This window comes from Sorex araneus, chromosome 2 (assembly GCF_027595985.1).
Source record: "Sorex araneus isolate mSorAra2 chromosome 2, mSorAra2.pri, whole genome shotgun sequence".
NCBI lineage: Eukaryota > Metazoa > Chordata > Mammalia > Eulipotyphla > Soricidae > Sorex > Sorex araneus.
The window spans coordinates 236,478,703-236,618,314 of NC_073303.1; the positions used below are offsets into that span (position 1 = coordinate 236,478,703).

The 139,612-nt window shown below is 60.4% G+C and overlaps 1 protein-coding gene and 1 long non-coding RNA gene across 22 annotated transcripts in view; both read right to left on the reverse strand.

Moving 5' to 3' along the window:
• Positions 1-13,271: 13,271 nt before the first annotated feature.
• On the reverse strand, positions 13,272-98,843 carry PTPRS (protein tyrosine phosphatase receptor type S). 21 transcript variants are annotated; one of them, XM_055126035.1, is made up of 37 exons: positions 98,676-98,842; positions 67,959-68,146; positions 62,853-62,998; positions 62,289-62,430; positions 58,834-59,022; positions 53,966-54,076; positions 52,118-52,129; positions 43,197-43,466; positions 41,045-41,626; positions 39,755-39,888; positions 38,945-39,089; positions 33,007-33,065; positions 32,760-32,874; positions 29,980-30,173; positions 29,807-29,833; positions 27,131-27,248; positions 25,966-26,580; positions 25,374-25,471; positions 24,150-24,403; positions 23,548-23,641; positions 23,239-23,454; positions 22,695-22,852; positions 22,435-22,449; positions 22,188-22,300; positions 20,873-20,920; positions 19,914-20,011; positions 19,696-19,819; positions 18,927-19,102; positions 18,589-18,708; positions 17,849-18,003; positions 17,278-17,563; positions 16,987-17,165; positions 15,869-15,995; positions 15,554-15,679; positions 15,244-15,398; positions 15,013-15,148; positions 13,272-14,367 (listed from the first exon to the last, which is right to left on the reverse strand). In XM_055126035.1, the coding sequence occupies exons 2-37, from the start codon at positions 68,047-68,049 to the stop codon at positions 14,299-14,301; spliced, it is 5,697 nt and encodes a 1,898-aa protein (XP_054982010.1). In that variant the 5' UTR covers positions 68,050-68,146; positions 98,676-98,842; the 3' UTR covers positions 13,272-14,298. The 21 variants fall into 21 exon arrangements, with proteins under 21 accessions (XP_054982010.1, XP_054982000.1, XP_054981998.1 ...); XM_055126025.1 differs by having other exon boundaries at positions 22,435-22,446; positions 32,760-33,065; positions 98,676-98,843; XM_055126023.1 differs by having other exon boundaries at positions 32,760-33,065; positions 98,676-98,843.
• A 40,302-nt stretch (positions 98,844-139,145) lies between these two features.
• The window catches only part of LOC129401998 (uncharacterized), a 7,529-nt gene continuing 7,062 nt past the window's right edge, over positions 139,146-139,612 (reverse strand). Inside the window, exon 3 of the long non-coding RNA XR_008628488.1 lies at positions 139,146-139,246. This is a non-coding gene — a long non-coding RNA (uncharacterized LOC129401998). The remainder of the gene's footprint in view (positions 139,247-139,612) is intronic.

Genomic DNA, 139,612 nt, shown 5'->3' on the forward strand with positions numbered 1-139,612 from the left:
AGAAAAGTGCCTCTTCGTGTTGGCATCAGTGTTCAAGGATTCACTGGGCAGACTCTGGCTCCGGGACTGGACTGTATGTCTGCAAGGCCCGAGGGCCTGAGTTTCTGCCTCTGCACCACGTGCCTGACACAGCGCCACCAGAAAAAATGCGCTCCTGATGAAAACAATCAAGGCTAGTGTCCTCTTGGCCTCTAGTCATTTCTGTTCTTTAGGACTCTAAGCGTGACAACTGGAGCCACAGCAGCCCTTTCATAATCACGAAAGATTCAAAGATGTCTGAGACATCAGTAAAGTGTTTTCACAAAACAGGTATGAGAAATATTTTTAAAAAAACAAAAAGCACAAAACTGTAAGAGTACATGTGATAGCAAAATGTAGTAAGATGAATTTAAGAGTGAATTTAAAATCTCATTTGGGGGCCGTGTGTGTTCTAGGCTTCATCCAGCCATGCTCGGGCTCAGGGCTCACCCCGGCAGTATTCCGGGGACTTTGAGTCTGGGGATCAAACCTGGGGGTCCCACGTACAAAGTCTGTGCCCTCGCTCTTTGTGTCTTCTTCCTGGACTGAGTTTCTCATCTTCATTGCTTTATTTCCTTATCTCATTGCGTTTATCCAGTGGTAAATCCATACAATTTTTAAAAATGTGATTGCTTATTGAATTCGACATGTGCTTTTCTTTCTACAGCCTAGAATTATATTATTCCCACTGTGTTTTTCCCAATTCTTCAAAGATATTATAGATGAATGGATATATTTGATTCGTATAACTTTAAAAACATGTGTTTAAGGGACTATTCATATCCCTTTCCCCATCCTTCTTTTGTTTTTTTTTGGCCACATACAGTGATGCTCAGGATTTCCTCCTGGCTCTGCACTCAGGGACCAGAGGACCATCTGGGGTGCTGGGGACCAAACCTGGGTCGACTGTACTCAAGGTGAGTGCCTTATCCCCTGTACTATCTTTATACTTCCCTGCTTTTTAAAAAATATTGTTTTTTTACACCCAACTGTGCTCAGGGCTGACTCCTGACTCTACACTCAGGGATCACTCACTCTTGGAGGTTCTCAGGGGACCCTGTTGGCTGCAGGGGGAACTTGCTCCTGCTTCAGCACCTTCTTTTTTATATACTTATTTTTTGGTGCCACCCCTGGCTGTGCTCAGAGGAGGTGTTCCTGGGTCTGTGCTCAGAATTTACTCCAGGTAGTGCTCAGAGAGTCATTTGGTACCAAGGGTATAACCTAGGACTCCTGCATGCAAAGCAAGTGTTCCAGGCTGTTGAACTAACACATACTCTCTCTCTCTCTCTCTCTCTCTCTCTCTCTCTCTCTCTCTCTCTCTCTCTCTCTCTCTCTCTCTCTCTCTCCCACTCTCCCACTCTTCATCTCTCCCTCTCTCCCTCTCTCCCTCCCTCCCTTCCCTTTCCTTTGCTCCCCTCTCCCTTCCTCCCTCCCTCTCTCTCTGAGTTAGAAGAACTCCTGGGCAGGACCAGGCTGAAAGGATTTTGAGGGGTGCGGCATTGGCGTTGAAGCGGCCTGGCGGATTCTTGTGGGGGAAGGAAGGCATGAACCTCAGGAGATCTTTGCACCCCTGCCAGGGAGCTTAGTGAGAACACTAGTCCCACATCCCCTGGCAAAGAGACCGAGAATGACTGTTGGCCCCTGCACCAGGCAGATGAGGGGCGACTGACACGGGGACCCCGGCCATCTGAAAACAGAATCTGTTCCAAACAGCTGTCTGGTGACAAGTATAATAAAGCGTATTAACGAGGCCATTATTACTCCCTAATTAAAACCTAATAACTAAGAGTTAATTGCCTATAAAAGATGAAGCGAGGCTGGGCTGGGATTTATTTCTGTTTTCCTTTGCTTGCCTGGATAGGCTGATATTTGCGAACTAATTAATTGAATCAAATCCTACTGGAAACTCGTAATCTCCACGCGCTGCTCAGGCCACTGTGTTCGCGGCGAGACTTGAGGCTTTTGCTGGGCAATGCCCCCGTGTCCTCTGTCTGCCCACCCGCCTGATAGGGGTGAAGGCTGGGAGTTGGCCCAGGATGAGAGGCAATCGCGGGGCCTCTTGTCCTTGCCATTCTGATGCCTGATCCTCTCTCAGCTGGTTGGAACCCAGAGTTGGAGACCTAGAAACAGTTTTTGAGTACACTTGGGGCCAGCTGACCTTCGTACTAGTATTTAGCATCATCTTCACCTTCTTCATCTCCATCATCACCTTCTTCATCTCCTCCTCCTCCTCCTCCTCTTCCTCCTCCTCTACTTCCTCCTCCTCCTTCTCCTCCTCCTCCTTCTCCTTCTCCTTCTCCTTCTCCTTCTCCTCCTCCTTCTCCTTCTCCTCCTTCTCCTTCTCCTCCTTTCTCCTTCTCCTCCTTTCTCCTCCCCCTTCCTCCTCCTCCTTCTCCTTCCTTCCTCCTCTCCCTCTTCCTCTTCCTCCTCCTCCTCCTCCTACTCCTCACAACCAGAGATGCTCAGGGGTTACTCCCAGCTCTGCACTCAGGAATCACTCCTGGCAGTGCTTGGGGGGACCATATGGGATGCCGGAGATCGAACCCAGGTCAGCCACGTGTGAGGCAAACGCCCTCCCCGCTGTGCTGTCACTCCGGCCCTCAACACCATCTTCATCTCCACCATCACCATCATCTTTATCACCTCCAAGACCACCTGCACCCTCACCATCTCTGTGACCATCAGCCTGACCCCCTTCAGTGCCCCTGGGCCCTCATCATGGTTATTATCAGTAGCACTTCTGTCTTCGGGGGAAGCATGGTGAGGGGGTGGAGCACACCTGGTAGTACTCAGGAACTGTCCCTGGCTCTGGCTCAGAGATGCTCGGCAGTGCGGGGACCAGCTCTGGTCAGCTGCCCGCCTTGTCCCCTGCACTATCTCTCCAGCCACCCTCCCTTTTTTTTCTAATTTTTTGAGCCACACCTGGCAGTGCTCAGGACTTATTCTGGTGCTCTGCTCAAGGAATTATTCCTGGTGGGCATGGGGGACCCTCTGGTGTGCTGGGGATCGAACCCGGTTCAGCCGTGTGCAAGTTACCTTCCCCGCTGCCCTGTCACTCTAGTCCTTTTTGTTGATTTATTTACGTTTGGATTCTGGGTCACACCCTGTGGTGCTCAGGGCTTTCTCCTGGCTCTTCACTCAGGAATCACTCCTGGTACCCTGGGGGATGCTGGGGATCAAACCCGGGTGGGCCTTGTGCAAGGCAGATGCCCTCCCCACTGTCCTGTCACTCCCCGGCCCTCTAGGGCCCTTGAAAGCACAGGTGAAACACTGCTCTGTCACAGCCCTTGTGACTCAGTCTCCCTCAGGCCCTTCATTCCCCAGCCCAGGACCTCTTGGGGCAGTGAAACACCCCCCTCAACACACACACACACACACACACACACACACACACACACACACACACACAGGTGACAGCCCTCGTCTCTGGGAGTGGAAGTTGTCAGGACAAGCCCCTGGGGAAACACACTTCCCAGGCTGCAGTTGTTCTCATGCGGATGAAATCTTGGTTTTAATGAAAGCTGGCTTCGCTCCCTGTTTGTTTCTCTCTGAAAAATGCCCGTGGACAAGCCTGTGCGCTGCTTTTCTCTGGCTCACACACACCTCGCTGTAACTCCTACCCCAGGCGGGGCTCTAACCTTGAGAATCCAGCCAGTTTGGCAAGTACTCTCTTTACCTGCTCGGCTGCCCGCACCCCTCCCCCCTCAGGGTTGGCAAACTTCCCCCTTTACCCCCCGCCTGATTTGGCCCCTCCCTGCTTTCTGGGAAGCTTACCAACAAAATCATGGTTTGACAGTACTGATTTGTTTGCTTTGGGGAGTCACACCAGGCGGTGCTCAGAGCTGACTCCTGACTCTGAGCTCAGGGATCACTCCTGGTGGTGCTTGCGCGACCCTATAGAGTGCTGGGGATTGAACCCAGGTTGGCCATGTGCAAGGTAAGCGCCCTCCCCACTGTACTATCATTCGGGCCCCTAGAGTAGGGCTGGAGCGATAGCACAGTGGTAGGGTGTTCACCTTTCACGAGGCCAACCCAAGTTCAATTCCTCCGCCCCTGTCGGAGAGCCCAGCAAGCTACCGAGAATATCGTGCCCGCACAGCAGAGCCTGGCAAGTTACCCGTGGTGTATTGGATATGCCAAAAACAGTCACAATAAGTTTCTCAATGAGAGACGTTACTGGTGCCCGCTCTAACAAAATCAGTGAGCAACGGGATGACAGTGACAGTGACAGTGAAAGACCATGAGGCCGTAATGATAGCCCAGCATTTTCCTAGCACAAGCCAACCTGGGTTTGATTCCAGGCACCCCATAGGGCCCCTCCCTCGCCCCACAATAAGTGACCCTGAATATTGAGCCAGGAGTAAGTCATGAGCACTGCCTGGTGTGATCAAAGACCAAAAAAAAAAAAATCATAATGCCTGGCATAGCATGTGACCTGGACTTGAACCCTGGCAGCTTGTGGCATATAAGTCTGAGGGCCAGAGCAAGCGGGGAGGGCACTTGCCTTGCATGCGGATGACCTGGGTTGGATCCCTGGCATCCTTCAGGGTGTCCCGAGCCCCACCAGGAAGGATCCCAGAGCACAGAGTCAGTCCTGAGCACTGCCAGGTGTGGGCCCCAAACCTAAGCATTTTCAAAAACCTAAATTTCTGTGCTACAGAGCTTTTGTAATTTACAGTGATTCAGTTAAAAAAAATCAATTAAAAATAAAACAGATCGGGGCTGGAGCGACAGCACAGCGGGTAGGGCGTTTGCCTTGCACGAGGCTGACCTGGGTTCGATCTCGGCATCCCATATGGTCCCCCGAGCACCGCCAGGAGTAATTCCTGAGTGCAGAGCCAGGAGCAACCCCTGAGCATCGCCGAATGTGACCCAAAAAGAAAAATTAAATAAATAAAACAAATCTTGATCGGAGCATAGAACTCATCTAAATAAAGTTGAATTAATTCTGTTTTGTTTTTTTTTTTCGTGGGGGGAATTTGGGCCACACCTGAAGGTGTTCAGAGCTGTGGTTTGGGACTAACTTGCTACTGAGTGGGGTCTCCTTCAGCTTGGCTGTGCAGACCCTGAGCTCTGGAACCCCAGTTCCACCGGAGCCTTGGTGGGGAGGGTGCGTGTTATGTGGAAATGACCGGTTTTGGGGCGGGACTACGCCAGGCAATGGGCGTGGCTAAACCGGCGACGGGCGTGGTTACTCCCTCGCGTGGGCGTGGCTCCAGGCGGTGGGCGTGGCTCCGGTTGGAGGACCACCCCTGCGCAGCCCGCCAGGTTTAGCGCATCAGGCACCTGGGAAGCGGACCTGCCCTGAGCCCTGGACGAGGCTGTGAAGGAGCCCTTCTGGCCCGGAAGTTGTAGACCAGCACCCCAGGTCCCCATCGCGGAGCCCCGCCATGCCGCCTGTCCTGTCCGGGGTCCTCACGGAGAAGCAGGACCTGCGCGCCTCAGGTAGGAGCCAGGCGTGCCTGGATCCAGCGTCGCTTGCGTGCCGGCCTGTTCCCGCCCGGCCCGAATCGGGTTCGCCAGGCCCGCTGCAGAGAGGGGGCTCCCCGGGAGCTCCCCCACCAGCATGCTCTGGCGGTTTCAGCGGTGTTCTAGAACTTTCTCTGGAGTTTCCTTCATGTTGGTTTGCTTTTGTTGCTGTTGTTTTGGGGGTGGTGTTGTCCTCCTGGTGGTGCTCTGGGGGAGCCTGGGGTGCTGGGGCTGGAACTTGGGGCCCCCGTAGGCAGAGCCCATGCCCCAGTCTGTGAGTCCCCCTGCTCTGGCCCTCGGTTTTCATTTGAGCGTGTGGCAGAGGGAGGGGAGCAGTGGCTGTGTTTGTGACCAGGTGACTTGTTCTAGAATCCGCAGCATAGGCAACTTGCAGGTCCCCAAACGACCTTTGTGGGCCAAGTGCTGGGGGTGTGTGCCCCATTCCCTCAGTGTGTCACTTGGCCTTGTGTATGCACGTGAAAACATACTCAAAAGAGGAAGCTTCTGGATTTCAACTTCTCCTCCTGGCCGTACTCTGCGAAATTTGCCCCAGAAGCCAGTGATGGTGCCATGTCTGTGCTCTGAGCGGCCCTCATGTGGCACCTGGGGGCAGATCGGATGGCTCCTGGCTCCCACCCCCCACCTTCCAGTGCTCCAGTGCTCAGAGCCTCTCCACGCCTCTGGGAACCCACAATGTCACGAAACTCCTAGGCAGAAAATACACATGAGGGGCGGTGTGATAACACAGCAGGGAGGGTGCTGGTCTTGCATACGACCAACCCAGGTTTGGTCCCCGGCACCCCATTAGGTCTCCTGAACCCCGCCAAGAGTAAGCCCTGAGTGCACATTCAGGAGTCAGCCCAGAGCACCGCCTGGGGTGGTACAGTGGGTGTGCATTGTGTGCATTTGACGGTGTGCGTGCATTGTGTGTATGTGTGTTTCGCAGTGTATTTGTGTGTGCATTGTGGATGTGTGCATCTTATGGTGTGTGTATTTGACTGTGTGCATTGTGTGTGTGCATTTCGTGATGCGTGCAAGCCCGTCTAACGTACACCGTTTGCTCTCAGGCATGGCAGCTCCATCTCCACCACCCTAACTCTCCCCCGCCCCTGCCCCGCACCATTTTATTACCCTCCTTCTGCGGGTCAGCCGCGGGGATCCAGCCGCCCGTTCCCCATCTCTCTTCATCACTGAGCATGTTATGTCCATGATGGCGGACGCTAGCGAACTTTCCTGAGACACTGTGGGGGACCGGCCTCCCTGCCGGCTGACCTTCCTGGGCCGAGGAATATTCTCGCCGGCGTCTGTGCGGGTGCCCAGCTGCGGAAGGGCGCGTGGTTCCTGTGCTTAGCAGTTAGGGACAGAGCTGTCAGGAGTGTTCTCGCACACGCTCGCTCTCTTTCACATGAACATATGTTTGCCTTTCTCCGGGACACATGCCCAGGAATGCATTTGTTGGGTGTGGTGGCAGCTACATGCGACAGTCTCTAAAGAAACAGCCGGTCTGGTTCCAGAGCAGCTCTGCCATTTTGCGCCCCCTCCAGCGGTCCCAGACAGCGCCTGTCACTCCCCGCCTCCTCACTGGGCATTGTCCCTTTGCTTTCTTTCTTTCTTTTTTTTTTTTCTCACCTAGCATTGCCCAGGGCTTACTCCTTTCGGGGTGCCAGGGGTCAAACCCAGATCTGTTGTGTGCAAGGATAGCTCGCTTCCTGCTGTGCTGTTTGCTCTGGCCCCAGCCTCAGTTTTTGTCCTGCCCATTAGGCTTCCTTGCCATCTCTATCACCCCTGCCCAAGATAGATTGCTGAGGCAGATTGTTTTGAGCTCCAACAATTAGAATTATGTGCTTTTTTTTTTTTCCATTTTCATTTTGGGTCACACCTGGTGATGCACAGGAGTTACTCCTGGCTCTGCACTCAGGAATTACTCCTGGTGGTACTCAGGGGACTATATGGGATGCTGGGAATTGAACCTGGGTCAGCCACATGGAAGGCAAATGCCCTACCCACTGTACTATCACTCTAGCCCCTTATGTGTGTATCTTAATATTTTTGCATAATGCGTGGGACCCCTGGCCCAGGTCAAATCACAGGATACAGTCACATACACACCCTTCCCCCAGGGACTCTCAGTCCCCTCCCTTACCACCACCTCTTCCAGGAAGTCACCCCGGCTTGCCTTTAAAGCAGTTCTCACAGCCCTTTCAAACAGTTCCTGAGGGACAGTGTAAGACTTCCCCTGCATGGGCCTTTTTTCCCACAGCCCAGCATGCCTTAGTTTACCTGGGCTGCCCTGCCTGGAACCAGGTACTCAGCAGGTTCTCCACGTCCACAGGGAGTCTAGTGAAACCTCCCTCTCTCTGGTCCCTCTTTTCTGCTTCATGCTTCTGAAGCTGGAGGGCTGCTGGTGGTGGGATGGGGGTTGTCCCCTACTCTGAATCAAAGCACCTGTGCCTTCCAGAAGTTTCCCTCTATCTGTGTTCATCTCTCAGCACTGGCTAATTTTATTAAAGTGTCCTGAAGAGAGAATGCTAAATTCATTAGCAGGCGGCTGGGGCCCGACCCTCCTGTTGGCCGGGCAAGAAAAAGAAAAAGATTAGACGTCAGCTGGGCCCGGCGATAATGCAAGGGAGGACGCACAGACATAATTCTTAATTAAAGCATCATGAGATAAGAACTTGCTTTCCGCTCACGGGCCCGGCTGGCATCGCCTGTGCCCGTCACACCTCGGTGATTTAGGGCTCCTTTCCCTCAAATGGAATTATCCGCCACCTTCTTAAAAATACAACAAACAAACAATAAAATTCTAAGCATTATTTAGATTAGATGTGTTTTTTTTTTTTTTTTTGCTTTTTGGGTCACACCGGCAATGCACAGGGGTTACTCCTTGCTCTGCACCCAGGAACCACCCCAGGTGGTGCTCGGGGGACCATATGGGATGCTGGGAATCGAACCCAGGTCGGCCACATGCAAGGCAAACTCCCTACCCGCTGTGCTATCACTCCAGCCCCTAGGTACGTATTTTAAAAGGGCCTTGTTGGGGGCAGGAGTGAGCCCCGAGCATCCCGGGCTGCTTGCAGCTCAAACCCCAACAACGAAGAAGGGCGGAGGGGTGGACAGGGGTGCGGCTACGGACTCCTGGGGGAGGCTTCTATCCCTGGGGGATAATGACTGATCAAGGAAAAGTAAAGGGCTGTGGGGTCCAGAGCCACAGGACAGCGGGGAGGGCTCTGTTCATGCATGCCACCGACCCGGTTCAATCCCCGGCATCCCATAGGGTCCCAAGAGCACTGCCAGGAGTGATCCTAGAGCGCAGAGCTGGGAGTCAGCCCTGAGCACCGCTGGGCTGACGCAGGGGGCTGGAGAGTCACCTGTCGTGGTTGGTGGGACGCAGCCATGCACGGTTCCCAGACGGGTGGGGTGGGGGATTTCCCCTGTGGGCTGGCTCTCTCTGCACCCCTTGAGCCATCTCTCCAGCCTCCATGCAGGAGGGAGAAGGTTAAGCCGGTGCAGGCACCCCAGGTCCTCCCGGCAGGACGCCCAGCCCTGGGCTCCTGCAGGCTCATTCAGGCAGGGACCCCCTTTTGACAGGAGGCCAGACAAAGCCACAGCTGCGGAGGCCTGGCCTACTTTGAGTTGGGGGCCAGGGCGGAGGGGTGGGGGGGCTCTGGCAGGCCTGCAGGAAGCTCCCGCCTTCGGCACCCCCATTGTCTGCCCAGATTGCGGTGCTGAGAGAGAATGAGAAGGCCTCCCCGCCCGCCCGCCCGCCCGCTCCTGGGCTTAATGAATCCAGTCTTCAGCCGGGAGGGAAGAAAGCGCCTGCCGGAGAAGCTTCTCTGCCTTTTTTTCTTTTTCTTTCTTTTGTAAAAGAAAAAAAAAAAAGACCCATTTTGCATTTTGGTCTCTGGGCCGGTTCTTGCGATAGGCTTCATTCCCCAGAATGTTCCCCCAGATTTGCCAGCTGGGCGCCGGCCCCTCCAGATTCCCGGCAGGCTCGCCAAGGCCCTGCGCCCACTCGCTTTTCCTTTAGATTCTGGGTGGGGGGGAACCTTTATAGAGCCGCAAACAATGTCATCTGGGCTGTGAGCATAAATATATATATATATATATATGGGAGCCGAGCGAGCATTGTACAAGACGCATCTGAGAAAGTGCTGTCATCCGCAACAAAGCATTCTCCCTCCCCCCTTTTTCTAGAGGGGGTACAGGGAGGGCCTCTCCCGGCACTGCGCTTGGGGTTGACCTCACAGTCCGGGTTGAGCCTGGCCTTCCTCAAGCAGAGGGTGCAGGCTCGGCCTCCAGGCCAGCCCCCAGGCCCTCCCAGGGGTGCTCAATGTCCAGCCTCAGGGGGTTGCCGGTTCAGGGTCGGGGAGCCCGACACGGCTCCTTTAAGATCAGGAACAAGACGGGGTGACCCCCTCTCCACCCTGCCATGGTGCTCCGGGGTCACTCATCACCAGGGGTCGGACTGGGGGCGAGAACCATAACCACTCACCTCTCTGGCACCTGCAACCTCATTTCATTTATTTTATTACTTTTTTTTGGGGGGGGTCACACCCGGCAATGCACAGGGGTGACTCCTGGCTCATGCACTCAGGAATTTCTCCTGGCTGTGCTTGGGGGACTATATGGGATGCTGGGAATAGAACCCGGGTCGGCCGCGTACAAGGCAAACTCCCTCCCCGCTGTGCTATCACTCCAACCCCTACTTTTTTTTTGGGGTGGGGGGAATAATAAAGCACCCAGTGGTGCTCAGGGCTGACTCCTGGCTCTGTGCTCAGGGATCACCCATGGCGAGGCTTGGGGGACCTTATGGGGTGCCAGGGATCGAATCTGGGTTGGCTGCGTGCCAGACAAACACCTTACTTGCTGGGCTATCACTCTGGCTCCGACCTCATTTTATTATTTGGTTTGGGGGCTACACCTGGCGGTGCTGCAGCTCAGGGATGCCAGGGCTTGCTCTGGGGGCACTTGCACGCAGGCAAATGCTTGACCCCTTGAACCATCTCTCCCGCCTCTGCGATCCTCTTTTCTTGCCAAGGGAGGTGGGAAGTGCTTTGGGCAACCCCCAGTTGTGACCTGGGGCTCTTCCTGTCTCAGTGCCCAGAAGTGAGCCCTGCCAGTGGTGCCCAAGATCACACTGGCACGTGCAGAGCAAGCGCCTTTAGCCCTGTCCGCTCTCTCTGCCCCGGGTTCAGGTTTTGTTTTGTTTGGGGGCCCTACCAGCTTGTGCTCAGTTAATGCTCCTGGTTCTGTGCTCAGGGGTCCCTCCTGGTGGGGCTTAGTGGGGGAACCTCTTTAGTGCTGGGGATCAACACGGGTTGGCTGTGTGCAAGGCAAATGCTCTCCCCGCTGTGCTATCTTCCCAGCCCCAACTCACCTTTTTTTTTTTTTTTTGTGACGGGGGCAGGGGGGAAGGGGACCACACCCGGTGGTGCTCAGGAGCTTGTGGAGTGTGGGAGACAGAACCCGGGTTAGTTGCATGCAAGGCGAGTTTTCTCCCCATTGCCCTGTGGCCCCGGTCCCGTCGCCGTCTTTCTCACGATCAGGTTTGTCATCGGTTATCACTGGCACTGCAGCTGGTTGATCACTTCAAAATCGCCCTTTTTTTGCATTTGCATCTGGTTATAGATTCACAGAGAAGTTACCAAAATAGCGCAGAGCCCCTGCACGGCGGCACCTCCCAGCCGGCGTCTTACATAACTGCAGCGTAGGCCCGACGCTGAGAAAGGAACTTCACTCGCCAGTTGGGACGCGGCTCTCCCGTGAGCTGTTTGGTGTCTCCTGTCCTTGTGCTGGCCCAGAACCCAAGCCTGGGTCCATGGCAGCCCCCGCCACCATCACGGCCACTGACTCCAGCCTAGAATGAGTCCTTCTCCTCCTTCTCCTTCTCTCCATCTCTTTTCGATCCTTCCTCTTTCTTCTTTTATTGGGTTCAGGGCCACTTCCAGCATTGCTCAGGGCTTATGTCTGGCTCTGAGCTCAAGGATCACTCCTGGCAGTGCTCAGGGGATCCCGTGCAGTGCCAGGGATTAAACCGAGGCTGGCCACAGGCAAGGCCAGCACCTGAACCCTCTGCTATCCCTCTGACCCCCATAGGCCATTCTTCAGCTATCCTTTTTTTTTTCTTTTTGAGTCACACCCAGCAATGCTGAGGGGTTACTCCTGGCTCTGCATTCAGGAATTACTCCTAGCGGTGCTGGGGGACCATACGGGATGCCAGGGATCGAATCCAGGTCGGCTGCGTGCAAGGCAAATGCCCTACCTGCTGTGCTATCTCTCTGGCCCTTTCCTAGTCTTTGTTTGCTTTTTTGGCTTTGATTTTGGGGCCACACCTGGTGATGCTCAGGGGTTACTCCTGGCTTTGCACTCAGGGATCACTCCTGGTGGGCTTGGGGGGCCAGAGAGGATACCGAGGATTGAACCTGGGTCCCCTGTGTGCAAGGCCAGCTGCCCTCCCTCCCTCTTGTGTGATCACTCCAGTCCCTGGTATGTGGATTTGTGAGTCCTTCAACTTTAGTTTTCATTTTCTGGTGTTTTTTTTTTTTTGGGGGGGGGTGTATTGGCACTGTTGAGCCACATCTGGCGGGGCTCAGGGAACCATATGTTGCTGCCGGGAGTCCGAGACGTGTTGTTGAGGTATTGACCCGGGATTGTGTAGAATCTGCCAAGGGGGTGGGGGATGGGCAGCCCTCTGGGTGAGTACTTATGAATTTGCCTCTGGGATCTTTATCCCTAACACAGATTGCCTTTATAGGTTTGCGTTTACTTACTGGGGCTTGGGGCACCTCTGGCAGTGCTCCGTAGTGACCCTGGTGGTGCGAGGCCGGGTTTGGGAGAGACACCGGATGTGGTGCTGGGATGCAGCTGGGGTCAGCAGCGTGCAGAGCTCCACGTGCCGTTTCCCGGACCCTCCCAGCTCCTTTATATGCTCTTTTTCTTTTTGGGACACACCCAGCAATGCTTAGGGGTCACTCCTGGCTCTGCACTCAGGAATTACTCCTGGCGGTGCTCGGGGGACCATATGGGATGCCGGGGATCAAACCCGGGTCGGCCTTGTGCAAGGCAAACGCCCTACCCGCTGTGCTATTGCTCCAGCCTCCCCCTTTTTTTAAAAGGGGGGGCAGGGTCATATGAGGTGCTGGGATCAAACCCAGGTTGACCATGTGCCAGGCAAGCGTTCGGTTTGTTGGTTTGTTGTAACATCGCTCCAGCCTCCTTTTAAATCTCTAGTTTTGTTTCTGGGTGGTCACATCTGGTGGGGCTCTGGGGGACCCTTTGGGATGTCAGGGATCGAACCTGGGTCCGCCACATGCAGGGTCAGCGCCCTCCCCGCGGTCCTGTCTCTCCTCTGGCCCCTTTCCTGCGTTTTTTAACATTCTGTGATGTGATGTTAAGCGTCTCTCTCTGGTCTGTCTACTCAACAGAGTGGATTCATTCCTGCTGCTCTAACAAGTTCTTTCTTTTATTATTTTGCTTTTTGGGTCACACCCAGTGATGCTCTAGTTACTCCTGGCTCTGCACTCGGGGAATCCTCCTGGTGGTGCTTGGGGGACCACCGGGGATGCCGGGGATCGAACCCAGGTCGTCCACGTGCAAGGCAAAAGCCCTACTTACGGCATCATCGCTCCGGACCCTGCCATTCTGAGTTCTAATTAGGGTGGGTACTGAAATGGGTTCCTGGGATCTCTCCCGGCGGGTGGGGGCTCACAAGGTCATCGGATCGCAGCCCCCCTCCCACGCTAGTCCCTTGCACCCCACAGCAGAGACTCCAGGCAGGCGGTGCAGTCGGACCATCTGCTTTTAATACAAAGTCGATATCTACATACACAGAGTGGGGACCCCCCCGCCGCTGCTCCACTGCAGAGCGACCCCAGATTTACTCTGGGAGAAAGAGGAAAAACTCACTTGCTCAGGGTGAGGGTCTGGGAGGGGGGGTCCCCGTCTTTTACTCCAGAGTCCCAGGGGAACAGGATCCCTGATACGGGGCGCAGCACTTGCCCCTCTCGCCCGCCGAGGTGGGGGGCAGAGGAAGGGCTCTCCCCTTTGGGGTCTGTCCTCCTGGAGGGGCCGGGGAGGGGAGGGGGGTTTAGGCTGGTGGCAGCGCTCCCTCAGTGGGCGCAGACTCACGCTGGTGGGCCTGAGACCCTCCACCCCGCCCCATGGTCTCACCCTCACATCGTTTCCTTGATATGTCTGAAGATACTTAAAACGCAAAAGGCAAAAAAATAAAAATAAAAAACTCGGGGAGCAATGGGGTGTCCTTTTGTTGAGCAAGGCACAACTTCCGAAGATGGGCGGGGGTGGGGGAAAGAAAATAAAAGCCAGGCCCCAGGACAGCTGTCGGGGGAGGCCCCCCTCAACAATACCCCAAGGGGCAAGCGGAAGAAGCAGTTTGCAAATACGCCCTGGGACCCAGCAAATTTCTTCTCTTTTTTTCTGTAATTTTTTTTCTTTGTTTCTTTAAAAAAAAAATACTTTTTATTAAAAAAAAAAAGGTTGGGGGTAATGAATGATCACTGGATACAGTTACACCGAGTTTGGAAGGAGGGGGGTTCTGTTCACAGATCCCCAGCCGGAGAGGGTGCAGGGCTGAGCCCCTGCCACCCGCATTTGCTTACCCCCGCCCCCCCAAATTGGAAGGAAATGAGGAATGTGCCGAATGTCTGAAGGTGGCGTGGGGAGCTGGTTTGGGGGGCTTGGTGGGGCTGCCCGCGTCCTTCCCCGAGACCGTGTAGCTCCTGCCTTGGCTGCCGGGGGGGTCCGGGGGCCCGGCTGGCGTGGGCATGGCGTCCGCTGGGTCGGGGCGATGGCTTACGTTGCATAGTGATCGAAGCTGCCCAGGTACTCCAATGCCGCCTGGTAGCAGAACTGGTACTCGTCCTGGTGGGGGGGGAGCAGGGCGTTGGGCTCTCTCCGGTGCCCCCCAACCCTGCCCGCGTGCTGACCCTGATAACATCCCTTGATTCCCCTATGGCCCAGCCCTGCCCACACTCCCTTCCCCTAATCCCTTTCCTCATCATGTTTTTTTTTTTTTGGGGGGTGGGAAAGGGGGGCCACACCCAGTGGCGCTCATGTCTTACTCCTGCCTCTGCACTCAGGGGACCCAAAATCGTGCCAGGAACGGAGCCTTGTAAAAGACAAGCGTCCTTCCTGCTCTCCGCTCTCCAACCCCCATTCTTTTTTCTTCAAGTTACTCACCGTGAAATTACAAAGCTAGACATAGCTGGGCTCCAGGCATACGCTGCTTCAACACCCCCCTTGCCCCCGCGCCATCTCGTCTGCAGTGGTTTTTACTGCACTTGCCCATAGGGTCTCCGACTTACTCCCTTTCAGCACCCGCTCCTCCCCCACTCCACCCACCCTCCTGGCCTGACCACCAGCTCTGACTCCATTGGCTTTGCCGCCCCCCTTCTCTAGGTCTGAGCTGTGGGTGGTCCTTCCCAGGGTCTGGACTGAGTTCGGAGCAGGCCGGGGCCCGGGGGCCGTGCCCACTGTGGGGTGGGGGCGGGGGACCCCTGGCCTCACCTCCGTCTGCACCATGGCAGGCCGCTGGGTGCGCAGCATCTTCACCGTCTGGAAGATGTCCACCACGCCCTCGTACCGCATCCGCTCCAGCACGATGCTGAGCGTGATGAAGACTCCGGTCCTGCCCACGCCGGCACTGGGGGGGAGGGCAGGGAGCGGTTCAGCAGGGCTGCCTCTCTCGGTTACTTTAGTTGGGGGGGGGGCTTCCCCCGTCTGTCCCCGAGCGCTCACCTGCAGTGCACCGAGATGGGGCCGTCCTGGCCAAACTGCTCCTTGGTCTTGTGCACCTGGCCGATGAAGTCGATGAAGCCCTCCCCTGACTTTGGCACGCCCTGCTCCGGCCAGTCCGTGAACTGGAACTGCCGGACAGTCCGGGACTGGCCGTCCTGCAGGGGCGGGATGCGCGGGCTCTTGCTTGGCCATTGCCCAGCCAGCAGCCCCGCGCTGGTTTTCAACATCCCTGGCGACCACCTACCCCCGCCCCCGCCCCAACACTTGCCACGTCTCACTGGGACCTCCCAACGTCCTCCTGCCCACTCACCCGGGCGTCGGTGACCTTGAACTCCCGCAGGATATACTGAGGCATGTTGTATTCAGCCATGGGATCCACCACGAAGTACTGGTAGCGGGCAGAGCGCTCGGCCGGCCAGTACTGGTGACATTTCTCCTGTAGGGAGGGAGCCGGGCAGTTAGCCTTGAGGCCCCGCCCCCGGCTAGGCCCCGCCCCGCCTAGGCTCTGCCCCTCGATCAGGCCCCGCCCTGCCTCCACCTCCAGATCAGGCCCCGCCCTGCCTAGACTCCACCCAGACCAGGTCCCACCCACCCAGTCTCCACCCCCAGATCAGGCCTCGCTCACCCGGCCCATCTCCCGCAGTTTGGTGAGCATGACCACGATGGTGGAATTGTTCTCCCACAGCATTCTCCAGAAGTCTTCCGTGGTCTCGGCCAGGGGCCCTTGCGTCGCGATGTACGCCTTCTGCTGCCTGTGAGGTGGGGGGTGTGTCTAAGCCCAGGCTAAATGGGGCACCATTCTCACCATTTTCCTTCCCAACCCCCCCTTTAAAAACAGCACTGTCGGGGCTGGTGCAATAGCACAGTGGGTAGGGTGTTTGCCTTGCACGCGGCCCACCCGGGTTCGATTCCCAGCATCCCATATGGTCTCCTGAGCACTGCCAGGGGTAATTCCTGAGTGCAGAGCCAGGAGTAACCCCTGAGCATTGCCGGGTGTGACCCAAAAAGCAAAAAAAAAAACAACCCAAAAAAAACCCAAAAAACCCCCCAAAAAACCAGCACTGTCACTGCAGCACTGTCATCCCGTTGTTCACTGATTTGCTCAAGCGGGCACCAGTAATGTCTCCATTGTGAGACACGTTACTGTTTTTGGCATATCAAATACGCCATGGGGAGCTTTCCAGACTCTGCTGTGCAGGCGGGATACCCTGAGTAGCTTGCCGGGCTCTCTGAGAGGGACAGAGGAATTGAACCTGGGTCAGTCGTGTACAAGGCAAATGCTCTACCTGCTGTGCTATCGCTCCAGTCCATATATATATATATATACATATATACATATGTATATATATATATTCCATATATATATTTTTTGGGGGGTCACACCCAGCAGTGTTTAGGACTCACTCCTGGCAGGCTCAGGGGACCCTATGGAATGCCTGGGTTCGAATCTGGGTCAGACGTGTGCAAGGTAAGCGCTCTACCTGCTGTACTATGGCTCCCGCATGGGGGGGAGTGGTGATTTAAGAAAATGAAAAAGAAAGGGGGGTGGGGAGCCTGGGGAGATGGCTCAAAGCTGGAGCTCATAGTTTGCATGGAGAGCCTGGGGACTGATCGCCAGCACTGCAGCCCTAGAGCGCTCAGCATGCTGTCAATGTGTGGTTCCCCTATAACCCATCCCCACCAAAATAGGAAAAGAAAAATTGAAAAAGGGCGTTTGGTGGCCGGCAGCACGGGGCGAGGTACCTGTAACCGTCGATGAAGCTGGCGTTGATGTAGTCAGAGCCCTCCACGCCCCGGATGGGCTGCAGACACACCCGCGTGCTCTCGTAGGGCATGATGTTGACGAGGCGGTTCTTGAACTTGTTACAAGGCAGATTGGCACTGATGAAGCGGGAGGTGTGGGCTTTGGAATTGGCCAGCCGCTGTGGGGTAAGGAACGGAGGGAGCGCGGGCCAGGGGTTAGAACTGACTCCCCACGCCACCGTGTGCGCCGGGCGCAATCCCCGAGCCCCGAGCCCCAGCCGCTTGGCCCACCTTAAACTCGAGCTCCATGCCCGTGACGTGCTCGCCGGGCTCCACCTGGGCCAGCTTCTGGATGTAGGCGTAGAGGCTGCGGGCCGGCACCTCCGTGTTGCCGCAGCCCACGGCCTCCAGCAGCGCCTCGTGGATGAAGCTGTACTGGTCCTCTGTCTGCACCATGTAGTTGCGCTGCGAGCGCATGAGCGTCACGTGGCCGTACACGTCCACCGTCTTCTCGGGCTTGATGCGCTCCAGCATGGCGTCGATGACGATGAAGCAGCCCGTGCGGCCCACGCCAGCACTGTGGAAGGCGGGGGGAGGCTGGTATCTGAGCCCCTGGACTGACAGTGAGGCCAGCAGAGGCCCACTAGGGCCCCTGCAAGGAAGCCTCCAGTATATATAGTACAGGGTGGTTAAGAAGAGCAAGGAGTGGGCGTGGCCCAGAGGCGTGGCCGGATGTGGGGCTTAGGCAGGGGCCTCAAATGACTGTGGGCGTGGCCCGATGTGGGGCGTTGGCAGTGCCCTCATCTGATGGCGGGCGTGGCCATATAGTGGGCGTGGCCAGGCAGTGGGCGGGGCCGGTTACCTGCAGTGGACCACGATGGGGCCCGCATCTGGGGGATTGCAAGTCTTGACTCTCCGCAAGAAAGCTAGGAACGGCGTTGGGTACTCGGGCACCCCGTGGTCTGGCCACGCTGTAAACTGGAACTGGCGGACCTCCCGCTTCTCACTGGAGCCGTTCTGGGGACCAAGGAGGCACTGTCGGTCACTGAGGCCACGCCCCATCTATTGTGCCACCGGTTCCCCAGGTTGCCCCTATCCCCCCACCTTCCGGACGCAGGTGGCAGTGGCCTTTACCGGGGTCCAGCCCTGTTCACCATGGACAATTCGGAGCCTGCATTTTGTCGCTTTAAATTCACCCAGTGGCCCCATCTTCCCCACACAGCGCCAGAGGTTAGGAGGCATTCTCCACACCCTGGCCCTGGTCAGGGCTCAGGGCTGACTCCTGGCTCTGCGCTCAGGGAACCATATGGGATGCTGGGGATCGAGCCTGGGTTGAAGCCAGGCTCAAATGCCCTCCCCAATGTCCTATCTTTCACTCTGGCCCAGGACTGCCAGCTTGGCATCTCTCCCTGCTCTCCTTTCAACACCTGGGGTCACCCGCCCCTGCAGGGGGCTCTAGAGAGCCCTTACTCAGGTCTGCTGTCCTCTGTCCATAGCCTGAGGAAGGTCCTCCCTACATCCAGCAACTCTGCAAGCTGTGTCCCATCCTGCCCCAGGGCCTTTGCATGCCCATGCCTCCAACATACACCTCCTGGCCCTAACCTTGTGCAGAGAAAATGTCCGCACGCAGAACGTAGCCAGCTCGATGGTGTCCAGCAGTGTGACCTGGATGAAGCCATAGGTCTCGGCACCCCTGTTGGGCCAGTACTGGTCACACTTGATCTGTTTGAGGAGAGAATGGATTTGTGTGTGTTTTTATTTTGGTTTGGGTGCCACATCAGGCTGTGCTTAGGGGACCCTATGGGGTGCCGGGGATGGAACCTGGGTTGGCTGCATGTAAGGCAAACACCCTCCTTGGTGTCCTATTGCTCTGGCCCCCAGAGGGATAGATTTGAGCCTGCGTGTGGGGGGGTGGGGGGGCACAGGGACACCGGCCTCACCCGCGACTTCTCCTCCAGCCGCGTCATCATCACCACAGTGGCCGAGCGCTGCTCCCACACCATGCGCCAGAAGTCCCCGAAGGTCTCCGGGAGCGGGCCCTGCGTGGCGATGTATGCATTCTGCCGCCGGTAGCCGTCCACGTAGTTGGCGTTGATGTAATCGCTGCCCACGATGCCTGTGGGAGGGGAATCGCCGGGGGGGGGGGGGGGCTGTGCCGTGTGCTGCTGACCAGCACGCCTGTCTTCTCCCCCAAATCAAGAGCCTCCCCAGCCCTTGGGGTGTCTGATTGGGGGGGTAGGGGTGGGACTGCCTTGGCACAGAGGGACAGTGGGCAGAGGTTATCAGTTCAACATTAGTGGCTGGCACCTATATGCCAACACATGGCAGTGGGGCCTCCGTCCAGAGGTGGACCCCTGTTTCCCTGAGCCACCTCTGAGCATGTCTACGTGGCAGCCGGGATAGGGTGATAGGGCGGGGAACTTGGGCTTTCTCTTGTGGTTTTTTTTTTCCTTTTTGGGGTCACACCCGGTGATGCTCAGGGGACCCTATGGGATGCTGGGAATCGAAGCTGGGTGGGCCGCTTGCAAGGCAAACGCCCTACTCGCTGTGCTATCATTCCAGCCCCTGGGCTTTCTCTTGGTTTTGATTTGGGGGGAACCCTTGCCAGGGGTCTAACGGGGGCGGGGCTCCATGCGACAAGGCCAGCGCCTTTACTCCTGGACTCCGGGGGGCCCCCCGAGCTTCCTCTGCAGCAGCCGCCGCGGGTACCTTCAATGGGCTGGAGGATGACGCGCGAGTGGTCGTAGGCAATGACGTTGGCGTAGCGGTTCTTGGGCTTGTTCACCTCCAGGTTGGAGTGTTCCCACGTGAACTGCTGGCCCGGGTCAATGGACTGTGGGGGCGGGGGCGGGGAGAGAGGCGGAGTCAGGAGGGGGCGGGGCCGCGAGGGGCGGGCCTCGGCGGGCTCCGGCGCCGCGGCCGCTCACCTCATACTCCTGGGACAGTTTGAGGCTGTCGTTGGCCTTGAGGCGGTCAGTGTGCTCGGCCATGTCCGCGATGGGGATGGGCGGGTGGCTGAGCATGCCTGCAGGGAGAGCACATTCACCCCCCACGAGGGCCGGTCACACAGCGGTGGGTGGGGAGGGGGCGCCAGCGGGGAGCCCCCGGGGGGGTGCACGGGACAGTGTGAGTCTGCGATGGACCAGCTGGGATTAGAAAGGACTGTGGGGAAGGGGGTGTTCGGGGCGACCCCCGCTGTGGACCGGCGGCGAGGTGGGCGCGCCCGCGGCTGCAGAGCCCCCCGCCAGGCTCGACACCCCTGTGGATTCCTGGTGTCCGGCCGCCGCCCCCCCCACCCCAGGACACCACCAAGCTCCTAGTGGCCCAGGAGGACGGGTGGGCAGGAAGCAGACACAGGATGAAGCAGCGGATGGAGCCGGCAGAAACCCCCGCTGTGCCCTGTTCGGCCCCCAGGGAGGACCAAGGGCGGGTCCCCCCTCTCACCCTGTAGCTGCAGTGAGGACCCTCCTCTTTGACCTCTGAAGCCTGCCCCTGGGGGTGCTGTGGGGGGCCTGGTTCGCGGTCCTCCTCCCCTCTGCACCTCACAAGCTTCCCCGCACCCCTGCCCCTCTGCCAGCTGCAGTCCTGCTGCTCCATTGTTGAAAACCCACCAGCTGTCGCTGAGGACCCCCCAGAGCCTGATTTTAGGGACCCGAGGGTCAGTCTGCTCGCCCCTTGTCACATGTGTGTTGGAGGGGAGGGAGAGCTGTGTCCCTAGCGCACCGGGGTCCTGTCTAGGTCCCCCCCACCAGCCGCCTGAGAGTCTGCCGCCACCCCCCTGCACCCCTCCCAGAGACCAGCAGGGTGGAGGCTGGGCGGGGGGCGGACATGTGGACAGAGATGGAAACAGACGGGGAGGAAGTGGAGAACAGACACAGGAACTAACTTTCAAAGTGAAACCCCGGCTCCCTGAGGGGGCTGCTGAGGCCCGAATCTGCAGAAACAGCAAACAATAAATAAATGAAAACACGCAGGGCCCCGCCCCCCGCCCCCGCCTTGTGCGCACCGCCCCTCCCACTCCCCACGCCAGACCCCCGCCCCCGTGCTGGGTGTATGGACAAACGCACAGGGCGGCAGGACTTCAAACGATGCGGGACACAAGGCCGGACGCCCTCCCGCCCGCGCCGCGGCTCCGGACTCCCACCTGTCCTCCCAATAGCCTCGTCACCAGAGACTCACTGACAGCCACTGACACACCCCCCCCTGCCCAAGATCATCCTGGCCTTCAGGGTCCTGCTAGAGACCCGCCACCACCACCAGAAGGGAAGGGATTTTGGAGGATGTTGGACAGTGAGGAAGAAAGTTGAGGGTCGCTGAGGGGAAGCCCCGGTGGGTCACTCAGCACAGCCGGGAGGGCGCCCGCCTAGCACGCGTTCGACCCCCGGCACCCCACAGGGGCCCCCTGACTAGAGAGAAAAGGAATCCTCGGCACAAACCCTTCTCCTTTAGCCAAAATCAGAACCAGCACCGGCTGGCTCAGCCACAGAGAGCGCAAAGGAGCGGCCGGCGAGGCCCTCGGACCCCGGGGAGAAGCCCATGTGGGGCGGGGAAAGAGAACCGTGGCGTGAGCCCGCTGGCGGGGCGGCTCAGAGAACACCCGGAAGAACAGCCACCGAGGGCCAGGGAGGACAAAGCCCAGGGTATTTGCCCAGAGCACCTGGCGTGAGTCAGTGATGGGTGTGGGGGGGAGGGGGTGTGGCATCACCGGGCCAGGGAGACCCCCACAGGCCATGTGTCCTCGCTAGCTCCTGGGCCCCAACACAGGTGGGGCGGGGAGAGAGAAGGCAAACCCTCAAGCAGAAAGGAGGGGCTACACCCGGTGATGCTCAGGGGGTCATTCCTGGCAGGCATGGGGGGCCCTGCGCAGTGCTGTGGTCAGCAGCTCCCGAACGGGCGCCGTCTGTGGGGCTCAGGGTCAGTTCCTGTGCAAGGGCAGTGCCCTCCCCGCTGAGCTATGGCCCCAGCCTTTATAGTCTTTAAATCCCCGTCAGCTCAGAGCTGCGTGGCCCACCCCGCAGTGTCAAAGGAGGCTGGGGAAGGCTAGTGACCCGAGAGCCCCGATCCCCCCGCCCAGCCCTGCCCCGAGGGTCCCCCAGACTGGCCCCTCGGCCCCACAGCTGCTTCAGGGAAGCGGGAACCCAAGGGCGTGGACCTGTGCGCCCGCCCCTCCCTTGCCCGTTGCCCGGGTTGCGGGCCCCCACCTGGGGTCTGGAAGTTGATGCGTCTCATCTCCACGGGGTCCTTAGGGTGGTGGGGGGCGAGGTCGGCATTGTTCAGCAGGCATTTGGTGCGGGGCTCCGAGTCCTTGCGTTTGCTTTGCGGGAGGAGTAGGTGGGGGGGTTGGGCCAGTGAATCTCTGCACCCCCCCCATGCCACGCCGCCACCCCGTGGGGTGTCCTCCAGCACACCCTGTGTTCCCACCCCATGCAGCCCTGAGCCAGTGCTCACCTGTCGGGTTTGCTGCTTGCCAGCACAGAGACCCAGATGAGAGGCAGCAGGGAGGGGGGGAAGGGAGGGGGGAGAGGAACAGTGAGTTGGGGGGCGGGGCACTTTTAGCCCAGGACCCTCTAATCCCGTCCCCCTCAAACCACGCTGAACACAAGTCCAGCCACTGGCCGGCTCTAAAGCTCTGCTCGAGACTGTGACCTCTGGAACCTTTTCCGCCCCCCCTCCACTCCCCTTGCTGGGGGCAGCGCGGGGGGGCTCACTTCTTGTACAGCAGGATGGCGATGACGATGCAAATGATGAAGACCACAGCCAGCACGGGCCCAATCACCCAGATCAGCCCTTCCTCACCGTCCACAATGGGCTGCGGGTCCGGGTTGTCCAGCTGGAAGGGGTCTGAGAAGGGACTGGCCGCGAAGGTCTGCAGGGGCGGGTGGAGTGGGGTCCATCAGAGCCGCATGGATGCTCAGAGCTGGCACCCAGGGGTCTGTCCTCTGAGGTCTGAATGCTGAGCCCTCCCCGGGGGGTCTCCAAGAACCCAGACTCCAGCTAAGGCTCATTTTCTATCACCACCACCCCCCACCCACACACACACACACACAGGCTTTCCTCTCTGGAGCCCCCAAGCCCTGTTTGCATATGCAAACCAAGAGACCTCCTGGGCATGTTGATTTGCATATAAATTGCATCAATTTGCATGCTGCTGTGAATTTGCATACGGACACGCCTGCATTGGACTCCTACATATCCCTGAAAACCCAGTTCCAGCACCTGCCCCTGAGTCAGGGGCCCCCGCCTGAGACTCACAGGCTCATTCTTCGGCAGCACGGCCAGGACGAAGAGGACATAGCGGTGGCCGGGCTCCAGGCCCCTGTTGTCGAAGCCCCCATACTGCTTCTGGTCACCGGGGTGGAAAGTGGCTGGCAGTGCAGAGAAGCGGGCGGTGATGTAGGGCCGGGGCGCCTCCAACTGGCGTGAGTGGCGCAGGCTGCGCCTCTGCAGCCGGGCGATGTCCTGGATCAGCTGAGGGAACAGAGGGCGCAGGCGGCTCCGAGTCAGGTGGGGCTCCGGGAAGGCGGGCCCTGCCAGCCTGGGCGTGCCTGCCCGCGCCCTCACCTCCTCCAGGTCCATGTCCTCTGGGCTGCCGAGGGGGGTCAGGAACTGGCCACTGCGAGACTTCCGCAGCGGCACCATCACGATGAAGAAACTCCTGTCCAGGGATGGGGTGTCAGAGAGGAACGGGGCTGTGTGAGGGGGTTCCCCCCACCTCCCCCGCTCTTTGGCTCCTGCTTCTGCTCATGTCCCTCTGGGGTTTGTAAGTCAGGGCCCACCAGCCCCGCGAGTCTTTTTGTTTCTCTCTCTCTCTTTTTTTTTTTGGCAGTTTGGGTCACATTCAGCGATGTTCCAGGGTGACTCCTGGCTCTACACTCAGGAATTACTCCTGGTGGTGCTCGGGGGCCGCTATAGGATGCCGGGGATCGGACCTGGCAAGCACCCTCCCTGCTGGACTATTGCTCCAGCCCCCACTTTGCAATTCTTGCGTCTCAAACCGAACTCCTAAGCATCCCGCCAAGCCCCATCAGTGCCCAGTCTTGGAATTTTTACGGGCTAAACCCTCCTCCTGCACCCTGGTGACTGTTGGTGCCTGTGCGGGGGTGTCTTTCATGGCCCCCTCGGAGCCCAGGATGGGGAGTTGAGGAGGGGGGTGCGGAGCGTACTGGACGGGCACGGGGCTCTGGCCGTCGGGCAGGTACACCATGATGAAGCCGTCGGCGTCGGGCTTGGGTGCCACGCTGGGCTTGCCGCTGAGCAGGTTGAAGGCCGTGCGGGCCGTGACGGTCTGCTGCAGCCCCCCCAGGCTGCTGCCGCGGTTGGTGAGGACAAAGTTGTAGAAGGTGTTGGGCTTGAGGTGCGTGATGAGCTTCTTGGTGGAGCGGCCGTCCACGTCCAGCGTGAGCCCATTGTACTGGATCTGTGGGGCCAGGCGGGCTCAGTGCCCCCACCCCGGTCCCCACCCCCCAGGCCCAAGGGTCCCGCCACCGCCATGGAGTCCCAGCCCATGACGACCCTGCGTCCCCCCGCCCCCCACCTGCCCTCGACCCTGGGGGCGCTGGCTCTGCGCTTCCCTGACCGAGGTGGGGCTGTTGGACCCTGTGTGATGCCCGCGATGGGACCGGGGGCAGCCAGGTGCCAGGCAGCCCCTGCTCCTGGCCCTCAGGCTGTTGCTGCACATATTCCTTTTTTCTTTTTTTTTCTTTGCTTTTTGCGTCACACCGGGCGATGCACAGGGGTCACTCCTGGCTCTGCACTCAGGAATTACCCCTGATGGTTCTCAGGGAACCATATGGGATGCTGGGAATCAAACCTGGATCGGCCGCGTGCAAGGCAAACGCCCTACTCGCTGTGCTATCGCTCCAGCCCCTGCATGTATTAGACTCTTTTGGGGGTATGAGGAGTTGGAGTCACACCCGGTGATGCTCAGGACTTCTGAGGATGGTCAGGGAGGGTGTCAGGCACGTAAACCCCTGTGTATCTCTCCAGCCCCCATCTCCCTCCCTCAGTTTCTCCTTTTCTCTCTCTCTTTCCCTCTCTCTTTGGGGGGAGTGGTTCTTGGGTCACCTGGCAATGCTCAGGATCTGCATTGGGGGGCTGGAGTGACAGTCCAGTGACAGGCAGGGCATTTGCCTTGCACACGGCCAATGTGGGTTCAATCCCTGGCACCCCATATGCTCCCCCCAGCCCCGCCAGGTGTAAGCCCTGAGCACTACCTAAGTGTGGCTCGCCAGGTGGGGGGAATAATAAAAGAATCACTCTGACAGTACACAGGAGACTAAGGAAGGGCAGGGATGGAAGCTGGGTGGGCTGCATGCAAGGCCAAGGCCCGCCCCGCCACACTGGGGCCACCACGGGCGGGCGTTGTGGGGAGCAGGGACCCCCCTCACCTTATAGGGCGTGGGCGAGTTGTAGTTGTCGGGGAACTCCCAGCTGAGCAGCACCGACGTCTTCATGATCATCTTCACCTTGAAGTTCTTGGGCGAGACTGGCGCGCGCCGGGCAGCAGCGGGAGAGGAGAAAAGAGAGGGGGGCCCAGTGAGTGGCCGGCAGGGCCAGTGTGGGGCGGGGGCTGCGGGGGGGTGGGGGGCGGCCAGCCCAGGCGCTCTCTGCCGTCGGTGTCCCTGCCCCTGGCCTTCCTGCCTGGCCCTGCCTGGCCCTGCCCGGCTGCAGAGAGAGAAGGTGGAGAGAAGGAGGAGGAGGAGGGAGGAGGAGGAGGAGGGGGGAGAGGAGGAAGAGGGAGGAGAAGGGGGGCAGCAGCGGCGGCGCCGCCCCCCTGCCGGAAGCCCCACAGAGTGGGGGGAGCGGGGCGGCACGTCCCACCTTTGCCAGCGGAGCCGTCCGGGGTGGGGTTCCAGGACTGTGTGTGGCTTGCCGTGTCCAGGCGGAAAGAGAAAACTGGCCACTTACCTGGGCGGGGCCCCGGGGTGGGGGGGGGCGGGGCAGGGGCCGGGGCCGGGCCGGGGCGGCGGCCGCGCCTACCTGGGTCCCGCAGGAAGGTGCGGTAGCGGACCGGGGGGCTGTAGGGGCCGGGCCCCCGGCGCGTGTGCGCGCGCACTTGCAGGTCGTAGGTGGTGTCGGGCTGCAGCTCCCGCAGCGTGAGCGCCTGCTCGGCGCCCGGGCCGCCGGCGGCGGGGGGCAGCTCGGTCTCCAGCGCGGGCCCCGGACCGCCCACGCGCCGCACGGCCACCGTGTACTTGACGATGGCGCCGTTGCGCTCGGCGGGCGCGGGCGGCAGCCAGCGCAGCAGCACGGTGCGCGCCGCCGCGTCCCCGGCCGCGCCCAGCACGCGCGGGGGTCCCCGCGGCGCCGCCTCGGGCAGGCTCAGCGCGGCCGCCGCCTCGGGGCCCAGGCCGCCCGCGCCGCGCGCCGCCAGCCGGAACACGTACGTGGCCCCCAGGTGCACGCCGCGCGCCTCGTAGCGGTCCTCGGCCGCCGCCAAGTCCAGCGTGGCCGGCGGGGACGCGTCGTCCTCGCGGCCGAACCGCAGCCGGTAGCCCAGCACCTGGTCCCGGGCGGCGCCCGCGGGGGGCTCCCAGCGCGCCAGCAGGCTGCCCTCGGCGGTCTGCGTCACCGACAGGGTGGGGCGGCCCAGCACTGCAGAGAGGGGGGTGGGGGGAGAGGGGTGGGGGCGTCAGGGTGCGGCTGGGCTGGGGGGCTTCCCGGAGGAGGGGACTCGGAGCAGGTGTGTTCCAGGTGTGTTCCGTGCAGAGAAGGGGCAGGGCAGGGCACTGCAGGGGGCTGGGGACTGTGCAGGAAGTAGGGGAGTGGGGAGCAGGGGCTGATCGGGACGTGCCTTCCCCAGAACGCACACCACATCTCTTTAAAAAAATGGGGGGGAGGGGCACACCTGGCCGTGCTCGGGACTGGGGACCCTATGGGATGCCAGGGATTGAACTTGGGTGGGGTGCGTGCAAGACCAGTGCCCTCCCCACTGGACTGCCACTTCTGGCCGCTTTTAGCTCTGCTATGGTGGAAACTTGGAGGAGGAGGAGGATGGGCGTGGCTGGAAGGGGAAACTGAGGCAGGGTGAGGCGAGCACCCAGCACCACAGAATGCCCGAACCACCCAAGGGGAGGTATCGGGGCTCTGATGGAAAGCGCTGGCATATGGGGCCCGAGGGCTGGGGGCGGGGCCCCCCTCATACCTGCCCCCTTGGTGGTCACCACCTTGGGTTTGCTACGAGCGCCATCGCCTTTCATGGTGTAGGCGGCCACAGTGACAGAGTAAGCGGTCTCAGGCTGCAAGTCTGTGATCACCATCTCCTGCAGAGGGGGCACCGTGGGGCTCAGTGTCGTCAGCCAGGGGGCCCCCCAGTGCAGCCCCACCCTCCGTCCCCAGGCTGGGCTCAAGCAGGCGGGTGCGGTGCCCGGTCCTCCTCCTTGGGCCGTGCAACATGCACAGACACACGGATAACATGTCCAGGCGGAGGGGGGGCCCACACTCAGCCTGACGCCCCAAGCGCTTGCCTTAGCCAACCCAGTGGGGCAAACTGCAAGTCCTCCCTGCTCTGCTCTAGCCCTGGCCTGCCCCAGGACCTTTACACAAGCGGTGCTCCCCCCAAACCCTGGCTGTCACTGTCTAGTTCAGAGTGCTCCAGAGTTGCTGTACGGGCCCGTCAGCTCTGATCATTCTGTGCTGAGGGATTCAGGGAGTAACTAAGTAATTCAGGGCTGGCGGGTCTAGACCGTGACCCCTCCACCAGACAGCCCTTGTCCCGGGGTCTTGCCCCTGTCCCGGCACCAAAGAATTTCATGAAGGGCTTTGTCTTTTGACTGATGTTTACTCCCTGCCCTGGCTACAGAACCTGGTCGGTTTGCTGTGGTTCAGCCCTAAACAAAAAGTTTTTTTTTTTTTCCTTTTTGGGTCACACCCGGCAATGCACAGGGGTTACTCCTGGCTCATGCACTCAGGAATTACTCCTGGCGGTGCTCAGAGGACCATATGAGATGCTGGAAATCGAATCCGGGTTGGCCGCGTCCAAGGCAAACGCCCTACCCGCTGTGCTATTGCTTCAGTCCCCTAAAGTTTAATTTCTGTGTCTGGTGTTTGGGTCAGTCACCACCAGTGGTGCTGACGTGCTCCTGGCAGGGCTCAGGAGACTGCATAGGGTGCCAGGGGGTCAAACCTGGGCCAGCTTCGTGCAAGGCCAGCGCCCTCCCTGCTGTGCTACGGCTCCAGCCCCAAAGTTTAATTCCCCCTGGAAATGGGGCATGCTGTGACTCCACTACCCTCAGAGGCTGCCCCTTCCCGCTGTTCCGCCTTTGACCGTGATCATCCTCCCTTCCAGTCACACCTGTCCCCGGGTGTTTAGAAGCGAAGCAGAATCTGAGCCCAGTGTGCAATGGGGCAAGTTGATGCCCCAAATCAGGGCAGTCCAGCCTCACCCCAGTCCGCTCAGAGGCGAGTGGTGTCACCAGTGACGCCCTGCCCCTCCCCCTCCCCCGTGGTCACTGGACACGCAGTTGTGTCCTGTTTTAATTTTGTTTTGCTTTTTGTGGGTCACTCCTGGCTCTGCACTCAGGAATTACTCCTGGCGGTGCTCTGGGTCCATATGGGATGCTGGGAATCGAACTTGGGTTGGCCGCGTGCAAGGCAAACGCCCTGCCTGCTGTGCTATCGCTCCAGCCCCAGTTGTGTCCTCCTTTGGTATTTGGGCCACACCCAGCGGTGCTCTTAGCTCACTCTGGGCCCTGGCCCTACACTCAGGGATCCCTCCTGGTGGGGCTCAGGGGACCGTATGGGGTGCCAGGGATGGAGTTGGGACCGGCACCCTGCCCAGTGACCTACCACTCTGACACTGTGTCCTGTTCTATCTGCCCCTCGCCCCCTTGGCAGCGCTCCCTGCACCAGCTCCCACACTCAGTGCTCCTCCCCTCTACCACTGCGTGTTCGGAGGAGGACCGAGCATCCCAACTAGCAATCCCCCGAGCCCCCCTCACATGGCACATGTCCCCATGCCCACACACAGGGCGCATGCACACCCCACAGTCACAGGCATGCCTGGGAGCTGAGGAACGGGGCGGGGAGGGGAATGCATGGACAGGGGAGGGGGTCTCCTGCCCCTGAACCTCACTGGCAGTCCGCCCCCATCTCCCCTGGGTCTTGCTAGCAGAGACACCGAGCCCAGTGCATGTGGCACCCGAGAAGGGTCGGGCTTCACAACCAACTAGGGGTCCATCAGAAGAGCCTCAGAATCAGGGGTTGAAACAGCTCCGAGCAGGCGCACGGGGCTCGCCTCTGGTCACGGAGAGCTCCCCGCTCTGCTTCAAGCTGCTCTCCGGTGGGAGTGCCAGCCCCAGTCTAACCCAGCCCCTCACCAAGCGACCCTGCCAGGGCAGGGAGGGTCATGCCTGCCCCGGGCAGAGGGTTGGGCAAGACGGAAAAGCACCCTTCTTGGGGGAACGGCGGTGGGGGGCACTTAGGTGGGTTCAGGCTGTGGGACAAGCACGGGCAAGGGTACAGGTGGAGTCTGTAGGAGAGGGGTAACCCGCAGGCCCCCCAACCCATCTAGGGGCCACCTAGAAAAGAGGGAGCTGTCCGGTGGCCTCAGGGTCACTCGGCACTGCTTGGATGCAAAGGCTGAAGGGGTTTTTGTTTCATTCCTGGTTCCCCCCACCAATGCTTAGGATTTACTCCTGGCAGTGCCCGGGGAACCCTGGGAGATGCTGGGGATCAAGTCCCGGTGGAGAGGTTCTGGGCAGGTGCCGGTGGGAGGGAGGGGCACAGAAGCGGAGACCGGTCTGTAGGGGGCGTGCAAGGGGGCAGGGAGGACACAGCACCACATGGCAGAGGCCCGGGCAGGGGCGGGGGCACTACTTACATATTCGGCCGTGTCATCGGTCTCCCACTGAGTGCGGGAGGAGGCGGCGGGGAAGAGAGGAAGTGGTGAGCGGGGGCGAGAGAGCAGCAGCAGGGGCGAGGCGGAGGGGGCGGGCGCCCCGCCCGCAGACCACGCCCACCCACGGCCCCGCCCTCCCACCGAGCCCCGCCCACCTGGGCATCGGCCAACATGACGTCCTTGATGCGCGGCGGCCCGCGGGCCTCGGCGCCCTCCATGCGCACGTAGTGGACTTGGTAGCCGCGGATCTGGCCATGCTGCCGGCCGGGCGCGGGCGAGCGCCACAGCACGCGGATGGCCGTGGCATTGAGCGCCTCCGCCTCCACCTTCCGCGGCGGCGCGCTGGGCACTGGCGGGGGGGAGGGGGGAGAGGGAAGGGGAGGCAGGGGAGGGGAGGGGAGGGGAGGGGCGGGTGGGATCGTTACTCCGGCGTCCGGCCTTGCTCCCGGGCAGCAGTGCCACTGCCCGATGCCAGGGTGTCCGAGCTCTCACCACTGGTCCAGAGGGTATGCCGCCTCCTCCACGCTGTCCTCCCGATCCCAGGAAGGGGGTGGGGGCTTTCATGGGGCACTGAGGTTCCTGCTCCCCTCCCCTGGGGCCCCTCGAGTCTAAGCCAGAATTGACATGGCTCCATTTCAGGATTTTGTTATATATATATATTTTTTGCAGGAGGGGGTCACACCCAGAGATGCTCTGGGTTTACTCCTGGCTCTGTGCTCAGGGGACCCAATGGTATGCCAGGGATTGGACCCCAGTTGGTGGCCAGCAAGGCCAGTGCCCTCCCTGCTGTCCTGGCTCTCTAGCCCTGGCTTCATTCATAAGAGCTTTGCCCACACTCGTCCTTCCTCAGCCTCATGTCCAAGTTGTGGGGAAGATGAGGGAGGGGTGCTTTCACACTTGGGGAAACTGAGGCCCTTGAGTGGTGCTGTCCAGCTGCACGACCCTGTGCACCCCAAGAAGCCGCTTGCCCACTCGGCGTGGGGGAGCACCCTCACAGGGCCCCTCCATGGGAGGCAGGCCATGAACGATTGGTTTCATTGCATTTATTTTTTGGGGGGAGGCCACATTTGGTGGTGCTCAGGGCTGACTCCTGTCTCTGTGCTCAGGGATTTCTCCTGACGGTGCTTGGGGGGATCCTGTGGGGTGCCGGGAATCAAACTCAAGCCGGCCATGTGCAAGGCAAGCGCCCTGCCCACTGTCCTATGGCTCAGGCCTCGTTTTGGTTTTGAGGACAGTGCCAGGGAAATTTGTGATATGTGGGGGGGGGAGGGGGCGTCCGTTGACCAAGCCCACCACACCGGTGGTTCCTAAAAATAAACTGGTCCCCAACACCAAAAGGCTGAGATTTAGAGGGCGAGGGGCCCAGGATCTGGGGAGGCTAGCACGGGGCTCCAGCCCCGACCTCGTTTGGTGATCTAGAGCTTTCTAACTCTGCTCCCAGCCCCTTGGGGATACCGCCACTGTGGCAACGGGGTGGCCCTCTGATACCACGGCCGCTTTGCAGGGACAGTGGCTCCGGGTGAGGGGGCCGAGACTGTCCATCTGCTTGCAGGAGCTCACTGGTCACCTCCATTCCCCCACTCAATGCCAGGGACGGAGCCCAGGCCTCACGCATGCCAGGCGGGCTTGCTTCAGGAAAGCTGTGTTTTCATTTTGTTCCTTTTGGGGTCAGGGTTTGGGCTACACCTGGCGATGCTCGGGGCTGACTCCTGGCAGTGCTCGGGAGGACCCTGGGGGATGCTGAAGATCGAGCCCCGGCCAGCCACGTGCAAGGCAAATGCCCTCCCTGCTGGACTATTACTCTGGCCCCATTTGTAAATTTTATTTTAAAGATGGGGGCCGCTCCTAGAAGTATGGCGGGGGCTCTCCTGGCCCTAGTGGCTGAGTTCAGAGCAGGGCATGACGTGCACAGGGGCCCATGAGGTCACGCCCAAGGGCGCTTGGCAGAAGCAGGCAGCTGCAGAGACTAAATTCACGGCCTCGCACACCCAAGGCACGTGCCCTCACTGGCACGGCCTCCCTGATGGTGATCTTGTTTTGGGGGGGGCCATGCCCAACAGTGCGCAGGGGTTACTCCTGGCTCTGGTGCACTCAGGAGTTACTCCTGGTGGTTGGTGCTTGGGGCATCCTATGGGATGCCAGGGATTGAACCCTGGTCAGCCGTGTGCAAGGCAAGTGCCCTCCCCACTGTCCTATTGCTCTGGCCCTGTTAATTTCATTTTGGAGGGGGCATGAGCTTGAGACTGTGTGCGGTGACGGGGACTAAACTAGGTCAGCCGCATGCCACACCGGCACCGTGGCCCCTGGACTCTCTTGCCAGCCCCCCCCCCAACCATGGCCCCAAAGAGTGGTTTTCAGCCAAGCTCTGAGAAGAGCAGAGATGCAGTTGGCCCAGATATCTGGCAGCCAGAGAATTCCAGGATACAGGAGCCTGGGGGTCTGAGTGTCGGGCCAGGGAAGCACTTTGGTTCCAAACTCCTACACCCTTCTTTTTTGGCGCTGGGGGGAGGGGGAGCTGTGGCACACTTGGCCACGCCCAGAGCTTACTCCTGGCTCTGTGCTCAGGGCTGACTCCTTGCTCTGTGCTCAGGGTTGACTCCTGGTTCTGTGCTCAGGGATCACTTCTGGCTCTGCGCTTAGTTATCAACCTCGGTTCTGTGCTCCGGGCTTACTTCCGGCTCTGTACTCAGGGCTTACTCCTGGTGGTGCTCAGGGCGGACTCCTGTCTCTGCACTCGGTGGGGGGTCACTCCTGGCAGGTTCAGGGGACCCCACGGGATGCCAGGGATCGAACCTGGGTGGGCCATGTGCAAGCCAGCGCTGTCCCTGCTGTGCTACCTGCTCCCTTCCACTCGCAGCCAGCCCAGCCTGTCACAGGAGTGGGCGGGCGGCAGGGAGGGGCACAGCACGGCCTGGGGGGGGGTCCCGGGGCTCACCGTCCTCGTCGGTGCGGACGACCACGGGCGAGCTCTCGGGCCCAGGTCCCACCTCGGTGTGAGCCACGGTCGTGATGCGGTACTCGGTCCACTTGTCCAGCGCCTCCAGCAGGATCTGGGTGGTGGTCGGGGGGATGCCGTTCACCTCCTTGGCGTGCGGGTCGTCCGAGCCCAGCGGTCGGTAGCGGACGCTATAGCTCACCAGGGCCCCGTTGTGCGTGTCCGGCGGCGGCGGGCGCCAACTTACCAAAATGGCCGTGGAGCGTGTGCTGACACATTTAACATCTTGAGGGGGGGCTGACGGTTCTATGGGGGGGGAGGGGGAGAACGTGGGGGGCGGGGAAGGGGCAAGGCAGGACGGGGCAGGGCAGGGCAGGGGGAGGGCGGGGAAACAAAAGATGGGAAAGAGAAAATAAAAAAGAAGATGATAACGAACAAAACAGAACCAAAACCAAAAGAGAAGGCGAGCGAACCCAAAAGAAGTGGGTGGTGGTAACCAAAGGTGAAGATGGGATGGGGTGGGGGGTGGGCGTCGGGGGGGCTGGCCAAGACACTGTGCTATGGGGGCTGCACCTACTGGCACACAGGGGGACAGTCTTTGGGGACCTACATGATGAGCAGGTTCCGTGCTGCAGTCTTTTGGGGCATGGGAGGGCCCACACAGGCAGTGCTCAGGGCTTGCTTCTAGTTTTGTGCTCAGGGTTTACTCCAGGCAGAGCTCAAGGCACCCGATAGGGTGTCAGGGATCGAGCCCGGGTGGGCTGCGTGCAAGGCAAATGCCCTCCCATCTTGTTACACTACTGTCCGATCCCGAGAGTGCTTCTTGGTTTTGGGTTTGTTTTGCGTTGGGACCATAGGGGGCGATGCTCAGGGGTTACTCCTGGCTCTGCACTCAGGAATCCTCCTTGCAGTGCTCAAAGGACCATGTGGGATGCCGGGGATGGAACCCAGGTCAGCTGTGTGCAAGGCAAACGCCCTCCTCTCTATTACTCTGGCCCTGCCACGCATCTTGTAGAGCAATAAAGGCATCTGGTAAATCAAACACTGCTCCGCGGTTCCAGGGGGGAGCGATCAATAATTCTTTTTCGGGGGTGGGCAGGCAGCCAGCCACAGCCAATAGTGCCCAGGGCTGACTCCTGGCTCTGCTCACGGATCATTGAGGTGGGACTCAGGGGATTATATATATATAGTATCAGGGATTGAACCCGGGTCAGCTGCGAGGCCAGCACCCTCCCCACTGTTGCTCTCTCCGGTCCCAGGAACTTTTTTTTTTTTTGCTTTTTGGGTCACGCCTGGCGATGCACAGGTGTTACTCCTGGCTCTGCACTCAGGAATTACTCCTGGCGGTGCTCAGGGGACCATACGGGATGCCGGAAATTGAACCCGGGTCGCCCTACCCGCTGTGCTATTACTCCAGACCCCCCCTGGAACTTTTGTGGCCTTATTTACTAAACTCTGGCTGAGGGAGGGGAGGGGCTGCGCCTCTCCTGGTGCCAGTGGGTGAGCAGGAAAAGTTCTTCACTGGGAGCCAGGGAGTGAGATAAAAGCCCCCTTTACTGGGAACCTGCTGTGCGTGGGTGCCGTGGCTGTGCCTGCCACATCGGTCTGGGGTACAGACTTGCAGGGAACCTCAGGCTGGCCCCTGTGTGCCAGGCATGGTGCCAAGGGCTCGAGCAGGGCCCTGCCATGGCCCCCATACAATATCTCCTCCACGCTGGTGAGCACTGTGTCAGGAGCTTTCCAGGGAAAGTCTCTGTATGGGAAACAGCTACAGAGTGCCCAGAACTGTGCCCAGGACCTTACCAGGGAGCAGCAGCCCAGGCCAAAATGCCTACTGTGTGCTGGGCACTTGCGGGGGAGGTGAATCCCCATATACTGAGCACATACTGTGCTCCGAGCACTTTATGCACAGGCTTTTCTGAACGGGGAAAGGCCCCATATATTAAGCACCTACTGTGTGCCAGGCATGGCTCTGAATGAATAACAGGCCACCTGTGCAGTCTGCACCTACTGTAAGTATCCTGGCACCTGCTCAGGACCTTAAGGGCTTGGTAATCACCCACACACTGTGAGCACCTACTGTGCATGACATGGCTTTTAGTGGGTGCACCTGTACGCATTAAGTGCCTACTGTGTGCAGGCACCACCCAGAGGGCCATGTGGAACATTACTGGCCCGCCCCCAGAAAGCACCTACTGTGCACGAGCCATTTACGGTGCGTAAGTGCACACATTAAGCACCAACTGTGTGCAGACACTGCACTACAGGGCTTGTGTGGAATGTTACTGGCTCCTCCCCAAAGGCTCTCTCCCTGCCTAGCAGGCCCAGCCCCCTTCAGAGCACCTACTGTTGAAAGTGCATTTCGTACCTACTGTGTGCAGGCACTGCACGGAGCGCTGTGTGGAGTATTACTGGTTGGTGCTCTCCCGGGGGCTAGCGGTGCCCCCATCACACACACGTCCACAAGGACTCCACACCGAGCACTCCAAGCCCACCTCCCACGCCCCGTCCTGAGGGCGCTACGGGAGAACAGGGACGCCGTGGGGTGGCAGTGTCAACGTCCCAGGGGATGGCTGTGGCAGCAGCTGGCTGGTGTCGGGGGCAGTACTGACCCAGCCTGGCCGGCCCAGTCGCCGACAGCCCCTAGGCTGGAGGGGACACCTGCTGGGGTCACGTGGACACACGGATATTTATGAAGTGCCCCAGCGGGTCTCAGCAGGCCCCAGGGCCATGCTCCAGGATGTCACAGGCCTGACACATGCTTCCTGGCGGTGCTCAGGATCAAACTCAGGCTGGCCGACTGCCCTGCCCGCTGCACCATCACTCTCGCCCCACATGTCTCTGCTTTTTGCTTTGGGTCACACCAAGGGATGTGTGCGGTGGCTCCTGGCTCTGCACATGGGAATCACTCCCGGCGGTGCTCAGGGGCCCCTACGGGATGCCAGGGATTGAATCCATCTGCGTGCAAGGCAAACGCCTCCCCGCTGTACTACTGCTCTAGCCTCCAGGAACCCCCTCTTTTTTTTTTGGGGGGGGGGGAACGGGCACGGCCAACTGTGCTCATAGCTAACTCCTGACTCTGCACTCAGGAACTACTCCTGGCAGTGTCCGGGGAAGCCTATGGGGTGGGCCGCGGATCGAGCCCAGATCTGCCTTGTGTAGCACCAACGCCCTCCCTGACAGCTCTGGTTCTAACGCCCACAGCCACAGCAGAGGGAGAACTCCAGGTTTAAGCAGAGTAAGCCCCCAGGTACCCCAACCTTTCAGGGCAGGCATACCCCACCGCCTGCATCACGGCTGTGCTGGGCCCTCGCCCCCAGCTCTGCCCCACACCTCACTCCAGCTGGAGCCGAGAGGGCGCAGACAGCAGCCCCCCCGCCAGCTGCTGCCGTGCTCACTTATTTTTTGGGGTCACACCCAGCAGTGCTCAGGGCTGACTTCTGGCACTGCACTCACAGATCTCTCCTGGTGGCACTCGGGGGGCCTGGCGGGGCCGGGGATTGAACCCTGTGTGTGGGGGGGCATTCAGACCCGGGCCTTTAGCCATTCAGGGCTCTATGGGGCTCCCTATAAGGACCCCTGCAGCAGCCAGAGCGCCTCCTCCTCCAGCAGGTGGGGCAAGAGGGACCCTAGTCCGGCTTCTGGCGTGTCTGCTCCTACATTCTACATTTGGGGGGGATCAGAGCCCCTGCTGAACGATTTCACATCAAATGTCTACCCCTCGCCAGATACCAGGACCCCAAGATAAATCTAAGACACCATCCCTCCTCCTCAAAGATCTTTTTCTTTGGAGGGCACACCTGTTGATGCTCAGGGGTCACTCCTGGCAGTGCTCACTCAGGGGACTCTACGGGATGCTGGGGGTCAACCCCAGTTGGCCACGACAAGGCCATCGCCCTCCCTGCCGTGCTATCGCTCCGGCCCCCTAGACAGCCTTATCCAGCCACGAGTGGCTGCGCCCCGACTCTTCCTACAAAGGGCTTTAACAGGGTGCCTGCCTCGGGGGCTAGCCATGGGGGTCCCCGATCTCTTGACCAGCCACCCCACCCAAAAAGCCTCTGGAGGGGGAGCAGGGAACTGGGCAAGAGGGAGAGGAGGGTTGGAGAAAAATGAAAAAAGCAACAACAAAAACCAAAATGGGAGGCGGGGGGGGGTGGTGGAAAAAGAATTTAAAAAAAAAAACCAAAAACCTGAAAACAACCAAGGAAGGTCCTGGAAGCAACGTGCTGGACTGTCAAAAAAAAAAAAAAAACAACCAAAAACCGTGATCCGAGAAGACAGGACAGCGAATGGTGGCGGCAGTGACGATGAGAAAAAACCATGATAAAAGAAAGAAAGACGCTTTCCAGAACGCCCCAGGCCGGGTACCTACCTTCCACTGCTCAACCGCTAACTGACAGGGGAAGGGGTGGCAGAGGTGGGGCCGGGCCCGGCTGGGCCGGGGTCTGTGGGGGGCCCCGCCCCGCTGCGGCTGTCGGTCGAGGCAGGAAGGGGGGGCGCGGTGCATGGGGAAAAGCCCGCTGGCTGAGTGCTCTGAACCCCACCTACCCTTGAGATGCGCCTGGGAAGCCCCGAGCCCCCCACCCTGGGGTGCGGGGAGAGGTACGCCCCGGATGGCTGAGGCCACCGGCAGGGGCTACTCCCTGTCCCTCGACACCCCCCCTCCCGCCCAGAACCCCCGAGCTTTGCGTGTCTGAGCCAAAGGCGCTGTCCCGGATGACCAGGGGGACGCGGCCCCGTTTCACCGTCCTTCACGGTCCGGCCCAACCTGCGTGATAGCTGGAGGCGGGGGTGGACACAGCGAGGCCTGCCCAGGCCCATCTGCGGAGCAGCGGGTGTGTGGGGGCAGGTGCTGTTTGGGTTTTTCTTTTGGGGGCTACAACCAGCCATGCTCAGGGCTGATTCCTGGCGGGGCACAGAGAACCCTAGGGGGTGCCGGGATCGAACCCAGGTCGGCCGCACACAAGGCCAGCACTCTCTGTGCTGTCCTATCGCTAGACTCCTGGGTGCTTTTTCTTTTCTTTTCTTTTCTTTTCTTTTCTTTTCTTTTCTTTTCTTTTCTTTTTGCCTCTTCCTCTCGGAATGAGGAAACTGAGGCCTGGACATATCCATTTGTATAATCTTAGCGGGGGAGGCCCAAGGTGGGCCCCCGCGGGGCAGCTGGTGGTGGATGAGGTGGGCACGCAGGTTGGGCCATCTGTGACTCTGCCTGAGACTGGTGTGTACTCACCTTGGCGGCCCCGTGCCGGGCCCTGCCGTGGCCGCCCCGGCCCCCAGGACACCCTCACTGACCTCCCGCTCACGCACGGACCCCCGATGCCTTTGCGTGCCCCGGCAGCAGGGGGGTTGGGGGGAGCGCCGGGCCTGGCAGTGTGGGGGATCAGGCAGGGGGCCCGGGGAGGGAAGGATGTCTGTGTCTCCGAGGCCCCTGTGTCACAGCGGCGCACCCCGAGATTGACCCCCCCGGGTGTGCACGCACCGAGGCTGCTTCCGGAACATGGCTGACTGAAGAGTTGGGGGTCGGGGGGATCCAGGGCACTGGGCTGGGTGGAGCAGGGAAGGAGTAGGAGGGGGAGGCAGGGAGACAGAGGGAGAAAGGGGGGCTGCCTGGGTGTGGGGAGCAGGCAGAGGAGAACGGTGGGGGTGGGGGCAGCGACGGGGGCAGCAGAGGAATCCCCGAGCCTGCTGCCAGCCCAGAGGACATTTCTCAGTGGCAGGGCGGCCAGGCGGGCACAGCAAAGAAGTCCAGAAAGGCGAGAGCCCCCTCCAACACCTGGCACTGGCTCCCACTTTCCTGCCTGGCGGTAGGGAGCCTTGCGTCTCTTTGGGGGCACCTGGGGAGCTAGATCTCGTGCTGTGCTCTCTTGGGGGGGTCTTGGGGTACATAAGCTGGGACGGCCTCAAGCGCCCCTACAATGTCTGTAAAATGGGTACCACACAGCACAGCCCCAAAGCTCCTCCATGGCAGGAGGTGGCAAACCAGCCACATCTCCTCCTCGTGGGAACCCAACAGGGGAGCCCCTTGCAGTCTGGGGAAACTGAGGCACGGCACGGGCCGAGGCGTCCGAGGTCAAGGAGCCAGGTGAGGTCGGGCCGGAGGCGCCCCCCCTACCCCTGCGGTGGGCTCCGTCTGCGCTGTGCAGGGGTCCCCCCCGCAGAGAAGGGCGGGTCCGAGAGACACCTACTGGACTGCAGCGTGCGCTGCCGGACCACTGAGGTGAAGGCGCCCAGGCCCTGCGGGGAGCGCGCCGCCAGGCGGAAGGCGTACTCCGTGTTGGGCTTGAGGTCGTCCACCACGAAGGCCGTGGCCGGGTCAAAGGTGCGTCCCACCTGGGGGCAGGGGAGAGGGGAGACGGAGATGGAGACGGCAGAGACCCAGACGCACGCCGGGAAGAGGCAGAGGAGATGCCGGGGGTCAGGGAGAGAAGGGACGCGGGAGGAGCAGACACAGGCACGGGGAGAGGGGAGGCGCAGAGAGGACCCGGGGAGCACGGAGACAGCGGGGCAGTGCGGGGAGGGGGGGTACCAGAAGGACAGACAGGGGTTGTGGGGAGAACATTCTGGCGGAATGGGCAGTCAGGGCGGAGAGAAGCAAGAACCTGCTAGGGGCAAGCGCCCCCAACCCAACACTGCCGCCCCCCTGCCTGGAACCCGCCCCCGTGGCTGGAACCCACATTCCCCTGGGCCCTGCACAGAAGCCCGCAGCTCCCCCATTCCATCCACCCAGTCACGTCCCCACACCCTGTCCAGAGCCCCACCCCTTACAGCTCCACCCCAGAGCCCCGCCCCCTTACAGTTCCATCCCCAGAGCCCCGCCCACCTTCAACCCACCACCTGTGGCCCCGCCCCAGGGCCCCGCCCCCTTACAGCTCCACCTCCCCATAGCACCGCCCAGCACTGCCGCTGGAACCCCACCTTCCCGCAGACACAAGCCCAGTGGCTTGTCCCCCCCCCCACTCCCCAGCAAATCCCACCCACAGCCCCGCCCCTGGTACCTCTCTGCCGTGGTCCCCCTCTCTGAATAGCAGCTCATACTTGATGATGTTCTCCAGCCGCGGGGGGCTCCACGAGAGCCCAATGCTGGTCTCGGACTTGGCCTCAGCCCGGAAATTCATGGGCTGTCCAGGCACTGGGGGGGAAGAGGAGGAGGAACGGAAATCGGGGAGAGGCCGGGGGGAGCGGGGGTAGGGGGGGCACTACCTTAGGGAGCATGGCCACGTACCCCCTCCCCCCTTCTCCCTCTTAGAGCCCCAGGAACCTCAGCGGTGTCTGCAAAAGAATGGCCGACATGGGGATGCTTCTAGAACATCCTCCAGCGCATGTGTCCTTCTGCCTTCTCTTCCCCAGGGGCGGCCGCTAGGGCCAGGGACTGAAAGCAGACCATCCCAGTGGTCCCTTACCTTCTCTGCTTCCGGTGGAAAAAAGCATTTTGGGAATAGTTCCAAATGCCCTCCCCAGCACCGCCCCCCAGTGAAATGGAGCAGAGGGTGAGGGGCAGGGGGACAATTTGAAATGTGGCTCTGCAGTGAATGCCGGGCCCTGTGGTCCCGGATCCCGACCCTGCTGGGCTGTCCCTTTGCTCCAGCAGCTGCTGCTGTCTCCCTGGATTGAAGGGTCTTCTTGATGGATGCTTTTTTCTTTGGGGGTGGGGGTGGGGGTGGGAGGCACACTCAGCGCTGCTCGGGGCTTCCTCCAGGCTCAGCGCCCAGGGATCGCTCCTGCTGGTGCTTGGGGAACCCTACGGGGCATGAGGCAATGCCCCCCCGCTGGACTGTGCTCCTGCCCCCAAGGATGGAGTTCCCAAGAGTTATCTCAAAGCAGCCCCGCCAGTGTGATTAGCGAGCCGGGGCTCAGAAACTCAGGCACGGCAGGGACAGGCGGTGGGGGGGTGGTCACGGCTGCCCCGTCCTCATCCGGGGGCCTCATCTGGGGACAGGACTTTACGAGGGCGGCAGAGACGTGCGTTTCCTTCTTGCCTTCTGGGCAGCGGGGAGGGGGGCGGGGAGGGAGGGGCGGGGATGACGAGCTACACCCAGCTGGTGCTCAAGGCCCACTCCTGGTGGGGTTCTATGTAGCCTATGGGGTGCCTTGGGCTCGAACCCGGGGCAGACGGCTTGCAATGCCCGCACCCTCCCCAGTCCCCGCCCTGGCCCCATCCTGAAGAGTCATCACGGGGCCTGGGCAGTGCATCCCTGGTGGTTGTGTGTGTGTGTGTGTGTGTGTGTGGCGGGGGGGGGTGGGGGGGGGTGGGGGAGGGCTGCACCCCTGCCGACCCCGCCGCTCACCTCCCTGTTGCGTCTTGACCTGGATGGGCTCCGAGAGGGGCCCGTCGCCCACAGATGTGAAGGCCAGCACGCGCACCGTGTAGGTCTCGTCCTCCAGCAGGCTGCCCACCGTGGTCAGCAGGCTGTCGTCCACGTTGTGCTTCTGCCAGTTGCCCACGGGGTGCTCGGGCTCCATGGTGTAGTAGACGCGGTAGCCGCGGATGAGCCCGTTGGGCTCCACGGGCTCCTCCCACTGCACGATCATGGTGGCGGCGCTGAGCATGCGCGCCTGCACGTTGCGGGGGGCGCTGGCCGGCGCCTGCTCGCCCGTGCGCGTCACCACCGCCTCGCTGGGCGGGCCCTGGCCGATGGAGTTGACCGCCGACACCCAGATCTCGTACTCGGAGTTGGGGCTCAGGCCGCCGATGCTGTAGCGCGTGGTGGTGATGTCCTCCTTGATCTGGTACGGCCCATCCTGGCTCTTGGACTTGTACTCGATGACGTAGTAGGACACGGGATCGGGGTTGCCCGAGTCCCACGTGATGGTGATGCTGGTGGCCGTGTTCTCCGTCACCACGGGCGTCCCGGGGGCCTTGGGGAGCGCTGTGGGTGGGAGAGGGGCACTGGCTGCCGGCTGTGGGCCCCCCGCTGCCCCAGCGCCCTCTCTGAGCCAGGGCGGACCTCAGACGTGATGCCCCTGGCCATCCATTTGAGTCGGAGGACTACAGTCAAAGGGCCAGTATTTGGGTTTGGGTTTTGATTTTTTTTTTTTGGGGGGGCAGTGAGTTTGAGTCACACCCGGCAGTGCTCCAGGGACCTTATGCAGGGCCAGGAATCAAATCAGGGTCAGCCACATGTGGGGAAGCTACCTTCACCGCTATACTATCTCTCTGGATCTATCGATTATTACTTTATTACAGGGGGGAGTCTCCCAGATAGTGTTCAGGAGATCCAGGGTTCAATATGCAGGCCCAAGGGATTGCAGATTACCCAGGGCACACTGGCAGTGCCAAGGAGCCCCCAAGTCCACACCCGGGTGGTGTTTGTGCCACCGTATATAGGTGTATAGTGCCAGGGATCAAACTGGGGTTGGCTGCCCTCCAGGACCAGGTATGAACAAATGGACATGAGTCAATAAAACTTTATTCGTAAATACAAGTGGAGGGCCAGATTCAACCCTGAGGGCAGGAATCTTCTGACCTCTGTCCTATAGCCTGAGAACATCTTTGGGGGCACTTTCCTTTGATGCTTAACACATGTCTGAGACGTGAGGAAGAGTTCTTACTGCTCAGGCTCGATCCTACACCCCTCCTCCCTCCCCACCCTTTGCACAGGCAGGTCCTGTAGCTTTCCTGGAACCATTCCCATCTTCTGCGGCTCACTTTTCTGTTCAACATTTAGACCTGCCCCAGCCAGGCTTTCTGGGAAGATGAGACCTTTTGGCTGGGTAGGAGGGGAGGGGGCGGAGGGGGGGCATCGGAAGCACAGGACAGCCCCATCCACCCCATCCCTCGAGTCCAGGCCCAGGAGACTTAGGGAGGAGGGCATGAACCACACCCAGGGGGAGCTCGGGGCTGACTCCTGGCTCTGTGCTCAGAGGTCACTCCTGGCAGTGCTGGGGGCACCAAAGAGGGATATCAGGGATTGAACCCGGGTCGGCAAGCCCCCTTAGACACTGTCCAAGTGCTCTGGCCCTTCGGGGAGAAATTCTTTTGGTCAGATATGGTGATGCTCAGGGCTTACTCCTGGCAGGGCTCGGAGGGTTCTCTGGGGTGCCGGGGATTGAGCCTGGGTCGGCCTCATGCAAGGCAAATGCCTTAACCGCTGTCTTACAGCTCCGGCCCGCCCATTCCCCAGGAAGAATGTATCAGTAACCAATGCCAGCTTGACCACGGAAGGACTGAAGGCCACCCCGGGAACTGGCCTGCCCCTCCTGTGTTGGGGGAAACCAGAACTGGACAAGAGCCCCCTCCCCTCCCCACCATTTACATTTTTTGGGGGGGGGGTGAGGGTCACACTGGCAATGCTCAGGGCTGACTCCTGGCTCTGCACTCAGGAATCGCTCCTGGCGGTGCTCAGGGGGGCCCATTTGGGGTGCCGGGAAATGGAACCCGGGGTGGGTGCACGCGTGCCAGGCAGGCGCCCTCCCCCCAACCCAACCCTCCACACTTACATTTCACGGTGATCTGTGCCACGGCCTCGATGACCCCCAGACTGGACATGGCCACGCATGTGTAGTTGGCAGAGTCCTTGACGTCCGTGAGCTCCAGCACGTTCCTGCCCACGGGCATGTCGTCTTCGGGGGTCAGGTCCTCCGAGCCCTGCATCCACTTGACGTAGGGCATGGGCGAGCCCACGGCCACGCAAGTGATGTTCACGTTGCCCCCCGGCATGATCTCATGGCTCATGGGCAAGATGGAAAATCGAGGGGCCACGCGGCGGACTGGGGGGGCGGACAAGAGGCGGGGGCGGGGGGTCGAATGCGCAGGGCGACGAGGGAACGCAGGAGACAAGCAAGAAAAACGGGGGGGGATGGCGAAGGAGAAAGAAAAGGGGGGGAGGGAGAAAAAAAAGGGGGGAAACAATTTAAATATAAACTGGGCTCTGGCTCCCCCCCACCACATAATTTATTCTTTGTTTGTTCTTCCAAATGAAAAAGGAAACCAAAAGAAGAAACAAACCAAAAAATAATAATAATAGAGAAGAGCAAATTCCAACACAAAAGAAACCAAAAACTCCAAAGGAAGGTTACTTTCACAAACAAGAGAGAGAGAGAGATCGAGAGAGAATAATAATAATCATAATCATAATAATACTTAAAAATAAAAGAAACATGAATTTCTCCATATAGCAACAGGCTCCAGCAACCACAGGTCCTGGCCCCAGCACAGAGACAGACACAAAAATTTATCAGCTGTTTCTCATCTTTGACAGTTGTGGCTTTGGGGCGCAGCCCCCACCCCGCCCTCCCCGGGTACAGCCTCCCCGCTGCACAGGTCTGTGGGGGGGACTGTGTGGGGACCCTACAGGAGATCGGGGGTCCGGAGGCCGAGGGGGCGCCCCGGGACAAGGGACCCCCCTCCACCCAGCGCCCCGCCCACCCAGGGGCGACTCTCGTCCTCCCCCTGCCCCCCCCCACCAGCTTTGCCCTCGGCCCTCGAGGAAAAAAGATGAGAAACTCTAATGAAATTTTTGTGGTTTGGGGGTATAGAAACCCTTCTAAAGCTTCTGTCGGATCGGACAATTTCCATTGATAGTGCAGCTTCCAGAGTCACAAACAGCATGCAGAACGGGCTGGGGGTCGGGGGAGAGAGAGAGTGAGAGAGAGTGAGCGAGAGCTGGGGAGGAGAGGGAGACACTGGAAGGAGGAGGGAGGGAGAGGGTGGGAGAGGGCGCATGGAAAGGTGGGTCAGGGCTCCGGAAGGGCCCTGAGTGGGTCTGTAGGGCGGGGAGGGGAGAGGAGGGAGAGAGAGGAGAGAGAAGAAAGGAGAGAGAGACAGAGACAGAGAGAGAGGAGAGAGCGGGAGGGGGAGGGGGGCCACCTCAGTGCTGAGGACCGAGTCCAGCAAATGTGACACAGTGCGACCCGTCACATTGGCACATCCCCACCCTGGCAGAACCGTCCCGAGGATATTGATCATCATCAGAACAGGAAGAAGAAACGGGTGGGGTGGGGGAGGGGGCGGGGTTCGGGCATGTTCTGTGCGTTTGTGGGGGGCGCGGGTGCAGCCTTCCAGCCCGGCCTCGCAGGCGCAAAGGCAGCAGGATGCGTTTCGGGGGGCTCCATTTTCGGAAGTTTTGGCGGGGGGGGGGGGAGAGGAGGGGTGTCCCGGACTTGCCAGGAGACGCCCGTTTCTCACAGAGCCCAGGGCTGGGCAGGCGAGTTCTTGCCTAGAAGGGGTTCCCCACTTGCTGGCTCAGGTCTCGGGGCGCTGGCGGGGCGCAGGGGTCCCTCGCTGGGGAGTGTGGGCTCAAGTGGGCGTGGAGTCTTGTCTTGAGCACTGGAGACGAGGGGCCGGGGGAGCTCAGCGAGGCTCTAGAGGGGCCTTGACAGCTCATCTCTAAGTGGCGACTGGCGGTGATGCCCGCTGCTCCCTGCGGGGGGGAGGCTGCCTAGGTCCGCCCCCCAGTCTCATTTTCAGCTGGAAGCCCCACCTGCTGGCACCCCAATCCTGGGGGGTGGGGAGCATTACTGGGGGGGCACTGTGGGGGGACACTCTCAGCGGGGCTGATCACAGGAGAAGGGGCTGGTGGCCCTTCGGAAAAGGAGGCCCCACGAAAAGTCCAAATTCAAGCTGGAAACAGGATGGAACGGGGGAGGGGCAGGAGTGGCCCGACAAAAGGATGTGGGGTGAGGGGAGGCGGGGCAGGGAGAAACGAAGGCGGGGTGGGAGTGTCCATGCAGACAGGCAGACAGAGTGGGGGGTGAGAGTGAGATGGGGGGGCTTTCTGGCAGGGCTGGGTGGGAGGTGGGGGGCTTGGGGAGATCGGGGTGCAGCCAGCCAGTGGACACGGTCCAGGCTCGCTGCGGGCCGGCCATATCCATAGCAAGGCCCAGACCAGCTGGCTGCTGCGTTGTCATGGAAACGGAACAGGATGGTGAAGGTGGGGGGCGGGGGGGGTGCTAATCAATCAAGGCCATGAGTCCAAACCAGGAGAAATAAATGGGGGGGAGGGAAGAAGGAAAGAAAAAAAAAAGCGGCATGGAAAGGGGTGGGGTGGGGTGTAAAAAAAATACCAAAAACAAACAAAAAAACAAAACCAAAAATAAAAGGCCAATCCTCGGCGACAGAACGGAAGGTCCCACACGGAACGAGAACAAAAAGGAAAGGAACGCAAAAGACATGGGCGGGCGTCGGGCTGAAATCGGGGTCTGAAAGGAGGGGGCTGTGGCTTCCCCGGAGAGCTACCCCCCACCCCTGCCCTGGCAGAACACAGGGTCCAGCCCCCACCCCCCCTCGGGGTGAGCCAGCTCCCGGGGGGCGCCCTGATCTTCATGGAGGTCAGACACCCCCAAATGCTCCTCCGTGCAGGCAGGCCAAGTCCTCTGAGGGCGGGGAGGGTGGTCCCTGGTCTTCCTGGGGCCTCTGACCTGGGCTCAGGGCGGGCATGTGCTGGACACATCAGCAGACCAGCATCCCCACGCCTCGGATTCTCTCCCTGATGGGGTCTGGGCGCCCCACGGGCTGGGAGGCTCTCAGGACAGTGGGGCTGAAGGATGCGGGGGCTGGGGGAGGGCTGGGATCACAGCTCCGTGCCTTCTCAGGTTTTTCCTTTCCTCTTTGGGTCACACCCAGCGATGCTCCGGGGTAACCCCTGGCTCTGCACTCAGGAATCACTCCTGGAGGTACTGGGGGACCCTATGGGATGCCGGGGATTGAACCCAGGTCGGCCACGTGCAAGGCACATGCCCTCCCCGCTGTCCTATCGCTCCGGTCCCTGCTCGGCTTTTCAAAGTGGTGCCTCTACCCTCTGGGGGGCAGAGCCCCCACCTCCACGCCCAGCCTCATGCCCCCTGTGGGTCTGGCCTGGCGCCTGCCCCCACCCAGGGGCTTAGGAAATCTGAAACCACAGCGACAGCCCCTTCTAGAAGGTGCCCCATGCCGGGCGGGGCGCTGCATTGAGAACTCGCTTCATACTGCTCTAAGGGGGCCACACCTGGCGGGGCTGGGGGGGCCCCAAGGGGTGCCGGGGATCAAACCCAGGTAGGCAGCGTGAGAGGCAACAGCCTGGCCCGCTGGCCCCCCAATGTCTGTTCTGAGAGAGAGTCAGGCACGTGTCCGGCACCCTGGTGCGGGCTGGCCCCTGGGTCAGAGGCGCCTGCCGGCAGGCCCCCACACTCCTTAGGGCCCGCCCCACCTCGCTCTCTTCGGGGGTGCACTGGAGTCTGGGGCGTTTCCCGTCCGTGAGGCCCTGAGCCCAGGGGGGCTGGGGAGTCGGAGGGTCTCAGAAGATACCCCTGAGCCCCCAAGCCCCCCACTCCGCGCCCTCCCGGTGGCCCCGGGTGGGCGGCTGACACTGTGTTCTGCCCTGCCGGGCGTGCGGGGCCCCCCACCCCGCCCCCCCCTTCCCCATTCCACTCCCGGCTGCAAGCTTGAGGTACAGGTTAGAGTCAGGCGGGCACGGGGCCCTGGGGACGGAGCGGCCCCCCCGCGGGACCCCCGCCCCCAATTACCGACCTGAATGGCGGTTCCAGGCGGGTTATAGGGGGGACCGCACCCGCCTCGGTCGTCCGGGCGCTGCAGCTGGTTCGGCCTTTCCGGCTCTTCTCGCCACCGAGTGGCCGGAGGGGGGGGTGTCCCAGCATGGGGGGGGGGTGTCCCAGCATGGGGGTGGGGTGGGGGATTGGGAGGGGGGTGGTGGTGGTTGGGGGTTGTGGCAGGTTGGGGAGGGGGTGGGTCTCTTCAAACCCCGATTCACATGGAAAAACAACTCAAATAATAATAATAATAATAATAATAATAATAATAATTAAAAAAAAACAAAACCGGTCAAAGGAACAGGGGTGGGGGAGGATGGGGCCCGCCCCACCCCGCCAGCAGAAACTTAAAAAAAAAAAAATTAGAAAAGAAAAGAGGAGGAGGAGGAGGAGAGGGGGCTGGGAGGTGGAGGGTGGAGAAGGGGTGGGGGGGACAGCAGGGACGGGGGAACTCAAAAGTGGAGTGATCTGGTCGGAAGCGCGAGGTCAGGGGTCACGCAGCCCATGTGCCCGCCGCTCCCAGGTTCAGCAGAGCCGCAGCTCGGGGGAGGGGGGTGCGAGGCGGGGAGGGGGGCGGCTGGACATTTGGGGGTCAGAGAAGCGGCTGGCGGCTTCTCTGAACTCCAAAATGGGGAGGTGGATGGGGGGGGCGGGGGATCGGGAGAGACGCCCCCCACACCCCGCGGGCTGGGTTCCGCTTAGATTACACCTGTGTGAGGAGCACGGGAGGGGCGGCCAGGAGGCTAGGGCTGGGGCCAGCCTGGCCCGGGGGGACAGAGGGTCTCCCTCCCCCAGCAGGCCCCCTCGCTGCATCCTCCCTCCGCCCCGCTTCCGGGGGGCCCTAGGAGGCCCTGCACCTCATCTCAAGGGCTGTCCAGCTTCCCGGACACTCACGGATTCTTTTGAGCTGGACACTAAGGCTGCTCAGAGGCCACTCCTGGCTCTGCACTCAGGAATTACTCCTGGCGGGGCTCGGGGGACCCTCTGGGGTGCCAGGGATCGAACCCAGGGCGGCTGCGTGCCAGGCAACCGCCCTCCCCACTGTGCTATCGTCCCGCCTCTTTATTATTATTATTATTATTATTATTATTATTGTTATTATTTTTGGTTCTGGCAGAAACAGGGTGACAGATTGTGCCAGATCGAGTGCACCCCCTTGCCCCTCCATCTCTCTCCAGAGAGAGGTGCTGTTTTGTTTTGTTATTTTTTTTTCCTCCCTTCTTCCAGATGACAAGGTGTAATCTAATATTCTCCACACACGCACCCCTGCTCCCCCACCCGCCCCCCGCCCCGGGAACAGAGGAAGGAGTGATGCAGGGGTGAGGCAGGCAGCAGATGCGGGGTGTCGAGAGCTCAGTGTTCCTACAGACCCAGAGCCCCCCATACTGTCCCCGCCCCCCCCTCTCCCCTGGGGTGGAGGGTGGGATGAAGGGAGAGTTGGGACACGCCCCCTCACATCTTCCAGGGCCCTGTCAGCGGGGTGTGGGGGCAAGGGGGCAGGGGAGGCGGGGGAGGGATCAGCATACTGTAGGGACAGCGCCCCCAGCCCCCCATCTTTCCAGAGATGCCGTGACAGACCCGGTCCCTGGACCTAGCCCTGTTTGCTCGGGGCGGGGGGCCCTAATGGGGTGCCGGGGATCAAGCCCGGGTCGCCTGAGCACCAGGCCAGCGCCTTCCCCACTCCTGCCCAGGTTGGATTCTTTTTTTTTTTTTTTCTGAGGGGGGGAGGTGGGCGTGTGGTAAGCAAAGGGGGACACGGCAATCACACGCAACGTGGTTGGAGCAGCTTGGGTGGCTGCAGGTGGAGTCAGTGAGGCGAGGGGGGGGGTCCTAGAAATGGGGTGGGGGCATTTAAGACGCCCCCGCCCGACATCAGGTGCGGGGGGTCCTGGCTGCCTGTCGCAGCAGCCTTGGAACCTGTCACTGTTCGCTGACCCGTGCCCCCGAGCCCCGGGAGACCCCCACCTAGCGTGGCTTCCTCCCCGCTTGCTCCGGACCCCAGGACACAGCACGGACCCTGCAGGTGTGGGGGGCCAGTTCCTACTGGACTGGGTTCTGGGCACGGCGTGGCTGGACCTGGCGGGAAAGACCCTACCCCCACTTCGCCTACACCTTAAAGGCGCCACGTAGAAAAGGACCAGACAGGAATGGGGGGGGGGCGGCAGAGGGGCGATAAAACCGGGGAGCGGCTCCCCGAGATGCCTCCCGTGAGCCACACCGGGCAGTGTCCGCCCCCCGAGAGCAGAGGTAGCGATGGAGGAACCAGCGGCATTCAAAAAAAGGGGGGCCCTTCTTGCCCTGTCTCTCTCTTTTTATTCTTTCAATCGGGTCCTGTGGGCGTCACTGCAGGATCGGTCCCTGCCCAGGCCTCTCCGGACTCAGTTTGCGACACTCAGCCCAGCACCCAGGCTGGTTTTTTTTTTTTTTTTTTTTAAACATTGAAGCTCCCCTCTGACACAGGGGCCATGGAACTGCCCCCTGAGGACTGTCAGGGGAGACAATGGGAGAGATGGGGGGCTGCAGAGCTCAGGAGCCCCCCCAGAAATCGGAGGGAAGGGCCTCTCTGCCTCTTCCTGCTTGGACATTGCTTTCTCCTTGGTGCCAGACGGCCACGGAGGGCCACGGGGGGGCCACTGTCTCGGCTCTGTTCCCCATTCACGGGCCCCCACTAAGTTGGAGACGGTCGGGACAGACAGACACCCCCCTCATCTCAGGGGTGGATAATGGAACATCTCTCACGCCCCGTTACAAAGCATGGCGGGTGGGGGAGCCTGCTCGCTTGCTCGCTCGTAGACGCATGTGGCCTTGCGCTGAGCCACTGGGGTCACGGAGGAGGCAGAGGGGGGGGTCGCCCACCCCCCACCCTAGGCAGGCCGGACTGCCCTCAGCCGAATCTTGGCCAGAGAATGAGTAGGGAAAGCAAAGTAGATTTTCTTAGGGGTGTGTGTGTTTTTTTTCTATCTGGAGCAAGAATTGGGGGGGGCTCTCAAGGGATCAAGCTGCCTTTCCTGGGGGTGTGGGAGGGAGAGAGAAAATGGAAGGATGAATTTCTGAAGGTTTGCAGAGGAGAGGGAAGAGGGAAAGGGGGGTAGAGAGAGAGAGAGAGAGAGAGAGAGAGAGAGAGAGAGAGAGAGAGAGAGAGAGAGAGAGAGAGGTGGGGAGAGGGAGAGAGGGAGGGGGAGAGAGGGAGGGGGAGAGAGGGGGAGAGAGTGGGGTCCAAGGCCCTCCTGATTGTTTTATTCCCACAGTTCTGATGCTCAGGTTCACAGAGAGTGACCGGACGGTGACGCCTGGGATGGGACAGGGTGTGTGTGGGGGGCACAGCCAGCATCACCCCCAAGGCAGAGGTGGGGGCTGTGTGGCCTCCCCAGGCAGTGCCACACGTGGGCCCGGCCACAGAACCTCACCGGGCCAGCTATCAGCACCAGGCGTGGTCCAGACGCCCAGCACCCACCCTTTGAGGGCGGGGGGGACACCACGTGGTTCATTCTAAGGGGCGGGGGTCACTTTCCGTCCCCGCTGGGGCCGCTCTCAATGGATAAGACCTGGCCGTCCTGGGGCCGACAGCACAGCAGGGAGGGTATTTGCCTTGCACGCGGCCCCGGGTTCGATCCCTGCCATCCTGCAGAGTCCCCGAGCACCACCAGGAGGAATTCCTGCAGGCAGAGCCAAGAGGAACCCCTGAGCATCGCTGGGAATGCCCCTTCCGCGGGGCCGAGGGGTCAGGAGGATGGACACAGGCTCCCTCGGGTTCCCTTCCGGGGAGGCCCCAGCTCTGGATTAAAGGGGGTGGGTTGCTCCCCATGAGGGTGGAAAGATGAGGGGGGCTCTCCCTGCAGCCCCCGCCCTATCTCCTGGAGTCCGGCAGTCACTTTCTGCTCCCCTGCACCCCAGCTGTGGCCCCCCCGCTCCCTCTCCTGGGAGGGCGGCTGAGACAGGAACACTGGCTTGGAAATCACAGAGGCGCCCGAGCAGCAGCACGAAGCTCAGGCCGGGAAGGAGCAGACGGCAAGCGCAGAGACAAAGCACGGACGCCAACACGCAGGGGCGGCCGGGACAGAGAAGGGGTGCTGGGGGGCAGGGGCGGGTGGGGGGGGCCAGGGGAGAAAAAGGAAATAAAACCCCACAGCTCCCAGTCCTGAGGGCTGGGGGGTTTGGTTTTTTTTTCCTTCCCTTCCCCCCCACCGAAAACCAAATCAAAATGGTCATAATCATCAAATCATAAGGAAAAGAAAAGAAAGAAAGCAAAGAAAACGAACAGGGGTAGGAGGAGGAGGCGGAGCTGGGGGGAGGGGAGGCGGGAGGTGGGGGGACGACACACGCTCCAACAGAAGGCGCCGGGGAGCCACCAACACCAGACAAAAAGTGGCATGCAGGGAAGCGGGCACATTCCCCCAGCATGCACCAGGCCGAGTCACCATGACGACGAGAGCAAAACCTCAGCAACACCATCCACGGGATGCAGGAGCGAGCACCGTGCAAGCATCACAAGTGCGGCCGGCCCTGGGCTGGGCGCGGCTCACAGAGATTCGTGTCTGTCTGGGTTTCTGTATCGGGTTTTTTTTGGGGGGGTTGGGGAGCTTTGGTTTTTCGTGGCTCGCGCTTGGGTGTGTGTGTGTCTGTGTGCGTGCGAGTGCGTGCGTGTGTGTGTCTGTGTGTTTTGGGATGTTGCTCATTCGTCCCATTTTCCATGGACTCATAGGGGTTTGGGCCCCATTTATTCAAATTTTTTAAATTCCTTTTTGGGGGGGTGGACCGGGGCCGTGTGTGCGAGTGTGTGTGTGTGTGCATATGTGTGTGTGTGTGTGTGTGTGTGTGCTCGCGCGCATGTGTTCCACCTCTCAGAATGTAAAAATGTGGGTCAAGAAAGTAAAAAAGAAAAAAAACACACCAACCTTCTCGAAGCTCTGAGGGATGTAAAGGGGGTTGATGCAGAACACAATGACATGGGGAAGAGAGAAAAAATAGGGGAGATAGAGAGTAAAAAGAGGCCTTCCCACGGGCGCACGCTACGATCGTCTTTTTTTTTTTTCCTTTAAATTTTTTTCCTTTTTTTTCCTCCTTTTTCTCCTTTCCTTTCCGCTTATACCGAAAACAACAAGAAGAACAACAACAACGAAAAAAAAAAATCGGGAAATTAAAAAACTCGAAAAAAAACCAACAGCAACCGGCACCGTCTCCCGGACCGCGAAAGCTTCCCGCGCTTCTGTCTCAATCCTCCGCCTTCAAAACGGAACACATGGGAGCCGCCAGGGCCCCCCACTTTCCCCGCACCCTCTCCCTCCCCCCACCCCGGCCAGGGCTGGGAGGCTGGACATGACCCCAGCCACTCACAAAAAAAAAAAAGGTTCATGCCAGGGGGCATGGCAGCAGGGGTGGAAGGCCCCCCTCACACCTGTTAAAATGTGAGGCACATAAGGACCCCCCAACTCCCAGGTGCGCCCCCTACTTTGCTCTGAGCCCCGCCCCTGGTATCTAGGCCCTGCCCCTTAGTCACTATGCCCCGCCCCTGGCCTCTAGGCCCCACCTCTGGCCTCCAGGCCCCGCCCCTGGCCTCTAGACCCCGCCCCTGGCTTCTAGGCCCCGCCCCTGGCCTCTAGGCTGGATTCACAAACCACCAGCCCGGCCGGAGACAGAGAAAGGGCAGTTTCCAGGGGACCCCGTTGATGGGGTCTCGGGGACTAACCAGGAGTGCCGGGGCGGCCACGGCAGGATGGGTGACCCCTACCCACCCCGCACCCCGTCTCCCTGGGGGGCCCCCTACCCCCCACCCCCCACGCCTCCTTCCCTTCTTCCTCCTTGGAGCTGAGATGCCAATGGCCAGGTGCCCATTGGGGAATCTGGGGGAAATGTGAGGAAACACTCTGCCCTCCCACCAGGGTTGGGGAGGGGTGTCGAAGAGGGAAACCGAGGCCCAGAGACAGCGCTGGGGGGGGCACCACAGCCCATGTGCAGGGGGAGGGGATATCTCGGCCATAGGTGGGCTCGGAGGCCCCGTGGGGGACCTGAGGGACTCCTGGCAGGGGATCCCCAGAACCATGGCGGGGTGCAGGGTGCCAGGACATGGATCCAGCACGGCCCCTGCGGCCTGAGGGGCAACCAAGGGGGCATGGAGCCCCGGGGCCCCGCGTCTGCTCTGTCGCCCGCCCCCAACAGCCCCGCACCCTGGCGACGTCTAGCCAAGTCCCGTTCTGGGGGTACACAAGGAGCAGCCAGCCAGCGCCGGGCTCGGGGCAGCCCCGGGGGGAGTGCCCAAAGTCTTACAGAGAGAGGGTGGCCAGAAGGGCGGGCAGGGGAGTGGGGGGAGCTACAAGGCCACAGAATCCGGAGGCAGCAAAGGGAGGACGGAACACCGGGGGGGGGGCAGGGGGGTGGAAGGGGGGCGGCACGGCACAAACACAGCACAGAAGCTGACGATGGGCGGGCGCAGGGGGCCGAGGCCTGCAGGCTCCCCCAGCCCTGGCAGCCCTGCCCCAGCCCCTCCCCCACGCCCCATCTCCAGCTCCCCTTGTCCTATGGCCTTGGGGGGGTGGTCAGGCTAAGCTGCCCCATTGCAAACAGGCAGGAAAACTGAGGTCCAAAGAGGGACCTGGCCCCGGGTCTGCACCCCCCCTCCCTACTGCCCTCCCTACTGGGGTCCCCAGCAGATGGGGGAGCCGGGAGGCCGGGGTTGAGAGCGGGGAGGGGCCGGGCGGGATCCCTGCCGACCGTCCGTCTGTCCGTCCGGGGCCGCCGGTCCCTACCTCGCACGTAGAGGTTGGCGGGCGAGGAGTAGCGGACGCCGGCGCTGTTGGTGGCCACACACTCATACTTGCCCTGGTCCGTCTCCTCGCTGCTCTCAATCTGCAGGGCCCCTGCGGGGGACAGGGGTGGGGGAGAGTGAGGGGCGGCCCCGGCTCCCACCTCTGCCGCCGGGCGGAGGAGCGAACGGGCCCAGAAGCCCCTGCGCGGCTCACTGAACGCCCCCCGGGCCGCACCCCTGCCCTGGGCTGGCCCGAGCTGGCCCGCATCCACGCGCCCTGCCCACAGCGGGGTGCCCTGCCCGAGGCGGGACCGGCCCTTCTGCGTGAGCCAATCTGGGGGCACTGAGGTGGGGGGAGTCGGTCTGCAGGGATGCGTGCCCAGCCCCCCTCCACCCACCCCCAGGCAGCTGGGCGCGATGTAGGAGGGCGGCCCAGAGACGCTGGGGCCTCGGGAGCCACAGCCGGTCACTCACGGGCCACTCAGCCCAGGCCTGGGCCCGTCTGGGCGGGCTGCGGGGATGGGGCGCGGGCGCGCAGGGCCTCAACCAGACGGGATTCACCGTCCTGTTCCCATTACTGATTTTTGCTGTTTTCCGTGTTTGTGTTTGTTTGCGGCCCACGCCCGGCGGCGCTCGGGGACCCTCTGGGATGGCAGGGATCGAACCCGGGGCGGCCGCGTGCCAGGCCAGATGCCCTCCCCGCTGCCCTGGCACCCCCGCCTGCTTGTTTTCAAAACCCCAGTCCTGGATCCAGCCCCCATGCCCAGGAGCCCTCTGGCAAGACCCCATCAGCGAGGCTGCCAGGAGATGCCAGGTGAAGAACCCCCGATGTCCGCGGGCAAAGCTCAGACGCCCACATGAGATGGCTCTCGCGGGGTCGGGGCAGCGAGCAGAAACTAAATCAAAGGGTCCTGCAGCCGATGCTCCCCAAAACCCCGGCATCGAATCCCGGAGCTCGGGGCCCAGAAGCAAATACAGATGATGGGTGGCCCCGCCCGGCCCTGGCAACTGGGCGCTTCCAGGGCGGACGCGTGAAGGGCACCTCCCAGGAACCTGGGGGCCCTCGAGCTGCGATCGTCCCCCTCGGGACGGCTGAGCAACCTCCCCTCCGCCCCGTCGGCAGGGAGCCCCTTTCTGGTACAGGCGTCTTGGGTCCCGGCTCGCGGTTCTCAGGGGAGAGAGCAGAGTGAAGACAAACCGGGCCCAGATGGGGCACGGCCGGGCCAAGGCACGGGTGAGGAGCCCCAGCACCTGGCGGGACGGGAGTCCCCAAGCAGGCCCTCGGGCCAGCTGGCCACCCACCTTATGAGGGATGGGGAAGGCGCTGGCCTAGCACGCGGCCCACCGGACCCGGGCTTGATTGCTGGCATCCCCCAGGGTCCCCTGGGCCCGCCAGGAGTAATTCCTGAGCACAGAGCTGGGAGGAAGCCCGGAGCACTGCTGCGTGTGGCTCAAAATGGTCAAAAAACAAAACAGAAGATAAGGACCAAATTCAAGTAGGTTTGAATCCCATGCCAGCTCCCCCGGCCCCTCCCAGCCTCCTGCAGGATGTGAGGGACAGGGGTCCTCGGCACCACGGCAGCTGGTCCCTGGGCTCCAGGCTTCTGGAGATGTAGGCAGGCCGGCATTACCATGGAGGCTCAGAGACGGTAGGCAAAGCACCACACGTCACACAGCATTTCCAGGTAAAGTCAAGAGAAAACTAGCTCCCCCCACCTGTTACCTCCAAAGCTTATCCTATTGTGTTTTGTTTTTTGGGGGAGACACCCCCAGCAATGCTCAGGGCTTACTCCTGGCTCTACAATCAGGAATCACTCCTGGTGGTGCTTGGGGAACCTATGGAGTGCCAGGGATCGAACCAGGCCCACCCGAGTGCAAGGAAGTGCCCTCCCCACTGTCCTATCGCTCCATCCCCTGGCTTACTCTATTGTATCTCCAGGGAGGAGAGCTGGCTTTTGAGTCTCTCTTCCGTTCCCTGTCTGTCTCTGACTGACTCTGTCTCCCTCTCTGTTCCTCTCTTTCCCCTTTGACTGATCTTTCTCATAAAGATCTAGTGAGCTCGGCGCGCCCATTTTACAGACGGAAAAACTGAGACTGTGGGCTCTGCAGCCTCAGCTGAAGATCAGACACGTAACCCTGCCCCATCCCCAAAGAGGCATGAAATCAAGGCGCGTCCCCTCCCTGCAAACAGGAAACCTGGGAACGGCCCCCACCCCCAACCATGGACAGCAACATGGACAGAGACTGGACAGACACTGGGTGGGAGGCGTGTGGGCGGGGCTGGGGCTGTGGGTGCGGGGGGCCGTGGGCATCGAGACAGCGCCCAGTGGGTGGCGGGGCAGGAAGCGCGCCTCTTACCTCGGATCGGAGTGCTTTCTGCAAGAGAAGCAGAGAAAATGAGGTGAACGTCAGGAGGCAAGCCGGGGGGCCGGGGGGCCCCAAGGAGGCATGGATCAGGCCCATCCACTCTGCCCCCGATGCGTGCGTGTGTGCGGGTCCTGGGGGGGCGTGGCTAAGCCAGCCCTGGACCCCCCACCAGCAGCTCTCAGCCGTTGGGAGATGGGGGAGGCTCTGCGGAGCCAGGTGCAGCGGGGGGACGTGCCAGTCAGGAGGGCTTCCTGTAGGAGGTGGCACTAGGAGTCCAGGTGCCCCAGGGAGCTGGAAGGCCTGGCCTGGCCCTGTAGGCTGCTGGCCTTTTGGGTTGAGGGACAGAGGGAAGGACAGAGGGGGGGGCAGAGGGACAGAGGAGTGGAGGGACAGAGGGAGGGAGGTCCGTCCACCCTGGGCTCTCGTGCATCTTTCCAACTGTGGAGGGACCAGGAGGGACCCGGAGTCTTGTTAGAGGCGGGGGGAGAGGTTAGTGCCCGGGCTGGGGTGGGGGGGTGGGCATTAATGAAGCCACAGGGGAGGCGTCACAGACAGGCCAGGGGCGGGGAACAGGGAGGGGCCGAGACAGGACCCAGTGTCGCTGCCCCTCTGGGGCTTCCAAATGGGAACGAGGAAAGAGCTACGGGGGTGCCTGGCCCTGGAGGAGACGGGCGGCATCCGGGGACCCCTCCTGGCTGGGCAGGGCAAGGCTGAGAGGAGCGGCTCGGCGTCCCTGTGCCCCTTTGGTCTGGGGGCTGCACCTGGCAGTGCTCAGGCTCACTCCTGCGGGGCTCGGGGGACCCTGTGGGGCGCTGGGGCTCGAGCCTGGTCAGCCGCGTGCAAGGCGGACGCCCTCCCCTCTGTGCTGTCGCTCCGGCCTCTCTGTGTCCATTTGATTGCGGGACACAGTGAGGCCCATGGCTGGTCCCCTACAGAGCCAGAGCGGGGAAGTCCCAACCCCCACGTTCCGGCCCCACGTAGGGGCCCACACCTACATGGGTGAACTCTGGGGAGACTGGCACCGTGCAGCCCGCTCAGCCTGACAGACCGAAGGAGCCAGGAGTTGGGTGTCTCTGGCTGTGCCATGCGGGCCTTGGATACACTGGGCGTGGCGGGCCTGAAGTGGGGGCACCTGATTTGGGGGTTTTGTTTTGGGCTCACACCTGGCAGTGCCCAGGAATCACTCCTGGCGGGGCTTGGGGGACCCTATGGGATGCCGGGGTTCGAACCCAGGTCAGCGGCAGCTAAGGAGCCCTCCCCACTGCGCTATGACTCGGGCCCCTGGGGCAGGAGGCTGGGCCTCGGGTCACCCCCACTCTGGGCTCTGGCCTGCCAGGGACCTGGGAGCTGCCTGATTTTTTTTCCTCTTTCCCGTTTGGGTCCCTCGCTGCAGACCCTGGCCCAGTGCCCGGCGGGGGATGGGCGGGCAGGTGGGCGGGTGGGTGGGGCATTAGTAAACATGCCCCGTGGTCAGGTCTGAGTTACATCATGGAGCCTGTTAGTGTGCAGGGAAGGAACCGGGGAGGGGGTGGCTGTGGCGGGGAGGCGGGAACAGACCAGACGGGGCGTTAGTCGTGGACGTGGTGAAGAAATGAGACTTACCAAAGGTTTCTGAGCGTTTACGACAAAGGGAGGGCCAAGAAAAGAGAAGAAGGAGCATTAACATGGGGGGGGTCACCCCTGGGGGCGGGGCCAGATCGGCCTGGGGTATCGGGGAGAGGGGACCCCACAGTCGTGGGCCGGGACTGCCCGCAGTGGGTCCTCCTGAGGGAGAGGCGACGGAGCAGCCACACTTTATGGGGGCCGCGAGTGTTCCCCAGCTGAGGCCCCCGAACCCGGGGCAAGGCGGAAGGGGCGGGGCTCACTGCTTCTCCCACTGGAGGGTCTTTCTCCAGACAGGGGGCCAGGGCCTTCTGCTGAGGGGGCAGAGAAATCAGAGGAAGGTTTCAACCACATGTTGTGCACATACATGTGTGTCTGTGTGTGCACGTGACTATGTACATGCATGTAGGTGTCATGTGTCCAGGTATGCACGCACACATGTGCTGCGTGTACTCTGTGTGCGTGCGTGTGTACTCAGCCCTGGCATGTGTATCTGACCTGAGGATTTGGGGTGTGGGTGGGGGGACATGCTTTGCCTGGGGAGAGGGGCCCGCGGGGGTGGAGGGCAGCGCAGCCCGGACACACGAAGAGGACATGACAAGGGACAGCCGACACGAGGCACACACAGACAGCCCCCCGCCCCGTACGGACCCTCACCAGCCCCAACTCGGCGAGCAAACCCGGCCCCCCGCCGCACCGCCCCTCGAGCGCTCTACACCTCCAGGCGCGCAGCTCCGCCTCGCCCCCAAAAACCTCCATCGGAGACCCCTCCCGAGCCTCCCCTCTCCCCAGCCCGTCCCCCGCCCCGCCCGGTCGCACCCCTCCGCCCCGCCCCAGCGCACGCCTGGCACGTTGGGGCCCACGTGGGGGCGCACGCCAGCCGCCCCGCCCCGCCCTCACCTGACCGCAGCTGCTTGATGCGGCCGTTGCTGGCCCCCGGGTCCACGGGCAGGAAGTCCTTGAACCAGGTGATCTCGGGGTCGGGGTTGCCGCTGGCCGCGCAGAGCATGGTGGCCGTGCGCGTGCGCTCCACCACCTTCAGCTGCGGGCCCATGTCGATGTTGGGGAAGCCAGCGGGCAGCTGGTCCTCTGCGGAGGGGGGCCGGCGAGGGCTTAGGTCTCCCCCAGGGCCGAGGGACCCCCCACCGTCCTGAGCTCCGGGGGAGTGAGCTGCTCTCAGGGCAGGGCCCGACTTCTCACGGGGGGGAGGGGGGATTCTGCTGCCAGGGACACGGGGGGGGGGGGGATATTTGTGGTGATCAGCACTGGGTGGGGGTCTTGGGGAATTCCACTTATTGCAGAGGTGGGGGGCCCCCTCCGCCCCCCTCATAGCAGAGGTGACCGAGGGCCTAACCACCCACGGCTGTACCCAGCGTTGCCTGCAGGCGGCGTAGTCCCAGCTCTGTCGGAGGGCCCACCCCCACTCCCACCCTGGTGTAAGTGGGTTTGTTTTTTTTTTTTTCTTTTTGGGTCACACCCGGCGATGCTCAGGGGTTACTCCTGGCTCTGCACTCAGAAATCACTCCTGGCGGTGCTCAGGGGACCCTATGGGATGGTAGGGATTGAACCCACGTCGGCTGCGTGCAAATGCCCTACCGGCTGTGTTATCGCTCAGGCCTGTGTTTGCTTTTTGTTTTGGGGGCCACACTCGGCCGGTGCTCCGGGCTTGCTCCTGCCTCTGGGCTCAGCGATCATGCCTGGTGGGCCCTATGGGGTGCGACCCTGGGGGTACGCCGGGGACGGCACACGCCTGCTGCGCCTCTGTCCCCTCTCTGCTTCTCCAGTGCAGGCTCCAGCTCCCCAGGCTGAGCCAGCCCTCGGCTTGTTTCAGTCAATAAAGTTTTATTGGCACACGGCCCACTGCCTCCCCTGGGGGCTGCCGAGGCCAGAGCAGAGAAGCCACCCCCCAGACACCTGGCTTTGAAGGCACATATGCGCTCTGGTGTTTCAGAGAAGGGGGCGCTTGTGGGCCTCCTCCAAACCAGACTGGGGAGGGAGTGCACTGCGGGGACCAGTCTGGGATGGTTCTCAGTCTCTGGTGGGGGGCTGGCTAGCGCCAGCAGACAAACACACAGACAGACAAACCCCAGGGGCCCCAGCAGGCAGGGCCGGGGTGGTCCCTGGGGCTGACGCAGGTGTCGGCCTGCAGGGGGCGCTCGCTCGAACCTCTGCCGCCCGCCCAACCACAGGGGCCACATGTCCACGCGGGAACGCATCCTGCGTGTCCCCAGCCCTCCCGGCGTCCCTGTGGGCGCGCGTGGGTGGCGAGCAGGCTGGCAGGCGCGAGAGCTCCTAATTAAACAAAAATGTTCCTGGCGGTTCCACATTGTGCCGGATTCCTCGGGAGTTTAATTAAAACAACAGCCAGGGAGGCGTGAGCGGGGAGCACAATCAGATGGCGGAGGGGGGCAGGGAGGGAGGGAGGGAGGCGGGGAGCACGGTGGCAGCCGGGAGAGGGGGCAGGAAGGGGCAGGGGCGACACTCCCTGCTCCAGGGTGGGCTGGCCGCCCAGCTCCTGCCCCTAGGCCCCCCTGAGACCAAGGCAGCCGAGGGAGCCGGGTGGGGGGCTGGGCCGTTCCGGAGGCCAGCGCAGGGGGGCTAATAGATTCACAGTTTTTCCTTTTAAGTCTCTGCGCTGGCAGAGGCGGCTGAGAGGGGGCAGCACCCAGCCGGCCGGTCTGTACCCCGCGGGGAAACGTCAGGCCAAAATATCTGCAGCCCTGGGAGGCTGGGTGGGCCTGGCCTGAGAGACCCCCCCAATCCTGCCCTGGCCCCGGCCCCGCCCCAAGAGGCTGACCACTAGGAGAAGCCACGGGCTGGAGAGCTCAGAGGGACGGAGAGAGCAGAGCGGGGAGGGCACTGGCCTTGCAGGAGGCACCCCGTCAGGTCCCCAGAGCACTGCCCACCAGGCGTGATCCCTGAGCACAGAGCCCGGAGTAAGCCCTGGGCATCACCAAGTGTGACCCCCCCCTACACCAAAAATAAATAAATTTAAAAAACACATAAAACCGAAAGCCATGGTTGTAGGCACCAGCCTCTCCCGTGCAGGCGTGAGGCCCGGGGCTGGATCCCCACGGCCACCCACACGCACCAGCCCCAGCCCCGGCTGCTCTTCGGGGCCCAGCGCACGGCCAGGCACGAGCACGCACTGCGACTCAAGGGCCCAGTTCCCAGTGGGGCTGGGACAAATAAGGCACCTAAGGCCAGAGACACCCCCACCCCCGCACGGTGGGCACCAGGACCAACAGCATGTGAAGCCACACGAGAAGAGCAGCGGGGCTGGAGCGACAGGACAGCGGGGAGGGCGTTTGCCTTGCACGTGGCCAACCCGGGTTCAATTCCCAGCCTCCCATAGGGTCCCCTGAGCACCGCCAGGGTAATTCCTGAGCGAAGAGCCAGGAGTGACCCCTGTGCATCACCGGGTGTGACCCAAAAAGCAAATAAAAAAGCAGCGAGCAAAGTCTTGAGAATTTCTCAGGTGATGGGGGGGCAGGAGGTTAGTGCAGTGGTTAGTGCACGTCGCCGAGCACAGGCCTGGCTGGGTATCACTGGGGTGGGCCCCTGGGCCCCCCTCAGCACCGGGCATCACCCTCCCCCCAAAGTGAGCATTACAAAGGAGCATTCTGAGCTTGCCCCTGGGTGAGTCACAGACCAAGATCCTTGAGCCAAGAGCCCCCGCGTGACCTGACCAGAGTTTGCCCGTGGAGGGTGGGGGCGGGGGCGGGAGACCAATGCGCAGGAGCCACTGCTGGCGGCCGGCTGCGGCTCGCATGTCAGAATGGATCGCAGTGAGGAGTGGGTGGGGAGGGGAGCGCAGGGGCCGGCCTGGGCGGACTCCCAGCCTGGCACATGGCTGCCCCCTTGCTACCCTGCTTCCCCTAGTGACCTCCAGAGCTGGAGAGCAGCAGGGGGCAGCTCAGAGAGGCTGGTTCACTTGCCCAAGGTCAGACAGCATGGCAGTGGGCACTGAACGTGCTGCCACTTAACATCCTCTCTGGGGGCAGGATGGGTGGGGGGGATCAGGAGCAAGGAGCTGACAGGGAGGGGTGGGGGGCGGGGGCAGGGGGGACACATAATCCCTCTGGTAATCTGAGACAGGAAGAGAATTCCTATGGAAGGAAACAAATGCAGAGGCAGGAGAACCAGCCCCAGCACCCCCCACCCCCACAAAAGCTCCTGGATCCAGCTGGACCTGAAGCTGTCTGCCAGGATTATTTTCATCCTGCTCATGTGCAGCTTAACGACACGTCCCTTCACAAGGAGGGGCGCCCCAACAGTCTTTCCCGCTCCAGCCCGGGTGTGGGGTGCGTGGGATTATCCAGGGCCAAGGGCCACGGGGGCGGGGAGGCGAGTACCTCGCAGCACGGTGAGCTTGGCGTGCACGGTGATCTCCCCGACCGCGTTCTGGGCCACACACTCGTACACGTTCTCATCCCGAGGCGTGCGGAGCGGCTGGATCCGCAGCACGGCCCCCGCACTCTCGTCGAACTCGATGGTCTGCCAGGGGGCGGGGGGCAGAGGGTGAGGCTGGGGTCCCTGGGAGTGGAGCTGGGGGGCAGGGCAGGCTGGAGGGGTGAGTTCAAGGGGAGCAGGTGCATGTGTGTGTGGGGATATAGTGACTCATTTGCACACCTGGGGTGTGGGGGCATGTGTAGGCTTGGGGGTCGAGGACATGGGCAGAGCTGATCATCTGCATAAGCCCCCGAGGGGAGGGGAGGGAAAGGGAGACACCCCCCCTCAGGTGACAGTGTCGAGCAGGGCAGAGCTCAGAGAGGGCAAGAGTTGACCTGCGGCCACACAGCACAGAGGTGCGTGGGCCTGGGGCCAGGGCACGGGCCCGGCTGTCCCTTTCTGCCACGACGCGTCGGGGCTGCATGGCTGGGCGGGCCCCGTGGTGGGCGCGGATGGCCCTGACTTACCTCGAAGCGCTGAGAGTTGACCTTCTTGCCCTTCTTGTTCCAGGTCACCCGTGGCTTGGGCTCACCTGTGGCCTGACACACAAAGGAGGCCACGCCCCCCGACACCCCGATCTGGTCCCTGGGCTCCTTCACAAACCTGGGGGGCTCTGGGGACAGAGGCAGGAAGAGGGGGAGAGCTGGGGGGTGGGCAGAACCCCCTGAGGGCCACATAAGCCAGAAGGCAGCATTCACACATGTGAGCACACACACATACACACGCACACAAATGAGTACACACACACGCTCCCTTGGGGACGGGCCCCAGCCCAGGCCTCTAATGGGACGCGGGCGTCACCCGCAGTGCCAAACCCAAAAGTCTCTGGTCTGGCTTGCTTGGGGGCCATATCTGGCAGTGCTCACAGATCACTCCATGCGGTGCGGCTCAGGGGACCCTGTGGGGTGCTGGGGACCGAGTCCCGGTCAGTTCTGAGGCTCCAGTCCCAGGCTCTGATTGGGAGTGCACGGAGATGAGGATCATTGGGACAGAGCGACAGGACCACAGGGAGGGTGCGTGCCTTGCATGCAGCTGACCCGGGTTCGATCTCCGGCACCCCAGAGGATCCCCTGACCCCGCTAGGTGTGACACAAAACCAAAAAAAAAAATTTAAAAAGGGAACCGATTGCTCTAGTTTGCTGGTGTACCAGGGAGGGAAACCGAGGCAGCACTAGGGAGCCGGGTCTGGCCTGACAGCCCTTGAACCTGAAGCTCACGTCTCAAGGTCTAGAGGGAGGTGACGGGGGTTCCCAGGGCCCCAAAGGCTCCGGCCGAGGCACTTCCTGGGCACCCGAAGTGTAGGTGGCATCCGGGCAGAACAGCTGACGGCCCCAGCCTCGGGAGAATCTCGGCCGGGCAGCGTGGCCACACCTGCCCCAGCCCACGCGGCCGGCCAGCAGCGGCCCCGGGCAGCCTCTGCGCCCACATCCTCTGCCCAGCACAGATGCCCTGTGACGGTGCCCCCCGGAACTGTCGGAGAGATGGCACAGCGGGGAGGGCGTTTGCCTTGCACACTGCCGACCTGGGTTCGAGGCCCAGCACCCCATAGGGTCCCCTGAGCACTGCTGGGAGTAAGTCCTGAACATCGCCGGGTGTGACCCAACACCAAAAAGAAATAAAAAAAAGTCTGCGGTGTTGGAGATATCCCCTCAACACCCCGCCACCCCCACCCTGCCCCCACGAACTAGCCCGGCAGCTCCACTGCGGGATTCCCCGAGACCTTCACCGACCCCCCCTTCCTCTTTAGGAGGGCTCCGCAGGGGGCCCTGTATCGGGGCTCGCCCCTGGCCGGGATGGGGGACCCTATGGGGTGCCAGGGAGCAAACTGCCCTCCCAGCTGTGCAGCCCCCTCCACAAGTACTTCTGAAATGTTTGACACCTTTGCCACAGGACTCACAGGTTGCAACTTACTTACAAGGTGTTGGGAGGGGAGAGAGAACAAACTAGCTACTGCTGAAAAGGCCCCACGGTACAAGAGGGGGAGGCTCCTGGGTGGAATACTATGTAGCTGCAAAAAAGACAAGGCCGGGCGGAAGCCACCGCACAGAGGGAAGGGCACTGGCCTTGCTGCAGCCTACCCGGGTTTGCTCCCTGCACCTCACAGGGTCCTCCAAGCCCCTTCAGGAGGGATCCGCGAGTCAGCCTGGGCACCGCCAGGTGTGGCCCCAAGGGCTGCTTTCTTGGTGGAACTGGTCACCATTCAGGGCCCGGTGGGTCCAGGGAGTCCTCAGTGCACTCCCGGCCAGCCCGGGGCTGCATCCATCAGGCCTGTCAGGAGGTTCTTCTCTGACTCTAAAAGGTGCATAAGGGTCACAGGTCTGAATGTCCCTGCCAGAAAAGGGGGCGGACCTGTGGCCAGCTTTATGGCTGTGTTTTGTGTTGCTTTGTGGGGAAGGGGACACACCAGGCTCAGGTTTTACCCCCCCCCCCCGTGATGTGCTCATCGAGCACTCCTGACGGGACTGGGGGGGGTGAGATGTGCATGGAACCTGCAAGCTGTGCTCACGGAGCCCAGGGCTGGGCCTGTCCCTCCCCCTTCTCCCCCTCCACGGGTCACGTGCTGGGTCCCTGGCCAAGGACACAGAGAAAAGTCCCAGTGGCCGGTCAGGAATGTGGCTTCTGGGAAATTGTCCACGCCGCCCTCTGGGGAAACTGCCGAAAGGGGACGCCCCCTCCCGCCTGCCCACCCACTGTCAGGGCCAGGGCCAGGCGCAGAGCCTCCTTGTAGGGGCGGCCCCTGTCCCCCCTCCCCAGCCAGCACCCCCCAGGCTGGCCCTCAGGGCATCCCCGAAGGGACTGAATATGGGGGGGTAATGCATGAGCCCTGGGGCTGCCTGCAAACCCACTGCCCCCACTTCCTGCCTCTCCAGGTCCAGTGAGAAAGAGAGAAAAGAGAGGAAGGGAGGGAGGGAGGGAAGAAAGGGGGGGAGAGAAAGACAGAGAAGGAAAGAGAGAGGGAGGGGGAGGGAAAGAGTGAGGGCGAGAGAGACAGAGATGGAGAGAGACCATCTCTTTAAGGGTCCCTCCTGGGGGGGCTCGTGTGCCCCCTCCCTGCATAAAATGATGCGTAACTGTGTTGAGATCTCTTGTTTTTTCCCCTTTTCTAGCCCTTCCCAGCCTATTTTTCCCTTCTCTTCTGAAATTTTCTTCAGGTCCCAGAAGCCCCCCCGCCCCTCAGCCCCCCCCCTCGCCCTGTCCATCTCTCTGGCCCGAGAGAGCCACAGAATCTTTTGTGGGGAACAGGCCACACCCAGCAGTGCTCAGGGCTGGCGGGGCTTGGGGACCCTATGGGATGCGGGACGGAACCCAGGCTGGCCGTGTGTAAGGCCATGGGGGGGTGGAGGTAAGGGGGGGCCCTCGACTGGGAAGTGGTTCTCCAGCCTCGCCACACCCTGCACGGCAGCGGGGGGGCACTTCCCCCAGCTATCTGCCTCCCTCCCCTCTTCTCGGCCACCACAGGGACCCCCGTCCAAGACAGACGGCAGGAGAGAGAGAGACAGGGTCCTGCCGCTGGGGGGGCCGGGGGAGCCCCCCTTTCTGGAAAGAGACCAACGGTCAGAAGGGGCCAAGCCGTGTGAAGGGCCGGGCAGGATTCCAGCCCTCTTCCCGGCCAGAGACACGGTCCCGCCCCGGCCCCCTTGGCTACCCCCCCCCAGGTCCTGGGGAAGCACCAGCTGTTTTTGAGCACGGTCAGACAGGGCTGCCCGAGGGAGCAGTGCTCAGCGGGGGCTGGGGAGTTCGGGGTTCGAGTCCAGCCCAGGAACCACAGGACAAGTGACACCAAGCGATTGAGGCTCTGGAGGGAGCGAACCTGCCCCTTCCCCCTCCCCCACGGGGGAGCCATGGAACAGCGGGGAGGGCGCTGGCCTTGTATGTGACTGACCCGATCCCCAGCATCCCATCCGGTCCCTGGAGCACCACCAGGAATGATCCCTGAGCACAGAGCCAGGAGTCAGCCCTGAGCATCGCTGCAGGTGGCCCCCAAGCCAACACCAAAATAAACAAATGCCAGGTGCTGACAAGGGGGGCGTCTCATGGCTTCGTTGCCCACCCAAACTGCCAGTCGGCCCTGCCCACAGTGGACACCAGAGGGCGCCACGAGCTGAGTCAGAGCCTTCTCTACCTCAGCTCACAGCCCCGCCTCCCGGTTCCAGCCCTCATCCACATCCTGAGAGCCCCCCTACCTGCTCCGTGTCCTCCCTGACCTGCCTCCTTCCTCGGATCCAGCCCTACAGGCCCCCCTTCCTGTTCGGCCCACATCCAGTCCTGCCCCAGGACCTTTGCACAGGCTGAACCCACTGACCTGGGACACAGCTCTGTCCCCAGACTCCCACGGAATGCTCTTGGCAACTCAAGGTCTCTGCTCAGAGGCCATCTCCACACAGGGACATCGGATTCCAGCAGCCCCACCCCCCACCTCGGCCCTCACGTGGCCAACTCCCCTTCCTCCCTCCCTCTCTCTCTTCCATTTTTTTGTTTGCGGCCATGCCCAGCATTGCTCAAGGCTGATTCCTGGCTCTGTGCTCTCAGGGGACCCTGTGGGATGCTGGGGATCGAACCCAGGTCAGACATGTGCAGGGCCAGTGTCCTCCCTGCTGTCCTGTCGCTCCAGCCCCCTGTTCCACCAACTCCTGACAGGCTTGACCCGCACACTAAGCATCTCACATTCTCGCAGTAGATTAACAGCTCTGGGGGTGTGTCCGTGTGTCTGTGTGTGTCCGCGTGTCTGTGTTGTTTCTGTGCGTGTCTATGTGTGTCTATGTGTGTTTCTGTTTATCTGTGTCTGTCCATGTGTGTATATGTGTATGTCTGCCCATGTGTGAATGTGTGTCTGTGTGTCTGTGTGTGTATGTGTCTGTGTGTCTGTGCTGTTTCTGTGCGTGTCTATATGTGTCTGTGTGTGCTTCTGTTTGTGTGTATTTCCATGTGTGTGTGTCTGTGTATGTTTGTGTCTGTGTGTGTCTGTGTGTCAGTGTGTCGTGTGTCCATGTGTCTGTGTTGTTTCTGTGTGTCTGTGTGTGTTTATCTGTGTGTCTGTCCATATGCGTGCGTCTGCGTATGTCTGCCCGTGTCTGTGTGCGTGTTTCAGCCCCCACTGTCCCTCGGACACGTGTGCAGACCGTAGGGACTGCACACGGACGCAGGAGGTGCGTGGCGGGCCTGAGCCCCCCGCAGACCCCACGGGCAGGGCCGAGCTCTGATTGGGACTCACTGCACTGGCCACTGGGCCCTGGCTGGAGGGGGCCGCTCAGGAGGGGCGGCCAGGGCAGGGGAGTGAGGGAGAGAGCAGGGCCGGGCGTGGGCACGGCGGGGAGGGTGCCGGCCTTGCACCCCCTCGCCCCCGGAGCTGTCTCTCCAGCACCCACGGGCGCTGACACTCAGCAAGTCGAGGCCTTCTTAGGGAGGGAGCGGCCTTCGCGGGGCGAGTGACCGGGCTGAGCCTCACCCCCCCACGGGACAGGCCCTTAGTGCCGCCCCTGCCATGTCCCTCGGCACCCCGAGGCCCAGGTGCCCCCTCTCACACCACACGCCTCCACGCACACCTGGGCCCCCTCCCCCACCCAGCCTCTTACCTTCTGCCGTGCAGCCTCCAACCAGCAGGACCATGAGGAGGCCCACGGGGCCGACCACAGAGGCCGTGCCCGTGCCCCAGACAGGCGCCATCCTGGGCAGCGGCCTGTCGCCTCCTCCCTGGAGGGGGGGCGGACCCCCCCGGTCCCTTCCCAAGAGGCCTGGCGCCGAGTGTCAAACAGGGCAGCGTCTGCAGAACAAGAGAAGGGGGCGGGAGGGGGAGCCCTCTGTGAGTTGAGAAACCTAGGAGGACTGCCTGGAGAAGGTGGCAAGGAGGAGGGGCGGAAGCGAGATGGGCACGTGGCAGACAGAGGGGACGGGAAGAAAGGGTGGGTGCCTTGTGCGGGTGGGCAGCAAGACAGCACTCCGGGGGGGCGGGAAGTGGGCCCTGCCCTGACACCAACCCCAGCCTTGATCTTCCATTTCCCGAAGGGGCTGGGCGAAGCAGTTGAGAGCCCCTAAGGGAAGCTGAGCCCCCGCCAGGCCCAACCCTCGGCTCCCTGGGCGCCGGCACCCCCGGCTGTCCCCTCTGTGACCAGCTCCCAGCTCACTGCGGCTGGACCCCACGGCCCAGCGCCACCCAGAGGCGGGCCTCTCTGCTCTCAGGGCGTCCCCAAGGGGCGGCCGCCCAGCCCAGTGGGTGTTGGAATGCCGGGGAGGGCCGGGGGAGGAGGGGGCGGGGGGGGGTGGGGAGGCAGAGAGGACTCTGGTTATTTGCTTGAAGATTTCCAGGGCTGGAGCAATGAGACAGCGGGGAGGGCGTTTGCCGTGCACGCGGCCAACCCAGGTTCGATCCCCGGCATCCCACAGGGTCCCCTGAGCACCATCGCCAGGAGTGATTCCTGAGTGCAGAGCCAGGAGGAACCCCCAAGCACTGCTGGAAGGGGCTCACACCCCAAAATAGAGTCAAAGGGAAAAAGAGCTGGGGGGGCCCTTCTCCAGTCTCCACTGGCCCTGGAGCCGGGAGGGGGACCCCTGCCCCCAGGTCATGCCCTGGGCGGCGTCCGGGCGTGGCCAGAGACAGAGGGAACATAATGACGGGGCAGCCCCTATGATTCCAGCGCCCAGAATACCCGCTGTGGTCACCGCGCCCAGCCCAGCGTGGCCCCGAGGGATGGCAGGGCGCAGAGAGGTCAGGCCGGGTCACGGCCTGGGTGGGGGCCAGGGAAGCCGGAAGGGGGGGCGGTGCAGAGCCCCTCCTGCAACATGCGACTGGACCGGACCCAGCGCTGGCCGGCACGTAATTGGGTCCAGATGCGCGGCCCGGCAGACAGGACCCAGCAAACCCAGACCCTCAGATGGCCGGAGCAGCGGCCACCCTGGGCAGGGGACTAAAATGCACATCCACCGGCCCGGGGACAGTAGTGCAGCAGGGAGGGCGCTTGCCCCGCATGCGGCTGACTCAGGCTCGATCCCCGGCACCCCAGGGGCCCCCCACCGCCCCCTCCCACCCCAGCCCACCAGATCCCTGAGTGCAGAGCCAGGAGCCCGCCCTGAGCAGCGCCGGGCGGGGCCGAAAACACAAACCTCAGGACTGGGCCGGCCAGGCGAACGCTGCAGGCCAAGCCCAGGCCTGGCGTGCGGGTTCAGGGTCCCCTGGCACCTCCCAGGGCAACCAAGCATCAGCCGTGACCCCCAAGCCACGACCCCCAGGAGCTCCCAGCTCAGCCCTCACACCCGCTCACAGTCAACACAGTCAGACACGGAGACGCACCGCGACACCCCACGTGGGGCCCCGGGGGCCGGGCGGGACCCTCCAGCATGGAGGCTCATAACCAACCAGCGGGCATGTCGGGTCCTGACGGGGCCCCCGACGGCCCCCCCAGTGTCCCACGGCGCCGGCGGGGGGGGGGGGAGAGACAGCAGCTCCCAGGGGGTCGGCGGCTGCACACGTACACCCACCCAGACCACGGCAGGGCCGCCGGCAACGTGTCACGAGGCGTCCGAGAGGGAAGTTTCGTGGGGGCCGGGGGTGGCCTGGCCATGCATGTGACAAGGGCGCGCGGTCAGGCCACGGGGCCCAGCTGCAGCGCCGGCCACCCCTCCCGCGGGCGGCCTGACAGAGAATACAGGTTCCCCATGGTCACTCACACCGGGGCAGCCACAGGCCACACGGCCACGGCACAGGCTGCCACTCGCAGACACAGCCACAGAGCAGAGGCACAAGCACAGCCTGCCACGGGAGGGACCGTCACACACAGCCATGGAGCCACGGGAGCAGCGGGGCCCGCGGCCTCGGGGCCGCCACAGGGCAGAGGTCATGGGGTGGGGGGTTGGGCTGCTGACCCTCGGGCAGGGAACCCCTGCAGAAGTTTGTGGCCCCTTCCGCAGCTCCCGGGCCAGCGTGGCAGTGAAAGCAGTGAAAGGTCATGTACGGAGGGTCCTGGCCGCTGCACGCACCCCACATCCTAGGGGCATTCGAAGGTGGGTGGCCCCTGACTGCCCCCTCCTCGCCGATGCGTGGGCCCCACACTGGTGCTGTACCACATTCCCTGCCCTGCTCACCTCCCCTCTGCTCCGGAAACGTGACCGCTGCTCCCTTCCTGCCCCCCGGGCCTTTGCACGAGCTATTCCAGCTGCCAAGCCGCTCAGCCCCCAGACCGAATGTGGTTATTTGACTTGGAATGAAAAGGGGAATGACTAAAGGGGGGGGACCTGGGGTGTCTTGGCAGAAAACAAACAGAAAAATACAGCAGGCAAAAGGGGAAATGGCAGCCCCCAGAGACCCAGGAAGGGAGCAGGACTAGGTGAGGGGGCACAGGGTGGGACCGGGAGCAGGCCAGCCCCATAGCAGGTCACCCCTCCTCCCTCCCAGGCCCCTCTGATTTTGGGGGGAGGCCAACACCCAGCGATGCCCAAGGCTGACCCCTGACCCTGCACTCAGGGATCGCTCCTGGCAGTGCTCAGGGCCCCTGTGGAGTCCCGGGGAATAACCTGGGTCAGCTGCGTGCAAGGCCAGTGCCCTCCCCGGCCGTGTCTGTGGGAGCAGCCTGAGCCCCCAAGTTCCCAGGGGGACCGGCCGTGCAGGGGTCGCAGGAAGCAACAGTGGGAGTCTGTGGGGGGAGAGAAGGGAGAGGCCTCGGGGTCCCCCGCCCCAAACCCCAGGGCGGGTCCTGGCTGCCCCCCTCAGCGCGAGGGCAGGGATGGGGGACCACAGGACCCCCGCTGGGCGGGACCTGCCGTGGGGTGGGCACAGGGCGGGGCGGGGCGCTGGGCTATGGCGCGTCACGCGGTCCTGGGGCCGCCCGGGTACCCACGCGGAGCCGGGAGCATAAAGGGGCGATTATGTGGCGCACAGGCGGTGTCACCCGGCCGGGCAGGGCGCCCGGGGGCGCATGGCGCTCCCCCCACCCGCCTCACGCTCCCCGGCATCCCAGGGGCTGACGCAGAGGGCGAAAGGGAAAAGAAAGGCGCCCCCCACATCCCGGCCCCCACAGACCTTCTGCTGCCTTGAGCCCCCTCCCCGGCCCCCCAAGATCCCAAAGTCCCACCCCGCCCCCCCTGCAGTGACACAGCTCAGCTCCATTCGGGGGGGCCCTCAGGTCCCCCACCCCACGGTCTCAGGACGGGGCGGGGACAGACCCGGCTCCCCGACGAGGAAAGGCAGGGCTGGTCTCTAATGGACCATCGATCGGCCCTGGGTGCTGTCCCCGCAGGCCCCCACAGCCAGGCCGCACCCCAGCACCCCCCACCCCCACGCTCGCTGCTCTCTGAGGCGGGGCAGGAACCAGCAGCAGGTGTGGCTGGAGCGGGCTACGGCACCCCAGCCCCCACCCCATCCCATCCCACCCCCATCTTTGGCGGCAGTTTCCAGAATGCAATGCTCTCACAATTGAAAAACTAGATGTTGATTACGATTATCATTATTGGTCTTTTTTTTTTTTTAATTATTCTTTGTGGGTCACACTCGGCGATGCACAAGGTTTACGCCTGGCTCTGCACTCAGGAATTACTCCTGGTGGTGCCCAGGGGACCATGTGGGATGCTGGGAATTGAAACCCGGGTCGTTCGCGTGCAAGTCAAACGCCCTAACTGCTGTGCTATTGCTCCAGCCCCTATTATTGTTATTGTTAATATATAAATATATGCTTTGTTTGTTTGGTTTGCGGTTACACCCAGTGATACCTGGTGATTCCTGGCTCTGCACTCAGGGATCACTCCTGATGGTGCTCAGGAATCATACGGGATGCTGGGGATTGAACCTGGGTCAGCTACGCACAAGGCAAACACCTTCCCCCTGTGCTACTCCCGTTTCTGTTTTGTTGGCTTGTTTTGGGTGGAGTGATAGCACAGAGGGTAGGGCGTTTGCCTTCCACGCAGCCGACCCGGGTTCAATTCCTTCGTCCCTCTCGGAGAGCCCGGCAAGCTACCGAGAGTATCCTGCCTGCACGGCAGAGCCTGGCAAGCTACCTGTGGTGTATTCAGTATGCCAAAGACAGTAACAACAAGCCTCACAATGGAGACGTTACTGGTGCCCGCTTGAGCAAATCGATGAACAACGGGAGGACGTGCTACAGTGCTACAGTTTGGGGGGGCCACATCCTGCAAGTGCTCAGGGCTGACTCCTGGCTCTGCACTCGGGAAATACTCCTGGTGGTGGGGCTCAGGGGGCCCTATGGGGAGCAGGGGATCGAACCTGGGCTGGCTGCACGCAAGGGAAAAAGCCTTTCTTCCCCCAAGGCCCTTCCCGAGAGTTCTTTAATACGAAACCATATACCCTGGCCAGCACCCCCCCACCCCCACCCCACCCCCTTTCTGGGCTCTAAAACCTCCCAGTCTCCTGGCCACGTTTCCAAGAGTGGACGTGGAGGGGCAGGAGCGGTAGGACAGCGAGGAGGGCACTGGCCTTGCACACCGCCGACCCGGGTTCGAGCCCCCGCATCCTTTAGGGTCCCCACAAGCCCCACCAGGAGTGATTCCTGAGTGCAGAGCCAGGAGGAAGCCCCCGGCGCCACTGGGTGTGGGCCCAAAGTTGAGTGGACTTGGAACCTCGTGCCCAGGGCTGCTCACCTCATCGCCACACCTGCCCCCTCATCACCACCCTCTCTCCAGCCTGCCGGGGCACGCCAGGGGACTTGCGCACACAAACCTGTCCTTCCTCAATCCCCTCACACTCAGCCTCCTCCAGGAAGCCCCCCCACCCAATGCTCCAGGCAGATCAGGCGCCCTCTGGGCTTCCCTGGTATTCTCTCTGTTCATTGTGGTCCATCGGCGCTGCAGGACCTTTCCCTAGGAGGGGGCACAAAGCTGTGTCAGCACCCGGGGGGGGGGTGAGGAGGATGGATTGAGGTGGGGTGTGTGCTAGAGGCTCAGGAGAGCGACCTGAGTCTAAGGCGTTGGAGCCCCCCCAGACGCTAAGGACCCCTGAGCAGAGCTTGGTCGGCAACAACCGGGGCGCAGAGACCCAGGGGTCAGACGCCAGATGCTAAGTGGGAGGCGGTGGGCGACAGAGGGTCCCGACCCCCACCCCACACCATCCCAGAGTCACCTCGTAAACGTGGGGTGCCCCGGACCGAGGGGTACAAGGACAGGAGAAGCAAAAACTTTCTGAGGATTTTGATTGGCGGGGGGGGGGTGGCTCGGGGTGGAGATTTCTGAGCCCCCACGGTCTGTGGTGCCTTTCAGTTCCCCGGGCGGCGGCCAGGGAGCCGAGGCCCCTCACCCGCGCGCCGCCCCCCACCAGAGCCCCTGGCGCGGGCAGCTCCGGCAGGCCAGGGCCTGGCTCCGCCCCCGGGAGGTGGGGGAGGCGGCGGCGGGCTGGGGGCCAGCAGGGGAGGGGACCCCGCCGAGCATAACGGTCCAGCCTCGACCCCAGTGCAGCCGCGGCTTAAACGCAGGGGAGGTGCTGGACGAGAAGGCGGGGTGTGTCCACCCAAAGGTGCATCCGCAGGGACCCAGGAGGCCCGGGGCCGCCCCCACACTCCGTGCGCACGCGGGGAGGGCGCTGGGGGGAATGCGCTGGGGGTCGCCCCCTGCCCTCCCCGGCGGCAGCCGGCAGAAGGGCGAGGAGCGCGACAAAGCCCAGCAAAGCTGAGCCTCGCGGAGGACAGGGGTCCCGGGGCACTCACCCCGATGCGCGGAGACGGGGGCGCGGACCCCCGCGCTCAGCTGCAGTCGGCCGGGCTGCGTTCGCAGAGCGGAGCGTGGGGCGGCAGAGGCCCAGGCCCGTTGCGGCCCGGGGGCGTGCCCGGGGCGGGGCGGGGGCGCGGCCAGCGCCAGAGGGGCGTGTCCGGGGCAGGGCCCCGGCCGGAAGTGGGGCGGGGGCGTGAGCCCGGGGGGAGCCCCATCGGGGGACACTGGGAGCCAAGCAGGGCGGTGGGGGAGGCGCACTGTCCGGATCCCCGCCCCCACGAACCCTGGAAAGCACCCCTCCCTCCTCCGCCCCTTCCAGGCCCCCCCCATCCCCCCCGCTGTGGCTGTGACAATGGGCTGGGGGCAGGGTTTACGTTGCCGGACACAGAGAAGCAGAGCCACCCCCCGACACCCCCAAAAACAGGAGGCGGGAGAAGGCGCAGAACTATCCTCGGCCGGTCGCGTCCCCCTCGGGGACCCTCCGCACACACGCCCGGGCGGGGGGAAGTCCCCAAATGCTCCCCTCCGCGTGGAGAGGCTGCTTTGAGTGTGAAGGGCGGGTTGCGTGCAGGGGGGCCACCGTGGCAGATCCCCCCGCCCTGGCCACAGCCCGGCGCACGGGGGCGGAGCACGCAGGCCAGATTGGAAACAGATGGAGCGGCCGAGCGGGGCCCCAGACACCCGGGCGGGCGGGGCGGGGCGGGGCGGGGCCAGAGCGCGGGGCGGGGCCAGGGCGGCTGACAGTGCCAGGCCCCAGATACCTGATCTGGTAGGGAGGGGAGGGGCTAGAGCTCGGAGGGCGTGGCCAAGACCCAGACGCCCAATCCGGAAGAGGCCGGGACCAGACTCCAGATGCCCAATCCAGGGGAGGCGGAGCCAGATCCGAGACACCCAATCCGGAGAGGGCGTGGCCAGGCCCGAGACACTCAATCCGGAGGGGACGGGGCCAGGCCCCAGACACCCGATCCCGCGGGGAGGGGTGGAGCCAGGGCGCAGGGGGCGGGACGGACCCACCCCGGTACCCAATCCGGGCCGCGCTACTGCCCCGAGCGCGTTTGAAAAGTGTGGAAGCCACAGAGGCGGGTGCCACACGCAGGGGGAGGCCGGGACCCCCCTCACCCGCAGCCCCAAGGCAGGCGGCGGGGCGGAGGGCGCTTCTTTCCACTTTGCTGCCATCTCTGCCCTCTCCCCAAGCGCTCATGAGAGGGATGGGGAGAAGTGAGGGAGAGTGGGGGCTTCAGACCAGAGGGGGGGGGGGGAGGACACGGAGCGGGGAGGGCGTTCGCTCCCTCCCCAGCATCCAATAGGGTCCTTGGAGCACCGCCAGAAAAAATTCCTGAGTGCACTGCCAGGAGTACGCTGTGAGCTGTGAGCACTGCGGGGTGTGGTCCCAAAGCGAGAGGAGGTGGGGGGGGGAGTCTGGCAAGGCACCCCGGAACACAGCAGGTTCTTAGCAGAAAGCGGGCCTAGCTGGACAGCCCCCTCCACCCCTGCTCACTCCAGAGAAGCCCCCCCCCATCACACACACAATTGCCGGCATCCTCCCCTTGTACATTGGTGAGCTGGGTTGTCAGAGGGTGAGATAAAAACAGCAGGGTGGGGCTGACTCCCCAGCATCCACAAAAGTCTCCTTGAGCACTTCCAGGAGTAGTTTCTGAGCTCAGAGCCAGAGGAAGCCCTGACCATCACCGCTGTGACCCCCAAACTTAAGATGGACCAAGTGGGGTAGGGTGGGGTGGGGATACAAAGGATGGGACAGGAGCAGGGGAACCTGGAGGATGGAGGAGGTGACACGAGCTAAAATGGAAAGGTGGCGGCACTGTAGAGGACAGAGCGCATCCTGTGCAAAGGTCCTGGGGTAGGAAAGGTTGGGACCTGGCAAGGAGCAGAAGGGAGGGAGAGACAGAAAAGGTTATGCCAGATCTGCTGGGCACAGGAGGACTTAAGCTTTGTCCCCAGGGAGGCGGGAAATCCTGAGGGCTGTGGGCAGAGCAGAGCCAAAAAGTCAGGGCCAGGTGTGACTGAGGTGAGCCCTTAGGGAACAGAATCTGAGAAACTGGGCACACTGGATTCTCGGTGAGCTGTGGATGGAGGGGCAAAAGTCAAAGAGGGGATTCAGGGATGCCCTTGGGGACTAGGGGCCTGAGTCCTTAGAAGGTTAGAGCTGCCACCTCTAGGAAGCCTGCCCAGATTACTTCACCCACCTAGTGTCCTTGGCAGGACACTCTTGCATCCTCTGCACATGCCCAGGAGCAGCTGTCCTGGGGGAGGAGCCTGGGGTTCAATCTCGGCAGCTCCCTTCCGCAGCTGAGACTTTTGGGGCTAGTGGGGAGGGGAGGTGTTTTTTTTCTTCTTCAAAATAACTTTTCTGCTAATTATAACATTGTCGCATGCAGAAGAAATTTAGGGAAAATCAGCACAGAGAAGAACCGTTTTTAAAAGCCCCAGCGAGAAACTGAGCATGTGGTCATTTTCATTCATCCTCTCTGCAGACACGGTTTGCTGCTGGGCAGACCGGCGCCGGCCGCCTGCCCCGTGCTCAGAGTAGCTGCGGGCGCAGGGCTGATGCGAGAACACGAGGGGCTGGAGCGGAAACACGGGGCGGGGGCGGGGCGGGGCAGGTGCCCACCTGGCACAGACCGGCCCAGGTTCTAGGTCCAAGCACTGCAGATGGTTGCCCCAAGCACCACCAGGAGTGTCCCCTGAGCACTGAACCAAGAGTAAACCCTGAGCACCTCCGGGTGTGACCCCGGATCCACGCAACCCGAGGAGCGGGACAGGTGAAAGGGCAGGACAGGCACCTGCCTTTTGGGTCCCAGACGGGGTTTGATCCTCCCTGCCCTGCGTCGGGTCAGCCCCCACCCCCCACTCCCCACCCCCCTGCGCACAGAGCCAGGAGTGAGCCCTGAGCACCGCCATGTGTGGCCCCCAAAGCAAAACATTAAAAAACAAAGACCCCCAAAGCCACATGCCTGTACTGCAAAGTCACTGGCGGGAGGTGGGGGGGGGAGGAAGCGGGGGAGGGAAGGGGCCAAGGTCCTGGGTCCTCTGGACACACACAGGTCAGGCCACGCCCTGGGTCCTCCCCCTCCTCCCGGCTCACGGCATTCCTGACCCGGGGCAGGAGCGTGTGCAGACCAGCCGGCGGCCCGCCGCGCCCACGCGCTATCCACGCCCTGGGTTGGGGATCCCTGGCAGGCACCCCGCAGCCGGCACGCTGCCCACCGCAGGTATGCCCCGGGGTGCGGCAGCCTGGCCTTCCTTCCCGCCTGGCGCCTGCCCCACCTTGTCCCGCGGGCACGGCACCCTCCCACGTCTCAGGTACACAGATGCCTTCAGGCGCGGCTGGATCCAGCTCCCCCTCCGCAGAGGGCCGGCTCCTGTCTCCTAGAGGCTCGAGGGAACGTGGGGGAGGGAGGGCCTGCCCGGACGCCCCTTCTTCTCTGACCCCCACACCCACTCCGGAAGCCTCCCAGGTCTCTCTGCTAAAAGTCTCACAAATGTGCTCCTCTTTCCGGGGCTGGAGTGAGAGTCCCTCGGGGAGGGCACGTGGACTGCACACAGCCAACTCGGGTTCCAGGCCCAGCATCCCACAGGGTCCCCGAGCCAGGACTGATTCCTGAGTGCAAAGCCAGGAGTTAACTCCGGAGCATCGCCGGGTGGGACCCGCCCCCCAAAAAAAAACAAAACGGTGCTTCTCTTTCTCTACACCTTTCCCACCCTGTGAGGCGCCCCCCCCCACCCCCCATCAGGGCACATCTGAGCATGTGCAGTCCCCGGGGCCTTGTGCCCTGGAATGTCCGCCTCCCCAGTCTGTCCTTCCCACAGTGGCTACCAGAGGGTAGCCAGCCCCCCATCTCTCTGAGGGCACAGCCCACATACCCTCACTACACCCCGGGCCCCGCATGACCTGCCCTGTCCCCACACCCCTCCCCACTGCCTCCTCTCTCTGCTCCTGCCAATTGCCAGGCCCCTTCCTGCCCCAGGGCCTTTGTACAGACTCTGCCTGGCATTTTGTTTCCGGAGACTCTGTCCAACATATATCCTGGCTGGGACTCGGGCGTAGGGGTCATTCCACTCCCCTTTAGCAAACCTGCCTCAATTTTACAATGGAGCACCACCCCCCATAGCGAACCACGCAGAAGACAGGGGTCCCCACGGGCTGATTCCCGCCCCCCCCACACACACACCCGGCGTCCCCAGGACATTTGGCCGTACACTTCTAAACAGTGCTCCCTGTCAGCACATGACAATGGACCCTGTTAGATTTCCTGTCTCAGGATTTGCTGGCGGCCAGGAGCGACAGCACAGCAAGAGGCTCCTGCCCTGCACTGAGCCCGGTGCGATCCCTGGCACCCCCTTAGGGTCCCCCGGCCCCACTAGGAGTGATCTCTGAGCACAGAGCCAGGAGGAAGCCCTGAGCATCGCCGGGTGTGGCCCCAACCCACAAACAAACAAACAAACGTAACGCCAAAGGGTGAGAGCACCTGACTTCTCCACAGGAGACCCCGAGACCCATCCCCAGGGCCTCCCACCTGTGGCGAGTACCAGGGTCCCCCTCTCTGGCCAAGAGCAGGTGAGAGGCAGAGAGAGGCGCAAGCCCCACGGCCGCGAGGGCGCCCCCTGGCGAGCACTGTGACACTGCAGTGCCACCCGGGGTCACGGCGCCAGGGAGGGCGAGGGGAGGCCCGGGGAAGGTGGAGACGCGGGCGGAGAGGGGAGAGACGGCGTCGGGCCGATGTGCTGCCACCGCAATTATTTCTTTTCATTTTTTTAGATGGGGGTGCCCACCTGGAGGGGCTCGGGGGACCCCAGCGGGCATCGGCTGGCCGGGTGCAAGGCCGGTGCCCTTCCCGCTGCCCTATCACTCCGGCCCCTAAGACGATTCATTTCTAAAGACGTTTAGCAAAGCTCCAAGGGTCGGAACCCCACACCCTTTCCCAGAGGAGAACCGGCAGGCAGCCAGGAAGCGGACGATTCGGGCAAGGACAGGGCAGGAGGGGTCCTGGACACAGCCCCAGAGGCGGACTGGACACGCAGCCCCCTGCCAGCAAGGTGGGTGCCCTGGGAATCTCTCCTGTAGGACTCTAGGCCAGCGGAGTCGCCAGAGAGAAAAGAAAAGAAACAAAACAAACAAAAACCCCTGGAGCGACAGCACAGTGCAAGGCTGGAGGCCGTTTGCCTTGCACGCAGCCAACCCGGGTTGGATTCCCAGCATCCCATAGGGTCCCCCCAGCACCGCCAGGAGTAATTCCTGAGTACAGAGCCAGGAGTAACCCCTGTGCATGGCCAGGTGATCCCCCCACAGAAAAAGGGAAACAAAGAAATAAAACGCTCCAATGAACAGTCAGGCTCCCTGGGGCAGCCTTTCTGATACTGTTGCCAAACTGGCAGGGGCCTGAGCTCCCCACCCCCTCCACCCCTAGGTGCCTCCTGGTTGCCCGCCACCCTCCTCCTCTCCCCCTCCCCCCGCCCCCAACGCCCCTTCCTGCTGGTGGCCACATCATGTTCCCTGCAAACCCTGCACACACACAACCCCCAGACTCAACTACGGCGAGTTTCAAGGCCTTGGGAGAATGGGGAAACTGAGGCACAGACACAGGGCGGGGTCCCTTCTTGGGTTCAGCCACTGCAGCAATTGGCCTCAACCTGGGCTCTTGCCGCCCCTGCTGCAGGCACTGCCCCCTGGCAACAGCCCCGAACCCCATCTCTCCCCATCTGCACTCAAACCCAAGGCCCTCGGGGACCCCCTCGAGCCCCCACCACTTGGAAATGTCAGCCCCTGCCCCAAGGAGCCGGAGAGACAGCAGAGCAGACGAGGTGCTGGCTCTGACGCCACAGCCAAGGTCCGGTCCCCGGCACTGCACAGGGGCCCCCGAGGCCCGCCCAGAAGGACCCCTGAGCACAGAGCCAGGGGGAAGCCCCCAGCCCCACCAGGAGCAGCCCCCAGACCAATAAAATCACCGATTCCTGAGTTTTTCTTTCTCTGGATGTTTTGTGAATCCAGGCAGCCTCAGACCCCAGAACACTGCGTGATTTTGTTGCTGTTGGGGTGTGACACCGGGCGGTGCTCAGGGGTCACTCCCCGCTGAGCTGGGGGTGGGGGGTGGGATGCTGGGGACGGAACCGGGCGGCTGCGTGCAAGGCCAGCACCCTCCCTGCTGTCCTCTCTCTTTCGGCCCCAGGGGGACCTGGACTCCGGCCCCACCTCATTCCACTCACCCTACTTCCTGCCACCCCGAGAGACAGTTCCAGAAAATGACAAGGAAACATCCGGGGCCAAAGGGCCCAGAGCGCAGCGGGGAGGGTGCCTGCCTTGGGCTCCACCCACCTCAGCTTAATCCCCACACCCGAGAGGGTCACCCCAAAAGCACCACCAGCAGTGATCCCTGAGCACAGAGCTAGGAGTAAGCAAGCCCCGAGCACTGTTGGGCTTGGGGAAGGAAGGAGGGAGGGAGGGAGGAAGGGGAGGAGGGAGGGAGGGAGGGGGAAATTAGGAGAGAGCTGGGGCTAGGGAGCAGCTGATGGTTCCATCCCCCCTGCATCCCACAGGACTCCCCGAGCCCCGCCAGGAGCGATCCCTGAGTCAGCCCTGAGCACCGCCAGGTATGGCCCAAAACCCAACAACAAAGAGACCAAACCAAACGTCTGCCACCAAAGGGGCAGAAGAACAGGGTGTCAAAGATTTGACATCTGACGACACAACAAAAATCTCCTGGCTGCCTGGAATCTCTCCTGACAACTGCAGGGCCACACAGCAGCCGGGAGCCCCCTCAGAGGCTGCGGAATCGAGCAGCCCGGAACCAAAAGGTCTACTAATCCCCTTGGTTGCAGGACCCCCCCCCCCCCGCCACACACACACACACACACACACACGCACACGCGCAGGGCAATCCGGCCCCCAGGCTGTCTGTATGAATAAAACTTTATTGGCACCCAGCCAGGCGGCCCATTCATCCAAGCTGCTCTCCTAGCTGAGTGGCGATGACAAAAACCAGCAGTCACTGAGCTAGGAAGGACACACGGATTCTCCAGCCTTGACAACAACAATAACAATGATGAGAAAAAGCCCAGGCACCTCTATGGGAAGGGAGTTATTTCAGGAATGCGGGAGGGGGCGGGACAGGATCTGGGGGACAGGCCTGAGAGATCGCCCCAGTTTCTCCCGCGCCCCCTGCGCACAGACCCCCCCATCCGGCCAGAGTAATAAATGGAGAAGGACAGCATGGCCGCGCGCACGGCTGGGGGGACCCGGCCAAGCCTCGGGCATTTCACACCAAGGCCACAGGCCATCCATGCTGTGGGGGTGCGGGCAGGGGTGTCATTCCCGTGACAGTCTGGCCCCACCCCCCAGATTTGGGGAGAATTCTATCAGCGGGAGGGCCCTGTCAGCGCAGTGGGGCCTAAGAAAGGAGGGGTGGGTGGTGGGCAGGGGTTAAGGCGCTTGCCTGGCATGGGGCTGACCCGGGTTTGACCCCCGGCACCCCAGAGGGTGCCCCAAGTCCCACCGGGAGCGATCCCTGAGCACAGAGCCAGGGGTCAGCCCCGAGCACTGCACCCTGAGTGTGCGACCCCCTCCCCCAATAAAATCAATCAGCGAGTGAGTCTCGGTGCTGGCTGGGGGGGGCATCCTGAGGGGTGCCACCTTGGGGCGGGCCACGTTCACTGCCAATGCGGGGGACCCGCTGGGCAGACCCACCCCGCGACCCCCCTTCTGAGTGTGGATTTAAGCTTCGGGGTGGGGAGAGGTGAGGGCCGACAGGGACGGGGTCGTAGGGGGCAACAGAGGAGAAATCCATCAGAACCTCCCCGAGACGCTGTGGCTCCATTTCTGGCGATCCTCCAGCCCCCTCCAAATCCCCAACTGCAGGCTCCCCCCCCACCTCCAGCAAGTCCATCCCCTGGGGTGCCCACTGCAGACTCTACCCATAGGCTAACTCAGGAGCCACCACCTCCGGGAAGCCCGCCATGATACCTCCAGGAGAAAAATAAATAAAAAGCACATACAGTCTCTCGACCCCCTGAGAACTGTAGCAGGCAGACATCCTGTACCCAGGGGGTGCCCCTGCCTGTGCCCCCCTCCTGGCAGGAGATTCAGACGGGTGGGGCACCCCCAACGGGATTCCTCTCATCCCCACCTGCACCCCACGGGGCCAACCCCATCAGCTCTGGGAAAAGATCTTTCCAGATTCTGGCCTCCCCCGCCTCCATCTGCTACAGCCCCTGCCAGGGGCTCAGTGGACGACACTGGCTCCTCCCCCCCCCGCCCCTGCCTCACTGGCGGGCACGTGCAGAGCCTGGGCTTTCTGTAATAAAAATGGGGACCCCCCACCCCCGGCCAGTCCTGCCCTCTCCCCTCCCTCTGCTCCAGCACCACCCGCCCCCTACCTGCTCCTCACAGGCACGCAGCCCCATCCTGCCCCAGGACCTTTGCTCCTGCTGTTCCCTCTGCCTGGCACATCCCTCCTCCAATCCAAAATCACAAAAGGTGCCTCACCTTGAGCAGGTCTCTACAGAGACTCATGCCCTTGGTCAACACTCCATAGAAGAAACAGCCCCTCCACAGCCCCTGCCCCCAATCCAGTTTTTTTTTTTTTGGCTTTTCTTGGGGGAGGGGGGGAGGGGGGAAGAAGGGTTGGGTCCCAATCAGTGGTGCTGAGGGGTTACTCCAGGCTTTGCGCTCAGAAATCACTTCCGTTGGGGCTCAGGGGCCCCTATGGAGTGCTGGGGATCGAACCCAGGTCTGCCTTGCGAGGTGAGCACCTCCCCGCCTCGCCCCCCCTCGCCCTGGTTCAGTGGCGGGAAACGCCACTGAAAGGGCGTTTCCGGCAAGAAGAGAAACGCTTTCAGTCTCCAGCCTCCCAGCACAAGGGCGGCTAGGACACTCTCACCCTCCCTCTCCCGCCCAGCCCCGCCCCACAGCGGGGGTCCGGCCCTTGGCACACAGCAGGTGCTCACCAAATGCCCAGGGATGAGTGAGCACCGGCCCTGCACAACCCTGCGGGTTCAATCCCCGGCACTCCCCATCGGGTCCCCCAACCCCCACCGGGAGTCTGCCCTGAGCACTGCCAGGGGCTTGAATTAAACTGGGTCTGGAATAACTCTTAATTCCCAAACCAATGCATTTAAAAAACCTTACAGGTGGGGGGGGGGCAGGCGGGAGGGGACCTGGGGCTGTCGGGGGTGGGAGAGGGGCACCGGCAGGGGACGGGGGCGGGAACATAGGTGTGACTGAAGCGTGCCCATGGACAGCTCCGTAACCGCACCTCGCGGCGACTCAGTTCAAAACTAAATAAAATACAGGGTCGCCGGGGCTGCCGCTTCCGCCCACTCCGCTGTGTGCGGCGGGTCGGCCCGAGGCGCACGTGCAGGTCTGGCCTCACGACTCCTTTGCTGCGAAGCTCCGAGGGGCCTCTGAGCCGGGGCTGGGGAGAGCCGCAAGGACCATCCCAGGCCACGCCCCCAGGACTGTGTCTGGGCAGTGGGTGGACACGGAGCCAGCTGGTGGCGGACCCCAAAGCCTGCTCCGCCCGCCAGGTGTCCCAGACTGCCACAGGACGTGGGCAGAATCTGCCCCGCTCTTAGGGGTGAGAGACAGCACGGCAGGGCGGGCGCTGGGTTGGGCCCCCGGCACCCCCAGGGCCCCCTGAGCCCCGCCAGGAGTCATTCCTGAGTCAGCGCCGGGAGGAAGCCCTGAGCATCGCGGGTGTGACCCAAACAGCAAATAAAATAAAATAAAATAATAATAAAAATTTTTAAAAAGGAATCAGAAAGAAGGGGGGGGTCCCGGGGGAGGGCAGGGCACTGGATGGTGCCCGCTGGCCGGGCACACAGGGTGAGGGCTGCAGTGAACCAGGCAAAGGAGGCGAGCCAGGAGGAGACCGTGGCCATGGGGCAGGTCAGAGACTTGGCAGAGCCGCTGCCCGGGCAGGGGGGCCGCCCGCCTGTCACCCAGTGATGTGTTCATCAGACCCCCAGGGGCCGTCTGGGCCACAGAGGGCACTCAAGAGGCACAGATGGGGTGGGGGGAGGGGGAGCTGGTTTGGGTTTGATTTTTCTTTTGGGGGAGGGGTCCAGGGGTATGCTAGTCCCCGGTCTGTCCTCCCCAAAGCGGCCACCAGAGGGCACATGTGAGCCCAGTCAGCCCCCACCCCCCCTTTACCCAAGACCCTCCAGGGCTCCCCCCTCCTGCCAGACCCCATCTTGCCCAAGGGCCTTTGCACCTGCTGTGTGCCCCCCACCCCGGCACATCTATGAAAATAAAACTGAGCGCCCCCCAGTCCACTTCAAACCATCATCCCCCACCTCCTTTCCCCAGACCCTTCCACCCTTTTTCTCTTTCCCTTCTCACCACCCGAGACGGTGGTGGTACATGTCCCATTTTGCTGGGGGGGGGGCCGGGGACTCCTGATCCGAAGTGCACCCCAGGGCACTCAGAGACCCTATGGTATAATTCCCAAGACCTGGGTTCAATTCCTGGCACCCCCTCCCCCCAACAACGCACATCCCTCCAAGGGGGGAGCCGCAGTCGGGCATCCGGGCGGGCGGCCCTGGAGGTGACCCAGCTCCCGGGAGCCCGGGCTCTCCCCGGAGCCCTGCCCTGCCCCCTTTCCTGGGCCGGCACCTGCCGAGGCGGTGGGTGCAGGAAGCAGGGGGCGGTGGGACGCGTCTGATCCTCGCCCAGCGCGGGGCAGGGAAGCCTGACAGCTGGGCTGGTCAGGGCTGCAGGGAGGGCGGGCCTCCCCCGACACACAGCTCCCCAGGACCGTATCTCTCCTTGGGGCACTGGAGGGCACCCCAGGGATGCTCAGGGCGGGGGCGGGCAGAGAGCTAACACCGGGTTGGTTAAAGCATTTGCCTTGCACACAGCCCACCCCAGTTCGATCCCTGGTACTACCAGGACTGAGCACTGAGCCAGGAGTCAGGCCTGAGCACCACTGGGTGTGAGTCCCCCTCCCCCCTGGGAAAAGGTGATCGCTGGGGGTCGGGGCGACAGTACAGAGGGGAGGATGTTTGCCCGGCACGCAGCCAACCTGGGTTCGATCCCCGGCACGCCACGGGGTCCCCCGAGCCTGCCAGGAGTCAGCCCCCAGCATTGCCGGGTATGGCCCCCAGTTTGATGCCAAGAGGGGACCCGGGCTGACTCGGGCCGGGGGGGTTCAATGAGAGGGTCTGACGGCGAGGGGGCACCTAGGAGGTGAGAGTGGGGCCAGGCAGTGCCGGGGATGGGACGCAGGCCCTGAGGTGTGTCAGGCACAAACAGTACCCCAGTCCTAAGCATATGCAGGGCGGGGGGAGGGCTGGGCTCAGCCAGCAGTGCTCAGTCGGGCTCTTACCACTGAACCACACAGCCTCAAACCAAGGTGACGACATAAGCCCCGTGGCAGCAAAGACTCAGCTCTTGGCATGTGCTCAGGGTCGGGGCAGGGGGAGAGTGATGGGGTGGGCAGCAGGAATGCCCCCGGCCCAGAGGGGGAGGGGGCACCCCTCAGAAAGAAGGGGAGTCGGGACAAGGCTTTCCCATCCTGGGGGACCCCGGGTGCTCACGGCTGGGCCCAGGAGCAAACCCACAGTCTCTGTCTGGGGGAAACTGAAGCTTAAAGAAGCACCACAGAGGGGCTGGAGCGATAGCACAGTGGGTAGGGCGTTTGCCTTGCATGCGGCCGACCCGGGTTCGATCCCCAGCATCCCATATGGTCCCCTGAGCACTGCCAGGAGTAATTCCTGAGTGCAGAGCCAGGAGTAACCTCTGTGCATCGCCGGGTGTGACCCAAAAAGCAAAAAAAAAAGAAAAAAAAGCAGCACCACAGGGCCCTGAGCCATAGTACAGGGGGGAGGGCGTTTGCCTTGCACGCAGCCAACCCGGGTTCCATCCCTGGCATCCCAGAGGGTCCCCCGAGCACCGCCAGGAGTAATTCCTGAGCTCGGAGCCAGGAGTGAACCCTGAGCATTGCTGGGTGTGGCCCCAACACGCAAAATAAGCATTTTTAGTTTTTGTACTTTTCTAATTTTATCTATTCATTTAATTTTTGGCTTTTGGGGTCACACCCGGCGATGCTCAGGGGTTCCTCCTGGCTCTGCATTCAGGAATTATTCCTGGCAATGGTCGGGAGACCCTGTGGGATGCCGGGGCTCGAACCCGGGTCAGCTGAGTGCAAGGCAAACGCCCTCCCCGCTGTCCTATCGCTCAGGCCCCCATTTACACAGTTTTTAAAGTTCAATGACAAATGGGCTTCTTTGGGCACAGAGGGGGCGGGGGCTGTGTGAACTTTACCCATATTTTTACAGCTCCCCCCTCCCGAGGAGGCCAGCCCGGCGGCAGCGTCACGGGCCGTGGGCAGGCAGAGGCCCCGGATTGGGACACGGCTATTTTAAAGGGGCTATTTCTGGAGGCCGAGGTGAGAACACGGGGGCGAGAGGAAGGAGCAGGAGCAGGGGCGGGGGGGGGGGGGGTGGCAGGGAAGGGGGCAGGGAACTGGCTGGGCCGGGCTGGGGTGATGCGGGCGCCCTCAGTCACCAGCACGCAGACCCCCCTCCCGCCGCCCCCTGCCCCCTGTCCAGGCCTCACCTCGCGCCCTGGACCCGAGCTCAGCGGCATCCAGAGCATCAGCCTCGAGGGTCCGGGAACAAAGCGGGGAGAAGCAGTCCCCCCACACCCCCCACGCACACACACGCCCCTGGGAACCCCCCCACCCCAGTCTAGAGGGAGCCCAGGGCCCAGGGTGGGAGCAACAGAGGATCTGAGAGGGGCGAGGTCAGGGCGGGGGCAGGGGCCGGAACTGGGCGGGAGGTTTGTTATCTTCCTTGACTTATTCCCTGGGTCCTGGGGCTGCACCCAGCGATTGCTCAGGGCTTCCTCCTGGCTCTGCACTCAGGAATCACTCCTGGTGGGGCTCAGCAACCCTGTGAGATGCCGGGGATTGAACCCAGTGTCAGCCGTCCACAAGGCCAGCCCTCTCCCCGCTGGACCATCGAATGTTTTTTTTTGTGTGTGTGTGTGTGTGTGTGTGTTTTGCAAATGCTCATTTGCAAGCGCACTGCAGAGGAAGTGTGTGTGTGGGGGGAGGGGTTCCTCATTATGAAAGGAGAGGAGATCTGGAAGAGGGTGCCCAGAATCACCATCCCCCCAAATGGGCCATGCTCCCACCCAGGAATTGCTGCGGTGACCTCAGGAGACTTGGGGGGGTGGAGGGGGGAGTCAGGAGTAGGGGCTGTGGAGGGAATGTGTGTTTATATGTTCGCCTAAAGAAGGTCGATTTCCTGGAGCCAGAGCGATAGGACAGCGGGGAAGATACGTGTTTTTTGCTCACAGCCGACCGGGTTCGATCCCCGGCACCCCACAGGGTCCTCCAAGCACCGCCAGAAGTAATTCCTGAGCACAGAACCAGGAGTCAGCCCTGAGCATCACCAGGTGTGACCCAAGCCAAAACCAAAACAGGAAATTTCCAGGGGGTGGGGGGACGACTGGGTGACTTTTTTTTTTAAAACCAAAGAAGGGGCCGGGGCCAATCAGTTTGGATGTTTCTGCCTCAGATGTGAAAGCTCACAGACTCATTCTTTAGGATGAACTTCAGTGATGGATAAAAAGAAAAACCCTCCACAAAGGCCTGATTTCACACTTCATGTCTGTGAAGCAGCCCGAAGCAGCCAGGCAGGTGCTGGGGGGGGGAGGTGCTCTCTCTGGGTCACCCCCAATCCCAGCAGTCCCCACTCTCTCCAACTGCTGGCTCTCATTCCCAGGCACGCTGCACCCCTGGGGCCCAAGGTGGCTGCTGGAGCACCTGCCATCACCGCCACATCCCACCCGGGGCCAGCCTTGGTGAGGCCCATGGCTAGGAAATCTTGCTCCTTGATCCCAGCCTGGGAACTGAATGATTCAGAGAATTCCGTCCCCCCGCACCCCCCACTCCCCGGCAGCCACTGGCTGAAATGCAATGGTCGAATCCATTAAGGGCAAAGCACCCCATCACCCAGCCAAGGGGGGCCGGGTCCCAGGCTCTGAACCAGCCTGGCTCAGAGACCTAGACCCAGGGGGGTGCCAAGGCCAGCCCTTCCGCAAACATGCCAATGATGCCCCCTCATCCCAGAGCCCACTGCAATCCCCCCTCAAGCTATACCCATTAAGAGGAGGGGCCCAAGGCAGCCCCCACTAGAGACACACACACAAGCACACACACGTGCAGCACACACACGTGTTCGCACACACACATGCACACGCACAAACACATGCACACAAACACAAACACACATGCGCACACACACACAAACACACACGGGTGCGCACGCACACACGTGCACACATGCACGCACACACACAAACGCATGCACATGCACACAAACACACACAAACATACACGCGCACACACACAAACGTGCGCACACACACAAACACACACGGGCGCGCACGCACACACGTGCACTGACGCTTCAGACAGCCCCACGCTGCCTGGCCCGGAGCTGCCGGCTCATTCATCTCTCCTCCTCGGTAAACAACTGTCAGGGAAAATAAATGCTTTTTAATAGGCTCATTAATTGAATTCAGGGAGAAATAACCTCCCCCCCAGGCCATGGAAGCCGGAGCCGAGATCTCATGGGGGGACAAAGTCCGAGCCGCGGCCTGAAGGTGCAGGACAACCCCAATGGGATCGGAACCCCCAACAGTTCTCGTGACACTCGCGTCCCCCCCCCACGTGACCAGCAAGAGGGCAGAGGCGGGGTGGGGGCTCTGGCAGAGGCCAGCCTGGGGCGGGGGCCGCTGTGCAGCGTGTGGAGGCCCCTCCCGGTGTGCCCGGCCAATCCGGGTGCGGTGCAGAGCCGGGCACAGCGGCTGGCGGGCTCCGAGGCTTCACCCAGGGGTGCTCGGGGGACACGGCCCGGAGTCCACGTGTGGCCTCGGCCCTCCTGAAGGGTCTTTATTTTTTTTAGTTTTTTGTGTCTGCGGTGCTGGGGGCAGGGGGGCCTCGTGGGGTGCCAGGGGAGGGGCCCGGGTTGGCCCGGCGAGGCCAGGCCCTCCCACTGCACTGTGGCCCCAGGTGGGGGGCTGGGCCCCCCCCCCCCCCCCCGCTCGGCCTGTCCCGGGGCTCAGAGCGGGAGACAAGGTTTCCCTTTGAGGGTTACGAGAAGGACGGGGAGAAAAGCGCCAATTCTTGGCACTTCAGCTGCCACCCCAGGGAGGGGCACGGGCGGGGGAGGGGGACACTGACACAGGCCCAATGGGGGTGGGGGTAGCTGTGACCCCCCAGGGCTTGGAGGGGGCCCCCAAGGCTCAGGCTTTGCACGTGGGAGACTGGGCACCGCCTGCCCCCCCAGCAAGCAGGGGCACTGTGAGAGGTGGGCACCCCCCTAGGAAAGGACTGACCCACACACCTGTCCTGGTCAGCTGCTGCTGGTCACTGCTCCTTTGGCACCGCACCACGACGGGGCAGACCACACCCCTCAACCTGCCCCCAGCACACTCACACATGCGCATACACACACACTGCGCGCACACACACAGACAACCTGGGCAAACCACACCCCCCACACACACCACTACACACGCACCCACACACACCACTGCACACTACACACACAGCACACACACATACACACTAACACACAAGATGACCTGGGCAAACCACACCCCTCAACCTAGCCCCAGCACATACGCGTGCACACACACACAGACCCTGAGGCAGGCACACACACACACACCTGAGACACACACATAGACCACACACATCCTGAGGTGCGCGCGTGCACACACACACACACACACACACACACATACACACCCCACCCCCAGGCCCTGCACAAAGGCCTCCATCCTGGCCTGAAGTGCATTGCTTGGCCCTTACTAGGGGCCTGGGGGTAGCAACACACAGGGTGCCCTCAGCAGCCTGTTTTACAAGAACACAGCAGGGAGGGCACCTGCCTCGCACACAGCTGACCCAGGTCTGAGCCCGGCAGCCCCCAGGAGCCCCTGAGCCCCACCAGGACTCAGCCCTGAGCACTGCCGGGTGTGTCTCAAAAACCCTAAAAAAAAGAAATACTAAAATTCTAAAGTGCAACCATAGGGTATTCATCAAACCTTGCCCCCACCCAGACTCCCCTCTTCCCCTCCGGCCTGCTCCCCAACCCCTGAGGATGGGCCTTGGTGCCTCAGTTTCTCCATCTACAGAATAGGGGAAACATGTCCCCACTCTTAGGGCACGGGGCTATGGAGGGGAGGGCGGAAAGAAGAGCTTCAGGTCCAGGGCGGGGGAACAGAACGTCCCTCTGGTCGCCCCTTCCCGGGACAGGAGCTTGAGACCTTGTGGATTCGGGGTTCCAGCCTCGCCTCCCCAAACTGCTTGTGAGACAAGACAGCCGCGCACACACAGTTTCCGTTCCGAACCCTGGTGCCGACATTAGCCCCGAGCAGCAGGCGGAGGTGCCCGGTTTCACGGGAGAGGACTGCAGGCCGCGGGCAGCCCGGGGACAGCGCCTGCCTCAGGTCCGGCGTGATCAAGCTTCCAGAGGTGCTTCTCTGTCGCGGGCTCCCGAGACTGCGTCAGGACAGAGCCTCGTTCCCAGCCAGCACCCCAGGGCAGAGGAGGCACCCTGGACCCGGGTGCTGAGGGAACCCATTCGTGAGCTCCAGCATTCGACAGCCCCAGGGTGGCGCTCAGTGGTCAGAGCAGCTGCCGTGCGGGTGAGAGCCGGGCTGGATGGCCCACTCCGCACCCACACACAGACGCGGCCGCGGAGACGGCGCCAGGCACGCCAGCTTCGCCAACAGGGACCCCAGATTTGCTCCCCAAGCCCGCCTGGTCCCTGAGCACTGCCAGGAGGCACCACGTCCCCACCTCTCCCCAGGACTCTGTGCTCGGTACTCACTCCTGGTGGTGCGGGGGGGGGAAATGCAGCAGCAGGGATCAAACTGGGGGGGTCTACAGGTCAAGGGGAGAGCCCGACCACCTCTCCACCCACCTGCAATGCAATTGAAAGTTGATACTCCCATCTCAGTGCTCTAGTCTGAGCTGAGCACTGGAAAGAGGGTCACAGGCATACCCAGGGTCAAGGCAACCGCCTTGTTGGATTTCCTGTCGTTGTCTTTTTTTATTCCCTTTTTGGGTCACATCCAGTGATACACAGGGGTTACTCCTGGCTCTGCACTCAGGAATTACTCTTGGCGCTGCTCGGGGGACCCTATGGGATGCTGGGAATCGAACCCGGGTCAGCCACGTGCAAGGCAAACACCCTCCCCGCTGTGCTATCGCTCCAGCCCCTGCTGTCACTGTCTTAAGTTTCAGGGAGACTTGTTTGTTTCGGAGCCACACCTGGCCATGCTCAGGGCTCTGTGCTCAGGGATCACCCCTGGAGGGGCCAGGGCTAGCTCCCTCCCCGTGGCCCCGGTCACTGCAGGGTTCCCTGCCCGCCACCCTCTGGGTCCCGGGCACAGGGGTGCTCAGCACCTCCCCACCCCAGATCACCCCCCCCCCCAGACATCACAAGTCTCCGGGAGCCTCATCTCCCGCAGCTGCTAGGAGAGAAGCCACGAGAAACGACAAGCATCACCGGGGCACACCGGCCGGCCCAGCCCTGAGCACTCACTCCAGGAGCACCAAGCCACAGGACAAAGGTGGCCCCATCCGTGTCCGTCCCTCTCTCCGTCCCTCTGTTCATTCCGGCCAGATGCCGACGCCCCCCCCCCCGGGCCCGCGGCACTTTATTTCTGCCCAGTTTATCATCGTGACCGAGATTAATACGATCAGGGCCGGCAGCCACCGAGCACGCGGCCCTCCCCCTCCCCCGCCAGACGGGCACCGAGCACCCCTCGGGGAGCTGACGGGGTAGGGGGCTCGCACACGCTGGGGGGAGGTCTGAGGGCAGGCATGACCCGTGACCTGGGGAGGCAGGGCGAGAGCAGATCTGGGGGCGGGAGCACTAACTGCAGGGACAGCGTCAGTCTTGCACACGGCCCACCCGGGCCCCATCCCCGGCCTCCCACAGGGCCCCTGAGGACCGCCAGGAGGTCAGGAGTCAGCCCTGAGCACTGCTGGGTGTGACCCCGGGAGCCAACAATGAAAGGAGCGGGTGTGCCTGGCTCTGGGGCAGCCCCCCTTCCTGCCCGCGGCCACCCGGCCGCCCAGGTCCCTGCAGCCGGGGCAGGGCCCTCTCGGGGGAGGCTCAGCCTACCAGCCGGTCCACAGAGTTATTTCCGGGGGCCCACGAGGACGCACCAGACGCCGGGCTCCTGCCCACCACCCGCAAGGCCCCGAGTTCGATCCCTGGCCACGCTGGGCTGGACGCCGCGGAGGAGGGCAGAGCAGCCGCCGCATGGAGACGGGGCTCCCCCCCCCACCCCAGCTTCCAGAGGGAGGGGAAGAGAAAGAGGCGTCTTAGCTGCCAGAACTTTGGGGGTGCTGCCGCCGAGTTTGGGGACTCCAAGGGGGCCTTCAGCGAACCGCAGCGGCAGACAGCACCGCGGGGAGGCGTCTGCCTGCCCCACGCAGAGCTGACCCGGGTTCCATCCCCGCAGCCCACAGGGTCCCCCGAGCCCCAGTGCAGAGCCAGGAGCCAGCCCTGAGCACCGCCGGGTGTGACCCCCAAAACCGAATCAAAAAACCAACACTGCCAACCCCCGTGCCAGCACGTGCGCGGTTCAGGGACCACTGGAAAGACAGCACGGCCAGGGGCTCCGCACTGGCCGGACCCCAAAAGCCCCCCACCCCAAAGGGCCCGCGCTGAGAGAGGGGCCGTCCAGTCTCCCCAGACACCTCCTCCACCTCTGGCTCATTCCCGTCCTCTCTACCCCCCTCCCCTCAACGATGGGTCCAAGGGTCGCGGGGGTGGGGTGTCCCTGGCATACCACGCGTGTCACCTTGGGCTTCGGGTCGGCTGGACACCCAGACACCCAGGTCCCTCTCGGACCCTCCCTCATGAGTTACTCGATGGGGTGCTTTTGCCGTTTTCCACATGGGGAAACTGAGGCACCAAGCAGCACCCAGGACCCCCCAACCCCCCCACGTCCTGCCCACCCTCCTGAGCCCCGACCACTCCCCAGGGCAGGACTTGCCCAGACTTGGAGAGCTGGGGGGCGGGGGGTGAAGGAGTCACTGTGTGTGTGTTTCGGGGGTCTCAGGAATGCCAGGGGCCCCCCTGGGGCCCGGATCCCGCCAGCGCCTGGCCCGTCCCGCCGCTGCCCAAGTGGGGCGGCCTTGATTAGCGGCGGGGAACGCCCCACTTTCCCAGGGCTGAGTCATGCCCGCCTTTCTTGGGCCGGGAAAGGGGGGAAGAGGGGTGCCCCCCACCAGGCAGGCAGGCAGGACCCGGGACCCCACAACCCAATGGGCCCCTAACCCTACAACAGGGTGGGGGGATACCCCCCAGTTGTTACTCCCTGTGGGGTCCACGACACATAGCACAGCCAGAACGGTGGCCAAACTCGAACCCGCGCCCAGGCGCTCCCCTTCTCCCAAGAAGGCGGCTGGAAGCCCCCCAGGGCCCCACAGTGGCCCAGACTCCCAGGGAAGGGGGTACCGCCGGGACCCCGGCATGTGGGGGGCGGAGGGGGGTGTTCCGGGGTCTCCCCAGGCTATGCTCTGTGCCTCACTTGCCCTCTCTGCACGGATACACCAGCAGCGGGGGCAGGGGAGGGTCTCGGGCGCCTGTTCAGGAGAAGCTGGCACCACGGTGGCCGCGTCTGTCACCGCCGACACCCCCTCATTAGCCGATCACCGGGTTAATCATGAGCGAGTGAAATTACACACAGACACCCCGGCTGTCTGCACCCCCACCCGCACTGCAGCGGCTTCCAGGGGGTAGGAGGGGTCCCCAGCCAGGGGGCCAGAGGGTGGGGCGGGGGGCCCTGAGGGTCCTGGGAGCAAAGGCTTGGCCCACCCAGGTCCACCCAGGCCCACCCAGCAGCAAGCGAGCAGGGATATGGACAAGCTCCAGGGTGCCAGGCTGGGGACAGGGCAGGTGGGGGGGAGTGGGGCAGGGTCAGGGGCCCACCCAGAGACCAAGGTCAGAGGCAGAGAGAGAGGGAGGGAGAGGGAGGAGAGGGAGGGAGAGGGAGAGAGACGCAGCCAGGCATCAGAGGAAAAGTGAAATTTTCAATCCTGCAGCAGGAATATGGGGGGGATCGGGACAGGGGGGGGGGCTGCGGCTTCCTCGAAGGATCTAAGGCAGAGATGTCAGTCACAAAACAGGGGCTAGAGCACCGCGGGGAGCACTCTGCCCGGCAGGCAATCAGCCTGGGCTCAATCCCAGCACCCCACAGGGCCCCCCAAAGCCCTGCCAGGAGAGATCCCCTGAGCCCTGCAGGGCTGCCCCCCCAAAACCAAAATAAACACATAAAATCAAATCACAACACGCCCATGCAAGGCAGGCACGCGCGCACACACACACACACACACACACACACACACACACACACACACACACACACACACACACACACACACACACACACACACACACACACACACCCCGAATCAAAATAAAACAGCCACCACAGAAGTGGACGGGAAGGATGGGGGGGCTGGGACCCAGAAACCGGACCCAGAGATCCCCCTAATCTCAAGCGTTAAATTTATGGGCGTCCCTCAAAGACCGAGCAGGGGGCACAGCCCCCCGCCCCCCAAGTGTGTTTTATCTTCAAGGAAAAAAGTCCCATTGATCTCCAGAAGAACACAGAAGCTTTTGGAATTGGAGGGGTAGGGGTACAGGAGAGGAGACGCAGAGCAAGGGCGGAGGGGGGAGAGAAAGGGAGGGAGGGAGGGAGGGAGGGAGGGAGGGAGAGAGAGAGGGAGAGAGAAAAAAGAGGGAGAGAGAGGGAGAGAGAAAAAAGAGGGAGAGAGAGAAAAAAGAGAGAGAGGGAGAGAAAGAGAGGGAGAGAGAAAGAGGGGAAAAGAGAGAAAGAGAGAGAGAGGGAGAGAAAGAGAGAGGGAGGGAGAGAGAGGGAGAGAAAGAGAGGGAGAGAGGGAGAGAGAAAGGGAGAGAGGGAGAGAGAGAGGAAGAGAAAGAGAGGGAGAGAGGGAGGGACAGAAATAAAGCGCTGCGACTTCAGGCCTGGGGTGGGGTGCGCCATGAATCACATCCCGCCAGCCCCCCCTTTTCGCTCGTTAATTTTCGCCTTTGATTCCTCCCTCCTGACACGCGAGCCCGCCCCCTCCCTAGACAGAAACCTCAGGGCTGGGCGAGGCCTGCAGGCGGGCGGGATGTGGTGTTTGGGGCTTTTTTTTTTCTGTCCTTAAATCAAAGCCAGCAGGGGTGGTGCGGGGAGGGGGGTACCCACAAACTCTCCTCTCTGACCCTTGAACCTGGGGGGTGATCAGCAGGACACTCACAGCCTGTGACCCCCAGGAGACGCAGCCTTTTCTCCTGTGCCCGCCCCCTTACCACCCCCCCAGGCCCCCAGCCTCACGCAACCCAGGGCAGGGACAGAGCCGGCTGCAGTCCCCCCCACCTCATCCCTGTGGCTTCGCCCGAGGGGGCCCTTCTTCACCTTGCAAATCCTGGGGGGAGGGCTCCCCACCCGGGAGGATGGAGGGACCTGGGCGGTCGCCCCACCTCCTGTGAAAAGCCAGAGGCGGCCCCCCTCAGCACCCACCGACACCCCCTCCCCGCCGCCTCGAGAAAATCCAAGGCCTGCCTGGCCCACCACACCACCCGCCACCCCCTCCCCAGAACCTTCCAGCACCCTGAGAACCCACAGATGCAAAGAAATCACTCCCGCCTGAAAACACGAAGCGCTGTCAATTACCCCCAAACCTGCCGGGTTATAAATATCCGCCTTTATTTTTAGGGTTTTCCTCCCCACCCTCAACTCTCTCGACGACCCCCCCGCACCCCTGCACCTCGGCGCCACCCAGTGAAATCAGGGGCCGCAGGTGAACCTGGGGCCACGGGGCGGGGGGGGGGAAGTTGGGAGGGGGACCCACCCTTGGCCCCCATGTTTCTGCTGGACGGGAACAGCGGGCAGGGGTGGGGGGGCTTGGGGAGGGGATCTGAGTTCCCACCCCAGCAAAGAGCAGAAGGAGAAACCGTGACGGGAACAGGGGTGGAGGTCCTGGCAATCTAGGGCGCCTCTGACCCCCAACGTGTCTGGACAAAAAAACCTCCTTGGGCAGGTGGGTGGGTAGGTGGTCGCAGGGGCTGGGAGGGCAGGGATGGGGGAGCCCGGAGAGCGGTGCAGACCGATGTTCTGTGCCCACGGCCAGCAGGGCAGGACCCAGGCAAGACACAAGTGCCTGGCACTGAGGGATGGGACGGGGAAGGGGGGAGGAAAGGGAGCCCCCCCCCAGCATGGTCCAGCACGGAATCCACGGAGCACTCCGGGATGAAGGCATCAGCATCATGGAGGCGTGACAGGACCATGCCAGCCAGCCCCCCTCTCCGACCCCCACCCCCGCCCCTGGGGGGTGCAGATGTCATTGGCCCCAGGTGGAAGGAATTAAAAGTGGCGCATGAGCTCACCTCACCAGGTAGCCCGGGTCTCCCGCGACCGTTTTGTTTGCTCGGGGCCAATTAAGATCAACTCTCAGGGGGGGGGCAGGAATAAGGAGGGTGGCCGCCCCCTGGGGGGCGTGAGGGGGGCGACCCACCCCGTGCAGAAGTGCACCGTCATGATAAGCAGCCCCTCTGCCACACGCACAAGGGGTGGGGGTGGGGGGGCGCAGGGCCCGGGAAGGAGAGAATGGACAGAGCTCCAGATGCCGGGCGCCAGCCAACAGGGGTCCGGGATTTGGGGGTGAAAAGCAAACCGGCCCCCCAGCCGCGGCGGCCGGCCCGCCTTTCCCAGCCAAAGTATCAGCTGGCAGGAGAAGAAAGGGAAGGGACAGAAGGCAGGGGGAGGGGCCGCCAAGGAAGGGGGGCGCTGGGTGGGGGAGGGCTGCATGCAAGGGGAAAGATCCCCCGCGGCCCCCACCCCCTTGGCCCCCAATAAAGGCGCTGGCGCTGCAGCTGGTGTCCCGGTCCCTGCGTGCTCCAGGACTCCGGGAACCGGGCGCCCGGAACAAAGACGGGCCGGCCCAGGCCCCCCAGGGGCGCAGCGGGCGGGGGAGGGGCGCGCCTGAACCCCAACCCAGGCTAAGAGCAGGAAGGCCCCGGTTCTGGGAACCCGGAGGCCCCCTCCAGCTTTGTCAAGTCCTTTGGCTCTGCACGGACACCCCAAAGAGCCCCTTTTCCTCCTCTGCCACGGGCGGGGGGGGGGGGCCTGGATTCTTCTTCTTTGAGGGGCTGGATGGGAAGCAGAAAGGTCCCCTCCTGCTTCCTTTGAAGGGTGGGGGCGGCCGCCGGCAGCTTGAGGAGGGGCACGGGGCTGGCGGCGGAGTGCGAGAGGGAGGGGCGCCCCCAGACAGAGGCACTGGGGAGCCTGGAGAATGTGGGGCGCCCGGCGCGCGGCGGCCTGTTGCGGGCGCTGGACCGTCTGGCCCTCCCGGGGCAGGGTCGTGCAGGAAGAAGGGTCCAGATTTTGGGGGGGAGGGGGGCGGGGGAGGTGTGACTGAAAAATAATTGCACTTGGCAGGTGGGGTGTCCCCCCCCATCTGAGAATTTTGGAGAGAACGCGTTTCAAAGGACACTCCTTGATTTCGGGAGGGGGGTCGCTTCGGGAAGGCCGGTCATGTCCAGGGTTGGCGGGGAGCCGAAACGGGGAGGGGGGGACCCTAAATGTGCAGCGATGCCCATAAGGAGTAGTGAACTTGGCAGCAGCCCGGCCGAACCCGTGCGCCCAAGACACAGACGGGCAAAGTCCGGGGGGGGGGCGGCCCTCGGGGAACGCCCCCCCACCTCAACGGCTCCGCCCCGGATGACGTCACCGCCCCCTGCCCCCCCAAGGGGGGCTCCCAGGGCATGCAGAACCCGTGGGGCCCGGCGACTCCCGGGCTGGCATCCCCTCTCCCGGGATCCCCACGGGGCCCCTCACAAGTGCCGAGGCGGGGAGGTCGGGGAGCGGGTGCGCGCGCGCGCGTCCGCCCGAGTCCCAGGGGCTGGGGGCTGAGCCTGGCACCGCCATGGGGCTGGGAGGGGGTGGGGAAGCTGGAAACGGGGGCGCTGGGGCTTCGGAAGGGTGGGGCGAGGCCAGCGTGCTGGAGGGGCGACCCCCAAACACAGACACACACACCCCGCTCCGCATTCGCCCCCCAGAAATCCAGGCGCCTGCAGGAGACGGGGGTTCGCAGGGCCACGGCGCCCTGCGCGCACCGACGCGCTCCCCACACCCGGTGCAGCCGCTCGTCCAGGGCGGCTCTGCACTCCGGGGCGCCCCCCACCCACAGCACCCCCACTTTGCATGCACGAGCCAAGCCGGGGGTGGCAGGGGGTACCCTGGCCCGGGCGCCCACCCGGTCCGCGCCGCTGCCCGGCCCGCAGCAGCCCGGGGTGGTGCAGCCGGCGGCTGAGCTGGGCAGCTTCCAACGCCGCGCTCGGGGCCCCGCGCGCCCAGCCCCCCTCCCCGGGCTGCGCCCAAGCCCCCCGCACCCCACGCCGGGCTGCATTGTTCGGGCTCCAGCATGCAGCCGCGCACCCCCCGGGTGCACAAAAGGCGCTGCGTGCACAAAGCCGGCGCGCTGCCCACTCTGCCGGCCCCGAGACCCTCCCCCGCCTGGACACCGCCTCCGCGCGCACCCCCACCCCGGCCACCCCAGGGCTCGCGGAGGGAGCGTCGGGGGGCCCCGTACCTGCAGGCCGGCTGCTCTGGGTTCCCCCGGCTCGGCCCCGCTTCACACCCCGGCCGTGGCATGGGAGCGGCGCGGACCCGAGCGGCCGGGCAGCCGGGGCGCACGGGCGGGCGGCGCGGGGACACTCACTGCGGCGCGCGCGGCCCCCCGGCCGCTGACGTCACCTTTGCCGCCGCCGCCGCCGCCGCCGGGGGGCGGGGCCCGGCCGCGCACGCCACTGCGCAGCTGCCAGCGCGCCACGCCCCCCTCGACCAATGGGGCGGCGCCGCTGCGGCACGTGACCCGACGAGGGGCGTTTCAAGGGCCGCGGGAGCACGTGGGGCGGCCAGGGCGCCCGGGGAGCACGTGGGCGCGGCGCGAGGCCACGCTCTCCCCTCCCTTGTCCGCGCCGACCCAGGGGGCTCGGTGACCTTTGTGGGGGTGCTCCCAGAACTATTGAGTTATTTATCTTTGAGACAAAGACAATGAATTTTAAATAAAATACAAAACCATAAAACATACAAATTAATGTTTAAATAATATAAAAATTAACGTTTAAAGATAAAATATGAAAATTATTTTTAATTTGAACTAAAATATAAAAATAATTTTAACAATATACGTTTAATTAATGCGTTTTAAAATAAAAATATACAAATTTAAAATGTTGAAACGGGCTAGGGCGATAGTACAGTTGGTAGGGTGTTTGTCTTTCATGCGGCCGACCTGGGTTCAATCCCCAGCATCCCATCTGGTCCCCTGAGCACCGCCAGGAGTAACTCCTGAGTGTAGAGCTAGGGGTAACCCCTGAGCATCGCCGGGTGTGACCCCCCCCAAATAAGAGCAAAAAAATAAAATGTTGAATCATTTTAAAATAAAATAAAAAAGAAATATAAAGCAATATGAACGTGAATTTTTAATAAATATAAATAAAATGAAATATAAAATATTAAATTTTTTTTGCCTTTTGGGTCACACCCAGCCATGCACAGGGGTCACTCCTGGCTCTTCACTCAGGAATTACTCCTGGCGGTGCTCAGGGAACCATATGGGATGCTGGGAATCGAACCCAGGTCAGCTGCGTGTAAGGCAAACACCCTACCTGCTGTGCTATCACTTCAGCCCCATGAAATAAATTTTAAAATAAAATTAATTTTAAAATAATTTCTTTTAAGAGAAGCCTTTAATTTCTTTTGTGATTTGGTCATGCTCAGGGGTTACTCCTGGCTCTGCACTCCTGGACGTGCTCTGGGGATCCTATGAGATGCTGGAGTATCGAACCAGCCCCTACAATTCCATTTAAATCTGGGCACTAGAGAGATTATAAGTGGGCAGAGCTGACCTGGGTTTGATCCTGGGCACCCCATAGGGCCCTACCACCCCAGCACCTCGGGGAGTGGTCCCTGATGCAGAGGCAGGAGTCAGCCCTGAGCATGGCTGAGTGTGGCCCTCAAAACAATAAGAATAAGGGGCTGGAGTGATAGCACAGCGGGTAGGGCGTTTGCCTTGCATGCGGCTGAACCGGGTTTGAATCCCAGCATCCCATATGGTCCCCTGAGTACCGCCAGGGATGGTTCCTGAGTGCACAACCAGGAGTAATCCCTGTGCATCGCCAGGTGCCACCCAAAAAGCAAAAAAATTAAAAAATTAAAAATTTAAATAAAAAAATTAAAAAAACAATAAGAATAAGAGTAAATCCAGGGGCTGGAGCAATAGCACAGCGGGTAGGGCGTTTGCCTTGCATGAGGCCAACCCAGGTTCGATTCCCAGCATCCCATAGGGTCCCCCGAGCACCGCCAGGAGTAATTCCTGAGTGCAGAGCCAGGAGGGCATTGCACAACTGTGCATTGCCAGGTGTGACCCAAAAAGCAAAAAAAAAAAAGAGTAAATCCAGTCTGATCCAGGCGACCCAGCTTCCATGCTTCCGCCACCCCAGCTCCTCTTCGTTCGCTGCTTCTGTTCAGGCCTGACTCAGGGTCTGCTGGGTCCTGAAATAGTTTTCCCTGGAGACCTCTCTCTTCTTGGTTTTCCAGTGTTTGCTCAAACTTGTGGGATGAGCTCCCGATCATGGGGGCTGGCCCCCAGCCACTGCACGCGCTGCATGCTCTGCTCTGTGCCCCCCCCCAACCTTGTCGTTGCTCTGCTCACATCAGGTGTGGCCCAGATCACAAAACAAACTCCCCCCCAAGCCGAGAAGCCTGTCCACACGTTCCTACGCTCTGATTCCCAAAGACCCCAAACCAGCATGCCCGTTACCTAGAGGTGGTGTTTGCAAACTGTCATGAGCATTGTCTGTCTCCAAAGCAGCTAACCAGGGTGCCAAGGGCAGGGGCCCCCCTCGCAGAATTTCCAGTCAAGAATGTCGGTTTCCTGGGGAGAAGGAGGGGAGGGTTCCTTCTTGCAAAATTGTTGATTCATTTATCCCGAGCCAAGGATGCAGTCGTGAATAAGAGGCATTAACCGGGCCACAGCGCCAGGAGGAGGAAGTCATAAATAGGAGAGAGGATGAATAATTAAACAAGGTGCCTAAATTCAGCTCCGAGCTTCCCAGCGGCCAGTCAGGGGCCAGCTTTGCAGTACTGACTTCGTCCTGCCTCATCGCGCCCCTGACCTGGTCGGGGGCCATCTGGCCTTGGTGTTCTCATCCCAGCAATGGGTCGGCAGCCCCATCCAGAAGGCACAAATCGAGTCATCTCTGCCAAGTGGCTGAGCCTGGTTTCATGCACGCCATGCGCATCTCCTGCCCATGAAATGACTGTCTGAGCAGGAGTGGACATCACAGGAGCCTCAGTCCAGTCCCAGCCCCATTGACCAGAAAGAGCCCCCTGCCCCCTCTCCAGCCAGGAGTAAACCCCTCAGCATTGCCCCCAGTCAAGTCAAAATATAACTAGCCTGCTGCTTGCCACTGCAAAAATAAAATTGCCAGGGTAGGGGTCGGGGGTGGGGGGGCTGGAGTGATAGCATGGCGGGGAGGGCGTTTGCCTTGCACGCGGCTGACCCGAGTTCAATTTCCAGCATCCCATATGGTCCCCCAAGCACCGCCAGGAGTAATTTCTGACTGCAGAGCCAGGAGTAACCCCCGAGCATCGCTGGGTGTGACCCAAAAATAAATAAATAAATAAATAAATAAATAAATAAAATTGCTGGGCCAGAATGATAGCACAGCAGGTAAAGCGCGCAGGTAAAGGACTTGCCTTGCCCATGGCTGACCTGTGGTGGATCCCTGGCACCCCTTATGATCCCCTAAGCCTGCCTGGACCGACCCCTGAGCACAGAGCCAGGGTCAACCCTGAGCACCACCTGGTGGGATTCAAAAGCAAAACTGAACGGGGGCAGAGAGAGCAGTGGGTAGAGTGTTTGCCTTGTATGTGGCCAGCCTGGGTTCGATCCCTGACATCCCACTGGGTCCCCGGAGCCCCTCCAGGAGGGATCCCTGAGCACAGGAGTCACCCCCTGGGCATTGCCAGATGGGACACCCAAATCACAACCAGTGAATGACAGCCAGTCTGACCCCGAAGCATCCTTAGCTGCCGAAGGGACGCAGTGTCCGTCACCCACTGGGGAAGGCCAGAAGCCAAGCGGCTGGCCCCTGAATTCTGCTTAGAGGCTGTTGAAAGAATAACGATCCTGGGGCCAGAGCAAGAGGCCATTGGGGAGGGGACACGGTGTTTGGCTTCTACGTGACCCACCTGGGTTCGATCCCTGGCATACCCTTGGGTCTGCCCCGAGCACCACCAGGAGTGATTCCTGAGTGCAGAGCCAGCCCTGAGCATCGCTGGGTATGACCCAAAAGTAACCCAAATAAATAAATAAATAAATAAACAACAAACCAACCAACCTCCTGGCGTCCAGGGGAAGAGACAGATGATCCCGCAGGCCTGGAATAGCACTGCTCTGTTCAATGTCATTTCATTAACATGTTGATGAGGAAGAAAGAGCCAAACCCCTGCCCGCCGAGTGGAAGGAGGCAGCGCTACCCTTGAAGGAGCTGCACGCCTGTCCAGGGCTTCAAAAAATAAAGAAAGAATCCTGGGGACAGAGTGATAGGACAGCGTCCGACTGAGAAGCTTCTGATGAAGCCATGCCAGGCTGGACTACAGAAACCAACTCTTCCCCGTCACCGGCAGAGTCCGCGTGACCCATCCCAGCTTTTTCTACCTTCCCTTCCTGGGGCTCTGCCCAGCCCTGGCTTTGCTGTATTCAACCACAGGGCCTTTGCACTGGTTGTCCCCGCAGGCTGAGATCCTTCCTGTTGCTCTCCCCAAAGCCAGGCTCTCTGCAACCTCGGGTCTCAGAGCACCCTAGTGCTGACGAGTCTCTTCCTCTTTGTAGCTGACAATTCTTCATTATAATGATTTTTATTTTTTGGTTTTGGGGGGCCACACCTGACAGTGGTCAGGGTTTACTCCCGGCTCTGCAGTAAGGAATCACTCTTGGAGATTCTCAGAGGGACCCTCTGAGGTGCTGGGGATCGAACCAGGGTCATCCACATGCCAGGCAAGCAGCCTCCCACTGTGTTATCTTTCCAGTCCCCCCATTATAATGATTTTATATATAACCAAGTGGCTTTTCCCTGCTCTGTCTGCTCATTCTAGCTCTGCCTCAGTTTACCTATCATCAGATGGAAGCTAGCGCCCCCCCCCCCCCCCGTAGCAGCCCAAGGCGGAAAGGCTTGGTCTATGTGAATAGTGAAAATAAGAAACCCACGGAAGTCCATGAATTACCCATAAAAAGCAAAGCAAGGGGCTGGAATGATAGCCCCAGCGGGGAGGGCACGGGCCTTGCACGTGACTGGCCCGGGTTCGATCCCGGCATCCCATAGGGTCCCCTGAGCACCACCAGGAGTGATTGCTGAGTGCAGAGCCAGGAGTGATCCCTGAGCATTGCCAGGTGTGACCCACAGAAGCAAAACAAAAAGCGCAGAACCTTCCAGTTTGATCCGGCAAAAGCGTTCGGGCGCCCTCCCAGGGGGTCGACCGAACCATCAGGATGTAGTGACACCAAACCGAACCTTCCAGCAAGCCAGATCTTGCAGGGAAGCCCGAGGGGCTGTTCTCTGGTGGGCTTAAGCCCCCGAGCCCCACTCTGGGGAACGCTCTCTCCTCTCCCCACCTGACGAGCCATAGGTCAGCCTCGCTGTTTGGGGGCAGGGAGAGTTCAACCCACACAAATTTCTAGCCAATGCCGCAACGCCAGCCTGGAAGGGGGGCGGGGCAGATCCTCCCTGCCCTCTGCTCTCCTTTCCGTGCTCGTCCCGCAATCCCCCTGAACCTGCTCATTGGCACTGCTGTTTTCATTGCGAGAAGCCCAAGGGGGCGTGGACGAGACGGCCCACTGCTGCAGAGGTCCAGGACGGCTCTTGTCATCTCCGCGGTCGTGTGCACGGGACTGAGCCTGCAAACCTCCGGGGCCGGTAGAACAGACTCGCCCCAAGCCCCAGACGTGGCTCTGGGCCACGGGTACCTCTAGACCCGTCACTTCCTGTTCAGTGCCTTAAGCCTCGCGCAGCAGCGCTGCAAGTTTGTCTGTTTTTCGAGAGGGTGTTGGTTTTGGGGTCAAACTCAGCGATGCTCAGGGGTTGCTCCTGACTCTGCACTCAGAAATCACTCCCAGTGGCGCTCCGGGGCCCTATGGGATGCCAGGGATCGAACCCGGGTTGGCTGCGTGCAGGGCAAGTTAGTTAGGGAAGGAGAAGCCATGTGCTTTCGTGTGGCACATTTTAACCTTTTTTTTTTTTTTTGCTTTTTTTTTTTACTTTTTGGGTCACACCCGGCAATGCACAGGGGTTACTCCTGGCTCATGCACTCAGGAATTACCCCTGGCGGAGCTCAGGGGACCACATTGGATGTTGGGAATCGAACTTGGGTCGGCTGCGTGCAAGGCAAATGCCCTCCCCGCTGTGCTATCGCTCCAACCCCACATTTTAACCTTTTAAAAATCATTTTTATCATTTTTTCGCTGGAGTACAAAGAGGAGGGCGTCTGCCTGCCTTGCACACACCCCCTCCCCCAAGCCAGCCAGAAATGGTTGCCGAGCCCAGAGCCAGGAGTAACCCTGAGCACCAACAGGTGTGACTCCAGACCCCTCTTGCCAACAACAACAACAAAAAATGGTCTTGGAGGGGCTGGAGCGATAGCACAGCGGGGAGGGCATTTGCCTTGCACACAGCCGACCCAGGTTCGATTCCCAGCATCCCATAGGGTCCCCCGAGCACCTCCAGGAGTAATTCCTGAGAGCAGAGCCAGGAGTAACCCCTGTGCATGGCCGGGTGTGACCCAAAAAGAAAAAAAAAAAGGTCTTGGAGGTCATCTAGCAGACGCTGCATGTCCCTGGCCAGAGAGAACAGTCTCGACTCCCCAGCGAGCAGGAGGCGGCTCTATGCCTGATTGCCGAGCGTGAGCCTGGCCCGGCCCGAGCCTCCCTCTCCCCACCCCCGCTGGCGCCCCCTGCAGGACACCTGGCCTTTTTGGCAGCTACAGGGGGATTCGAATCCCAAACTTGGCCTGAGCTGCTGCCGCCGGCTCCCTGGCTGCCCACGCGCCCCCCCCCCCATCCCTGTTTTCCTTCCAGGAGAAAATTTCAAGCAGGTTGTTGGGTGGGTGCTGAGTTCCTGTCCACCTCCATCCCCGGAGCACTTGTGCCAAGAAGGAGAATTCTCATGCCAGGGCCCCCGGGGTTCTGGGGTCTCCTTCCTTCTCCCTCCGCTTTATCCTGTTGGCTCAGGTTCGCCCATTTTCCCCTGGACTCATTGTTTGTCCTGGCAAGGCCGGGGCTCCTGGGCGCAGCTGCTCGGCTGTTTCCACCCGCCCGTGTGTCTTGCCGCATTGTGTCCTGGCGTCCAGCTCCAGAGAGACTCGTCTCAAGTTTCTTTTTGAGGAACAAAACCCAAAAATGCTGACTGAAGGACCAAAGCCATGCTAAGGATTAAGACAGGACTTGATAAGCCCAGACACGCGGCCTGAGCAGACAGCACAGCGGGGAGGGCGTTGGCCTTGCACGTGGTCGACCTGGGTTCGATCCCTGGCATCCCACAGGGGAGGGGCATTGCCTGGTGTGGCCTCAAAATAGAAACAAATGGAGGATGTAGACACAGCCCCATTTCTTGGACAATGGGTTCAACGGTTTCTTTAGAACCTGAGTGAGGACTAGAGAGAGAGAGTCCAGTGGGTAGGGCACTTACTTTGTATGCGACCCACCTGAGTTTGATCCCTGGCACCCCATAGGGTCCCCCAGGCACTGCCAGGAATGATCCCTGAGTGCAGAGCCAGGAGTCAGCCCTGAGCACAGCTGGGTGCACCATCCTCCCCCTCTACCCCCCCTCAAAAGAAAAGACACTCTGAGTGATGCAACAGAATGGCCCATTTCACAGATGGAGAAACTGAGGTCCCCAGAAGTTCTGTCACTGACCCAGGGATAAGTCTGGCAAGAAAGATCAGCCCAAGAGCAGAAGCAAAGTTGTGGCTTTCATGGAAGGTCCTGCCTCTGCAGTTTTCAGATCCTGGACCAAAGACTCGGTTTGTCCTCTCCACCCCTTTATGCCAGGTCCTGCCACCGCCTCCAGGAAGCCCTCTGTTTCTCCCAACAAATTCTCAGTCCTATTTTAGTCAAGAAGAAAACTGAGCTGGGGCCTCAGAGGGGCCTGGGGCTCCAGCCATGGACCGCCCCCTCCACCCCCCTCACACACACACACACACACACACACACACACACACACACACACACACACACACACACACACCAGAGCCAAGCATAGCCAAGCATAGCAACGGGACCTGCCAGGTTAGACCTCTGAAAGGGACTAACTCACTTCATTTGCATACCATGTCCAGATGCATCTTGGGAACAGGCTGCATAGCCAGAGAGGAGGAAAAGAGGAAGTTCTGGAATACTGAGAAAGGCGGCCTGGGGGGGGAAAGGGCTTCTTTGGGTAAGAAATAGAACACTTAAAGCTGGGAAGTGAAGGCAGGAGGGAAATACTAATCACCCTATCTGCAGAGGGACCTGCCTTTTCCAGTGCTTAGGGGTCAGCGACCTTTCCCGTTTCTTTGGGGGTTACCTGGTCATGTCCTGTTTGATGCTTATCAAAAGGCAAAAGTGCTAATTTAAACACAGTCAAAACAGGAGGAACAGCGCTCCGCGGGCCTTATTTTAGCCCACAAGTAGGTAGTTGTGCTTATTTTGGTATTTCCCGGCTATTCTCCCCAACTGGTCGGGGGTTCCCCGGCGCAGGGCCGAGCCCCGCCGCCGTGCCCTGCCTGGCGCGGGATGGTTCTGGCGGCGCGCGGAGCCGTCGCCGGGATAAAACGGGAAAGTGCTAAATAAATCCCCTCGCCTCGTGTCCCAGTTCCCAGCTCCTCTCCGGGTACCTGGCACATTGGGGCCCAGGGGGGTGGATGTGGGGACGGTGGTTTGAGGGAAAGGGGGCTGGGGGGGGGTGTCTCTTCCCAGGCATGGGGACGGGGGCAGCTGGCACCCCTCCGATGCAGAGCTGGCAGGAACCCTGCTCCCCTCACCCCCCACAGTGCTCATGCCAACACTGTCAGAACTTTTCTTGGAACAGGCACCCGGATATGGGAGCAGGTGGCTTGGGGGAACGGGAGGGGGGATATCCTCAATATCTTCAACCCCAAACAACTGAAATTTCCATCTGATGAGTCTGGCGGGTGGGGGGAGGGGCAGAGAGCTCTCTGCACCGCCCACAGCTACCCATTTGACAGCAGGACAAACTGAGGGGAGGGACGTAGTTCATGGCTTGGGCGAGAGACAGGACTGGGTGGCGGCCTCAGGATCCCTCAGCTCCTTCTTCCCTTATTTATTTATTTTATTTGGGGGGTTAAAACCCGCGATGCAAAGGGGTTACTCCTGTCTCTGCACTCCAGAATCAGCCCTGGCGGTGCTCAGGGGACCATATGGGATGCTGAGAATTGAACCCAGGTCAGCCCCATGCAAGGCAAACACATCTACCTGCTGTCCTATGGCTCCGACCCCTCCTTCCTTCCTTTAATATGGAACCAGGGGCTGGCCTTGCACACAGACAACCTGGGTTTGATCCCCGGCACCCCATAGGGTCCCCGAGCCCTGCCAGGAGTGATTCCTGAGCACAGAGCCAGAAGTCAACCATCAAGTGTGGCTGAGCACCATCAGGTGTGGCTCCAACACAAAACAAAACAAAACAAAAATCAGAACCCAAGGGTTACTTATGGTCAACCACCATATGCTTAGCACATTTGTATGTTTGCTTTGGCTTGTTTTTGGGTCACACCTGACGATGCTCAGGGCTTCCTCCTGGTTCCGCACTCAGGTATCACTCCTGGTGGTGTTCAGGGACCCTAGGGGATGCCGGGGACTGAACACAGGTCGGCTGCGTGCAAGGCAAACGCCCTCCCTGCTGTCCTATCACTATGGCCCCAAGTACGTTTGTTTTATTCATCCAAATCACCGGGGTCCCGGTGGCTGCCACCTGCTAGGAGGTGGCCGGCATCCCCGTAGTCCCTCCGTCTTTGCTCTGGCGCCTGCAGCCCTGACCCCATCCACTGTGTCCTGGACTGAGGGGACACCTGTGCTCCCCGTCCCCAACAGGCCTGCTCCTCCTCGCCTCACTCTGTGAATGGTGCCTGCTCCATTCTGAACCTTGGCAGGAGTCCCTGGGGGGCTGAGTCAGAAACCCCGATGACATCACTCCCAGGGGGCCCGGTGGAGGCTGCCAGCCACTCCCAGAGCGCTCTCGATTTTGTCAATGCCCTAATGATAACCACAGACCCCTGAAGACCAGAGCTAGATGTGTCCGGAGAAGTCACATTTCCAAAGCACACTCTCTGTTCCTCACACAGTTCCCCATACTGTCCCTTGGGAGAGCCGTCTCTGTTCCAGACACTGTTCCCTGCACCTTCCCATCACCCCCTCACCGGCTCTGGGAAGGTCTGGCCCCTTGGGTGAGGTGCGAAGAGTCAGAACCAGCCCGGGCCACTCTGCAGAGCCAGAATCAGAAACCACATCTCTGTGACGTCCGGTGGAGCTGAGTCGAGGCCGGCCTGGTGATATCCCCTCTCTCTCACTCCGTCACCACTCACAAAAAGATGAGGGCCAGGGCCAGAGCCATAGCACAGCAGGGAGTGCGCTGGCCTGGCACATGGCTGGCCCGGGTTCGATCCCAGCATCCCGCAGGGTCCACTGAATCCCGCCAGGAGTGATCCCTGAGCGCTAAAAACAAGCATATAAATGAATAAAAATCCAGAACCTGGGGCTGGAGTAATAGCACAGCGGGTAGGGCGTTTGTCCTTGCACACGGCTGACCCGGGTTCGATTCCCAGCATCCCATATGGTCCACCGAGCACCTCCAGGAGTGATTCCTGAGTGCATGAGCCAGGAGTAACCCCTGAGCATCGCCGGGTGTGACCCAAAAAGAAAAAAAACATCCAGAACCTGGGCCATCTGGATTTCCCAGAATGGGCCCCCTGCCCTTCACACACACAGGCTGGCCTTTAAAGGGGGACCCTCACTCCAACCCGGCATGGCAGAGGCCCCTGACCGGAGACGATAGTCAGTGTTGGGTCACTCTCTTCTCCAATCTGGTCAGTCTCTGATTTTTAACTTTATCTCCTCTCCTTTGTCTTTCTTTCTTTGGGGAGGAGGGAAGGGGGGAGTCACACTGGGTGATGCTCAGAGCTTACCCCTGACTCTGCCCTCAGGAACTACTCCCAGCAGTGCTCAGGGACCCCACGGGGTGCTGGGGGTTGAATAGCAACCTGTCACGTTCGAGGCCAGCGCCCACCCCACTGTCCTGTCGCTCCGGACCCCCATTTCTTATTTTTAATCTTTATTTGTCATTTTTTATTTTTGGTGTTTGGGCCACACTAGGAAGTGCTTACTTAGGGCTGACTCCTGCCTCTGCACTCAAGGTGGTGGGCTCAAGGGACCATAAGGGGTATCAGGGCTCGAATCCGGGTCGGCCATGTGCAAAGCAAGCACCGAATCCCTTATACTGTTGCACCAGCCCCATCACACTCTTCTCTAGCTTCAGATGAACCCAACTTTTTTTTTTTTGTGTGTGTGTGTGTGTGTGTGTGTGTGTCTTTTTGGTCACACCCAATGATTCTCAGGGGTTACTCCTGGCTTGCACTCAGGAATTATTCCTGGTGGTGTACAGGGGACCATAGGGGGTGCCGGGGATTAAGCCGGGGTCAGCCTCATGCAGGGCGGGCACCTTACCCCCTGGGCTATGACTCCGACCAAACTCTACTATATATATATATATATATATATATATATATATATATATATATTTATGTATGTATGTATTATTGAATCGCCATGTGGAAAATTACAAAGCTTACAGGCTTAGGTCTCAGTTTTACAATGCTCAAACAACCATCCCTTCAGCAGTGCACATATTCCACCACCAAAAATACCCCAGTATACCTCCCCCCGCAGCGCCCCCAGCCCCCCCACACCCCACCTGTGTAACTGATAAATTTCACTTTACTTTCTCTTTACTTTGGTTACATTCAATATTTCAACAAAGAACTCAGTATTATTGTTTGGAGTTTCCCCCCTAGAATCAGACCTGCTGAAAAGGAAGCATTTGATAATCTGTTTTCCATTGCTGAGAATGAAGAGATATGAGGCCGCTATCACGACTGCGTGGATTTGGATTTCTGTATTTTAGTAACTAAGTCCGGGGAAATTTCTGGCAGAAATTGGATCATTGCAAGCTTGTATCTCTCATTAGTGGTCCTCATAAGCTGGCGGTCGCCACGCCCTGCCCCCGCCACGCCCGGCCAGGAAAAGGCAAGAGAGAAAAACCTTTCCCCTCCTGGGCAGGCATGGGGCTGTGGCTTAGTTCTCAGTCTGGAGACATTTCTGCAAGGAGCTGCCGGTACCCAAAGTAGTTTAGCTGGCCTCTGGGATCATGCTCGTGCAGCTGCGGAGAGGCCGCACACACACGTGTGGCACTGGGGTCACATCTCGGCGGAGAGCGGGCAAACCCTACTTTTCTAACTTCAGCAAAGTTCTCTTCATGAGGTTTCAAATAGGAAAAAGGGCCCCATCCCCTCCTCCCCTTTGCACTCTATACTCCTGTTAATCTAATCCACATTTCCCAACTTCTTTCCCCCCCCTTCTCCATGCCATTTTTCCAACTCTTGTTCAGGAGAGGAAAAAGTTAAAAGTCACTGATGCCATCCAAAGGGTGTGATTTTGCAGCCTCCAGACCATTCAGGATTTGAGAACCAAGTGATAGAGGAGAGAGAAAGCGCCGTTTGAAGAAGAAGGAGACTCGCTCGAGCGGGAATACAAAGAGAGACATTTCCTGTCCCCACTGGCGAGCTTCACCCGCGCTGTGAAGGCCGAGGCCCTCCAGAGGAGCGGCCGGCGCCCCCACCCCCACACACACCGTCCAGACACTCAGGGGGGAGCCAGGGAGGGCGACGCTCAAAGAGAACATAATTGCGCAGGAGTCGAAGCCCTTTGCTGGGGGCGGCCAGGCTGCGTCGAGGCTGTGGAGGAGACGTGGAGACTTGGTCCCCGACTCGCCCTGGGGTTCCCCCGAGACTGAGAGGGCTGGAGCACAGGGCGTGTTGCCTGAAACCGGAATTTTTTTTTCCGTGGGGAGTGTTTTGGGCTCACACTCGGCGGTGCACAGGGCCGACTCCTGGCTCTGCACTCAAGGACCACTCCTGGAGGGGCTCAGGGGACCCTGTGGGATGCTGGGGATCAAACCCCGGTCAGCCGTGTGCAAGGTAGACGCCCTCCCCGCTGTGCTAGCTCTTCGGGCCTGATACGGAGGCGGCTTCTGCTCCGAGAAAGTCCTCCGTGTCCTCCTGAAATGGGCAGGAGGGTGAAGCCTGGACTCAGCCAGCCGGGGTTCCACTGTGGGCGGGAATGCTCCTCCCCATGGCAAGGAGTGCTCCCTCTGTGCTGTCTGAGAAAGGACAGACATCTGTCCTCCATGCAGATCCTCTGCTGACTGTAGGACCGTGCATGTGTGTGTGTATGTGTGCATGTACATGTATGTGCATGTGTGTATGTGTATGCGTGAGCATGTGCATGTGTGTGCATGTGTGTATGTGCATGTGTGCATGTGCATGCATGTGTGCCTGTGCACACATGTACATATGCATGCATGTGCGAGTGTGTGCATGTGCATGTGTGTGCATGTGTGTGTGAGTGTGTGCGTGTGCATGTGCATGCATGTGTGTACGTGTGTGCATGTGTGCATGTGTGAGTGGTGTTGGCCTCCCTAGGGCACCTCCCCCAGGCTCTGCAGCTAAGACTCCCCTTCCAGGGTGCGAGGCAGTGCTACTGGCCTCCAGACCCCGGGCCCTCCAGCTCGGGGCAGACACATCCGGCTGCCTCTCGCACCTGGGCTGGTTGGTCTCTGAGCTGCCAAAGCCTTGGCCGTGTGCCGCCATGGCCCCACCTGGTGGCAGCGTGTGTGGAGTGGGTCGGGCCCAGATTCAATGGGGAAGGAGGCTGGGGCTCCCCCCACCCCTGGGCTTTGCTCACTTGCCTCCACCTGGGCCTGCCCGACGCCCCACTCCATGCCAACTGGCATGGGGACTGGACAGTCCGTCCGCCAGCCCTGGGCTTGCCCTCCCATTATCAGTTGCTCATGGCTGCAGGTGTGCGGAGCCCTTGGCACAGGGACGTCAGGGGCAGGGCAGAGGAGGGTTGGTTTTGGCAAAACAAAAAGGGGGGCTGGAGCGATAGCACAGCGGGGAGGGTTTTTCCCTTGCACGCGGCCAACCTGGGTTCGATTCCCAGCATCCCATATGGTCCCCTGAGCACCGCCAAGAGTAATTCCTGAGTGCAGAGCCAGGAGTAACCCCTGTGCATCGCCGGGTGTGACCCAAAAAACAAAACAAAACAAAAAACTTGCTTCTCATCTTCAGACAGACCACGTGGGGCTCTGTGCTCAGGGCTGACTCCTGGCTCTGTGCTCAGGGCTGACTCCTACTCAGAGATTATTCCTGGCAGAGTTCAGGGGGACCCTCCATAACTGGGGATTGAACATGGGTTGTCCATGTGCAAGCCCCAGAGATGCCTCTTGAGCAGCTGAATTGGAGTACAGAGGGCATTCAGGGGGCTGGAGAGCGGGTTCTGCAGGCAGGAAGCTCGGGGTCATTCCCTAGCATTCTTCTCTGAGTGCCACCTGGGAAGATTCCCTAGGCACTGCTCACTCAGAGAGCCCCCAAACAGGCAAAGAAACAAAACCCGCCAGAATTAGATCAGGTCTAACCCAGAACCGAAGTCTTCTGGAGCGGGGATGTTCCCAATCTTTTTCAAACAACACCCCCATTCAGTCTGCCGCCCACCAGGGTGGGTCCCTCCCTTTTCCTGTCTTTCTCCCTCTGCTGCAATCCTACAACCCCCATCTCTGTGCCTCCCACACACCTGCCCCCATCCTGCCCCAGGACCTTGGCACGAGCTGTGGAACTAAACCAAAATTCTGCAAACATTTGTCCAGACCCTTTACCTGGGCTCTGCGTGAGGTGAGGTAAAGCTCACTGTGTTTGTCAGGACCTGGTCACCGATTCCTAAAGGCTGAGTCACCTGGGAGCAAACCCCCTTGTTGGTTTTACCTGTCAAAGGCGAGCCAGCATCAGCTGCTCCTGGCTCAGCTTCAGCACCATGGACAGCGCCCAGGTCTCAGGGGCTCCATCCTGGGCACAGGACAGTCACTGATCAATTCTTTCTCCTCTGGAGGGGTGCACAGTGGGTAGGGCATTTGCCTTTGCACACGGCTGACCCGGGTTCGATTCCTCCTCCCCTCTCGGAGAGCCTAGCAAGCTACCGAGAGTATCCCGCCCGCATGGCAGACCCTGGCAAGCTACGTGTGGCGTATTCAACATGCCAGAAACAGTAACAAGTCTCACAATGGAGATGTTACTGATGCCGCTCGAGCAAATTGATGAACAAAGGGACGACAGACAGTGCCGCAGTGCTGGAGGGGTGCGAGGTTCAGATATCTCTGGGTTGGGGGGAACTGATGCCCCGCTGAGGCAGGTGCCCACGCTCTGGCCTGCAACGAGGCAAATGGACTGGCAAAGGTCAGTGCGTCTCGGGTGCCGCCAAGCTCCTGGCCACGTGCCAGTGTCACCCAGGCTGGCGGAGGTGCTGGGTGCAGCTCTGCCCTGCAGAGAGCAAGCCCCAGGGGGCCGCCTCAGTTGGGCTCCCCTTCTCTCCACCCCCACCCTCTCCATTTGCTTGCCTCACCCCTGCCGTCCCCTTGAAGCTACAGCCCCCCAGTGGAAAGGCAAGGAAGGTGCCACCAGCCTGCCTGTGACCCCCCCCCAACACCTATGCCCCTCCGAGTTTTAAATTTCTGTCTGCACCTTCTGTGCCCCTACCTGGCCCCGCGGGAGCAAGGCAGAACCAGCCATGCCTCACACAGGAAGATCTGGGGACCCTCCGCAGCGTGTTGATTGCTGTGCTGTCTGCGCTCGGGAAGGGAAGGGGGAAACCACTACAGATCCCTCCTCCGGGACTGCATAAAACGGTCTGGCTGGAGACCCCCAGGACTGCAAACAGGTGTTCCAAAAAGAAAAAAAAAACATGGGTACAGGCATCTATCTAGAAGGGCGTGGGAACAAGCATGGGAACGTGGAAACAGCCCAAATAGGTGGACAGGTGGGTGGACGGGCTTATGTGGATGGATGGATGGATGAATGGATGAATGGATGGATGGATGGATGGATGGGTGGGTGGATTGATATGGTCAGACAGATGGATGGATGGATGATGACTAGATGGATGGACAGATGGATGGATAGACACATGGACAAACAGATGGACAAGTGACTGGGTGGACAGATGAATGAATGGATGGGCAGATGGACAGATGGATGAATATGGATGGACAAACGGATGGATGGATGAATACTGATGGACAGATGAACAGATGGATGGATAGATAGATGGGCGTATGGATAAATAGAAGGGAAAAATGAAGGGGGCCCATCCAGCTAGCTTCTGGAACATTCTGCAGCTTTGAAGAGAAAGGACACTGTGATTCCCCACTACAGGACAGACAAGAGGCTCAGTGACGGGCCAGACACCCCAGCACATCATGGGGATTCCTTCGGGGAGGTCTCTGTACTCACCTGCTCGGAAGCAGACAGTAGAAGGGGACCCTCCCCTCAGGCAGAGGGGACTGTTTCCTGGGGACCCTCCCCTGGGGCAGCAGAAGTTTCTGGAGATGAAGGCCCCAGGCTGGGGGGGAGGATCTTCAGACTGAGTTGCTGTATAGACACTTGGACGCGGTTCAAATGATCCATTTTATTTTTTAAAAAAATGAATTTCAAAGGGAATGAAACATTGAAAGCATTGATCCACAACGGCACGGATAATTCTGGAAAACAGTTTATTCAATGAGGGCATCACACGCTCAGGGTCACCGGGTGGAAACACCCAGAGCAACCCCTCCCCCTGCTTCTGCAGACGGGAAGGAGGTGTGGGGGAATGTAGGGGGACGGAGGGGACTGTGGGAGCTGCCCCGTGAGGTTCCTTTGAGGATGGTGGAAAGTTCTGGAACTAGACAGTGGTGATGGCTGAACAATGGCGTGGCTCTACCTTCGGCCGCCGGATGGGATGCTCTTAAATGGGAGATGTGGTTGATTTTCCACGCGGTGTGCTCCACCCCCGAGACACGAGCAAGCCTGCTATCGGGCACCCTCAGCGAGCACCAGGAAGCCTCGGACAAAGTGAGCATGCAAGGGGCTGTTCCTGTCACCTGGAGTGAGCCCACCTCAGCGCCAAAAGGAGGGGCCAAGCCAGAATGCAGCGGGGAGGGCATTTGCCCTACACACAACTGTCCTGGGTTCAATCCCCGGCATCCCATAGGGTCCCCCAAGCACTGCTAGGAGTGACCCCTGAGTGCAGAGCCAGCAGTGACCCCTGAGCACTGCCAGGGGTGGGGAGAGAGAGAGAGAAAGGGAGAGAGAGAGAGAGAGAGAGAGAGAGAGAGAGAGAGAGAGAGAGGAGTTTAAGGGCCCACATGTTCTTGGGTCACACCCGCGGCGATGTACAGGGGTTACTCCTGGCTCTGCACTCAGGAATTATTCCTGGCGGTGCTCAGGAGACCATACGGGATGCTGATAATCGAACCCGGGTCGACTGCATGCAAGGCAAACACCCTCCCCGCTGTGCTATCGCTCCAGCCCCACTCCTTTGAGCTTTGGAAGGCAGAAAAACTTGATGGTTCCACACCCAGCATGTTGGTTGATTTGCTGTGTGACTTTGAGCCAGTTACTTAACCTCTCTGTGCCCCAGTGTCCTCCTTGACCAAACAGCCATGGTTGACAGCCACCTCAGACTGCTTCGGGGATGTCCCATCAATGGGAGGTGGGGGGAAGCCCCTCGTCCCCAGCACAGCTCTTCATTCACTTTCTCCGCGCGGGCTCTGCCTAGCTGAACCAAGGAATATCAGAGACTCGGTATTTGGGGAGCATGGTGCGGACGGCAGGTGGAGAGGGCTGAGCGCCTGGCAGCCGCCCCGCGGTTGGCGCCTGCCATCTCCAGACGTGTATGAGCTCACCCCTTCCCCTCCCGCTCCCAGCCTGGCCCCCTGGGGACAGAGGAAGTGACGCAACTTGGGGAAACCGGTCCCCGGGCCAGGGGCGCTCCCGCCGGCCACAGGGGTGGGGGTGGGGTGGGGGTGGGGTGGGGGTGGTGGACGGGCTTGGAGGCGCCTCCTGGCACTCGGTCTCAGGGGACCATGGAGGGTGGGAATCGCGCCCTAATTAGCATCTCGGAGCCTGTTGCCATGACATCAAGAGAAGGCACGGCTAGGGTGGCCTGTGGCCGGGGGATCCTGGGAGGGGCCCCAGCTTCCCCGCACACCCGCGCCCCTCGGGAGGCCGCTGCTCACAGCACATCGGGGGTCCTGCTCGGGCTTCTCTTTCCTTTCTCACCCAGTGAGTTGTTGTTGTTGTTGTTGTTGTTGTTGTTGTTCTAATTTTTTGAGGGGAGTCACACCTGGCGATGGTCAGGGCTGACTCCTGGCTCTGCACTCAGGAACCAACTCCTGGCGGGGCTCCGGGGACCCTTTAGGATGTGGGGGTTCGAACCCAGTTCGGCCTCTTGCAAGGCAAATGCCCTCCCCGCTGGACTACCGCTCCAGCCCCTCAAGTCTCCTCTTCTTGTGTGTTATAACTGTAGCACTGAAGCACTGTCCTCCCGATTTGCTCGAGCGGGCACCAGTAACATCTCCATTGTGAGACTTGTTGTCACTGGTTTTGGCATATCGAATATGCCATGAGTAGCTTGTTGTAAACTAGTAATAATAATAAAAATAATACAAGAGAAAAGAAAAAGAAAAGAAACCAGCTCCAGGGCTGAAGAAATAGTGCAGCAGGGAGGGCGTTGGCTTGTATGCAGCCGACCCACCCGGGTTCGATCCCCAGCATTCCATACAGTCCCCTGAGCACTGTCAGGAGTGATCGCCGAGTGCAGAGCCAGGAGTGAGCCCTGAGCCCCGCTGGGTGTGGCCCCCAAACCAAAATAATAATGAATTATAATAAAAATTAAAAGTCCCAGGACTGGAGCGATAGCACAGCGGGTAAGGCGTTTGCCTTGCACGCAGCCTACCCGGGTTCGATTCCCAGCATCCCCATCCCATAGGGTCCCCCAAGCACCACTAGGAATCATTCCTGAGTGCAGAGCCAGGAGTGACAGCTGTGCAATGCTAGATGTGATCCAAAAAGAAAGAAAATTAAAAAATTAAAAGTCCCTCGGGGACCTGCATTTCCCCTCAGACTACAGGACTCAGCGGGGACAGGCGGGCGGGCGGGTGACCGGCAGAGACTCTGTGTGTCACCAGGCACATGGACTTCCCCCACTTGCGGGATACCCCAGCTGTGGCCTCTCTGGGACCCGAGGGCCTGTCCACTCCCAGATCTCAAGGCGGACCTGGGTCAGGGCTGCAGCCCTCCCCTCCCCCCATCTAACATCTCGGGAACTTCCTCAGGGGACACGGGGAGCCTTTGGCACCGGGGCTGGCGGCCGGCGAGCCCCGGGAAGGGCAAGGTCGATGTCTATAATTGAATTTTCTCTGAGATAAAAATAGCATCTTTGTAATCGTTTAAATGGTGCTGAGGAAGGGAGGACAGGGGGGGGGGGGAGGGAGGGGGAGAGAGAGGAGGAGGGGGAGGGTCTGGCCCAGCTGACGAGCACCAACAGCCCTCCCGAGTTTCTCAGGCCAGTTTTCTTTTCTTCTTTTTTTTTTTTTTGGTGGGGGGGAAGCACACCAGGAGTAACTCAGGGCTGACTCCTGGCTCTGTGCTCAGAGATCATTCCTGGAGGTGCTTGGGGGGGTCCCGATGGGGTGCCGGGGATCGAACCTGGCTTGGCTGCATGCCAGGCTAGCGCCCTCCCTGCTGTCCCATTGCTCCAGCCCTAAAGTTGTTTTAAGTGTGGGACGGCGCAATGGCCAGCCCTGGGCTTGCTCCCCCCCCCCCCCCCGCAGCCCAGAGGGTCCCCGAGCCCCTCGGGGAGTGATCCCTGAGCACAAAGCCAGGAGGAAGCCCTGAGCATCAAAAATCAAAAAATAAAGATATAAAGTTACTCTAAGTGTGTGTGTGAGTGTGTGTATGTGTGTGTGTGTGTGTGTGTGTGAGAGAGAGAGAGAGAGTGGAAAACAGAGAGAGAAAGAGAGGGAGAGAGAAGGAGAAAGGCAACGATGATTCTTTTTTTTAATTTTTTTTTTGCTTTTTGGGTCACACCCAGCGATGCACAGGGGTTACTCCTGGCTCTGCACTCAGGAATTACCCCTGGCGGTGCTCAGGGGACCCTATGGGATGCTGGGAATCAAACCCGGGTCGGCCGTGTGCAAGGCAAACGCCCTACCCACTGTGCTACCGCTCCAGCCTTGCAACGATGATTCTATGACCTTTTCTCCCTGATTAGTCATTCCAGGACACCGCGCATCCCGGCACCCCCTGAACGTGGCTGTGAGCGCAGCACGGACGTTCCGTTTCGGTCAGCAACACGGGCACAGCACGCTCACCCTAAGTGCTCGCCAAAGGAGGATCAATTCAAAATAACAGTATGTGGCCATGCAAGAAATTACAACGTGTATAACCAAATTGGAAAATAGACAGTGAGATGACACACACATTTCCATGCTGGTGCCCTGGGCCAAGATGCTAGTCAAGTTTTATCTCTTTTTTATTTTATTTTTTTTAAGTGGGAGGTTTTTTGTTCTTTTTTGCATTATTGGCAGGAAAAGGCATTGCTGGTGGGGTGGGAGTGGGGCTGGCCGTGGCCCAAGAGTCTTTGTTTCCTGCCTTTCCCTTTGTTTCCCGGAGGGGAATTGGCCGCAGGCTCCGGCTCAGAACTTGTGAGACACCCCAGGGGTCGGACTCTGGGCCTCACACGCAAAGGACGACACTTTATTTATATATATTGTGTTGGCTTTGGGGGGTCACATCTGACAGTGCTCAGGGCTGACTCCTAGCTCTGTGCTCAGGGATTGCTCTTCGGGACTCGGAGGACCCTCTGGGATTCCGGGGATCAAATCCTGCTGGGCCAGGTGAAGCCAAGCGCCCTCCCTGCTCTCCCGTCACTCCCCCCCCTTCTTTCTTCAACAACAGGAATTGAGATTGTAGAGGGGCTCCGGACAGCACAGTGGGGCAGGCGCTGTCCTTGCATGCAGCCAATCCAGGTTCGACCTCAGAGAGTCCCCTGAGCACTGCCAGGAATAATTCCTGAGCACAGAGCCTGGGGTCAGCCCTGAGCACTGGTGGATGTGGTCCCCTCAAAACAAAGCAACACACATACACATACACACGCTCATGCACACACATACTCACACATGCACACACATACACACATGCACATACACACATACACACATGCACACACACGCTAATGCACACACACTCACACACATGCACACATATACCCACGCATATACATACACACAAGCTCATGCACACACTCACACACATACATGCATACACACATGTACACATATGCTCATGCACATACATACACACATGCACATGTACACACATACACACACAAGCATATATATACACACACTCACACACATGCACACATACACATACACACACATACATGCTCACGCACATACACATGCTCACACACAAGCACACATACACACATGCACACACACGCATACACATATGCACACACACCTAACATGCAGACACACATGCCACACATGCACACACATATACACATGCATACACATATGCATACACACACGCACACACATGCACACATATACACACACATATGCACACCTCATCCCACCCCTCATGCTCTCTCTGCCCGGGGCTGGTACACGGGCTGCAGGTGGTCCCGGCCCCTTCTCCCAGGCACTGAGGAAGGCGCAGACGCAGGAAGTCACTGTAGCCAAGGAAATGGGAAATCGAAGCCGAAAGAAATGTCGCTTTGCATCGATCCAGTGGCAGGGGGAGGGCAGTGGGAACGGGATGAAGCCAAACGGGAACAGAGTGAGGGGAGCAGGACTCGTGAACCCGGAGAACCGGCCCGGCCGCAGGCACGATCACGTGATGCTTCGGGACCGGAGCACGCGTGACTGGCGGTGTTGTGGCACACAGTGTGGCCGCGAGGCGAGGCTGCAGGCCTGGGCTGGCCCGCAGGACGCCCCTGGCTGGATCTTACAGCCCAGCGGGGCCCGTGGCTACAAGACACTTCATCCAGGGGCTGGAGCGAGAGCACAGCCGGGAGGGCGCTGGTCTCCCACGCGCCTGACCCGGGTTCGATCCCCGACATCCCATAGGGTCCCCCCACCCCTGAGCCCCACAGGAGTGATCCCTGGACACAGAGACAGGAGTCAGCCCTGAGCACCGCGGGGTGTGGCCTCGATGCAAAGCAAAGCAAAAGCACCCTCTGGTCTCATCCGCCTTCTCACCTCTCTGCCCCCTCTTCCTCACCTCAGGAGGTGAAGTTTTACTGGAGACCCCAAGAAGGAGCAGAAGAGAGTCAGGTGGACATATAAACGAAAGGGAAGGGGGAGGCGGGATGAAGGATCTCCTAAAGCAGGCCACAGTACAAGCAAAGGGCCTGGGGCAGGTGGGTGCTGGTAAACCGAAGAGCCAGGGGCCAGTGGTACTGAAGCCAGGGAAGGAGGAGAAAGCAGGAGAGGACAGGGTGGTTGTGCGGGGCTTGGCGGGGGTAGGGGTGGGCACCTTAGAGGACTGTGGACAGAGGTGGGCAGAGCGCAGGGCCTGACTCAGGGCTCATGTGCACCCTCTGCTGGCCGCTGTGGGGAGTCCAGGCTTACGGGGCGAGAGCTGGAACTGGATAAAACGCTGTATGTCCGGGTGTGGGGTACAGAGGCTGCACGCAGGGACGTGCTTCGGCTGAGAAAGATTTTTTTTCTGACCATCCCAGCCTCCCTGGCACGACCTGCAGCCAAGCAGAAGCCGGGGCGCCCCCTTCCCCACGGTTCCCCTGTGCACTGTCGCCCCTCCCCAGGTCCACGTTACTGGTATGTTTTCTACTGATAAGGGGCGGGTCACACCCGGCAGTGCTCAGGGGTCACTCCTGGGGGTGTTAGGATGCACCTTGATATGGAAACAGAGACCCCCCAGGGCTCCTCAACGCTTGGCACCCTGGTCTTGGCAGGGAAAGAACAAGCAAACACAGGTGTGGGTTTTGCTCCAGGGGAGCCACAGATCCTGGTTTGGGATGAGGCAACACGGCCAGGGTGGGGCGCTGGAGGCTGGGTGGTGCAGGATGCATAGGAGTTTGTGAGCTGGAAGGGCATTCTGGACAGGGGGAACAGCCTGTGCAAAGCTTCCTCTGCTCCTGGCTGCTGTGACTCGCACCAAATGCCTTGCTAGCCCCAAGCTGCATCCCCCACCCTCCGCTCCCTCCACCCTGCAGAATTTAGAACCGTTTCGCCAGAATGGCCTGGGCCGGATGGAGAGGGGTGAGAGCAGGTAGGACGCTCACCTTACAAGCGTCTGATCTGGATTTGATCCTGCGGGTCCCTTAAGCCTGGCCAGGAGGGATCCTTGAGTGGAGAGCCAGGAGTCAGCCCTGAACTCTGCTGGCTGTGCCCCACATCTGAGGGGAAAAAAAAGGAGGGAACTGAGCTGAATAATTTGCACCTTGCACCATGGAGCATTGGGCATGAGGACAGATGCGGGATGAGCGTGAGCGCCCCCAGAGGACAGATGTGAGATGGGCGTGAGCGACCCCTAGAGGACAGATGTGAGATGGGCGTGAGCGACCCCCAGTGGAGAGATGCGAGAATAAGCGTGTGCGCCCCCTAGAGGACAGATGTTTTCTGCTTGCCTCAGATGTGCATGGCCACCAAGACTTCCCTTGGGTGAAAACGGGGAGGGGGTAACACGTGCCTACTTTCCAGATGAGAAGAGTGAGGCCGAACCAGAGAAGTTTCTTTTTCCAGTTCCTGCTAGAAGACTGGGATCCAGGCAGCCTCCTCCCCCACCGCAGCTGGGCCACACACCTGGCTCTGCTTTGAGCATGCCCGGTTGCAGCATGCAGAATGCTGGCTTTATTTCACCAGCACCTGCGACTCTTCCACATCAAACGATTAACTGCGCCTTTTCTATGCGGCCCGCTGTCTAATTGTCCAAACCGTGGCGCCTGTAATTCAAACCCACACTTCTTAATTGTCTTCCCCCGAACAATTAGTCGCTTGTTACAGACGACGCCGCAGTCGCCCGCGCGACTCTGTCTCTGGTCTTGCTCCTAATTGTCTGGATTCTGTAATAAATGCTCCGTACGAGGGCGGCATCTCTGCTCGGGGAGGGCCACGCTCGTTCCCCGTGACTCAGGGATGAAGAGGGAGGCGCAGCCTGGCCATGACAGGTTCTTGTCTAGCTGGGGAAGCAAGAAGCATGTGCCTGGCTCTGTCTCGCTTGCAAAAGCCACAAATCCAAGTTTTGGGGGCTGCAGGGAGCAAGAGGCACGAGGTGGGTGTCGGGGTCATTTCCAAGAAGAAGTCAGGAAAGTTTCAAAGATTCTAATTTGGAGAATCGGAGAGATAGGACAGCGGAGAGGGCGTTTGCATATTCCAATCCCCGGCATCCCATAGGGTCCCTGAGCACTGCCAGGAGTGATCTCTGAGTGCAGAGCTATGAGTAACTCCTGAACATTGCCGGGTATGACTTCCTCCAAAACAAACAAAAAAAAAATTCTAAATTTGACTGAAGACCTGGCCCCGGCGGGCACAGAAAGCAGCTCAAGGCTAGCAAGGCATTTGGCAGGAGCTGCTGAAGTCACAGATACAGATTAACTGTTTGCACATGCTGTTCCCCCTGTTCAAAATACCCTTCCAGCTCACGAACTCCTATGCATCCCGCACCACCCAGCTTCAATTGCCCCTTCCACCCTCCCTCCCTCCCTCCACACTTGGCACCAAGCGCTGAGGCTTCCCCACACCAGGCAGACACAAGCAATGTTTGCGTGTTGTTTTCCCACCACGATGAGAGGGAACGAGGAGAGAGCCTGGAGCAAGACAGCAGTATCTGCTGTTAGTCGCCTCCGGGACTCGAGGCGGCTTGTGGCACCCGACGATTACAGATCTGTCAACACGCTGTGTGCTGTGTGCGTGGGGGGTCAGGCTCCTCTTGATGGATACACAGACGGAGACCCGGGACCTCCCCCACACTCGTCATTCCCCCACCCCGGAAACATCCATCACCCCATCAGCAACAAGACAGGAGCGTGGCCGCCCGCGGCTGCTCCCGGAACTCGGACCCTCGAGGGGTTCTGCTCGGGTCTGTGCTAAATTACCCATGAAAGTACCGGGGGCCACCTGGCAGGGGAGGCGGGAGAGGCAGCCCCGCACCGATCTATCAGCGGGAAGGCGGAAGGGAAAAAAGAAATTTCCAAAACCGAGGCAGCGAGCTCGGGTGGTGGGATGTTCTCCGAGAAGCTTTTGAGAGCGAGCACGGAGGCACGCATGGGTTTTCAAATGACAGACAATACAATGGGAGATAATATATTTAAAACCCATATCAGTTGTTAACAGACCATAAAAATACAGCTCCATTAATCTGAGCTGTCTGTCACTGGTCCGCAGAGCAGCTGTGTGATTTTATAGTTTGGCTCCTGGAGACTCCTGACACTTTCACAAATACATCTCAATTTATTTGGATCGCGGCGATGGAAATATTGCGCGCTTTTATTCCCCCCCCTAACCCTCCCCGCTTACTTTCTTCTCCCTCTTCTTCTTCTTCTTCTGCGGCATCTCCTGAGGTGGCTGGGCTTGTTCCTAAGATTTTTCCTCTTTTGCGGTTTTTTTTTTTTTTTTGGCGTTTTGGACCACACTCGGCGATGCTCAGGGATTACTCTGGCTCTGTATGCAGGATCACTCCTGACAGTGCTCAGGGGATCCTTTGGGGTACCAGGGATGGAACCTGGGTGGGCTGTGTGCAAGGCAAACGCCCTCCCCACTGTACTATCATTCTTTTTTTTTTTTTTTTGCTTTTTGGGTCACACCCGGCAATGCACAAAGGTTACTCCTGGCTCTGCACTCAGGAATTACTCCTGGCAGGAATTGAACTTGGGTCAGCCACGTGCAAGGCAAACGCCCTACCTGTTGTGCTATCGCTCCAGCCCCACTGTACTATCATTCTGGCCCCCTTTTTTCTCTTTCTCGTTTGTCCTTAGATGGTGTGTGTGTGTTGTGTGTTTGTGTGTGCACCTGTACATGTCTTAAAGCTGAAGGCCAAGGCTATCTCAGAGCCTTCCAATGTTGTATGTGAGCAGGCTAGTGTCTTACCTTCTCTGAGATCTCGTGGGAGAGATTCCCCCCACCCGTTTCTCCTCTCTGACTCTGTCTCTGCACACATACCCAAAGGCAAAATCCACACTCTTATTTCCTTTTGCTTTTTGGGGTCACACCTGGCGATGCACAGGGGTTACTCCTGGCTCTGCACTCAGGAATTACTCCTGGCAGTGCTCGGGGACCATATGGGATGCTGGGAATCGACCCTGGGTCAGCCTTGTGCAAGGCAAATGCCCTACCCGCTGTGCTGTTGCTCCAGCACCTAATCCACGCTCTTGTGGGCTCCTCCACGTCTCAGTAGTAGCGCTACCTACCGAGCTTCCCTCCCGTCCCAGGGCTCAGGCCTTTCCAGCACCCTGGCCTCCTCCCTGTCCCTCCAGCTGCTACAAGTCACCACTGTCCTGCCCCAGGGCCTTTGCCTCGGCTGGAATGGCAACCCCGTCATTCCCCACTCCCAGAATTCCCAGTGCTGGCTCTCAGAGCAAATGCCACCTCCTCCAAGAAGCCTGCCCCTGCGCCCCACCCCGACTACTCCCCTACAAAAGCTGTGTCCCTGCTCCCTGCCTTTTGCACCATGTCCTGACACTCGGGGAAGAAATGTCACTTTCCATTTCTCTCTCCAGTCACTGATTACCACCCGACGTGGGAGCCCCAGAAGGTCAGGGGATTTGGACATGGCGACCCCCAAGTGTCTGGTTGGGGGCATCCCCTCCCCCAGGGACATCCAGAAGGAAGGTGTGTGGAAGGGACGGCCCCCCTCCCAGCTCCTGCCCCTACTGCGGCCCCCCAGGCTCCTCCCGGGCCACCCCGACGTCCCCACTGCAGACCGGAGCGGCTCGGGCTGGGAAGGCCCAGCACAGATGGCCCCAAAACGGAACAGCTGGCGGGCACGAGGCTGGCAGCTGGCGGGAGTTGGTTCACGGGGAGGGGGAGAGCGGTGCGGCTCGGGGGGGGGGGGGGGGCGCGTGCACCTGCGGCCCCGCCCTCTGGGGCGCCCAGCCCAGCCGCGTTTCCATTCTTTTCTTTCTTTCTTTCTTTCTTTCTTTCTTTCTTTCTTTCTTTCTTTCTTTCTTTCTTTCTTTCTTTCTTTCTTTCTCTTCTTTCTTTCTTTCTTTCCTTCCTTCTTTCTTTTCTTCTTTCTTTCTTTCTTTCTTTTTTTTTGTTTTTTTTTGGGGGGGGGGTCACACCTGGCGATGCAGAGGGCTTACTCCTGGCTCTTCACTCAGGAACTACCCCTGGCGGTGCTCAGGGGACCATACGGGACACTGGGATTAGAACCCGGGTTGGCCGAGTGCAAGGCAAACGCCCTACCCGCTGTGCTATCGCTCCAGCTCCTCTTTCTTTCTTTCTTTTTTTTTTTTTTTGTTTTTTTTTTTTTGGTTTTTTTTTTTGCTTTTTGGGTCACACCCAGCAATGCACAGGGGTTACTCCTGGTTCTACACTCAGGAATTACCCCTGGCGGTGCTCAGGGGACCATATGGGATGCTGGGATTCGAACCTGGGTCAGCCTGGGTCAGCCTGGGTCGGCCGCGTGCAAGGCAAGCGCCCTACCCGCTGTGCTATTGCTCCAGCCCCCTCTTTCTTTCTTTCTTTCTTTCTTTCTTTCTTTCTTTCTTTCTTTCTTTCTTTCTTTCTTTCTTTCTTTCTTTCTTTCTTTCTTTCTTTCTTTCTTTCTTTCTTTCTTCTCTCTCTCTCTCTCTGGTTTCTGGACACACCTAACAGTGGTGTGGGTGGGGGATACTCCTGGCTCAGTGCTCAAGGGACCCTTCAGCAAAAGGAGTCCAGCCCGGGGCATGCGCTCCAGCCCTTGGAGTTTCTGAACCATCTCGGAGTTCCGTGAGTTAAAAACCAACATGGTCCAGGGACTGGAGCACAGGAGAGCGGGGAGGGCGGTTGCCTGGCACGCCGCCAACCCGGGACCCCAGAGGAGTCCCCCGAGCACCACCAGGAGTGATGCTTGAGCAGAGAGCCAGAAATCAGCCCCGAGCATCTCGCCAGCGGTGGCCCAAAACAAAGCACAAGAGAGAAACAAGCGAACAAAAGTGACGTTGTCCAGCACATACTCTGAGGCTTGGGTCGGCCCTGGCCCCTGGGAGTGACCCCAGGGGTAACCTTTGCTGCAGGCCTGGCGGGCCAATGAAGAAGCCGCTGCGGGTGCCTGGAACCGTTTCCATGACACCCGGGAGCCTGGTCTCTGGAAGGGCCCGGCTGGGGTGGGGGCGGGGGAGAGTGCTGGCAAGTGGGGGCGGGGAAAGGCTTGCGTCGTTACCATGGCAACGCCGGCAGCTACAGGAGGCGAGCCCAGCTGGCTTGGAGGCACCGGCCCCCCTCTCCTCCCTCCTCTGCCCTCATCCCCAGGGGTGGGGGATGGCTGGAGGCAGGGGGGACGCCTCCTGGTAGAGGAGCCCAGAGAGATAACCGTCATGTGCGCTTAGGGGTGCCTCTGAGAAGATAACTGCAGCCTGCTCGGTTCAGGAGTGGGGGGGGGGGTGGTGAGGGAGGAGAATGGCGATATCCTGGGGGGGGGGAGAGAGCAAGTCAAGCCGACTGAAGCAGGGCAATCCAGGAGGACTTCCTGGAAGAAGTGAGTGCTTCCGAAGTATCACGACTTAGTTCCCGGTTCTGTTCACAGCGCTTCATCTCTGCGAGGCTGGGCGTGGCTGGCAGAAACTTCGCGTTCTAGGGACTGGGGGGAAGGCGAGAGGGAGTACGCAGCAGTGCTCAGGGGCTACTTCCGGTTCTGTGCTCGGGAGTGCTCCCTGACAGTGCTGAGGACCAAGTCGGCTTCAGAAGCGTTTCTCCAAATGATGACCTTGATGGGCTCCACCACAGCAGCCTCTGGTGGCGCCCAACAGCCCTGCCTTGCAGCGAGTCCAGCAGAGGGCGCTCGTGAGCACCCGCCGCTACCCACAGCCCCACCAAGGGCCCCAGACCTCCCTGGGAGCAGAGCCCATTCACGCCCTCTCCCTGTGCACACCAAGCTCTGCAGCACCTGCCCTGTGCCCTCTTTGCCCTCCCTCGGCTCCAGCCCATGGCCTACTTCCCTGTTTCTTCCCATGCTCCGGACCTGCCCTCTCCTCTCTCCAACTTGCCCCAGGACCTTTGCACATGACATGCTCTCTGCTGGAACACCCACAGCTCACATCCCTGTGGCTGTCATCTCCTCCTCCTGGAAGTCCACCTTAAAGGACAGGCCCTTTCCAGGCTCCCACTGACAGGCATCTCGGCCTGCCCTCCTCCGCGCGACACCCCGTGCTTCTCTGCGCTTAGCCTTCTGCACAGTGCATTTAAACCACTTATTCGAGTCTTACTCCACCCGCATTGGTCTGAGAGCCCTTAAGGAAGGTGGATGGGCGGCTGGCACCTCCTGGGCACCCACCAATGCCAGTGGAATGAACCAATGCGCCCCCTACAGCCGTTGCTTCGTCTCAGTCTGTTTTCTGAACTTCACTTCTTATCTGTTTCTTTGTTTTGGAGTCACACCCGGTGATGTTCGGAGCTGCCTCCTGGCTCTGCCCCTCAGGGATCACTCCTGGCGGGGCTGGGAGGGGGGGCTATGGGGTGCAAGAGATCAAATTCAGGTCTGCTTTTTAAGAGCCCTTCTGCTGGACTATCTCTCCGGTCCCGAGCCCATTTTCTGGACGAGGAAACGGAGGCCCAGCAAGGTTGGTGAGCCGCAAGGGAGCCCAGTGCTCGGGGATGATGCTTGTGTCTCTGCTGTGGAGACCTGACGACAGGGACACGGGCAGAGGGAGCAAGGGAAGAATGAGTCCCCTCTGTCCCCAGACCACTCCAACCCCAAAAGCCTGGGTCACTGCCTCTGACTCAAAGGGCCACAAACCGGCCTTCCCCGCCCCCAAGCATATTGGTTTCCATGGCAACCATCCTATCTCAGGGCTGACTGGGAGGAGTGACACCACGGGGTGGCTGAAGTCAGTCGCCACTCCTGCTGGGGTGAGGGGAACCAGCCCAGGGACAGACTCCATGGCGACTTGACCCACCAGCTGGGGGTGGTGTGGGGTGTGGGTACAAGCATGGAGACAGGGGCCACATACTTCCTCCTGCCCTGCCTCTCTCTCCCTGCGAGCCTTTTTTTCTTGCTTTTTTGGGTCACACCTGGTGATGCACAGGGGTTACTAATGGCTCTGCACTCAGGAATCACTCCTGGTGGTGCTCAGGGGACCCTATGGGATGCTGGGAATCGAACCCGGGTTGGCCGCGTGCAAGGCAAACGCCCTACCCGCTGTGCTATTGCTCCAGCCCCTCTCCCTGTGAGTCTTAAACACAAGGCTGGGGGGCTGGAGCGACAGCACAGCGGGTAGGGCGTTTGCCTTGCACACGGCTGACCCGGGTTCGAATCCCAGCATCCCATAGGGTCCCCTGAGCACGGCCAGGAGTAATTCCTGAGTGTAGAACCAGGAGTAACTCCTGTGCATCGCCGGGTGTGACCCAAAAAGCAAAAAAAAAAAAAAAAATTCAATGGCCAAAGTTAGGAATGTGGGAGCCACGCCCACAAACCACCTCCGGCTCAGCCATCCAGCTCACTTACGGGCCTTGTTTCAGAGACCCATAAATAAATCTCGAAAGAGATCGAACCCGCAGTTAATCTCTCGGACCAGGGAAGATCCAAGTGGTGGGGGGAGGGGTCAGCCCTCTGCCTGCCCAAGCAGAGACCTCGGCAGCCACCTGCTCCCACAATCCAAAAGCAATCGCCGCCCTGCCCTCGACCGGACTCCCCTGTCTCAGGACGGACCGCACCAAGATAAAATCTGCTGAAAATTCGGGTATGCGGGTTTGGGGACTGAAATCTCCAGACTTTCTCGGGGTCGGGATGGGCTACATCCCCCGCCCCCAGCTCTCTGTACTGCCTGAAGTCTCGACAGTACACTGCAAAGCTGCCCCCCAGTTCATAAAGCTACTCCAGGGGCTGGAGCGATAGCACAGTGGGGAGGGCGTTTGCCTTGCACTCGGCCGACCAGGGTTGGATTCCCAGCATCCCATCGGGTCCCCCGAGCACCGCCAGGGGTAATTCCTGAGTGCAGAGCCAGGAGTAACCCCTGTGCATGGCTGGGTGTGACCCCCAAAAAAGCGAAAAACAAAGAAATGTACACTGGTGGAGGATGGGGGTCAGATATTGCATGACTGAAATTCAATCATGAACAGCTTTGTAATGAATATCACAGATATTCAATAAAAAATATTTTTAAATGTTTCCATGTATCTATATGGAGTTTTTTGGGTTTTGTTTTTTTTTTTTTTTTTGGCATTTTTGGTCACACTTAAGGATGTCAAGGGTTACTCCTGGCTCTGAACTCAGGAATTACTCCTGGCATTGCTCGGGGGACCATATGGGATGCCGGGAATGGAACCCGGGTCGGCCGCATGCAAGGCAAACGCCCTACCCGCTGTGCTATCGATCCAGCCCCAAACAGTTGTTTTTAAAGACTTCTGGTCTATGCTGTAACAGCAGCTAGAAGAGTCTAAGGCTGCTGTGGACCAACCTGGGTGGGCCGTGTGCCGGGCAAATGCCCTCCCCGCCAGACTGTCGCTCGGCCCTGGCTAAAGCTCTTGAGCCTTTTGATGCTTGGGAGCCACACCGGCTGTGCTCAGGACATTTACTCCACTCCTAGCTCCGTGCTCAAGGAGCACTCCTGGCCTGGCTCGGTGGGGCGACCCTAGGGGGTGCCAAGGACAGAAACGGGGTCAGCTGCGTGCCAGGCAAACACTCTCCCTGCTGGCTGTACTATGGTTCAAGCCCCAGGTTTTCCTTATGACTATTTGTCTCCCCTTTGTTTTTCTGGGGGTGGGGGCACCCACATGCTCTCTGGAACCCGCACGCTCCAGCAGGCGTGCTCCCACAATCCAAAAGCAATCGCCGAGAGCAAAACTGCCGGGACCCGGGGCTCAGCCAGGATCGAACTCATGGCCTCACTCCCCACGGCAATGACCTTTGGGTGGAGGGAGGCCCCCACTGGGCTTTGCTTCTTCCTTCCAGCTATCTCCCAGCTTATCAACTAGTCCGTCCTTATCAGCTGCCTCTTTAAGGAGCTGTTATCTGCTCACACCTCAGCTATCAGCTTAGAGATCAGCAAAGGTCTCAGTTATCAGTTATCACCGCAGCTGGGGGTGGGGGGAGCTGAGGAGGTATGGGGGGAGCTGCTGAGAGCAGGAGGCTCAGCCTCACGCCCCTCCTGTCCCCAAGCCACAAAGCAACAGGAAACTCTGAGGCGACTGTGTGTGGCCAGGTTGGGAAAAAAATATGAGGTTCATGTTGGTGACATGATGAAATGTGATGAAACAGCAATAAGCTGCCTTGGGGGGTGGGTCAGGAGGGCCCCGTCATCGTCACCGAGGTTACCAGGGCAAGCCGGGTGTGAGAGGAGGAAGCAGAGACTCTTCTGCTTTCTGGGGACAAGCCTCAGACTCCGGGGAGCAGCACACCCCCAGCTCCCCACCAAGATGTCTCGTTTCCAGACACGCGTCCTTGACCTTGTGCTGTGAGCCAGGCGGGTCCGAGGAACTGGAGGCTCGGCAAGGTGCCAGGCAGAGCTGACAGTTCCCGTCCCCATGGGCTGACACGGAGTGTGGCGTGGGGGTGGGGGCTGTTTCTCTGTGGGTAAAGAAACCATGGATGCCCACGGGGTTTCTTGTATGAGCCAGTCAGCACGCAGCAGCAGTGGGGAGTGAACCAGAGACGAGGGGATGTGGGAAGGAGGCCAGAGAGGAAGGGACTCTGGAGGGGAGATGCAGGGCGAGACGACACCTTCAGGGGCCAGAGTGATAGGACAGCGAGTGGGGCGAGAAGGGGGAGGAGGAGGGGGAGGAGGAGGAGGAGGAGGAGGAGGAGGAGGAGGAGAGGAGGAGGAGGAGGAGGAGGAGGAGGAGGAGGAGGAGGAGGAGAAGAAGAAGAAGAAGAAGAAGAAGAAGAAGAAGAAGAAGAAGAAGAAGAAGAAGAAGAAGAAGAAGAAGAAGAAGAAGAAGAAGAAGAAGAAGAAGAAGAAGAAGAGAAGGAGGAGGAAGAGGAGGAGGAGGAAGGGAGGGCGGGAGGAGAGGGGAGGGAGGGGGAGGTGGGACAACCTCTTCACGTAAGGGACTACTCAGGGGCCAAAGAGAGAACTCAGGGGTTAGGGTGCTTGCCTTGCACAGGTCAACCCGGGCATCCCATAGGGTCTCCTGAGCACTGCGCCACTGGTTGTGACTCCCCTCAAAAAAAATATATATGTATGACAGTCTCATTATGTTTGAAGAAGTGCCAGGTCGTGCCCAGCCCTGTCCATTTCCAGTACCCCATGCCTCAGTGTCCCCATGAGTCTGATTAGCAACTATCTCTTGGCACCTCATCCTTCCCAGGGCCACTCTTAAAGGAGGAGGAAAAAAATCCATCAGTCCCTAAACTCCTGGAAGCAGAACATGAGGTAGGTGAATAATTTATTGTGTGAGTCATTTTAATATTTAATCATAATTGTGAGGCGCCGTTGGTGGTTTTTAGTGGGGGGTTGTGTGCATGACGATGTGTCCAGGGAGGCCCCGCCCTGCAGTGGCTCTGAACCATCAGAAATGACGTTCCCTCCCCGCCATGCCCACCCAGGGCACACGGCAGGTCAGGCTGAAAGAGAGGAGGCAGCCTGGCAGGATGTGCAGGGGGACAGGTCAGTGGTTAGAGGTCTTGGGTGGACCAAGAGGACAGCTTCAGCTGAGCTTGTTTGACTATTTCTTTCATTCATTCATTCATTCATTCCATCTCTATGATAGAGACTGAATTATTTATTTATTTATTTATTTATTTATTTTGGCTTTTGGGGTTATACCCAGCAATACTCAGGGGTTACTCCTGGCTCTGCACTCAGGAATTACTCCTGGTGGTGCTCAGGGGACCCAATAGGATGCTGGGAATCAGACCGGGGTCGGCCGCGTGCAAGGCAAAAGCCTTACCCGCTGTGCTATCGCTCCAGCCCCACATTTCACTATTTTAGCCACTGCACTCTCGCTCCCTGGATTAAAACATTTCAAGACCAGGAAGAGAAGGTGGCCATTTGCAAGGCAGGACTCAGATCTGGTTGAGCGCCTTAACCCTGAACACCCAGCTTCTCAACCTGCGATAAGCAAACATCTGTTTTTAAAGACTTCTGGTCTTTGCTGTAACAGCAGCTAGAAGAGTCTAAGAGCCCATCCCAGGATGACTCGCTGTCTTTAAATCAAAGTCCCCATCCTGGTCTGAAAGAGTCCCCGTAGTCCCAGGGTGTCGCTCTGGGTTTGATCCCTAGCACCACAAAATTAAAATAAGGGGCCTGAGCGATAGTACAGCAGGGAGGGCGTTTGCCTTGCACATGGCCGATCTAGGTTCGATCCTCGGCATCCCACAGGGTCCCCCGAGCACCTCCAGGAGTAATTCCTGAGTGCAGAGCCAGGAGTAACTCCTGAGCATCATCAAGTGTGACCCAAGAAGCAAAAAAAGTCAAAATCAAATAGAATCTCACCCCTGATCAGCCCCTCTTATCTTACCTCCTCCTCTGCCCGCACCCTACCTTCCCACCGACCTCCCTACAAGCTAATTTCTACCCCAGGGCACTGGCACATGCTCTTCCAGAAAGGCGCTTTTCCTCTCGGTCAGCTCCCATGCTCTGGGATCCACAGGCCCCCTGTGGGCAAAAGATGCTGCGCAGGACTGAGAGAAGAAGCCCATTGAGTTCAGAAAGACAGTGACCAGATGTGCTTTTGGGGCACCCTACGCGGAGTGAGGATTCGAACCTGGTCTGCCCCAGGCAAGGTAAGCGCCCTCCCCGCTGTCCTATCACTCGGGCATTGCCTGCCCAACACTTTCCCACGCCCCTTCACCCTTTCCCAGGGGCTCATTTGCCTATTACAGAATCCTCAGTCTCCCATTGGCTAAAGTCTGTCTGGTTCAACCAATAGGAGGCAGTATGAGCGTGGGAAAGGAGAAGAGTGGGCGGGACTGTGAGGGGGTTGGGTCCTTGTTTTCGATCCTGAGCTTTGCAACCACATTTTCTTTCCTTTTGGATCACACCCAGCGATGCACAGGGCTTACTCTTGGCTCTGCACTCAGGAATTACTCCTGGCGGTGCTCGGGGGACCGTATGGGATGCTGGGAATCGAACCCGGGTGGGCCGCGTGCAAGGCAAACGCCCTACCCGCTGTGCTATCGCTCCAGCCCCCTAGACAAGAAACCCTTAAATGCAGCTGGAATCTGGGTCACCGGCCCTGCAAAATCCAAGACAACGGAAATTCCAAAGGATTTAGAAACCTGGAGAGAGCACAGGGATTAAGGCGCTGGCCATGCACTCAGCAGACGCCAGTTTGATCCTTGCCATGGCACATGGTTTTCTGTGCCCCGAGGGGAGTGATCCATGAGCACAGAGCCAGGAGTAAACCCTGAGCACAGTCAGGTGAGCGCCCCCCTTCACCATCTTGTAATGGTAGTGCAACCATATTACATATATGGTAAGACAATCATATATATGTCAGAGGTGGATACCACGGCACTTTGGGATACTCTGGAATGCTCTCTGATGTCACCGCCCCACAGAATGGGGTTAAGTGACACAGGACCGGAGTATAAACTCAGGTTGGCCACACCGGACAGTGCTCCGGGCTTACTCCTGCTTCTGCACTCAGGAATCACTCTTGGTGGATTCTGAGGAACACATGGGGCTCCGGCAATCAAACCCGGGTCAGCCAAGTACAAGGAAAAGGTCTCACTGTATTCTCTCTCCAGCCCTGAACACCACCCCCACCCCCGCCAGCCTAATTTGCTACACTTCTCCGTAAGTCAACTTTTTTTTATTTTTATTTTTGGGTCACACCCGGCAATGCACAGGGGTTACTCCTGGCTCTGCACTCAGGAATTACCCCTGGCGGTGCTCAGGTGACCATATGGGATGCTGACCCGGAATTGAACCCGGGTCAGCCAAGTGCAAGACAAACGCCCTCCCCGCTGTGCTACTGCTCCAGCCCCCTTAAGCCATCTCTTGCCTTTATTGTTTTTGTTTGGGGACCAGCACACCTGGTGATGCTTAGGGATTCCTCCTGGCTCTTGCACTCAGGAATCACGCCTGGTGGTGCTCAGGGGACCCTATGGCATGCTGAGGATCGAACCGGCTGGGTCAGTTACCTATAAGGCAAATGCCCTGCCCGCTGCACTCTCACTCTGTCCCCCACCCCGCCTCTCGTCTCCTTCCTTTACTGCTGACCTGTACCCCCTGGTATGAATGGCCCCCACCCCCATTTAAGCCTCCATGGCCAGAAGGAAACATATTTGCATTGTTTCCAGCGACTTTCTTCTAAACACAGGTTGTGTGATAATTGTCCACATGTGTTTTTCAGGGAAACATGCCCCTGAAAAAGCAGTAATTGATTGGGTCGCAGGATAAACGTGTGTTCAGTTTTGTGAAAAATGGAAGAAAAAAAATCCTTTCTGGAGGGACTCTGCCATTGGTCATTCCTCCACCGCCCTGGATGAGCGATGTCGTCTCTCTGCATCATCGCCAGCACTAGCTGTTATCGCTATTTTTTATTTTAGCCTCTTTGACAGGTGCGGTAAGTGATGGGCCGAATGTGGGTTTCCATTTGCATTTCCCTAATGGCCAATGATGTAGAACATCTTTTCAGGCGCTTATTGGCCATCTGTTCACCCTCCGCAGCTTTCAGTGTCTGCTCCAGTCTGTCCATTTTTCAACTTGGGTTTTTTTTTTTTTTCTTACCGCTGCACTGGAGACCCCTCTTTCTATTGGGGACATGCATCCTTGGCTGGATATTTGCAGATATTTCCTTCTAATCGGCGACTTGTCTGTTTTGCTCTCTGAATAGGTTTTTCATAGGCCAGGAATCATCTATTTTGATGAGGTCCAATTTAGCTCTTGTTTGCTTTCTACGAAAGAGTCACCATGGGGGCTCCTGGCTACGAATCCTTCCCTCCACTCCAGCCCTTGTCTCTTGCTTTTCCTTGTTGATTTTTTGTTTTAGGATTTTGGGGTCACACCCAGTGATGCCCAGGGGTTACTCCTGGCTCTGCACTCAGGAATCACTCCTGGCAGTACTCAGGGGACCCTATGGGATGCTGGGGATTGAACCTGGGTCGGCCATGTACAAGGTAAACATCCTCCCCGCTGTACTATCGCTCGGGGCCCCCATGTCTATTTTTTTTTATCTCAGCCTTTTCTCAAGGTGCTGACATGCACGGCCACGACCCCTTGGGAATTCTCACCTGTGTGAGCTAGAGTTTGAGAGAGCTTGATTGCTTGGTTTTGTTTGGGGACCACGCCCAATGATACTCAGGGCTGACTCCTGGCTCAGAATTCAGGAATCACCCCTGGTGGTGCTCTGGGGACCCCAGGGATGTAGGGGATCGAATCCGGGTCAGTCGATGCAAGGCAAGTGCCCTCCCCGCTGTGCTCCCACTCTGGCCTCTTGAGAGGGTTTTATGCCAAAGGTTATAGGGTGCCAATGAGTGTCACTGAAAAACAAGTCAGTTGAGTCAAGTTGCCATGGCAACCTCACTTGGGATCTCAGTTTCCCCCTCTTCACAGTCGGCAAACAGACCAAAGCAGAGAATCTGAAGATTTCTTTCTTCTTCCTTGCTTGCTTCCTTCACTCTTTTCCTTTCCTTCTTTTTCTTTCTTTTTGGAAGGTCCACACCCAGCAATGCTCAGACGCTACTCCTGGCATTGTGCTCAGCGTTCACTCCTGGCAGTGCTCAGGGGCCCCTTTGGAACGCTGGGAACCAAACACGGGTTGACCACATTGCAAGGCAAGCCCCCTCCCCACTGTCCTCTCTCAGCTCTGACTCCTAGGAAGATTTGTTTCTCTGTGGCTTCCTGGACCGCTGGAAATAGAGGCAAATTACACATACACACACGTACACACAAGCGCACACACACTTGCACATGCACACAATCACATGCACACACACATACATACTCACACATGCATGCACACACATATACACTCACACACTTGCACAGTCATACATGAAAGCACGCACACACACACACACACACTCATACACACACACCACCTTAGGCTTCAGTCTAGGGCAAGCGAACAGGATCTTAACTCGTTGGACACAGCAAGACTGAAATCCCAAGGCTCCTTCCCCCACCCCCCCGGACGGGGAAATCAGGTCATTTTTCAATTTCAATCATTCTCCTTCATACATAAAATGTGCCAAGAGCCACTTTCCCGAAAATCTAAATTGAAAGTAAATAGCGCCGGGACAATTCTCTGTGATAAAACCACCGATTCTAGAGCTTCTTGGGGTAATATTTATTCTCCCCTCTCGCTAATGGCTCCAGCTGCTTTCCAGGTTATTAACGTAATGCGTTTGCTTAACCTGACCGGGGCTTACATACCCCCGGGGGCCGACTGCGCCCCACGTGAAGCCCCCCCATGGCTACCACCCCCCCTAGCACCGGACAATTATACTAACCTACTACCCACCGCAGCTTCGCAATGACAATAAATCAGAGAGCGCATCCTCTCAAATCTGTTCTTCTTTATTGAAAATGTTCTAGCTTCGTGCCTTGCAAATGCTATGGTCCCCTCCTGCTTGGATTAAACTAGTTCTCTGAGAATTAATTTGGGGGTTTTTGTTCAGAAAGGCTAGTTTGGGGGAGGGGGGCCCTTGTGGCTTGCGGAGAGTTTGAGAATCGATTCTTTTCTATTTTGTATGGATGAGTTTGGGGTCACACCCGGCAGTGCTCAGGGCTGACTCCTGGCTCTGTACTCGGGGATCATTCCTGGTGGGGTTCGGGGTGGGGCACGGTAGGGGGTGCAGGAGATCAAACCTGGATCGGCAGGGGCTGGAGCGATAGTCCAGTAGGTAGGGCTTTTGACTTACATGCGGCCCATCTGGGTTCGATCCCTGACATCCCATACGGTCCCCAGGAGTGCAGAGGCAGTAGTAAGCCCTGAGCATCCTGGGAGTGACCCCCAAAACATGCTAAAAAAACCCCAACCCGCCTGGATTAGCAGCACACAAGGCAGGTGCCCTACCCACTGAACCATCTCTGTGGCCCCAGGAGAGACTATTTCTAAAGTCCAGTCACTAGAATGCGGAGGGGGCACCCCAGGAGCAGGCTTGTCCTGCCTCCACTATCTGAAAAATGGGGGTTACAGCACCACTGGTCTAGCCAGACTGCAAAACCCCTCCACGCACTACCTCCCTGCCCCCCTCTTCTCTCCTACTGGGGCGACTGTGCCATCCCATATCCTGGGGTGCTCTGAACCCACCCCCCACCCCAGCCTCATCCCTTCTGATCAAGGCGGGCCCGGGATGCACCCCACAACCCCCTCCCTCAGGGAAGTAGACAAGCCTCCAGGAAAAACTCAGGAAAGATCCCCCGGGGAGAAAGGTTCTCCCTAGTCAAAGTCCTTTTTGCAAAAATAAATCGCCTGATTAGCATAAGGTATGCAAATGTATGCTAATGTGACAACTATTAAAAGACTCCAAATGTCATCGAGGGAAAACACGGCAGGTCGAGGCGGGGGGAGGGGGCGGGGCCGGGAGGAGAGGACGCAGCCAGGACGCCCCGGGAAGGTCGGGGCGCGCATCCTCACCCCGGTCTCACAGCACCCCCCCTTAAGATTCCTGGGGAGACCCAAGCCTGGTTGTGGACAGGGCCCCCCGCAAATCCTCAAAGACCCCACCCCAAGACAGACTGAAGTCTCCCCTGAGTCCTTCAAAACTTTCTTGGGGGGGGCGGGGGGGGGCGCTCGGACAATGCTGTGTACCCCAATGCTCCTGGCGAGCAGGAAACTAGCAGATGACACGGAACCCGGCAGCACCTTTTTTGAGAGGAGATTAAAGAAAAGTCTCCCCAGCCCCAGCCGCCGGGCACCCCAACACGCCCCTCTGGTCACTGCCTGCCTTCTGGGGCCGCAGGCAGAGTCAGCCCCAGAATCGAGGGTCCAGGCTCCCTTCTCTGGCTCTTAAGAGAAACAGCATAGGGGTGTGGGGGGCACAGACACGGGTCAGCTCCCCCCACCCCCATCCCAACACTTTGGGGTGCGGGGGGTGGGGGAGATTCTGCAGAGGTTTTTCCAGGTGAGAAAACCAAGGACCCGAGCAGGGCAGGGACCTGTTCCTGAGTACACAGCCCCTGGGAGGCGACCCGAGCCTCAGTTTCCCCCCGGCACAGCCCAGGGAGTGCTCACAAAGGGACCCGCTTTTTAAAGATGTCAGACCCATTGAAAGGGCAATTATTTATCAGGAGTAAATGAAAAGGCAGCTTTACCGACCTACGTCGAAACAAACTCAATGAGAGCAAAATCATATTATATTATTTATTTCTAACTAGAGATGATTGTCCCGGACTCTCTACGCTCTCTCACTCTTTCTCTCTCTCTCTCCCCCCACCCCCCTCCTTGCTCTCTCTCTCTCTCTCTCTCTCTCTCTCTCTCTCTCTCTCTCTCTCTTCCTGATATCAGAGAGATTTTAAAGCAACTCTTAAAAACTGTCCTTAATTCCTTAAGGGGTCAGAGTGGTAGCACAGCAGGGAGGGCCCTAGCCTTGCACTCCGCCGACCCTGGTTTGATCCCCCGCATCCCATCTGGTCCCTCGAGCCTGCCAGGACTCATTCCTGGGTGCAGGAGTGCAGAGCCAGGTGTAACCCCAAACACTGCCAGGTGTTACCCAGCCCCCTAACCACCCCCTCCCAAGATAAAAGACTTTTCTTGAAAGGTCAAGGTGATAGCACAGCAGGGAAGGGGCAAAGGTCCGGATCCAAGCCCCAGCATGAGACAGGGTCCTCTGAGCCCCACCAGGAGTGATCCTTGAGCACAGAGTCAGGAGTCAGCCCTGAGCAATGCCAGGTATGTAACCCCCCTAAAAAAAAAAAAAAAAAAGACCTTAAAATGCTAAAAAGAATGCTTGGGAAAAGGAGAATGCTTTCATTACAATAGGCACGTGTTCCCCTTCCAGCACCTCTCAGCCCCTGCGTGGGCGCACACCCCCCCCCCAAGGTCAGAAGACTCTCCTGGCGCCTGAGATTCTAGAATTCAGACCAGGGAAGGAGGGACTCAGCTGGGGGTTCACAGTGGCGGTGTACCCCGGACAGGGTAATCACACTCACAAGCATCCGCCCCTCTCTCACCCGCCCCCTCCCCTCCTTCCCCACCCCTCCAACCCCCACCATTCCCCTCCCATCCGCTGGCCACCGCCCACATGTCCCTCCCGTCCATCTACCCCCAT

Bases quoted from the DNA above. Each gene is read 5' to 3' on its own strand.
- PTPRS (XM_055126023.1), bottom strand. From the start codon at position 68,049: ATGGCGCCTGTCTGGGGCACGGGCACGGCCTCTGTGGTCGGCCCCGTG. The intron at 54,077-58,833 runs GTGAGGGCGGGG...TGTCCCCCGCAG, and splicing joins CATCAAGCAGCTGCGGTCAG to GGGCCCTGCAGATTGAGAGC. The intron at 18,004-18,588 runs GTTAGGGCCAGG...CTTGGTCCCCAG, and splicing joins GGACATTTTCTCTGCACAAG to AACGGCTCCAGTGAGAAGCG.